This window comes from Mauremys mutica, chromosome 8 (assembly GCF_020497125.1).
Source record: "Mauremys mutica isolate MM-2020 ecotype Southern chromosome 8, ASM2049712v1, whole genome shotgun sequence".
Lineage (NCBI taxonomy): Eukaryota > Metazoa > Chordata > Testudines > Geoemydidae > Mauremys > Mauremys mutica.
The window spans coordinates 47,659,142-47,793,533 of record NC_059079.1 but is presented as its reverse complement, the minus strand read 5'-3'; the positions used below and the strand labels follow the sequence as shown (position 1 = coordinate 47,793,533).

General features: G+C 41.9%; 4 long non-coding RNA genes across 5 annotated transcripts in view; 3 read left to right on the top strand and 1 right to left on the bottom strand.

Annotated features, from left to right (window-relative positions):
• The first annotated feature begins 56,979 nt into the window (after nt 1-56,979).
• LOC123375341 lies at nt 56,980-84,098 on the top strand. Its single transcript, XR_006581407.1, has 4 exons — nt 56,980-57,053; nt 63,006-63,181; nt 83,597-83,683; nt 83,958-84,098. It is a non-coding gene; the product is annotated as an uncharacterized LOC123375341 (long non-coding RNA).
• On the bottom strand, nt 67,706-113,643 carry LOC123375342. Its single transcript, XR_006581408.1, has 3 exons — nt 113,606-113,643; nt 106,355-106,434; nt 67,706-67,816 (listed from the first exon to the last, which is right to left on the bottom strand). It is a non-coding gene; the product is annotated as an uncharacterized LOC123375342 (long non-coding RNA).
• A 2,252-nt stretch (nt 113,644-115,895) lies between these two features.
• LOC123376631 lies at nt 115,896-122,695 on the top strand. Of its 2 annotated transcripts, XR_006581862.1 has the most exons (4): nt 115,896-115,926; nt 116,313-116,378; nt 117,837-117,921; nt 122,591-122,695. It is a non-coding gene; the product is annotated as an uncharacterized LOC123376631 (long non-coding RNA). The 2 variants fall into 2 exon arrangements; XR_006581861.1 differs by lacking the exon at nt 122,591-122,695 and having other exon boundaries at nt 117,837-118,203.
• Nucleotides 122,693-134,392, top strand: part of LOC123376630 — an 18,928-nt gene continuing 7,228 nt past the window's right edge. Inside the window, exons 1-3 of the long non-coding RNA XR_006581860.1 lie at nt 122,693-122,886; nt 128,081-128,290; nt 130,613-130,694. This is a non-coding gene — a long non-coding RNA (uncharacterized LOC123376630). The remainder of the gene's footprint in view (nt 122,887-128,080; nt 128,291-130,612; nt 130,695-134,392) is intronic.

The window sequence follows — 134,392 nt, the reverse complement described above, 5'->3', positions numbered from 1 at the left end:
GCAGCTGAAAACGGCCAAGTCATCCATACAGTCTCTGGCAAAGGTCTGCAACCCACGCAAAATCTCATTAATGAGTCTCATAAAGGTGGTGCTGACATTTTTTAATCCAAATGGTAGAACTTTGAAATCATACAGACCAGAATCCACTATGAAAGCAAATATTTCCTAAGCATCAATATCTAAGGGGATTTGCCAATATCCTCAAGTGCTTATGGAAGTTGCACCCCCAACTGGTCCAATAACTCCTCTGTGCTGTGTCTGGGGTATGGATCAGGCTGTGTGACTGCATTTAGCTTTCTGTAATCCACACAAAACCTCATGATTTTATCCTTCTTGGGCACCATCACAATAGGGGAAGGCCAGGGATTATTTGATTTAGTAATTATTCCCATTTCCAACATGCTTTCAACCTCCTCCTGGATCTGCCTTTGCATTTCCCCCTTGGCCCGATATGCTCTTCTAGGCGCTGGGTGGGGCCCTGTGGTTTGAATGGAGTGCACAATCATATTAGTTAAACCTGGCTGGTGGAAGAATGTTTGCCTGTGGTGTTTTAACAAGGCTATCTCCTGCTTTTGGGTAGGACTTAAACCTTTCCCAAACTCAGTGCTTTCCAGCGGGGTTTCTTCCTTGCTTTCTGTAATTAGGTCAATCAAAGGGCCCGATAATGTTCCCTCATCAGCACAACAAATCATATTGACACCTGCTTCCCTTTCATGATAAGCTTTCAGTCTATTAGCATATACAATCTGCATAGCTCCTGTTCCATGAGGCTTCTTGACATTAGAGGTAACCTCATGAACCCTTTCCACTACCTCATAGGGTCCATCCCAAATGTTCTGCATTTTATTTTTCCTCACAGGAATCAACAGAAGAACCATATTCCCAGTTTCAAAAGCTTTTTCCTCAACATGCCTATCGTCAGTTCAACACTAAAATCGCCCCCACTCCAGGTGGATCTTAGCTAAAGGAACAGTTACAGGAAACTTGGCTAGAGCCAGAATAGTTATGTTCTTGCCTGCCAATTTGTCCTCCTCTTGGACATAACACTCCTTAACCAAAGTGATGTCTGATGCTGTGTCGCACCAACCATGACAATCCACACCATTCACCTTTGTGTTTCTAATAAATTCATCCCTACTCCTCCAAGACTCAGTTCTGACATAAACAACAAGGAGTCCTTGTGGCACCTTAGAGACTAACAAATTTATTTGGGCATAAACTTTTGTGCATTAGAACCCACTTCATCAGATGCATGAAGTGAAAAATACAGGAGCAGGTATAAATACATGAAAAGATGAGGTTGCTTTACCAAGTGTGAGGTCAGTCTAACGAGATAAATCAATTAACAGCAGGATATCAAGGGAGGAAAAATAACTTAAGTAATAAATATAAGCTAATTAATAAATTAGTTAGTCTCTAAGGTGCCACAAGGATTCCTCATTGTTTTTGCTGGTTCAGACTAACATGGTTACCATGCTCAGTTCTGACATAATTCACAAAACCCTATCCTTCCCCTACATTCTCCTTTGGGGCTAGAGAGGCAACATTAACATTTACAGGGTTAGCTACTACACTCACAGTGGTGGCATTGACACTCACAGGGATATCAGGTCGTGGGGTGGTTTGGAATTTTGGATAATTTGACCTTATGTGCCCAGGCATTCCACATTGGTGACAGGTAACCGGCTTCCCTTTAGGGTAAGAGGTTTTGAACTCTGGGCTCCCATGAGCTCTTTTAACCATGTTGCAACAATTCCGGAAAATTAAAGTTTGAGGAAAGATACAAAATTAAAGTGTTGTGCAGTGGTAGTATAATGTAGCATACTTTGTAAGTGATAAACACAATAGCAGATAACTGTTTACAGAAACTGAAAGTGAAGGTCTTGATCAATAACACACACAGACCTGACATTATACAGGCATAGTTCCATTGTTTTTGATTTTGCAGTGACAGAATAATATTTTAAAGACATGCTCTCTTTACAATTGAATTAAAATTATATATACTGAAATGGTACAATGCAATGCTATGTGATGAGAGATAATAGGTGTAATATCAGATGGCAAAGTAGCTCTCTGGGAAAAAATGTAGATTTGTGATTTTTGTTGTTGTTTGTTTTTAATTAAAATAAGTGGTATGTCTAATTTATAATGTGACTAGTGTTTTTATAAAGCCATAGTTAAACTTATTTGCATATTAAATGTCTACATTTTAGAGTTATAATTCTTAAGTGGAAAACTGATAACCATTTTAGAAATGTAGTGGAGCATTAAGAGAAATACAAACTATGAAGTAAACATAAAAAAATCATGACTAATTTGATCCTGAATTCCTGACATAGGCAAAATCTCTGTAGACTTCAGTGGAAACACTTTATGCATAGGCATTGCAAAGACAAGTGAATACATGAGCAAGAAGTAGATTTCATGGCCATGGAATTTACATTTCTCTAAGAAAGAGCTGAATGTGTTCCAGGTCCTTATTTTGACTAGGGGTCCATTTTTCTAAATAAAGATCTGACTAGAATTCTGTCTTTAAGAAGTACAAAGTGGCATTTGTTCTGGACGACTACACTGAAAAATGTGGGAAAATATTCAATTTTTGTGTGTGTGGGGAGAAAGGGATAGGTGTACTTCATTCCACAGTGAAATGAATGTGGAGGAAATGAGTTTTGGGCCTCCCCAAATCTCATTTCCTCCACATTCAGTCCACTTTGGAATATAAATGCCACATAGTGCTAGCTATATATAATGGTAGGAGAAGAGGAATGTTACCTGTCAGCTATCCTTTATTGAGAGGTTTTGTTAATAACTTCAGTTATCAAGCGGATATAAAGATCATGTTGGTCCTGTCAGTGTTTCTCATTGAGAAGCTGAATTCTGTTACACATAGTTTATTTCTAATAGATTTTTTTTGGTGTGGATGCTGTTGAAAGACTGACTTTTATTGTTACATCAATTGCACCTGGGTAATAATAATACTGGAAGATGGTTACTTCATTTGGGAAAGCAATAGGTGGGAAGAAAGAGTGATAGATTCCGGTGTTTGTACTATATATACTTTTGTCCTATGAATGAATTGCTGTGCCTTCCAATGAAAGAATTGTTTGCATGAAAATTCCCTGTTCTGGTAGGTTTAGAGATACTGCGGTGTTCCTCTTGTTACTTCCAAGTACAAAAATCTGCAGCATGTAGACTGTGTGTTCTATAAAGTAATAAGTCTTGGGTCATAGACATAAATAGGAAATCAAACCTTCTGAATGTCTTGGACAAGTCATTGGAAAACAAAACCAATTCCTCATGTAGTTATGAGATTATAATGCAGAAATAGCTTCCTATAAGAAACTTGGGAGAACACTGTATGGGATTACTAGACAGCCTAAACTACTGTAAGATTGGTACATATTTTCAGCATTTATAAGTAATGTTAGCAGAGTATGAGTTCTTAATAAGAAACTTATTTAGTATTAGCATCAGACATGTTAAGATCCGGTAGGTCAATGGGCTATAATTAGGGCTGTTGATTAATCGCAATTAACTCACGTGATTAACTCAAAAAATTAATCATGATTTAAAAAAATTTATTGTGATTAATCTCAGTTTTAATCGCACTGTTAAACAATAGAATACCAATTTAAATGTATTAAATATTTTTGGATGTTTTCCTACATTTTCAAATATATTTATTTCAATTACAACACAGAATACAAAGTGTACAGTGCTTACTTTATATTTTATTACAAATATTTGCACTGTAAAAATGATAAAAGAAATATTTTTCAATTCACCTCATAAAAATACTGTAGTGCAACCTCCTTACCGTGAAAGTGCTAGTTACAAATTGGTTTTGGTACATAACTGCACTCAAAAACAAACAATGTAAAACTTTAGAGCCTACAAGCCCACTCAGTCCTACTTCATGTTCAGCCAGTTGCTAAGACAAACAAGTTAGTTTACATTTATGGGAAATAATGTTTCCTACTTCTTATTTACAGTGTCACCAGAAAGTGAGAACAAGTGTTCACATGGGACTTTTGTAGCTGGCATTGCAAGGTATTTAGGTGCCAGATATGCTAAGCATTCGTATATCCCTTCATGCTTTGGCCACCATTCCAGAGGACATGCTTCCATGCTGATGACACTTGTTAAAAAAACAATGTGCTAATTAAATTTGTGACTGAACTCCTTGGGTGGAATTGTATGTCTCCAGCTCTGTTTTACCCATATTCTTCCATGTTATACTAATCTCCGAAAATGACTCAGCACATGTTGTTTGTTTTAAGAACACTTTTGCTGCAGATTTGCTGAAATGCAAAGAAGGAACCAATATGAGATTTCTAAAGATAGCTACAGCACTCAAGCCAAGGTTTAAGAATCTGAAGTGTCTTCCAAAATCTGAGATGGACAAGGTGTGGAGCATGCTTTCAAAGTCTTAAAAGAGCAACACTCCGATGCAGAAACTACAGAACCCAAACCACCAAAGAGGAAAATCAACTTTCTGCTGGTGGCATCTGATTCAGATAATGAAAACAAACATGCATTGGTCCGCACTGCTTTGGATTGTTATCGAGCAGAACTGTCAACAGCATGAACACATGTCCCCTGGTATGGTGGCTGAAGCATGACGGGACATATGAATCTTTAGCACATCTGGCACGTAAATATCTTGCAACACCAACTACAACAGTGCCATGAGAATGCATGTTATCACTTTCAGGTAACATTGTAAACAAGAAGCAGGCATCATTATCTTCTGCAAATGTAAACAAACTTGTTTGTCTGAGCAATTGGCTGAATTGATTGAAGAAATAGGACTGAGTAGGCTTGTAGGCTCTAAAGTTTTACATTGTTTTATTTTTGAATGCAGTTATTTTTTGTACATAATTCTACATTTGTAAGTTCAACATTCATGACAGAGATTGCACTACAGTACTTGTATGAGGTGAATTGAAAAATACTATTTCTTGTTTTTTATAGTAATCAATAGTTGTAATAAAAAATAAATATAAAGTGAGCACTGTACACATTGTATTTTGTGTTGTAATTAAAATTAATATATTTGAAAATGTAGAAAACATCCAAAAATATTTAAATAAATTGTATTCTATTATTAACAGTGTGATTAAGCACAATTAATTTTTTTTAATCACTTGACAGCCCTAGCTATAATTTTTGTGGTGTTTGGGATACAGTAGGATACCTTTCTTAATGTAGTATTGAGAATGGCTGGTACCAATGACTTCTTACATATATTTTTTTGAGGAAAATGGAGGCCAATAAGGAGCATGGGAAGTGGGAGTTAGATACAAATGCCGAAAAGCGTATGGGGCGGGCCGGGGAGAGAGGGCCGGGGGAGGGGGAGGGATAATGCAGGGAAGAGAAATTAAACAATTGTCTACTACAGAACAAAATCAGAACATGGTATTTAAAATCTGCTTCTGTTTCTCTTAGAAGGTCTCTAAATACTATTATTTATGATGATAAAATGTAACTTATGTTCAGTATATTTCATCTATAAATTAACAGATATTTGTAGAGTGAAAATGGACATTTAATCTTAATAGTAGCACTCAAATAAAATTATTTTACTTAGATACTATAGTTTTATAAATTTAGAATCTTGAGTCATCTAAGGAATAGAGGAAGTCCAGTGATTGTCACTTTTAGAATGCCAGGTGAGCTATTTAAACATCTAGTTGTCTCTACAAAAAGCAACCACTCCTGCACACATGTGGCCAAATAGCTCTCAGGTGCATACATGCAATTCCCATTGATACATGAAGGTAGAATATGGCTTGTAGTTTATAGTCTTCATCTTTCTCACTTTAGCTGAAGTTTTTCTATCCATTTTTAAATATAATTTACACTCATAATGGGGATATCAATATATTATGATTATTATTACTTGACTGGCAATGAGCTGGTACCACAAAATGCAGTCAGACCCTGCCCTGAGGAGCTTAAAATATTATGCACTTTCACTTCGCTATAGTTAGGCTAGCCAGGTTTCTAGCTTTCTAACTGCCTACAACAAATCCTCAGCTGATAGGAGCCAGACTGGCTCCCAAAGTTGATCTGAATGTTATATTTTCCATGGACTTTTTTTGACTTTTTGGCCAAAAAAGGGGGAAGTGCAAAATCATAATGAAGGATTAGGAAATGCCCTGTCTCATGGGAGCAGTAGTTCAGGAGTCCCATGTCTTTTGTGGATTAGTCTTCTTGGCTGGACTAAATATCCCATGATGTACCACTGTCTCACCTCTTGCTGAGCCACCAGGGGGCACGATGTAAGTCCCTGGCCCTAGTGTATTGTGAGATACATAATCTCTCTGGGGAACCCTCCCAGAGAGGAGAATAGAGGGTGGCATGAGGCAGTGTGGTGACTTTTAAATCAGTTTTCAATTTCTGTGCTTTTTCTACACTCCCTTTCCTCCCAAAAAAGTTATCCTTACTCAGAAAGCAGATACTTCCATGTCGGAAACCCAATTTTGTGTCAAAACAGTTGAATTGGAAAAATTTTGACTAGCTGTCTTAACTTAATTGAACTTAATGGTGCTATAACAATTTACACTGATTGAGGATCTGGTCCAGTATCTGAGTGCTTGACTTCAGTGATATGCAGTTTTTGCTCTCTCGTTACACTTTTGGTATCCAGCTGTCAGAATTTATTGCAATTAAATTTAGTTACATAACTGATACCCTGTGGGAATGTTCATCTGACGTTGCAAGAAAGAAAATAGTTACTTTTAGAAGACATAGCACTGAAACAGAGGGTGGAATTGTATGAAGATGTTATTCTAGTGTTTGGTGTTATTCTAAAGGGCAAAACACTTCATCTCACAAAGATTCTTCATTACAAAGTCTGTTTGTTTATGGCACCAGAATGGGGAAATGAGGGTGTAGTTGGATTAATTTATGATTGATGTAAAGAGAAGATATTCATTAATGAATAAATTGAATGCCTCTGTAAAACATCTCTCCTTTATGAGAAGAATGACAAGTAGAGAGCTCTCCTTGTCAGTCCTCTACCTAATCTTGGGGGATGCCAAATATTTCTAAAGCTGAAAGTTTAAAACATATTTAAGTAAGTAACTCAGGCACTAGGGATGAACAATACATGTAAGGGGCACTAAGAATGAAATAGTAATGGTAAATTACAGCGATATTCATTGTGGGAGCAGAGTGATCCAACTTCTGATGAAATAACATACTACTAGGTCAAATACTGAAACTACACAGATTTCTCCTTGGCATGTTTAAAAAAAAAAAGAGGCTTTGATAATTCTTCTTCCTGCAAAAATTTGCATCTTCCCAAATGTATCCAAAAGCAAAGGAGGAGTCATAAAACTGGAGAACCGTATAACTTCTGCATAAAAGACCCATGTGCAAAATACATCTACCTCAGTAACTTACATATTCTATGGGCTCAGAGCACACCTGATCCAAAGCCCACTGAAATCAGTGGAAAGATTTTCATTGCTTTCAATAGGCTTTGAATCAAGCCCAATAAGCACTATTAGTTCTCATTTGTAGCACACAATTAATCTTGCAACAAAACACCTCCAATACCTTTGGCTACATTTTTCATTATCTTTCCCCATAGATAGATCTCTTGTCAAGATTGTCTATACTCGAACATAGACGCCAGTAAAATACTTAATTTCCAATGTGAGCAGTATTAAGTACAGATAATAATATTACAGCGCTAAGCAACAATACTTAAGGACATCAAAGATGCCATTAAATCCTTGTTTAACTATTTTAGGTTGCCTTTTGAAAGAAAACAAGCAGATAAAAAACATCTAATTGAAGTTAGCCCAGGGAAAGATAAAAGGCCCCTAGCCAGGAGTCCATTTTCTTCCACTGTTTAGACTGATGATAAAGGTGTTAACTATGAATAGGGTGATGTGTGTGAGTGTACAGGACCTAAAACATTAATAGATTTTGCCTTTGGTCTTCATCTATCTGTTCTGATGGCACAAAAAAAAAGTTTAAGATAAAATGAGGCTCTCGGACTCATATTTTTAAAAGATATTTAGGCACCTAAAGAAGCAGATAGATGCCTAGTAGGATTTTTAAAAGTGACTATGGGAGTTAGGCACATAGGTATGTTTGAAAATCCCACAAGGCACCTAGCTGCATCTTTAGTTGCCTAATAACTTCCAAATATCTGGTTCTCAAAGATTAATTAAGGTTCCAAAATAACATCAACATACTTGAAATGTTTCATTCTGTATTTCACATATATCATGCAGGATCTTGTCTCTTTGGTCTTGTAAATAGGCCATGCTACTGTACAGGCCTAATGTCTGATGGAAAAAAATGCTGTTTCCATGCCTTCAAGAACTCTCATCAACCTGATGTTTCTTAATCAAGCTTATTTTTCTATGCAATCAATTTGATGTCTTAGTTCTTTCCCTGATTGCTAGTCTTTCTCAAAATAGCATTGTCCATTGATTGTTAGTTTTATATCTTTATTTTTATTACAGTTTCCTGCAATCTCAAAGCAGGGCTTTCAGATTAAAAGAATAGTATCTTGAATTGGATTCCATAATATCTGTACTGCAACCTTGGACCAGTCACTTTCTTCTTCTGTGACTTTATTTCCTCTCCTACCTTTTGCCTGTCTTGTGTATTTAGAGGGCAAGCTCTTTAAGGCAGGGACTTCCTCTTACTATTTGTGTATATGGATTTTAGCGCAACAGATCGGGGCCTCTAGAGGCTACTGTAATACAAATCATAAGAATAATGGAAAATCCAACAAGTCAAATATATACCTACTGAGATGGATCTGAAGGTAGCCATAACTGTTTCCTAGCTAATGGAAACAGTTTAGGAATTAAATTCACGCTCTTTAAAGGGACATCATTTTGAAATCTAGTCAAGTTAAAAAACAAACACTCCCTCCCCACAACCTGAAACTAGTTTTAGGTACAACACCTACCCCAGAATGCTCCAGTTTTTCTGAGTATAAAATGCTTCTTTCTTCTCACAAATAATAAGGGAAAACAACGAGTATGCAGGAAAAAAAACACAGAAATGCTCTATACTTTGTGACTAGTTAAAGTGCTATCAAATGCACAAAGTCCCTGTTTTTTATTTATTTATTTATTTATTTATTTAATAATGTTATGATAGTTGTAACTACAACAGACTACAAATTCAGACTGGTGAGTGGCTTTGTAAGTATGGTGTCCTCTATGTTTATTATATGGTATCTATTAGTCTGTTCAACCCCTATTAGCGTCAATGGGAATTAGATTGGGCTGTATCAAGCCAATAAACATTTTTTATTTAATTAAAACAAAAAAAAAACAAATCCAAAGAAATAAATGGTAACCAAAGGCAAAAACAACCAGTGTAATAGATCTAAAGGTGAATAGTTCTGGCAGCCATGACTCTCTCTACTGGTTTCAGAGGGGTAGCCGTGTTAGTCTGTATCAGCAAAAACAATGAGGAGTCCTTGTTGCACCTTAGAGACTAACAAATTTATTTGGGCATAAGCTTTTGTGGGCTAGAACCCACTTCATTCTCACAGACCTTGGGAGACAGGCTAGTCCTCGCCTACAGACAGCCCCTCAACCTGAAGCAAATACTCACCAGCAACTACACGCCACACAACAAAAAGACCAACCCAGGAACCAAACCCTGTTACAAACCCTCGGGCCAACTCTGTACATATATCTATTCAAGGGACACCATCACAGGACCTAACCACATCAGCCACACCGTCAGGGGCTCATTCACTTGCACATCTACCAACGTGATGTATGCCATCACGTGCCAGCAATGCCCTGTATATTGGCCAAACCGGACAGTCTCTACTCAAAAGAATAAATGGACACAAATCTGACATCAGGAATCATAACATTCAAAAATCAGTAGGAGAACACTTCAATCTCTCTTGTCACTCAATAACAGACCTGAAAGTGGCAATTCTTCAACAAAAAAACTTCAAAAACAGACTCAAAGGTGAAGCTGCAGAACTGGAATTAATTTGCAAACTGGATCCCATCAGATTAGTCCTGAATAAACATTGGGAGTGGTTGGGTCATTACAAAATTTAATTTCCCCAATACTAATTTCTCTCTACTGTTACTCACACCTTCTTGTTAACTATCTGTAATGGGCCACTCTCTGACCACTTCAAAAGTTATTTTTCCTCCCTTGGTATCCTGCTGTTAATTGATTTATCTTGTTAGACTGACCTCACACTTGGTAATGCAACCCCCCCATCCTTTCATATATTTATACCTGCTTCTGTATTTTTCACTTCATGCATCTGATGAAGAGGGTTCTAGCCCACGAAAGCTTATGACCAAATAAATGTGTTAGTCTCTAACATGCCACAAGGACTCCTCATTGTTTTTTCTCTCTACTGGCCCACTTCATCTTCTTGATGTGTAGGTTGAACCTTTGGGCTTAGATTTCAGGACACAACTTATATGCAGAAAAAGTCAAAAATGTATCAGTGAGGGGTGTCTTTCTTTACTCATCTCTGTGTGGTCATTCCTTTGAATTCTAAAAAGGTAAATAAAATGGTTAAATTTCTATAAAAAGACAAAAGTTACCAAAACAAAATAGAAAAATTATATGTTTTGATTTATTGGCCCATCAGCAGATGTTTTTCATATCCCTTTAAAAGGTTGAGACTTGTAGATACCATAAGAAAACATTGTTCCAAAGAATTCATTCAGGGTAGATCCCCAGTTGGTATAAATCATCAAAGCTCCATTGATTATGGTGTGTTGCTGCTGAAGATTTCCCTCAATGTACCCTACAGGAGAATCTCACTGAGAGGCTTATAGCATCAAATATAGAAATATGGATTAATACAACCACACTTCTATAAAGTTTTAATTCAAGATAATTGAAGGGAATATAAGAGTAAAATGAAAACTAGTTGGTGGGATCCAATCATCAGCTGGTTTAAATCAGAATAGTTCTACAGCAGCCAATGTTGATGTATGTCAGCTGAGAATCTGGCCCTTTGGCTGTCTGGCTATGCTAAATATGAACATATCCATCCAGTCATCACTCTTTTCTAAGCCAAGTCCTGTTGAGAACTCCTATCTTCTCTGACTTGCTTGGTTTGAGGGATAGCATATATCTCACCTGCACCCCTGGATGTCTGTGTTCAGAGCAGAGGGAAGTACTAAATATTCTCTGGTAATTAAGTGACAAACATTGTTACAATCTAAATTTAAAAACAGCACCATGCTGCCACCCAGAATCTGGCTTGCATCCACCATAAATAGTTATGTGAAGATCACTCCAGGGTAAGGAATTCTTCACGGGAATAGGACCAGCATAGTGGGGTCTACTCTGCCACTGTACAATTATAGAATCATAGAAGATTAGAGTTGGAAGAGACCTCAGGAGATCATTGAGTCCAACTCCCTGCTCAAAGTAGGACCAACCCCAACTAAATCATCCCAGCCAGGGCTTTGTCAAGTCAGGCCTTAAAAACCTCTAAGGATGGAGATTCCACCACCTCCCTAGGTAACCCATTCCAGTGCTTAGCAACCCACCTAGTGAAATAGTTTTTCCTAATATCCAACCTAGACCTCCCCCACTGCAACTTGAGACTATTGCTCCTTGTTCTGTCATCTACCACCACTGAGAACAGCCTAGCTTTATCTCCATCCTATTTGGAACCCCCCTTGCTCCAGGTAGTTGAAGGCTGCTATCAAATTCCCACACTCTTCTCTTCTGCCAACTAAATAAGACCAGCTCCCTCAGCTTCTCCTCATAGTCACGTGCCCTAGCCGCCTAATCATTTTAATTGCCCTCCGCTGGACTCTCCAATCTGTCCACATCCTTTCTGTAGTGGGGGGGTCCAAAACTGGATGCAGTACTCCAGATGAGGCCTCACCAGTGCTGAATAGAGGGGAATAATCACTTCCCTTGATCTGCTGGCAATGCTCCTACTAATGCAGCCCAATATGCCGTTAGCCTTCTTGGCAACAAGGGCACACTGCTGACTCATATCCAGCTTCTCATCCACTGTAATCCCCAGGTCCTTTTCTGCAGAACTGCTGCCTAGCCAGTCAGTCCCCAGCCTATAGCAGTGCATGGGATTTTTCCATCCTAAGTGCAGGACTTTGCACTTGTCCTTGTTGAACCTCATCAGCTTTCTTTTGGCCCAATCCTCCAAGTTGTCTAGGTCATTCTGGACCCTATCCCTATGGTCCAGCATATCTACCTCTCCCCCCAGCTTAGTGTCATCCGTGAACTTGCTGAGGGTGCAATCCATTCCATCATCCAGATCATTAATAAAGATGTTGAAAAAACTGGTCCCAGGACTGACCCCTGGGGCACTCCACTTGATACCTGATGCCAACTAGACATCGAGCCATTGATCACTACCCGTTGAGCCCAACTATCTAGCCAGCTTTCTATTCACTTTATAGTCCATCCATCAAATCCAAGCTGTGACTGGCGTTTCCCTAAACTCTGATACCCAGACCTGCTGTTTTTGAATGTTCTGGCCACTTGCAGGAAAAGTCTGCTCCACCTTACACTGTGGTGTTGGCCCAGCACACAGCTGCTCCTGGATCTGGGAAGTGCAAATGTTTCCTTTACCTTAACTTTTTCCTCCCCCTGACCTCCCCCCTGTGCTCTTTGTACATATCGGGGGATCGTGCCCAAATATTTTATTTCAAATAAATTGGAAGTTATGTCCTTCTGTAAACTGAACTCTTGTGTTTATCAATTCTTGCAATTAAGCCTGAATAGGTTATTTTACAAGCCTATAATTTGAAATACTCACCTGTGATGGGTAGAACATTCAGTGACAGCTTTACTATATTGAGGGTTAATAATGTCATCCTAAAATGACTGCTGTATACTAATACAAATACACAGAGAAAAGCTGATTGCTACAGGATAAACATCAGGAAGGGTGGGTGGATTTTCCACACTTTATATGTTCTTTATGGTTTCTTATATATTTTCATATTCTAAGTATAAATAATACAGGGAAATTATAAACTCAAAATGAAATTGTAAAGTGTATCAGTTCTCAAAGGTGGCGAGTCATTATTATAAAGGGAAGAATAAAAACTTACAAGCAAGTGGGTCATTTTTTTATATCTTTACTCCAGGTATTAATCCAGACTCCTCTTATCCTTCTGTCCCATAATCTGAAAATAGGTTATGTCCTGTAGCATGAATCATTTGCATTGAAAAGTCCCCTGTCTGTGACTAAATTCCATATCTCCCCATTCTGTTCAGATAATTGGATTTCTATAGTATATCACAGTTTAAATTTAAGGGAAAGTTGATGGATTTAAATTTTGTCCTCCCTCAACCCCAATTTCTCTCTTTATCCTCAATTGTCTGATATCTTATTTTAAAGATTGAAAATGCATTTAATTTTCTAAACAGAGATTTTTTTTTCATCTTGCCAAAATTGTCTTCCTAGAGTGTAATGCTGGTAAATACCAACATGCCTCCCTCACCGCCCCCCATTTTCTTTCCTGTTTGTGTATTGGCACCATCAACTATGTCAAGTGCAACTCTGGGACTAGTGCTTGATATTCGCTGGTGCTGAGCCAACAGAGGGAGAGCTAGAGAACATAATTGTTTTTCTGATGACCTTTTATAAGCATAGACATTTTAATTAAAAAGGAATCATTTACAGGCTCCCTCTTAAGACAAAACCATCAGAGAGCTTTGTCACCAAAGGAAACTGGTTTTGTTTTGTATCACTAATGATCCTCGTTTAGGGACAAGGATTTACCTACATGTTTGAGAATGAATGAAAGGGTGTCCAGTTGCAATAATAAATTAAAATAAATAAAGGCTCTGTGTCCTACACCCACATGCATGATTTCACACCTGCAAAACAGTCCTGTTAAATATAACCCATACTCTGAGTGTTTTAAAGTAGACAATACTGTTGGTTTATCGAACTGATGACACATAGATAAAGCCAAAGGCTTTTCTTCCAAGAAATGTTAATTTAGGCAATAATGAAGATGTTACAAGCATGTCAATACTGTTCTCTCACTTGTTTGAGGAAACCAAATTTACTAAATATTTGGGCTTAATCATAAACATGGCCTCATTTTTCTAGGCAGTATACAATCTGAGCAATGATGCCTGGGTTAGGTTGCAGATTTTCCAGTAGTCAGGGGTGTTTAGGTATGAAGCTTTGCTTCATCTTATTATAAATATAGGAGTCAATAGGATTAGCAGTATTCTGATCTGGTTTCCTATCCCTCCAAATATGCCTGCTTTTGCCTCACCAAAAAAATGTTCAAGGGTTCTTCTTATCTGCAATTTTGTCTTTCCTTCATCTTTATGTGGACTAAACAATAATTAACTAAGATATTGGGAGATGAGGATTTGCATTTCTGGGCATATTAATTTTATTCTTTATAGGTTTGGGCAATTTTTCAGAGTATATTAATTTTGAAAATATCAATTTGGCACTTAATATAAAAATACAATATATAAAACAAAGTACTGAGAACCAGAAAGGAATTCCAGTGAAATAACATACTATGTATTGGAGCCTATATGATCCATATTATTGTATGGACTTATTTTATTATAGGAACAATAGGACCTGTGATTGGGTATTCACCCCCAACCAGCCCTGAAAGGGTTAAAGAAGCTTTAAAAGGGCCAATTAGTGTGGCAGACTGCATGTGAGGGGACTAGGCTGCAGAAGCAATCCCTGATTGGATGAAGCTCAGCTGAGCAGTTATGAGCTGGGCTAGTACAAAGGCAGGATGTCAGCAATAGAAATGGCTCCATTGAGGAATTCCATAGCTTCCCTCTGTGCATTACAGAAGGGAAGAGAGAACCCAGGCACAGAGTTAAGACCCTGGGATCCTGGCTCTGAGGGTAGAGCATACTTAGAAGTGAGAAGGGTGGAGAAGAAAGCCTGTGGGAGGCAGGTAGGAAGTAGCCCAGAGGGAGAGCAGCAAGGTGGAGGATTGAGTAGACCTTTGCTGTGTAGCGGGTTGGAACCTGGAGTAGTGGATGGGCCTGGGTTCCCCTATCAGCCACTGACAGTGTCTGGACAGTGGGTCCAGTGAGCAGGGCTGGTGCAAGGATGTTTCGCACCCTAGGTGAAACTTCCACCTTGCGCCCTCCCCCCCGCCCCTGTCCTGAGGCATCCCCCACCCCCACAGCAGCTCCCCCCTCCACCCTGAGGCACCCCCTAAATGCCGGCGGCAACCGGGGCGGCTGAAGATCCGGCCGCTGTGGTCGCTGCCGAAGAAAATGGCACCCGCCAAATCTTAGCGCCCTAGGCGACTGCCTAGATCGCCTAAATGGTTTCACTGGCCCTGCCAGTGAGACACTACATACTGACAGGGGAAATCCCATAGTGACTTGGCTGGAAGGCTGAGTCATTAAGAGAAAGCTGGAATGACAGAGGGGCTCGAGAGTGAGGGAAAGAGCACAACAGGGAGGGGGGAGACTGCAAGGGGAGGTGTCAGACCTGGAAGAGAGCTATTCCCAGAACAGCCAGGAGGAGATGCTACCTGTGCTGACTAGAGTATCCTGTGACAAGACCTCAGTGCTGCTTTTGTTCTGTGGTTTTCTATATGGAACAAAGACTCCTTAAGGATTACTGAACTAAAATAAAAAAAAATTAAAGGGATATTTTAAAGCTTTTGTTAACTGAACATTTTTTGGTTCACCCCGGTCAGTTTCCCTAGTGCCTTTAAAAACAAACAAAAAATACACTCTGTCTACCTTCAGAGTGTTAATATGACAATGACAACTATGAAACTCTCTTAAAAGAGCAGATGAAAGATGTATGAAAAGGCCATCTTAATGACACCCTGGCAATGTGTTTATCTGGACGACACACTCCATGTATATGCATGTGTGTATGTATCTAAAGAAGATGGCACAGGTAGCAACACTTATAGTTAAGTCTTCCTGACACTTTCTATTTTAAGACCCAATTTTCACTTGCTTATAACTTTGCCAACTTTTAACTGTTCAGGCTGAAATTTCCTATGCCTGATGTATGCCTAAGGATTGTCTATATAATTTTGAAGGTGGCAGTAGTTGTTTCAATAAGAAAATTTAAGACACTTCTGAGAATCAGATTAGGGAAAAATATTAAATATTCAGATTAGGGAAAAATATTCTCACAACTGTTTTATTGAGAAGTTCTAGCAACTTTATGCTTTGGAGCAGGGACTTGGGTGGGAGGGAGGGGAGGGTGTCACCCTGATGCCAGTCTTGTGCTTTTTGCTATCCTCATAAAATTTATCCAAATTTGGCCAAATTATAAGCCTTTTAAAAATTTGAATTCTCTCTGACTTGGTGGAAACTTGTTAGAATTTGGCAGCTAAATCCTCTGAGTGTTTCATCTGTACTGAACATGCTCCAGCCCACAGTTGAGCAGGATATCTTCCCTGCAATTGCTATTATGGTCTGCTGCGGCATCTGCCTTTGGAACTGAGATCGGGGAGACTGTCTAGTGCTTTCAGCATACTCACTACTGGATCCAGACAGTGTGACTGAAATAGAGGTGGGAATAGAAAATGGAGTAGACTGGGACAAGGAGGCTAAGGCAGGTGACTGGAATTGGAAGATGCGGGGCTGGACTGGCTGATTGGGACTGAGATAAAAAGTCCAGGGGGTGGACATCTCCAACGAGCTAGCTGAGGAGTTGGGAAAGGACAGTGCTGAGGAACTAGATGGGGGACAAGAACAGACTGGAGGGGTCAAGTGAAGATGGGAGTCAAGCTTTCTTTGGAGTAGGGGAAGAAGGGTCTGTGACCACTAGAGCATATATTCTCCAGAACAACAATGAAACCCAAGATTCTGGAGTCTCAATATTCCTCTGCTGTCAATAAATATCTGTGAAACCTACTGCAGAAAATGTCTCATCTCCCATCTAGTGCTTGCCCATGTAGGGGATGACAACCTACTGCAATCAATTACTCCTTTAGCTCAAGTAGCAGAGGTCTGTATGGTAGATCCAAAGGTTCTTTTTTAAACACCTAGGAAATTATACAGAAAAAACTACATCAAAAGAACATTAAGATTTGTAAGTCAAGCACTCAGCAATTAGGAAATGCTAGAATTAAGGTTTCCTGTGTAACCTTAATTTGCCCCCCTTTTGGATATGCATTATGATACGGTCTCTAATTACATGATCAAATACTATTTTTTTCCCACAGGACTCCTGCCTGATCCAATCCTTAGTCGGAACATTGTTGACTGAGTAAGTAACTATTCAATATTTTGTTTTATTCTCATTGTTCAATGGATTACCTTACTTATTGCACGCTATTCAAACCCTTCTCTGAATATAGAATTAATAATTTCCTCAGGGACTTATCTATAGTGCTCATCACTCTTCCACTTGTGTATTTCACAGACATTTATTAACTTATTTTCTCAATACCCCAGCGAAAGATGTTGGTGTTATCCCCATTTAACACTGAGGCACAGAGATTAAGATCACAGGTATCTGCTAATATTGGGTGTCCAATTTTTGATGCCTAGGGCCTGATTTTTGTGTGTGGAGTACTTAGCATTTTATCTCACTTTACATGTTCAAAACACAGCTCCTATTGAGTTCACTGCAGCTGTAAGTGTTCAGTATTTCTTCAAATCTAGGTCTCAAGTTGGGCACTTAAGAAATGAGGAGCATAAAATTAGTGGCCACCAGTGAAAATTTTTATTTAAGCCACTTACCTAGCATCAGATAGGAACTCTGTCAGACGCAGGGATAGAATCCAGTTCTCCAGAGCAGTATTTAACTGCTTTGACCATGACACCATGCTTTCTCATCCTGTAGCACCCTTCTTCATTTACTATATGCTTTCCAACTTCTGCAACAAATGGAGCAGGGTTCTTATAGACAACACCCTCATTCACTTCAGATTCATGTCCATTAAGAATCCATTATGCCTTTTATGTAACTGATACATGGAAGGAATTATGGTGGGGACAGTATAGGAGATGACATCCAAGTGGAATTTATTATCACTACATTAATAGTAGCAGCTGATAACAGGATCCTTTTCTTTTGGTGAGCAGAAAGACCTTTAGCAACAAGACTAGATCAAAAATATTCTGGAATAAGCTACAGTACAAAACATTATTTGATTAGTAATATAAGAGGCCAGTTTTTTGAGGTGTTGCATCTCTTGAATATGACAGGCTAAATTGGATTTTAAAAATTTCTGAAAGTATATTTTCTTAAATTTATGGTTACAAATCACTTTAAGTTGTCACTGAAGATCTGTATGGGAATTCTGTAGCTTATAACTTTTCCTGTATATTTAATTTTTTGAAACGGGTGCACTTATTGGAGTCAGCCTCCTCCATCTTTTGCTACTGATTGTTAAATTGTGTTTTGTTCTCTTTAGTCACATTTCTGTTAAAATACCAAAGTTTACTGAAATGTGATTGTCAGAAACTTTAATATGGATTTTTTTTGCATCTGCAGATTCCTGTCTAAACCTTAATACCATTCCTTATCTGCCTGACTGCTGCAGTGTATACAACTCCTTTACAGAGTTCTACAATACTAAGAAATGCTTTTTAAAATGCATGGATTTTTTTTAAAGATGGCAGTACTTTAGTACAATGCGTGGATGTGTGTGTAGAAAGTCAGCAGGAGGAAGGCTGAGGCAACAAAGGGGAATAGCTATAAATATCCAAAGAACATGATCCAATGCCCATTGAAATCAATGGAAAGATTCGTAGTGACTTCTATAGGTGTTGGATTGACCTCAGAGGGCTAGATTAGCAAGGGGAATTTAGTTGCTGCAACGTTCAGTGTTGCAGCGCCTAACTTTTAGGTACCCTACTGCCTAATTAAATTAATGACCCTAATTTAAACCCTGAGGCTTTCTGTACAACACATGGGAAATAGGGCACCAAAAAAAAGGGTTAACGAAAGCTAGCACTCTGAGCCGGGAGCCACCTAAGCAAATTGTCAGGAAGTTCTCAGGCCATATGCCCTTCTCCTCAAAGGTTGTTGTGTGCCAGCTTCTACTTGAGATTCAGAAGTATCAACTCTCTCCTGAAGCTGGGTGCTTACAACCAAGTTGTTTGTTTTTGATGACTAACCTGCCCCAATAGTCGGTGGTCAGATACACACCTAGGCTGCAGGAGATCTGAGTTCAAATAACAGGCATTTGGACCCATGTGTTGTCAGGAGTCTACCCTCACTTGAAACTGGGCGGTTTCAAAGTGAGGACCCGCATGTCTTCCCCCACCCCAAAATCCTAGGGTAGGTCTCCCCTTCGGCTGCCACCACCCGGTCAATTCCGTGGGCCGGGACACCCCTGTTTCCCCCCTTGGGAACACAGATCAATTCACAGAGGAGGAACCTCCCCCCCTCTTCCCTCTCTCCAGCCTGCTCTGGAGACAGAGGTGCCTGGATTCAAACGCCTTGAATCTCACACACACAGGGAAGCAGCCCACTTCCCCCTCCCCTTCCCCTGAATTTCCCCAAGGGAAGGAATTAACCAAGTCCAAAGAAAAGAAAAGAATTTATTAAGAGAACAAAAGAAAATATAGAATCTCTATGAATCCAAGCTGGGCACTCATAGGGTATAACCTTGCTAAGTTCTGGAGAGAATCCTCTCTCTTTCTCAGTACAACCAGTACAAGCAGAATTAAGAATAATCAATAACAAACACACAGAATTGCAAACATAGGATTATTAGATAAGGACACAAAGTATCTTTCTAATACTCACTATCTTGACTAGAAGAAATTAGTTCAGAAAGGTGGAACTTGTAGGGACTTGATTAACTCGTCTGGTCTCTTGAACTCCAAACGGCCAAAGACAAAGACCCCCCCAAACAGAGGGAAAAGTTCCCTCCTAGGAGTTTCAAATTCTCTTCCCTGATTGGTCCTCAGGTCAGATGCCCACCAGGTACTATGCTTTAACCCTTTACTAACTATTCATGACACGCCCCCCAAATCGTCACAGTGGGATCCACTGGCGGCGATTTCCTCCTAGAACTGTAAAACAACCAGAGTAATAAAACACATGCACTATTACATCGACTACTAAGCATGAAAACATATTAAGAACAGTTTTTAGCCACTTGATTCTGGGAAACTTTCACGAGAGAGTGCATCAGCAACTTTGTTGGAAGCTCCTGAAATGTGTTGAATGTCAAAGTCAAAGTCTTGGAGAGCTAAGCTCCAGCGGAGAAGTTTCTTGTTGTTTCCCTTGTTGGTGTGAAGCCACTTTAGCGCAGCATGGTCAGTTTGTAGCTGGAAGTGCCGGCCCCAAACGTATGGGCGTAGCTTTTCCAAGGCATACACAATGGCGTAACATTCTTTTTCACTGATGGACCAGTGGCTTTCCCTCTCAGACAGTTTCTTGCTGAGAAACACGACAGGATGGAAGTTGTGATCCGGTCCTTCCTGCATTAGTACCGCTCCTACCCCACGTTCAGATGCATCGGTGGTAACTAGGAAGGGTTTGTCAAAGTCTGGGGCCCTTAATACAGGGTCCGACATGAGCATCGCCTTAAGCTGGGTAAAGGCTTTCTGACACTCATCAGTCCACTTAACTGCATTTGGCTGGGTTTTCCTGGTCAGATCAGTTAGTGGGGCAGCGATTTGGCTGTAGTGTGGTACAAATCGCCTGTAATATCCGGCCAAACCTAAGAAGGATTGGACCTGTTTCTTTGACCTTGGGACAGGCCACTGTTGGATAGCCTCCACCTTGGCCTGTAGGGGGTTGATGGTTCCTTGACCCACCTGGTGTCCTAGGTAAGTCACTCTGTTGTGGCCTATTTGACACTTTTTGGCCTTAACAGTTAGTCCTGCCTGCCTGATGCGCTCTAAAACCATTTTCAAATGTTCTAGGTGTTCGGGCCATGAATCAGAAAAAATGGCCACATCATCGAGGTATGCAACTGCACAGTCTTCCAATCCTGCTAGTAGACCATCCACCAGCCTTTGGAAGGTGGCAGGTGCATTCCGCAGTCCGAACGGAAGCACAGTAAACTCATACACCCCTGCATGGGTGATGAAGGCAGATTTTTCCCTGGCGGGTTCATCTAGTGGTACCTGCCAGTATCCCTTGGTTAAATCAATGGTAGAGATGAACTGGGCACGTCCCAACTTTTCCAATAGCTCATCAGTGCGTGGCATTGGATAGTTGTCTGGACGAGTTACAGCATTTAGCTTACGGTAGTCCACACAAAAGCGTATTTCCCCATCTGGTTTGGGAACCAGAACCACTGGAGATGCCCATGCACTGGTAGAAGGGCGGATGATACCCATCTCCAACATGTTGTCAATCTCCTGTTTAATAGCAACTTTGGCATGAGGTGACACCCGGTAGGGTGGTGTTCTAATCGGGTGAGCATTACCTGTGTCAATGGAGTGGTAGGTTTGCTCAGTCCGTCCTGGGGTGGCTGAGAACAAGGGGTCGAAGTCAGTGCACAGTCCCTTGATCTGTTGCCGCTGTAGACGTTGTAGGGTTGTGGAGAGGGTCACCTCTTCCACACCACCATTTATTTTACCTTCGTAGTAGACACCTTCAGGCCACTCGGTGTCATCTCCTTCCTGAACTGTAAAGTGACAGACCTGTAATTCTCTGGGATAAAAGGGCTTTAGAGAGTTAACATGAAACACTTTAGGCTTTAAAGAGGAATCAGGGAATGTTATGAGGTAGTTAACAGCTCCCAGGCGCTCCTGGACCATGTATGGTCCTTCCCAGGACGCTTCCATCTTATGGGCCTGTTGCGCCTTCAAGACCATGACCTGGTCTCCTACCTTGAAGGACCGCTCCTTGGCATGTCGATCATACCAGACCTTTTGCTCCGCTTGAGCATCTCTTAAGTTCTCTCGAGCAAGGGCCCAAGAGTCTCGGAGGGTGTTTTGAAGGTTGCTTACAAAGTCCAGAATGTTAGTCCCTGGAGGAGGTGTAAACCCCTCCCATTGCTGCTTTACCAGCTGTAATGGCCCCTTAACCTCATGGCCATACACCAGCTCGAATGGTGAGAATCCTAAACTCGGATGTGGAACAGCCCTGTAGGCAAACAGCAACTGTTGTAACACTAGATCCCAATTATTGGAGTGTTCATTGACGAATTTGCGGATCATGGCCCCCAAAGTTCCATTGAACCTTTCCACTAGGCCATTAGTTTGGTGATGGTACGGGGTGGCAACCAAGTGATGCACCCCATGAGTTTCCCACAGGTCTTTCATGGTCCCTGATAGGAAATTTGTTCCCGAATCTGTAAGAATTTCAGAGGGCCAACCCACCCTGGTAAAAATGTCAGTTAAGGCCTGGCACACAGTGTTAGCCCTGGTGTTGCCTAGAGCTACTGCTTCCGGCCATCTGGTTGCAAAGTCCACAAAAGTCAGTATGTACTGCTTTCCTCTGGGGGTCTTCTTTGGGAAAGGACCCATAATATCCACAGCTACTCGCTGAAATGGGACCTCCATTATGGGAAGTGGTTGGAGAGGGGCCTTGACCTGGTCTTGAGGTTTTCCTACCTTTTGGCATACCTCACAAGACCGGACATACTTGACAACGTCCTTGCCCATCCCCTCCCAGTCAAAGGACCTTCCCAACCTGTCTTTGCTTCGTTTCACCCCAGAATGGCCACTAGGGTGATCATGGGCTAAGCTTAAGAGCTTTTCCCGGTACTTGGTCGGAACGAGCAACCGTTTTTGAGGATGCCAGCCCTCCTGGTGTCCACCAGAAAGACATTCCTTGTATAAAAGTCCTTTCTCCACAACGAACCGGGATCGGGTAGTAGAGCTGAGAGGCGGTGGGTTGCTGCGTGCCGCCGCCCATGCTTTCTTGAGGCTGTCATCGGCTTCCTGCTCTGCTTGGAACTGTTCCCTTGAGGCGGGAGACACCAGTTCCTCTGGAAGCGATGTAGGTGATGAGGTTGTTTCCGTTGACTGTGGACCGCTCCCCGCTGGTGCACAAAGTGTCATTTCAGGCTCCGGCTGAGCCTCTTGGGTAGGCTTGTTTGCTGCTTCTGCCAGTTCAGGCCCGTTGGCGCCCTCTGGCGGTGGAGTTGCAAGCGCTGGCGCCGGTGCTGGCGCTGGTTGCTCTTCCAGTTCCGGTTCTGGGACTGGATGTACTATGGCTGCTGTAGGTGTTGGCCTGGGATCCGGTTCCACCACCTCTGTCTGGGTCTCTGGTAACACAGACGGGGTCCCGGTGGATGGCTCAGGAACAGGGATGGGTCCGGCAGCTCGTCTGGCTTGGCTGCGTGTAACCACTCCCTCTGTTTTTTGCTGTTCAATGTGTCGGGCCAAGTCGTTCCCCAGTAGCATGGGAATCGGATGGTTGTCATAGACAGCAAAAGTCCACTTCCCTGACCAGCCCTTGTACTGGACAGGTAAACGCACTGTAGGTAATGTTACAGGTTTTGACATGAAGGGTCGAATTGTCACTTTGGTTTTCTGGTTGATGAATTTGGGGTCCACGAAGGTTCGGTGGATAGCTGACACATGTGCTGCAGTGTCTCTCCATGCGATGATCTCCTTTTCGTCCACTCTCAAAGTTTCCCTATGTTCTAAGGGTATTTGAGATACATCTATGTCCGGCTTTCCTTGGTGTGAAGGTGCAAGGAGTTGCACTCGGTTTAGGTTCTTTGGGCATTTGGCTTTGATATGCCCCAATTCATTGCATTGAAAACATCGCCCAGTTGATGGGTCACCGGTTTGTGTTGGTCTACTGGAGACTGGTGAGGTAGAAGAAGAGGTAGAGTGTGACTGTCCGTGGGTTGTAGGTGTGGGTTTGATTGGTCCGCGACGGTAGGGTTTAGTGTCGGTGTGTACCCTGTTGGATTCGCTCCCCTTGGCAGTAGCTGTCGTGTTGTCTACCGATGCCATCCATCTGGCTCCAATCTCTCCTGCCTCAGTGAGAGTTTTTGGTTTACCATCTTGGATGTAGCGTCTAATGTTCTCAGGAACACCATCTAGGAACTGTTCCATCAATATCAGGAGGTGTAGGTCGTCTAGCTCCTTAACCTTGGATCCTGATATCCAGGAGAAATAGTGTTTTTCCAGGTAAGCAGCGTGCTCTGGAAATGACATCTCTGGTTTCCATTTCTGGGCTCTGAAACGCTGACGGGCGTGATCAGGGGTGATGCCCATTCTGAGTCTGGCCTTGGTTAGGAACAGTGGAAAGTCGTCCATCAGGTCTCTAGGCATTTCAGCTGCCACCAGGGATAATTGTCCGCTGAGCTGTGACCTCAGCTCCAGCATGTATTGATCTTTAGGAAGATGGTATCCAATACAGGCCCTCTCAAAGTTTTCTAAAAAGGCCTCAACATCATCCCCGGCCCTGTAGGCGGGAAATTTTCTCTGAGAAGGTTGGTCATTAGGTTGAAGAGGGGTTGGATTGGGTGGAGTTTGCTGTTTAGTTTTTTCTAATTCCAGAGCCTGTCTCTGGATTTCCAGTTCTTTGTCTTTTAACTCTAATTGTCTTCTGTGCTCAGCCTCTTTGGCTTGTATTATCTCCATTTCTCTCTTGTGATCAGCCTGTTTGGCTTTTTCTTTCATTTCAATCTCCTTGAGTTTTAATTGTAATTCCATGTCTTGTAATTGCAGTTCTTTGTGTCTTGTTTCCAGTTTAGATGCGGCCTTGGCACTCATTGTGTCTGTGTCCTGGCGCTGGCCACACCCCTCTGCAGTCCGTGAACTGTTTGTGGTGTTTGACAGTCCCTAACCCTGGCTATGATAACTTGAGTACAGAAAGATAAAGCAATCCTCTGTATAGCAAACTGTGGTTTGTGTAATGTTACTGCTTTGTACTGAGAAAGAGGGAAAGAGTAAAAAAAAAAATTCCTCTGTCTCCCTCTGCTCTGAGTTGCTGTACCCAGCAGCCCAGCTGAAAGGCTGCTGCTAACAATACCCCTGAGGAAAATCTGGTCTATTCCTCAGGGATTTGTGTTCTCCTGTCTTCTGATCCTTTCAAAAGACACAGGGAGAAAAAAAAACCTGGCTGGAGGGTTTGTCTCTTCCCCCCCCCAAACCTGTTTTTCCTGTTGGATGGGAATGTACTTTGGCGAGCACTTCCCCCCACCTTAGGAATCCTGAGTGATACCTGATATCACAAAGGAAGGACACACCTCTAGGGAAGAGTTTTTCCTCAGCATAGCCAGCAGAGAAAAAAAAAAAACTCCTCCCTGAAAACTGCTTCAAGAAAGAAAATCTGTTTCCCAACAAAGCCTGCTGGAAACTTAATTCCCTCCAGCCAACCTGGCTGAAACTGTAAACTCCCTCTTCTGTCAGGTTGCTTTCCTGCTCTAGAAGAAGAGAATAGCTCCCTTCAGCGTAGCCCAGCTGAAAAAAACTGCTTGTAACAATGGGTTCGAAACTCCGCTGCCACCATGTCAGGAGTCTACCCTCACTTGAAACTGGGCGGTTTCAAAGTGAGGACCCGCATGTCTTCCCCCACCCCAAAATCCTAGGGTAGGTCTCCCCTTCGGCTGCCACCACCCGGTCAATTCCGTGGGCCGGGACACCCCTGTTTCCCCCCCTTGGGAACACAGATCAATTCACAGAGGAGGAACCTCCCCCCCTCTTCCCTCTCTCCAGCCTGCTCTGGAGACAGAGGTGCCTGGATTCAAACGCCTTGAATCTCACACACACAGGGAAGCAGCCCACTTCCCCCTCCCCTTCCCCTGAATTTCCCCAAGGGAAGGAATTAACCAAGTCCAAAGAAAAGAAAAGAATTTATTAAGAGAACAAAAGAAAATATAGAATCTCTATGAATCCAAGCTGGGCACTCATAGGGTATAACCTTGCTAAGTTCTGGAGAGAATCCTCTCTCTTTCTCAGTACAACCAGTACAAGCAGAATTAAGAATAATCAATAACAAACACACAGAATTGCAAACATAGGATTATTAGATAAGGACACAAAGTATCTTTCTAATACTCACTATCTTGACTAGAAGAAATTAGTTCAGAAAGGTGGAACTTGTAGGGACTTGATTAACTCGTCTGGTCTCTTGAACTCCAAACGGCCAAAGACAAAGACCCCCCCAAACAGAGGGAAAAGTTCCCTCCTAGGAGTTTCAAATTCTCTTCCCTGATTGGTCCTCAGGTCAGATGCCCACCAGGTACTATGCTTTAACCCTTTACTAACTATTCATGACAGTCTCACTTCCCAGGAGAATGCCCTAACCACTGGGATAGGTCTCTTCACTGTCCCCTGTTGCAGCTGTTCCACTTTGTATAAAATATTTATTGGAGCTGAGTCTTCCACCTCTCAGCAGACTATCCTAATCACTCCAGGGGTTCCCAAACTTGGTTCACGGCTTGTTCAGGGTAAGCTCCTGGCAGGCTTTGAGACGCTTTGTTTACCTGAGCATCCGCAGGTACGGGCACTTGCAGCTCCCAGTGGCTGTGGTTCACTGTTCTCAGCCAATGGGAGCTGCGGGAAGTGGTGTGGGCTGGGCCACTGCTTCCCACAGCTCCCATTGGCCGGGAACAGTGAACCGTGGCCACTGGGAGCTGCAAGTGGCCGTACCTGCGGACACTCAGGTAAACAAAGCTTCTTCTTCGAGTGATTGCTCATATCCATTCCATCTAGGTGTGCGTGCGCCGCGTGCACATTCGTCGGAAGACTTTTACCCTAGCAACTCAGTGGGTCAGCTGGGCGCCCCCTGGAGTGGCGCCACCATGGCCCCGCATATATACACCAGCCGACCCACCCACTCCTCAGTTCCTTCTTACCGCTCGTGTAGGTCGTTTGAACAGTGGAGTGCAGCTTAGCTGACCTCCGCCTCCCTAGCATTCTCATAGTTCTCCTTGTGTATATAGTTGTAAAATTAGTTGAAATTTAGATAAGTGTAGTTAAATTTAATTGTTAAGTTAGTGTTTAGTGAGTTTAGTCGGGGTCGGGGCTTAGGCCCTCCCTGCACCGGGACCGGAGCACATGCCCGGCTCCCCGGGATTCAAGCTGTGCTCGGCTTGCCATCGGCCGATGCCCACAGGAGATCCGCACGACTCCTGTTTGAAGTGCCTCGGCGAGTCACACTTATCTGCTAAGTGCTCAATTGGTAAGTCATTTAAGCCTCGCACCAAGAAGGAGCGGGACATTAGACTTAAGCAGCTCCTTATGGAGGCGGCTCTTACCCCTCCGTCCTCGGCACCGAGTGCACTGCCATCGGACTTGAGGAGTTCCTCTTCGGCACTGGGCTGCACCGGTGCGCCCACTCCTTTCCTGCACCGGATGTCCTCGGCTCCAAGTCAAGCCAGAGGCACTCGCTCTCTCCCCGAGTGAAGAAGGCTAAGACCCCTGCCGCTCCGGCACCACCCGAAGTGCGGCATGAGGGCACAGCTCCATCACACCGCCTGGTGCCTGCTGCCACCGCGGCACCTGCTAAGCCGTTGCCATCGACTCCGGTCCGCCAAGGGCTGTCGAGTCCAGCACCTGTCTCCCCGGCCGCCGCTGTGGTCGAGCTGATTGTTCCATCCACGCCGGAGGTCTGTGAGGTAGCAAAAGACCTGATCGCGCTGTCAGATGCGGCACCGCCTCCACCCCCGGCACCGCTGGTGCGGGTGATCCAGTCGATTGGGAAGCCAGCCCTGATTCGTCTGGCTTCCGTCAGCGCTCCTGACCGGCACCGCTCTCGATCGCGGTCACGCAGGTGTTCCAGGTCCTGGCACCGTTCCCGCTCTTCACGCCGCTCGCAGTCCCGGCACCGCTCCACGGCGCGGCGCCGGTCCGACTCGCGGCACCGTTCTCCATCCCGGTCGCTGTCATATCATTCACGGCACCGCTCACGGTCCCGGCACCGTTCATGGCACCGCTCCCCCAGGAGCCACTCCCGACGCCGCTATTCCAGGTCCTGGTCGACCTCCCGGTACCGGGCCAGTCGTAGGTCCCAGTCTCCTTCTTGGCACCAGAGTTCTTCGTGGCACCGCTCCCCGGTGAGGAAGAGCACCAGATCAGTGGGGACATTGGCCCAAGGCCTCTCTGCTCCGCCATGGCCTTCCAGACATCTGTCAGCTTCGTCCCAAGCGGGAAGTTACTACTCCCAGGACCAGGAAGCGGATGTGCCGGAGGGCCTGTTTCAGGAAGCCCATTCCGAAGCGCAAGGTGCTCAGCAGTGGCCCTTTTGGACACCAGGGGCATACCATCAGGCCCAAGGTTCTCCTCTGGTTCCATCGCGGGCCGCCTCTTCTGAGCATCGTGCCCCTGAGGCCAAGGTTAGTTGTCCTCCACCAGCTGGCAAGGACACCCAGTTAGCTTCGGCAGCCACCTCACCTCTGCAGCTTGAGCAGGAGCCTCAACATGACCAGGAACAGATACAGGATGCCCTCGCCCCCAGCGTCTCGTCCTCTTCTTCGCCGGATGAGGCAGTGGCGGGCTCATTGTCCTCGAGCCCGCCCCCAGTTGACCTTGCTGCACATCAGGACCTCCTCAGGCGGATCGCCCTCAACATCAACCTACAGGTGGAGGAGGTCCCAGAGGTCGAGGACCCTGTCGTCAGCATCCTGGCGGCTGACGCGCCCACCAGAGTGGCTCTGCCGTTCATTAAAACTATCCAGGCCAAGGCAGATACATTGTGGCAATCGCCGGCATCTATTCCGCCGACGGCAAAGGGAGTTGAGCGCAAATACATGGTGCCATCCCGAGGGTATGAGTATCTCTATATGCATCCTCCTCCCTCCTCCCTGGTGGTCCAGTCCGTCAATGACAAGGAGCGCCATGGACAGCCGGCCCCTGCTCCAAAATCCAAGGAGGCCAGACGGATGGACCTCCTGGGCCGCAAGGTGTATTCGGCCGGCGCCTTGCAGCTGCGCGTAGCGAATCAGCACGCTCTGCTGAGTCGCTACGATTACAACACCTGGGCAGAGATGGCTAAATTCCGGGAGTTGCTTCCCCCAGATTCCCGCCAGGAGTTTAAGGCCTTCCTGGAGGAAGGGAAGAAGGTGGCTAGGACCTCTTTGCAGGCTTCCCTAGACGCGGCGGACTCCGCAGCCAGGACCTTGACGGCCGGCGTTACCATGAGGCGCATCTCCTGGCTGCAGGCTTCCAACCTTCCGCCCGAGCTCCAGTATACAATTCAGGACTTGCCCTTTGAGGGCAAGAATTTATTCTCGGAGAAAACTGACACCAGGCTCCAGAATTTAAAAGACAATAGGGTTACTATGCGTAACCTGGGTATGCATACTCCCGTAACCCAGCGGCGCACTTACCGCCCCCAGCCCTTCCGTCCCTACTCTCTCCCTAGGCAGAGGCAAGATTTAAGCAGACGCCGAGGGCGCAGAGGCCGCAGACGCTATTCGGGCCCTCAGTCTAACCAGAATCGCGGCTCCTCCAAACCACAACCGGACCCGAAGTCGTCCTTTTGAAGGCACGCCCGGGGACAGCATACCACTTCCAGTTCGGGATCCTTTCCCTCCCTTCTCCAACCGCCTCTCTTATTTTTTCCCTGCGTGGTCCCACCTGACCTCGGACGTCTGGGTCCTGCACACCGTGAAGCAAGGATACCACCTCCAGTTTGCTTCAACCCCGCCTTACCGCCCTCCCTCCCAGTCCCTCTTCAGGGACCCCTCTCATGAGCAATTCCTCTTACAAGAGGTCCAGACGCTTCTCGACATCGGAGCAATAGAGGAGGTGCCAAGGAAGCAATGGGGCAAGGGATTTTACTCCCGTTACTTCCTGATTCCCAAATCAAAAGGGGGTCTCAGGCTGATCCTAGACCTACGCGGCCTCAACAAGTTCCTAATAAAGTTAAAGTTCCGGATGGTATCCCTATGGACCATTATCCCGTCCTTGGTTCCCGGGGACTGGTATGCTGCCCTCGACATGAAAGACGCTTACTTTCATATAGCCATTTTTCCTCCGCACAGGCAATACCTCCGCTTCGTGATGGGCCATCGGCATTTCCAGTTTGCGGTCCTTCCCTTCGGCTTCTCCACAGCACCTTGAGTGTTTACGAAGTGCATGGCAGTGGTGGCCGCCCACCTCCGTCGCCAAGGGCTCCATGTGTTCCCCTACCTGGATGACTGGCTCCTCAAGGGGGCCTCCCGGGAACAAGTGGCAAAGGACCTGTTCACGAGCCTCGGCCTGCTGCTCAACGTGGACAAATCCACCCTGGTTCCCACGCAGAGGCTGGACTTTATAGGAGCGACCTTGGACTCCACTCTGGCCAAGGCCTGTCTTCCTCAGATAAGATTCCTGGCATTGGCAACCATCATCCGCAGCCTTCAGGCCTTCCCCACGACCTCGGTCCGCACTTGCCTCGCTCTACTGGGCCACATGGCGGCGTGTACGTACGTCACCAAGTTCGCCAGGCTCCGACTTTGTCCTTTTCAGACGTGGCTCCACTCGGTGTCCGGCCACGGACTCGATGGACACCTTAGTCACCGTTCCGCCGAGTGCACTCCACTCCCTCGACTGGTGGCTGAACCCCTCCATGGTGTGTGCAGGGTTGCCATTTCATCCGCCGCAGCCCACACTGTCTCTGACGACAGACGCGTCTTCCCTTGGCTGGGGAGCCCATCTAGGCCACCTGCGCACCCAAGGCCTGTGGTCACCAGAGGAACTCTCCCTTCACATAAAGGTGCGGGAGCTCAGGGCGGTTCGCCTAGCATGCCATGTGTTCCTCGGGCTTCTGTCCGGCCGTTGTGTCTCCATTTTTACGGACAACACAACGGTCATGTATTACATAAACAAGCAGGGCGGGACTCGCTCCTCCCCTCTTTGCCGAGTAGCCATCGAGTTATGGGAATTCTGCATAGCGCATACGATCGACCTGGTAGCATCCTTTCTCCTGGGAGTTCGGAACACTCTAGCGGATCGACTGAGCAGATCCTTCCTGTGCCATGAGTGGTCCATAAGACCGGACATTATCCACACGATCTTCCACAAGTGGGGCTTTCCCCAGGTGGACCTATTCGCGACGTGCGCGAACAGGAAGTGCCAAGTGTTCTGCTCGTTCCAGGGCCACTCACCAGGATCGATCTCGGACGCATTTCTCATTCAGTGGACGCACCAATTGCTCTATGCGTTTCCCCCGTTCCCACTAGTCCACAGGGTTTTGTTGAAGCTACGACAGGACAGGGCTGATCTGATCCTGATTGCTCCAGCGTGGCCCAGGCAGCCCTGGTACACCACGCTGCTCAGCCTCTCTGTGTCCCCACCGATCACCCTCCCCCTCTGCCCGGATCTTATAACCCAGGTGCACGGCAGTCTCCGCCATCCAGACCTCCCGGCTCTCCACCTCACGGCGTGGCTCCTGCATGGCTAGACACCTCCGAGCTGCACTGCTCCGCCCCTGTGCAGCACATCCTACTCAGTAGCAGGAAACCTTCCACTCGGTCCACATACTTGGCCAAGTGGAAGCGTTTCTCGGTCTGGTGTGCGTCACGGTCTCTTGCGCCCACGGAGGTCCCCGTTCCAGTCATTCTGGACTACCGCTGGCACCTTAAACAGCAGGGCCTTGCCATATCTTCCCTCAAGGTCCACTTAGCAGCCATATCCGCTTTCCATCCTGGCAAGGGTGGACACTCTGTGTTCTCTAACCCGGTGGTCGCTAGGTTCCGCAAAGGGCTGGAACGCCTATACCCTCAGGTCCATCGCCCTGCCCCTACCTGGGACCTTAACCTAGTGCTGAACAGGCTCATGGGTCCACCCTTTGAGCCGCTGGCAACCTACTCTCTCCTATACCTTTCATGGAAGACAGTTTTTCTGGTGGCCATTACTTCGGCTAGGAGGGTCTCCGAGCTCCGAGCACTCACCGTACACCCTCCTTACACTGTCTTTCACAAGGACAAAGTTCAATTGCGGCCACATCCCGCTTTTCTCCCTAAGGTGGTTTTGGCCTTCCATACCAATCAGGACATTTTCCTCCCAGTTTTCTTCCCAAAACCTCATTCATCTCCATGGGAGCAACGGTTGCACTCCCTAGATGTCCGCAGGGCGCTTGCATTTTATATTGACCACACAAGGCCCTTCCGTAAGTCCCCCCAGCTTTTCGTGGCCGTAGCGGACTGTATGAAAGGCCTTCCCATCTCCACGCAAAGGATTTCCTCGTGGCTAACAGCATGCATCCGCACGTGCTATAACTTGGCCCATGTCCCAGCGGGCCACCTCACTGCCCATTCTACAAGGGCTCAGGCTTCTTCAGCCGCCTTCCTGGCACACGCACTGGTCCAGGAGATATGCCGTGCAGCGACCTGGTCATCAGTCCACACGTTTGCTTCACACTATGCTCTGGTACAGCAATCTAGCGATGATGCGGCCTTCGGCTCGGCGGTTTTACATTCCGCCACATCTCACTCCAACCCCACCGCCTAGGTAAGGCTTGGGAATCACCTACATGGAATGGATATGAGCAATCACTCGAAGAAGAAAAGACGGTTACTCACCGTTGTAACTGTTGTTCTTCGAGATATGTTGCTCATATCCATTCCAAACCCACCCTCCTTCCCCACTGTCGGAGTAGCCGGCAAGAAGGAACTGAGGAGTGGGTGGGTCGGCTGGTGTATATATGCGGGGCCATGGTGGCGCCACTCCAGGGGGCGCCCAGCTGACCCACTGAGTTGCTAGGGTAAAAGTCTTCTGATGAACGTGCACGCGGCGCGCACACACCTACATGGAATGGATATGAGCAACACATCTCGAAGAACAACAGTTACAACGGTGAGTAACTGTCTTATCTCGACGCCTGCCAGGAACTTACCCTGCACAAGCCATGAACCAAGTTTGGGTTCCTCTGCACTAGGCTATACTGATTCAGATACCTTTGAGAAACACCTGTCAACATACTGTAATCTTGATTATAATTTTCAGTAATAATCATTCTCAATTTTATCCCCAGACATGGCTATAGAAATGTTAATGCCTTTTCCACCTATAGAAGGAACAAAAATAAGTTTCTGCAAAATAGTGCTATTAAGTATCTCACTATTTTGTAGTCCTCTTCTCCCATTACACTTACAATTTACTTAATACTTTATTTTAAACTTTCATTTTATAGAATTTATAGTCCGGCCAAAAAGGTTGCTGATCTTGTACATCACATTTCAATGTTTTAAAAAAAACCACTTTTCTGTTCTCATGTAACTTAAAATACGTGGAAGGCCACAAGTTTTCACAATGTCATTGTAATTTTAAGTTCTATTTTCCTTTCACTGTTATTACACAGTCAAACTTTATGTAGAACCTAAGAAAAAATATACCAACTTTTACTGAAAATATAATTGAAAATGTGCAAGCCTCTCATCTTAGTATGTATTGCCAGGAAAACATAATTATCTTCTTGTGAAACACTCCTTTTCATGAACTGTTCCTACTAACAGTGCTATGTAGGAATTTGTCTACAAAGCACAGAATTAGTGTATTGGTGAAATAAAGGCTTAGCTGAGAATTCAAGAACAAAATAGACTTTAATGCGACCATGCTTTTCCCAATGTTAGTGCTATATATAATATTACAGTTGTTTTTATGCACATTTAATCTATGTAAACATTTTAGATCCTAGATTGTATTGGCTTTTTTGGAATTGCTATCATGTGAATGCAATGTGGATCAGAGATCCTGCAGTCCTTCCATCCACAATGTTCTTCTTTACTGTAGGGTGGGGTAACATTCATATGCATAATAAGGTCTATTGAGGCCCTCAAAGTCATTAGAGTGATGATTTGCAGATAATGGGAATATATTTATGCCATGGGGTGTTAAGGCCAATTTTTATTTTAAAACATGTGAATGTGATCTTAGTGAAGAAACAAAATCATTCCAATAATAGTACTTCCAGGCACTATCTGTTTTAAATTGCTCCAGTTTAAAACCAATTGAGTTAAATCAGTACAAAACATTGAGGAGACACTTAATCAACATATCCTGGTTTAAAATCAAATTATCTTAAACTGATGGTTTATCAAATTAAACTGAATCAGTATAAACTGGGTGTGTACCCCACACAGGCACTGAAGGGACTGATATGGGCCGGAGGACATTTAACATATTTAGCAGCACCTTCAAGAGAGAAAGCCAGGCTTAATTTATAATGAAGCCCAGCTGGGGAGGAGTAGGTGGTCATTAGAAAGCCAAAAATCTGTAGCAAAGCTGGGGCTACAGTAAGATAGTGTCTGCAGTCACTTTTTTGGGGACAGAAGAAGTAGGAAGCAGTCCAGGGAAGTAGCAAGGAGTTTGAAGGAACAGACCTTGGGTGCCAGCTACAGGATATATGGACTGAACCCCAAGTAGAGGGAGGGCCTGGGTTCCCCTACAAGCTACAGAGGAAAGTGGGGTGTAAGGCTCATGGAGCCTAGAGATAGTTAGAAAACCTGCTGCAAGGTCATTGGACTATAGCTCAGTTGGACTCTGTTACACTGGAGAAGCTGGACTAAAGTGTGACCTGGCCTGAGGCTCAACTTGCAGGAAGAGAGAGACTGGAGTGATGGATTAACCCTCAACAGGGTGTGCCATACAGGGAGAGAGCTGCTATGCCACATCTGGCACAAGCAGTTGTGTCTGTGCTGAGTGACCTTCTTTACATCAGCTTTAATTAAAATGTTATCTCTGTTTTGCACTGGCTTACTGACGCAATTTTGAACAGAGACAAAATTCTGGGGCCAAGATTTTTTTTTTTTAAATGGGGAAACTAAAGTTAGTCTTTCAATTCTATTCTTAGGCAGTTAAATAAGTGAGCAGAATTTCCAAAGTTCCTTCCCTTCTTAAGGAGAATTCTCCAGAGCTTTCAGTGAGGTATTCAGTTGGACAATGAATGGTACAGGATTGCCCACCCCAAATGTTCTAAAATTATGAGTTTGGTCCTTTTTTGGCGGGGGGGGGGGGCTGGGGATAGATGAGTCTTTCTTTGGTCTGTCTGATTTTTGAATCCCCCTGTCTATCTCCACTGGCAGGGGCGGCAGCTTATATGGGCTCGAGGTGCTCAAGCACCAGGAATATTCAAGGCTGGGGGCTGTGCTCCACCAATAGTTGGAGCTGGGTTTCTCCCCTGCCCCCACCTCGGAGCTTCCCTGCCTGAAAGAAAACAGCCAGTGCCACTCTCCTTTGTTTGTGCTGCTTTTGCCTAAGGCTATAGAGATCAGCGGCAGGCAGCCTCTTGGAGCACCGGGGGAGGGGAAAAGGAAGAGAGGAGGGGGAAGGAGGCACACATGTGCTTGGGAGCTCTCTCCCCCGGCACCCAGGAGCAGCAGCAGGGGTGGGGAGGCCACACATGATGGCAACCCCCCGCCCCGGGACCCACCATAGGGGAGGCAAGTGGGCTTTCTGGACCTGAGAGAGAGCCCCTAGGAGCATGTGCAGTGACTGGTGCAGAGTGAGTGTGCTGCCGGGGGGAGAGGAGCGGTCCCTCCCCTGGAGCTTGCTGCTGCCAGTAAGGAGGGGGGAGAGTCCTCTCTGGCCCTAGCCCTGGGGCAGCCTGTCTGCATCCCAAGTTCCTTATCCCCAGCCCTGCCCCACCCCAGAGCCTGCGCCCCCAGCAGCCCAACCCTGAGCACCCTCCTGCACTGTGAACCCCTCATCCTCAGCCCCATCCCAGAGCCCTCTCTTGAAGGGAAAAATGTGTAACTTAAATTTGGTGGTCAGTTTGGAGTATCATTGTGTTTAGCACAATACTTGATTATTTTACACCCTTTAAAGTATACAGGTGTTACAAAGTGGGAATGTTCTTAATGTTTTCTCTGAATACTGTGTGGGTGCCTCAGTTTCCCCTATGCATTTCTCAAGGATCTAGATGGTGGGATAAGGGTGTGTGATTGTTGTAGAGCCCTAGAGTGCCAGTGTGATGCAATCTGCACAGAGAATGGTCGAAACCCTGTCTCCAGGCAACTGATGGCCTGGGTCGCTCTCCTGCAAGGTGCCAACTGAAGGTGTCGGAGAACAAAGAGATCAGGTGGCCTCCTAATACCTGGAAAAGAGACAAAGGCCAGAGGAGAGAGTGTCAGTGCCTGTGTGGACTTCTGGGAAGCGCATGGTGTGGAAGGGGATGCTGGGATGCTTTGGAACTACTCCATACAAAGCCAGTCAGGACTCTGGGGGAGCCTCCTCTCTCTGAGCGTACTGTCTCCAGGGCAAGAAGCTTACACCTTCCTGGGTCTGACCTCGGAGCATTCAGCATGCCCTTCCACACCGTGTGCTTTCCGCAGCGAGTGTGCCCAGGCAGGTCCTGGGGCAACCAGAGGTCCCTGCACCCCAACTCTGCAGTCAGATGTGACTCTCAGCCAACTGGTAAAACAGAAGGGTTATTAGACGACAGGGTCACAGTCTAAAACAGAGCTTGTAGATACAGAAAACAGGACCCCCTCAGTCAGGTCCATCTTGGAGGGTGGGGAGCCTAGACCCAAGTTCTGGGCCTCTCCCCATTTCCCCAGCCAGCTCCAAACTGATACTCCCTCCTCTGGCCATTGTGTCTCTTCTGGATCTCTTCTGATCTCTTTGTCCCCAGCACCTTCAGTTGGCACCTTGCAAGGGAAACTGAGGCACTCACACAATATTCAGAGAAAACATTAAGAACATTCCCACTTTGTCACAACAGGTGCAACAAAATATAATACCGTATATTGAAGCAGGCAAATGCTGCTTCTGACTTTCCACTTTTAATTGACCCTTGTAATCTTGTGGTGCCGATGCGTTGTAGCTTCATTTTATATCAGCTTACAGGGCAAGAGTGGGGGGGGGAGGGCGGGGGCGGGCAGCACCATTTTGGACACCACCAAAAATTATACAAACCTGCTGCCTATGTCTGGTACATGACAACTAGTTTGCCAGTGCTCCCAAACGTATTAAGCTTGTGGCCCTCTCTATAGGAGCCCTCAGTTCTATATCTGCCTGTCCCCCACATCCAGCAATGAATTCTACCTTAAACTCCCATCAGTTCTGCTCTCGCATTTGCCCACTACCATTAGTTCTTGTCCTCCCCAGATCCTGGGGTTCTTTACCCTTCTTATCCCAGGTTTGAGGGTGGACTACACTAGAATCCTCCTCTTTCTCTTCCCAGGACTGGTGCCCCAGGAGTCGGGGAGGAGCAGAGGAGACATCTGTTGCTTATCTGAGGGGTGGGAGAGGAAGTAACAGTGCTGTCTTGGGCATTCTCATCCTGCTTCCATCCAGTGTAGATGGAGGTCTGCTTCTGGGAGTGATTGGAGATAGTACCTGCAGCAGCTCCAATTGGTTGCTCTTCCCCAGGAGATCAATGCCACATTGTGTGGTGCAATCCAGACCAATGAGGGGTTGTCACTGCCTGCCCTGTAATCCAGAGTGTCTTAAATGCTCTGCTGATGTGGCTCACAGCCTGGACACCAATAGCCTGTAGACAAGCAAACTCTGATGCAGCAACTCTGATTCCAGCAGCCTCCTTGTTATTCCAGAACAGCCCCGCTCTTCTCTCTCATCTAGTTACTTTATGCAGGGGTTACCCTGATACACTCACAAGTTTCCCCAAAACCATATGCCCAAGAGAGGTCTGGACACATGAGTCCAGCCCTCTCTTGGACCACTCAGAAAAATTTTTGTTTGCTCCTCTAAAGTGACAAAATGCACAGCTTATCATTTTAACTGGAGTTAACAATCACTTTGTCAAACACAGCAGTGGTTTCATTTAGACCAAAAATAAAACAAGTTAATTAAAAAAAAGAAGATAGGATTTTAAGTGAATTTGAGTATAAAGGATATTTAGAAATGATTCCAGGCGTACAAAAGTGAAAAACACTTTCTAGTGACTAAGACTTAACAAGCTACAGCTTTTGTTAAATTTACCTTCCACAAGAGGGCTGATCAACCCCTCTGCTCAGGATCTTCTACAAAGTGTCAAATGCTTGGTTCTTTTCTTGTCAGAGGTGAAAGATAACTTGGTTTTTTTACCGCTCTCTTTTCTAATCCAGTGAACTTTTGAAATGGATTCTTCTGAAGCTTAGCTCCCAAAGTAAATCTCATTCAAGCTGTAAGGAAGGTGATATGGAGTTTCCTGGTGAAGAAAGTTCCATGCTAGTTTCTCCCCCTGCTGCTGTTTGCTAAAACACAAATTGATCTGTTTCCTGCAATCTGAACCACTCAGCCTCACAGCAGGGGAAGATCTCCTCCCCCTTGTTGGCTTGATGGTCCATATTTATCTATGTAAATTGCATTCCCATTGCCTCATAATGAACCTTGTAAATACTGTCAGGATGGCAGAACCATATTCCTTTGCCTAGGGTAAGGTAACTTTAGCTCTATCTGGCAGAACACATTGATAATTACAGTCTCCAGGTGTTTTGGTAACTTTGAATTTGTCATCCATACGTACACCACACATTATGAATGATCGGCATGTCATTAGCTTTCTATTGATATCTTACATATCTTTTAGATACAGGGTATGCTCAATTTTCCAGGCCAGCTGAAACATGCTACCAGATACCAGTGAGCCTGTAGTATTGGGATTCTATTAGGGTAAGAGCGGAGAAGGCAGAAAATCAGAGATGGTTTTCCCCCAGACAGGGCTCAAATTCACAAGAGGGCTGGAGCTTCTCAGGTCATCATTAAACTGGCTCTAGCATCTGCTGGACTCATGCAGAAAATCGTGAGGGATGATAAAACTAATGGCTACATCCTGCCATTGTTCCATGAAGAGCTACTGAAGTCAATATTTGCTTTGGCCAAAAGTCAAAGGGAGGATAAAGCTGCTGGCTTGAAGTCTAAATTGACAATAAAATTCGTTTAACAGTTCAATTGTTTACTCATGTCTTGGTATAGCAGAATTCTCAGAATACAGTATAATATTGCGTAAACTATGTACCTCATTTAGATCAAGTGATGCAAGTTAAGAATGAAGTGAAAGCCTTCTCTCAATTTCCTTGGTCTGATGTTTTAAAATCAGTTAATATACTTTTTTGTGTTAGACACAGCTGATATTCTTGAGATTTTCCATGGTTTGTTTTTTTTTATTACAAATTTACTTGTCCAGATACCAGCATAATGACATAAATATTTGCCAAGTCTGTAACCTTATTTACTCTTCCAACAGATTCTAAATATGTACCTTGCTCTTAATGAGGATGATTTATCTGTTCAAGAATGTACTGTGTAAACAATACATTACAACAGAGGTTACTATAGTAACAATGTTGTGTAGCTTTTATGCTCATACTTCAGTGGATCTCATTTTATTTTTCAAGTGCTCTTCATGTGAATACTTTAAATGAACTTATCACTTGAAAACATTAGTGTATTCCCGTGCAGTATTTAATGTGGTTGTTATGGCAACAATATCTTTTCCTTAATATTTTGCCTCTGATAAGGCAGTAGCCACATCTCAAGCAGATGAGAAGGAAGGGAAGATGCTTATTTATTTATTTATTATTTTTACTAAAAGCATGATGTCACACAACAGTAAATTTAACATGAAATGTCAACCGCATCTCCTGATGAGTGTGGTCCATGCCTTACTCCTATTTTATATTGCCATGTACAAAGTCTTTATCAACAAGTGCTAGATTAACAAGTACTGAAAGGGTAGTTTCCTTTCTGTTCCAGGCTTTACAATGAGATAATTTAGTAAGGGTTATGTATCTTGAGATGAAGTTCCATAATGGATGCAAAAATAAATAGAAGAGCCTGCAATGGAGAGTGTGACTGAAACTGGAATGTTAGAGCATTGTGAAGATTAGGAAGCTATACATTGCTATTATCTATTTGTATTGCAGCAGTGCCTAAAAATGCCAACTGAAATGGGGGCTCTATTGTGCTAGCACAGTACATACTCCCTTCTTCAAAGTTTATGATCTGAATAGACAGGATTAACAAAAGGTGGAAGAAAGGAAGTATTTATTCCCATTTTACATATAGGGAACTGAGGTACAGAGAGATTCTGGGTGAAATCCTGGCCCCATTGAAATCAGTGGTAAAACTCTAACTGACTTCAGTTGGGTAAGGATTTCATCCAAATGACTTGAACAAGGTGTCACGTGAAGTCTGTCTGGTAGAACTGAGTATTAAACAAGATCTCCTGAATCCCAATCCAGTGCTTCAACTCTAATCCATCTTTCCTCTCTGCAAGTTGTAAAGTTGGATTGCTTTGTTATGATGCTGTGATGTTACAAAAAATAAAATAGATACAAATTGTGTCTATAGAAAGGGCAGGTGTATACCCAGGAAGAGGTATGTTCAGATTTGCTTAGTACAAAGGATGTGTTGAATTATGGCTAGTTTTAAAGGTTCCGTTAAGCATACTGGTTTTTAATGAGGAGAAATATTATGTCAGCTGAGTGTCTAAATAAGATATATGGGCATTGGGGAAGAGCATCCCATTGCAACAGGCCTTTGAGCCCAGACTACTCAAAATGGAAGGGGATTTGCAGGAGAAATCTCCTAATATTTAAATCCTATTTGGAATGGTCCTTCAGGTAGACTTTTGCATGCTGCATGATCCCTCTTATATTGTTCCCCTTTATCTGCTAGAAAATGACTTTTGAACCAAATAGTAATGGTATTATAACAGAACGCTGTTCCAGGCTGCAAACTAAAATCTTTGCTATCCCTGACAGCCAGTATTCTTGCTGTATTCTTTGTTAAATTCTAAGACAAAGGGCAGAATGGAGGGCAAGAACATGGGACCAGGTCATATTTCACCTGAATGTGTGTAGATCCTAACTATCCCTCACAGAAAAGGAATAAACAGCTTCTATGACACAGCAGCTCACCTGTAGGACTTCCATGGGGTTGGATTCTGCCTGTGGTGAGGGGACAAAGACTGGCTAGGTTGGACAGGAGTGGCGTCAGAGGGACAAGCATATTTTCCTTCACCTTCTCTCCATCTTCACACCACTATTTCAGAGCCATAGGAATTAGAACAGGAAATACATCCCAGGTTATATTAACTCTTCTACAGTGCCTAGATATTCAGGGTAAGTGTATCCTGGTGAAGTCATAACCAGGGGGAATTTTGACAATGCAGCTCTAATGGAGCTGGGTTGCTGGGGTGTGGGAAACCATGCTTTCATGATGTCACTTAAGCACAAGACTCCTGAGGGATTGGTGAGATTTATAGGCAGGCCTGTAGCTCATTCTATGGGGATAGAAAATCCCACTATCCCCTTCTCCATGGTGGAACATGGCAGAGTTTACTGCTTTGGATCCTCCTGTGACCTATACTTTCAGTCCCACAATAACTGAACTGCTATGGGTAAAAGCAAAACAGGCTTCTTTGCTGACTCTGCCAACTTCTGGTTAGCAATATCCACCCAATAAGTAGTTCCAGATGCCATCATGGTGACTTTGGTATAGCTAGAGAGATTATCCTCTTTGTACCTAGACCTGCTGTTTCTGCATAATGTACATAACTATAGCCAAAACTGAAACATGGGTTCTGTGTTGTCCACAGGATGTGAGGTCTGTAAGGTAGGATTGCCAGATGTCCGGTTTTCAACCGGAAAACCTGGTCAAAAAGGGACTCAGGTGGCTCCGGTCAGCACCACTGACCAGGCCATTAAGACCAGTTGGTGGTGCAGCGGGGCTAAGGCAGACTCCCTACAAGGCTCCGCGCGGCTCTCTGGAAGCGGTGACTTGTCCTTTGGCTCCTAGGCAGAGGCACAGATGGGGTGGGGCTCCATGCACTGCCCCCGCTCCAAGCATTGGCTCTTCAGCTCTCATGGGCCAGGAACCATGGCTAATGGGAGTTTCAGGGGTGCTGCCTGAGGATAAGCTGCCTGGCCGTGCCTCCGCCTCTGAGCCAAGGGACATGTCCCCACTTTTGGGGAGCTGCTCGAGGTAAGCATTGCCCAGAGCCCACACCCCTCACCCCTCCCATGCCCCAACTCTCTGTCTCATCCCTGAGCCCCCTCCTGCACCCAGACTCCCTTCTGTGCCTCAACCCCCTGCCCCAGCTTAGAACCCCTTCCCGCACTCCAAACCCCTTGCCCCCAGCCCGGAGCCCCCTCCTGCACCCTGAACCCTTCATTTCTGGCCCCATCCAGGAGCCCTGCCCCCGCCCCAGTGACTTCAATAGGACTAGAATTCGATGCTTAGTTTTCAGCTGAATACATCACTCTGGAAGCTAATTTTGTTTCTTCTGAAAAACTGCAGATGATTTATGATTTCACTGGTGGGTGTGTATGAGAATTCTGCCCTACAATAGGCAGTCTACTGTGTATAATTTCTATCACTTCTAGATCAGAACTAACCATAACACTTCCTTTCAAAGTAATGAATGGGATTTATCATGTGGGTCCTACTGAAATGAATAGTTGTCATGCTGCTGAGGTCCCAGGTGCCACTTTGAAAGCACTGCCCCTTGAGACTGACTTATATGAAATGCAAGATCTACAAATTAAAACATCCATATTATGCTACTGAGAATCAGTTTGCTTTCAAACAAATCATTCAATGCTACTATCAAATCTTGTGGAAGTCCAACAGGAATTAAATTCCAGTGGGCCCTATTGCATATCCTAAGCTTCTCTTCCTGTTGAAGACAATGAGAATTTGGAATGTACAAAGAATACTCTGTTGGGTCCTTTTCCCACTCCCCACAGAAGTGAGGAGATGGATCTAAATTCTGTTGCATGCCCATTTAGCAGGCTTGAAATTCAATGCTTCAAATTCAATTCAAATCTTAGAAGATTGAGGGGTTTCAATTAATCAAATATGAAACGGAATAACAAATTCATAGTCACCCATGTTATTTATTTATTTTCTGTTCTGCCCACTTTTTCATTTTTCAGTAAGCTGCAGATTTTGGTTTAGGCACATTTTGTATTATAGAAGTTGTCAGGTGGGAGGTTGGACATCTTGGAAGATAGGTAAGAGACTCTGTTTGTGGCACCTTAGAGAGGCAGTCTGAGATAGTGGGATAAGCACATTAGTTGTATTTTTTTTAACAACATTGATTTATCAGCTTTTCCCTTCACAGTTAGCTATTATTTGTGTATGCAGCTGTCCATGCCTCTCAGAGCTATTGTTTCAAGTTGTTCAGATTTTGGAAGACTAGAATGCATCACACTTTCAAAGATAATCTTCATAACCATGAGGTCTAGAAATATCAGCTTAGATTATGGAATGTCAGTCTTTGGTGTGGAGGGGTTCCACGTCAAATCTAAACCCACTGAATAGTGGAATACATTTCTGCCTCATCACTTAGTGAAGGTGGCTACAATATGGTGCGGTACAAGGGCATTTGTAAAGAATTCTTGTGACTACATGGATCTTTTTTAATAGGTAAAGGGAAATGTGCCCATCAACTAACCTTTGTTGCTCATATCAAATTTAGTGTACATTTTGCTGATCTCTGAGAAACTAAATCCCATTTAAAAGTAACCCCAAGGGTTTGGGGCCTTTCACCTCTGGTCTATTTTCTCCTTTTGCCTATCATTTTGTCACTTTGATATCAACACGTGTCCCAGCATTATTGATTTGCTCTGGTGCCTGATTGAAATAACAATCGCTTGGGAGGTTTGGGGCAAAGAGAAGTTGGTCTTATTAGATCAGAGGGGTTTTCAATAGCTGTTGAAACTAAAAAAAAGGCATTTAGTAAACTACAGCAAGGATAATGACATTTATTTTCCATTTATTTCAAGCATTCCCATTGTGCTTTGATTCATTATATTCAGAAAGGAAAGATGTTTAAATTGAACTCCTTCAGCATTTCACTCTTTGTGGCTACCATTACTGTTACTGGTGTTGGCCAATATCATATATGAATCAGAATAACTATTAAATGTGTTCCCAAGATGATGTGTATCTCATGGTAACTTTAATTGTGGAAATCTACTAATAATAATTAAGCTGATTAAAGTTTCCAATGTTTTGTTCCTTATACATGTGGGAACTGTCAGAAACAGGCTGTATGGGGGGAGGGATAGCTTAGTGATTTGAGCACTAGCCTGTTCAACCCAGGATTGTGAGTTCAATCCTTGAGGGTTGGGCACTGGGGTGAAAATTTGTCTGGGGATTAGTCCTGCTTTGAGCAGGGGGTTGGACTACATGACCTCCTGAGGTCCTTTCCAACCCTGATATCTATGATTAAGGAACACTCTATGAATTGTTGCTAGGTACCATTAGTGACATGAACAGTTTTGTCCTATGGTTAGAGCCCTGGCAAATTCACAGCCATGAAAAATGCATCATGGACCATGAAATCTGGTGAAATCTGTGAAATCTGGTCATATGTGGTGTGCTTTTACCCTATACTATACAGATTTTGGAGGGGCAGTGTTTCTCAAATTGGGGGGTCCTGACCCAAAAGGGAGTTGCTGGGGGTCACAAGGTTATTTTGTGAGGGGTCCCACTATTTCTGCCCTTACTTCTGCACTGTCTTCAGAGCTGGGTGGCTGAAGAGCAGTGGCTCTTGGCCAGGTGCCCAGCTCTGCAGGCAGGGCCCTGCCAGCAGCAGCACAGAAGTAAAGGTAGCAATACCATACCAGGCCACCCTTACTTCTGTGCTGCTGCTGGCAGTGGCTCTGCTTTCAGAGCTGGGCTCCTGGCCAGCAGTCACCATTATCCAGCCACCCAGCTCTGAAGCAGAAGTACCACAACTCCCCCTACAATAACCTTGTGATTCCCCCCCCCACACACACACACACCTCCTTTTGGGGTGGGGACCCTTACAATTACAACACCATGACATTTCAGATTTAAATAGCTGAAACAATGAAATTTACGATTTTTAAAATCCCATAACTGTGAAATTGAGCAAAATGGAGCCTGAATTTGGTAGGGCCCTACCTATGGTATGATATTGTACTCCTCAGTTGAATAACACATGTTTCATATTTCCTAATTTGAAAAATAGATATGAAATTACATTAGTCTTCTGCTTGATGTGAACAATCTACACCATATAAAATAAATTGAATTAAACTCTGTTTGGAGCAGATTGAATGCTGCAAGACTCACTTCCAGATTGGATTAGTAAAGTAATAACCCTTTCCTTCCTACTCTGTGCTGTTTGGTCCTTAACTAGTAAAAACGGATTGAGCCTTGGTTATTTGATGTCTCATCAATAACTTAAATTGAACCCTAACACTGGGCTTGGTGTACAATTGTAAACCCTTGCTCTCCTTACACCATTTAGAGTATCTTTGTGGGAGGGGAAGATTAAAGGTCTTTAGACAAGACGCAACCTTCTTCCCTGTGCTGACCCTCAATATATTTCTTTGAGGTTCTTGAACTCATGGATCTTCATAACTTTATCTGTTTCTGCTCTACTTATCCCGCTGCTGTGCTCTATGTGCATGGGCCAGATTCTGCCCTTAGGGAGAGACCATTCTGACTGAAGACTCTGTGTCTGTGTCTGTGTGTGTGTGTGTGTGTGTGTGTGTGTGTGTGTGTGTGTGTGTGTGTGTGTGTGTACGGCGGGGGGGGGAGGGTATAAAAAGGGCTAGATATGGCCCTAAAACTATTCTCAGTCTGCATATTTTGAGTAGAGCTGCCAAACAGGGCAGGTGTAGTGATGTCAAACAACCGTGAACAGTGGTCTAAATACTTAAGCCTACTGGTCAGAAGATCTGGAAGCCATTTTACAGTCACCCTATGTACCTCCTCCTCAGAGTTGCATTGGTCACCAAACAGTCAGTCCTGAAAATCTGGCCCTTTAACCAATTTAGGATCAGATTTAGAGTGGCCCCAGTGCAGAGGTGCCAGTGACCATAGCAGTCAGAGTTCCTGGAATACAAAGTCTCCTCGCTCCAGTTCACCTCCTGGCAGAAGCAAGACTCCAAAAAGGGAGCAAGGAGGAGCCAGGATCATAGACACACAAAACAGAGCTAGTCTACTCCATTCCAATTTTAGTCTCATTGGTGCTCCTCAGGGTAGTTCAATCCCACCCTCAGTTCAGGGTTGTATCTTAAAGCCAGTCCAGGCTCTAGTGTTCAAATAACATTTCTCTCATGTTACTGAATTGGAAATGAAAAATGTGGGGCTGAATTATGACCTCTGCACTTGTGCTGCTCCATTGGAAACAACATGCATGTATCAGCAGGCAAAATTCAGCTCAGGGTTAAACAATATCTAAAATTATTTTATATATGATAGTCTTTGGCCTGTTTCATAATCTTTCATAGTTCCATAACATTCAAAGCACCACCCAGTGCTACAGTCTAGACTCCTATTAGACAATGTTGGTACAGTCTGTTTCTAATAATGAATATACTGTTTCTCATATGTCAGCAGTTGCACTTTTTAATTAAAATGAATAGAACAATAATATTAAGGACAATGCAATATTTCTCAGAGTGAGCAGTATAATAAATATTGCTTTAATTATTTCTCATATATAGCAAAGTATTAAACTAAGCTTTTTGAATTCCTTATCCTCAGAACTAATCGTTACCAGTTAATTGAATTTTTGATCTGACAAACTCTTGTCTTCACTTTCATCCGATCTTTGAGTGAATATTGAAAGTTGTCTGCTAAAAATGTAGGATTTTACACCAGGGAGAAACACAGCACTCAGTCCACGCTAGTACATTCCTGTTGAGCACCCTGATTAGTGGAACTCACAGTCATTCAAATTTGTTAAAACTGTACAAAGGAACTTCTTCACCATCCCTAACTGAAGAAACAAAATAGAATATATACAGCATATTAAATACAAAACTAAAATATAATTTATGAATTGGAGTTAGCGGATAGCAATGCATAAAATACTTTACTCATCTTAATTTTTTAGCAGTCAGGCTATAACTTATGGTCAGAGAAGTCAGTTTAAAATTGGAAGATACAGCAGCCACACTATCTAAATATGTTTAGACAAGAGTGAATAATTGGTATTTTTGGATTGCTGGTCAAAATGGGATGTGGGGGGGGGGGGAGAGTTCTAGGTCTATTCAAAATGGAACATTTTTTTCTCACTAAAACAAAAAATCACTTTGGGTCAAATGTTTTGTTCAGCCTGAAATGACCTCTGCCAACACTTTTTTATTTTGGTTTGGGGTGTCTTTATCCTCTTTTTTGTTTCTGAACAAATCTAGTTAAATTTCAAAATCATGTTTTGAAATGAAGTCAAAACATTCCATTCAAAAATATTTAAACAAAATATTTCACTTTCAAAAAGTTTGTCCAAAACTAGTCATCAAATTTGACCTGAGCTAATAAATATCTTAGCTCTACCCAAAATTGTTGCTTTCTTTGTTGTTCACTATTTGTCTGAAAATATTTGCTCCATTTTACTACTGACACAGAGGGGCAGATCCTCAGCTGCTCTAAATTGCCAAACCCCTACTGAAGTCAATGGAGTTATTAAAACTTACACCGTTAGAAAACCAGTCCCATAAATCTTTTTGTATGTGTCCCTGTATCTGGCAGCAGGTCTTCAAGTTATATAGGTACCTTCAAAAGTCAGTAGCTTTGTAAAACTTATTTTAATGTCCAGACCATAGCTGAAAAACAGAGAGGAATGAAATGGGGTAATACCCTTATGAGGAAGCTATATACTAAAATTAAATGTAAATATATTTAACTTTCATTTATACCGGTCTGGTTATGAGAAACTAGTAAAGATATTCAAATCTACCTATGTGAATCTGATATGTCTGCAAAATAACTAATAGTTACAAGATGGCCCTAAACAAAGTTCAGTTCAATGAGATATATAAGCACTTAGCACTCAATTCTGATGGTACTGAGCACTCTGGTGCCAATATAGTGGAGTAATTAAACACATGCTTAAGAGTTTCACTGGATCAGTGCCAGAGTGCTCAGTGACTTTCCATGATCAAACCCTGAGACCTTGGAGAAATTGCTCATTATTAGTTTTCATGCAACTGCTTTTTGAAGCTGGGTAGTTACATCTGTTCTGATTTAACTAAGTCTATTTTTGGCTGGAATCAGCTGAAACTCACAAGTAAACTCATCATATGGTGCCAAATGTTGGTGTCTCTGTCAGGCTTACAAGTTTCTATTTTAAAGGCATTATAAACACTGAAGAAATATTAAGCAAGCACAGGCTTGCTTTATAGAGGCATTTGACTTTTCCAGATCCTATGTTCGTTGCACCTGTCCCAGGCTCCAGGAGTAAACTGAAATAAAATACATTAACTCAGAACCCCAAACCCAACCCATAGGTCATTCCAAAGAAACCAGTGCAATTCCACCCCAATCTCAACCACCCCGTCTCTTCAGTCAGCCCCTTTACAGGAGAAGAGGTGAAAATGTGAATGCTGCAGGGAATATTTAGGCATCTTCAATTTGGGATCTAGTGTGTTATGAGGGAAGAGTACCTCAAATACATTCCACTGAAAATATTCTTCCACCAGGTCACTCCCATTGCACTTCAGCCAAAGTAGTTTTTTCTGTAAAACAAGCCATTACAAGTCCTTATTCCCTGATAAGGTGTGATTGGAGTTTTGATATTCTGGAGGGAAAAGGGGTATTTGGTACACATACACAGTAGTGACTGTACATTTTAAATACTTATATTTTGCCATTGCAAAAAAAGCAAATTTCTTTAATGGCATTTTATCATATCAGATGTTTAGCTTCACTGATACAAAATAATGTGCAATCAAACTGATTTCATTAAAAAGAAATATCAATAACTACTTTAAAGAGGCTGTTCTTTCTCCTTTCCATACCAAGTGCTAATTATAATATGAACTACAATTAAAAGGTTCTGGAATTATTTATGGAATAATTAAATATAAATTATTCCATAATATTGAGTCTCCTTGCAAAGGTTTCTGTGATTATTTTTTGAAGAGGGATATGTCATGATTTGGGAAGCTCAATCTAAGGTGCGAAGCAGGAATAGGTGAACTAGTCTGGATAGAGTAGGGACCTTTTGCCCCCCCCCCCAAACTGTCACTCGTTTTCAAGTCTGGAGTCAAACTGAAACTCTTGAAGATCTGAACCATATGGATACAAATTCTTTCACTTCTGTTAGCATTCAGAAACCAAAACTATCAAAACACTATAGCTGGCAGTAGGGTACTCTTCAGCCTAAGGGCTTCAGACCTATTTGTCTTGCTTAGTGAATCATTATTTTCTACAAAGTTATTTACTAATTGTAAGGTATCAAATAGTTTGGATGAAACTTTTCAGGCAATGGATGGTTGACAAACTTCTTGCTACAATTTATCATTCTTAAGAGTTTAAGAGATGGGATTATTAACATTGTATTGTTTGTGCTGTCTAGCTGGATGACTGGGAGGTGGGGAAGATGAACAGTAAATAACAAACTTCTGGTGTCAATTTGTAAAACTTCTGAGATTTAAGGATATTTTAATGAAAGCTGTCAGGTCTCTGAATATTCACAAATAATGAATTGTATGACCTCAAGAATAGCAGCACATCACACTTATTTGTGACTTCATTTGCATTCCCCGTCTTCCCCTCCTCCCAAATGCACATGTACTATTTAGCTGGCGCCACACAGTATCATGAGTGTTTTTAATGCATTTCTGCCTGGGAACTGAAGTTGAAAGCCACATTTCACAAAAAAGCTTTGTGTCCCAAGATTTCCAGACCAAGGACTTGATCCTACAGGTTTCTGAGTGCTGCTGAAAAACGAGTGAATCTAAAGTATTATCCTGGAGCACTCAATTTGCTTAGTAGTGGTACACATTGGCTTCCACATCATGTGAAGAAATGTGCAGTCACCATCTACATAAGCTGGCTTGTACACCAATGATGAAGGAATGTCTGCATAGAGGTACTGATCCAGCACCCATTGAAATCACTGAGAGTCTCTTCCCTTGACTTTCTTGGGAGCTGAATCAGATACTAAATCCGTAGAAGTGTGACATGTGTTGCTGCTGCCTGATATCATCTGATAGTTTACTACAACATTACTGACCTCAAGGGTTCAAAATTGTTATTTTCCCCAAAAATCATGATTGGTTTAGAAACCAAAATGTGCTGAGTTCTATTTGTTTGCTTTCTGGCTTCTGAGTCTTTAAGGTAACTCAGTTCATGCTTTTGAGTTTTTCTCTGCAGCCACAATGACTAGAAACTTTTTTCTTCTGTAATGAAAGCTGAGAGTCTCCTCTAATCCATTGCCTCCAGGAGCTAGGGCTTTAAGAAAAGTATTAAATATTGCAAGACTCATGATAAAACCTGAAGCGCTCTCAACATAGTTACTGTGTAAGGTCAGGGGATGGTAAACTGTGAATAGAGCTGCTATAATTTTAGATATCTTTGTTTAGGTATAGGGGATCTGGGGATTTATATTCTTGGCTGAAACATTCTGGAGTCAGTCCAGACTAAGGTAGTTCATTGTTAAAAGAACACTGAGCCTCAGTGAAAATGAGAAAGTGCTTAGTTTCATTGGCATCAGTCAGCCAGCTCCAGGGTCTTTCTGATAAACTTGTTTACTACTGAAATGTGGGCCCAATTCACACCCCTTTTTGCTCACTCTCCATCCACCAGTATGGTAGGGGCAGTGGTGGGCCTCTGTTGGGTTCTTCCCCACCATGTCACTACCCACAATAAGCGTAGTCAGTGCAGGGGAATAAGAGGGTGCCCTATGCTGCCTCCTCCCTTGTGCTGATGCAGAGTACAACTTTGCCTTGAATAATTACTTAATTATGAATGAATTCAGACAAATGGAATCTGTAGACAGTTATCCACAAGAAGGGAATGAAGAATCACAAACAGTTAGCCAGGCTCCGTAAGAGGCATACCTTGCTTCTGCTCAATCAAGTGAAACCCTTCACTTTGATATAAAGTTTGTTTAATTTTACATTCACCTTAAGTAAGAATAAATCTCCAACTTTCCAGAAGGTTTTGTTCTGTAATGCAGTTATGATGACAACCAGCTGGCTGGGGGAGTACTGCACTAGCTATTTGTATAATGATGGGCTTTCCTACTGGATGATAATAAGGAGTTTGCTCAGCAGAGCGGCAAATGTGACCTAGAAAACTTAGTTATGGTTGCCACACTTTAATAAGTTTTTGATCATTTCAGTAAAATTAGACTTGCAGGTTCCAGATCTTCTGCTCTCAAATAAAAATGTGATTCTACTTTCCATATTGTACTTACATTAGAAATTATACTCATATTAGTTATTAATTACTGGTGTTCCATTGACGTATAGTGCCCAATTATGATATCTGGAAATCTGATTTCCATACTCGGTTCACAACATACTTGCTTGAGGTGAGCTATTGGGCACTGTGGATCTGATTCTCAGTTCCATTAAAGTCCCTTTTATGTCACTCTATTAGCATAAAAGGGCCTTTAAAAGGGCAGAAACTGCACCTGATACTATTCCCCTGTGCAGGAGACTTCCTCACTGGATAGAACTAGCTTAAGGACTATAGGCCTTCTCCCAGTCCCACATGTAGAGTGTACGCTGGAAGCAGGGTGGGGAACTTGGCCTGAGCACATGGAGCTACACCTGTGGGCTTGAGAAGCAGGGTGTAAGGCACAGCAGGTTCCCTAGCTGCCCCAGAACAAGAGGAGTCCAAAATAGGCCTAAAGCCATTGTGACAAACTGAAAATATCCTGCAACATTGTGGAGAAATCTCATGGAATTTAAAATAAACTTCACTGAATTAAGTTAAACCTTATTGAATTAATAATATAATACCCAAAGGTATCAAACATATTATTATATTGTATTAAAAATGGAGTTGTGTAAGTGTTACTGTGGAATTGTGCATAACTCCTCTACAAGGAGGGGGATGCCAATGTAGTTCCTCCGATATCATACTCTTTGAAGCCACCCCCTGGTGAGGTTTGCATAGATTAGTTCAAACTGGATTCTCCAGGGACCAACAGACAAAGGAAGGCTTTTTTGATCAATAGCCTATTTTTAAACAAACTCAGAATCTTCTTCCTGTTTCAGCAAATGGACAGGACAATTGGTCCATGGAAGGCCCCAATCCTTGGGATAGAGTTGGAAGGACTAGACCTATTGAGACCCCATATGACTCTGTGTGTTCTGAGCTGAAACGGTGATTGTTGTATCCTTGGGGCAGTAGTTTTAGGAAGAAATCACTTGAGACACAGAGAGCTGTGAACCTTAAAAGCAGCCATTTATTTCCACACACTGAACTAACCAAAACCAGCCAAAACTGGCTAGGCTATCCCCTAATAATCTAACTCAGTTGCCATAGAAACAACAAGGTGCTATTACCACGACAATCAAATACACAACATATTCCTCCCCTCTTAATAAGAACATCCCCTAAATAAAACAAACACTAAACTAGAGAAGGAGGGTAAACTGCCTCCATTCCCGGCTAAACCCCGGGGATTATTTTGCCCCATAACCATGGGTTCGCCCTAGCTAAAGATCCAGCCATTGAGGAGATCTTCTTCTCTAGGTGGATTACGGTGAACTTCTGGTGTTGTTGCACCCAAAAGTATCTTGGGCGCAGGCCTGACAACAGGCTCAGGGTTTGTAGCATGAATGGGTGAGGAGGTGGTATCAGCTCATTTCGGGAAAGGGGGTATCTCAGCCACTGGCAGTAATGGAGGATAACTGTCAGGAACAGGTGATTCTTGATTCAGTGTCTTGCCAGAAGAGGTGAAGTCAGACAACTCAACTGAAGATGTGTAGTGAGGACTGGTATGACCTGGCAACAGCTGGTCTACATGTCATCGCTGGGTCAGATACTCTGCAGTCCAGATTGTGTAGAAAACAGGTCCTGTTTGAGCAATGACCATGGCAGGGACCCATTTAGCTCCAGAAGTATAATTCCGAGCCAAAACGGGCTGTCCCGGGCTAAAGGTTTGGTCTTTTGCTCTGGGTGCACGCCTGATGACTTGATATTGCTGCTGATGTTGCACAATTTGTCTGGGTTCAGAAGGTTTCAGCAGATCAAACCAAGTGTGCAGCTGTCATCCCATCATTAGAAAGTCCGGGGATGCCTTGGTCATAGCATGAGGTGTGTTTCTGTAGGATAGTAAGAAGGTGTCCAGATGCTTTTGAATGGATAATTGTCCCCTTGCTGATTTCAAAGCTTGTTTCATTGTCTGCACAGATCTTTCAGCTAATCCATTGATGGATGGATGATATGGTGCTGAAGTGATGTGGTGTATCCCATTTGCCTTTATGAAATTTTGAAACTCCTGAGAAATGAACTGCGGTCCGTTGTCGCTCATAAGTTGTTTTGGCAGATGGAGATTTTAAAGAGTCCCCATAGTTTTTGGATAGTACTCTCTGCAGTAGTGGACTGCATTATAGAGACTTCTGGCCATTTAGAATGGGCATCTACCACCACCAAAAACATGCTTCCTTCAAGGGGGCCAGCGAAGTCAACAAGAATACGTTGCCATGGGTTTTCAGGCCAGTGCCATGGGTGTAGGGGCTCCCACTGAGGTGCATTCCTGACACCCTGACATGACATACAAGATCTTGCCTTCTCTTCAATAGCACTGTCCAATCCAGGCCACCAAAAATAGCTTTGTGCAATTTCCTTCATGCACACTATTCCACAGTGACCGGAATGTAGCTGTTCTAACATCTGTGATCTCAATGGTGGTGAGATAATGACACGTTTCCCCCACAACAAACAACCAGATTGGATTGATAACTCCGTCCTCCTGGACATGTAGGTAACAAGGTCAGGTGAGACCAGAGAGGTTCATTGAGTTTTTCCATGCATCACCAGGTCCATAACTTGGGACAATACTGAGTTAACACAAGTTGCCTTCTTTATCTGAGTAGTGGTGATGGGTGTATTCTCTACCTGTTCAAAGTAAAAGATTTCCTTTTGAGCACTATCTTGATGTTTGACTGGCAAAGACAACCTTGAGAGACCATCTGCATTGCCGTGCAGAGTGGATTTCCAATATTTGATTTCATACGTGTGCGCTGAAAGCAACAATGCCCAGCATTGCATACGACTAGCAGCTAATGGGGGAATGCCTGTGTGGGGTCCAAAAATTGAAGTCAGAGGTCGATGGTCTGTGAGAAAAGTAAACTTTCGCCCAAACAGGTACTGATGCAACTTCCGAATTTCAAAAATGATTCCCAATGCCTCACATTCGATTTGAGCATAGTTAGTTTCTGCTTTGCTTAGAGTGCGTGAAGCAAAAGCAATAGGTCTCTCTTCTCCCGAAGGCATAATGTGTGACACGACTGCTCCTATTCCATAAGGGGAGGCATCACAGGCCAATTGTAGAGGTAAGGATGGATCAAAGTGCGTGAGAACTTCAGAATTTAGCAATGCATCCTTAGCTTTGTTAAATGCAACATCACAGGCTTCAGTCCACTTCCAGGTCTTGTTCTGCCCAAGGAGTTCATGAAGTGGTTTTAGCAGTGTGGCTAACTGTGAGATGAACTTTCTATAATCATTCAATAGATCTAGAAACGAGCGAAGCTGGCTCACATTTCGAGGTGGGTGAGCCTCCACAATAGCCTTAACTTTTGCAGGGGCCTTATGAAGACCCATAGCATCAATGATATGTCCCAAATATTCAGCAGAGAGCTGGAAGAATTCACCCTTGTCTTTGCAGATTCGTAGGCCATACTCTTCCAGTCTTTGTAGAGTAGCCTCTAAATTCTTTAAGTGATCCTTCTCATTCCTTCCAGTGACCAGGATGTTGTCCAAATAGCACTGAACTCCTGGCAAGCCACACAAGAGTTGGTCCATAGCCCTCTGGAACAAGGCGGGAGCAGACGTTATTCCATTATAGGCGACAGCATCGATAAAGCCCCTTATGTGTCACAATAGTCAACAACTCTTGGAACTTTTCATCAATGTGCATCTGTAAATACCTTGACTCAGATCAATCTTACTGAACTTTTGTCCTCCAGCCAGGCTTGTGAAGAGGTCATCGATGCGAGGAAGCAGATATTGCTCTGCACACAACACTGGGTTGACAGTGACTTTAAAATCACTGCAAATCTGGAGGGAGCCATCTTTCTTCACTATTGGAACGATAGGAGTTGCCCATGGGCTATGGGTAACTGGTATTAGGACTCCATTGGTGACCAGGCACTCCAGGTCCACTTCAACTTTTGGCCTGATGGCATATGGCACAGTTCAAGCTTTCAGATATTTTGGTTGACTGTCAGGTTTAAAGTTTGATGTCATTGTTTCCCTTCATATTTCCCAGATCCTCTCCAAAAACAGCAACATGTTTCCTTAGTATAGCGGTCAGACCAATTTCTTCTTTAGTCATTCGGTGCACTTCTGCCCTGTTCAGTTGAATCTTTCTAAGCCAAGACCTACACATTAAGGCTGGATAATTACCTCTCACCACAAACAGTGGCAATTTAGCAGCCTGTCCATTGAGCTCCACCTTAACATCAATAGTGCCCAACATGGGCACAGCTTCTCCCGTATACGTCTTCAGAACAGTTTTTGTTGCCTTAAGTGAAAGATGCTGTAGCTTTTCTTTATACACAGTCTCGGAGACCAGCGAGACGGCTGCACCGGTGTCCAGTTCTATGCGTATAGGTTTGCCATCCAACAATGGGGTTACCCAGTATTCATGTGCACCCACTGCCAAAGACAAAATGTGGAATGGCACTTCTTCTTGTGATGAGGTGTCACCTTGATCATCCTGGGTCTGCTCTAGAGTATGCAGGTTTCCCTTTTTGGTCGGCCAGACCACAGGCCTCTCTTTCTTTTGTTTCCAGGCATACTCAATGTGTCCATTTTTGCCACAGTGTTGACACACCAGTTCCTTACACCAGCATTCTGATGCATGGTGACCTGGCTTACCACAGCGGTAACACTTCTGACTCCTCACAGTTTTGGGGATAGGTTCTTGTGACACCTTATGCACCCCAGGGGATGCACCGATGGATTGCGCCTCCTTTGTAGCCAGTTCCATGGAGACTGCAATATCAATGGCCTTCTGTAAGGTAAGCTGAGCCTCTGTCAATAGACGCTTCTGTATAGCTTCACTGTGCAGGCCACACACTAACCTGTCACATAGGGCATCATTTAACATCTCCTTAAATTCACAGTGTTCTGCTAGCCTTTTTAAAGTTGGTACAAATTGTACAACTGTTTCATCTTCTCTTTGGTCTCTTTTGTGGAACCTATATCATTCAGCAATTACCGGTGGTTTTGGAGAAAAATGGGACCCCAGGATTTCCACGATGTCACTGTAAGATTTGGTATCAGGCTTAACAGGGTGTAGTAAGCTGCATAGCAGGGAGTAGGTCTTAGCCCCTACAATATTTAAGAATATTGACACCTTCTTCTCTTCTGTAATGTCATCTGCAATAACAAAAAGCTCAAAATGCTCAGTATACACATGCCATTGCACTATAGTCTCCTCAAAAGGTTCCAGTGGCCATGTAAGTGTAGCAGTTGTTGGTGTCTCTAGGCCTAGGTGAACCAAAGTTCTTCCATGCTGTGAACTTTAACCAGCCTAAAATGCTAATAAACAGCAAGCAAAATTTGTAATTGTCAGCTTTCTTAGCTTGCAGCTGCAGTACAGCTCGAAACAGCAAAAAACGGCAGTAAGACGGGGGAGAAGGGGGAGGGAAGTCTGCATTCGTCTGTGCTGTGAAGGCCATAGGTAAACATGCGAATGAGAACAGTTCTAACAAGCTACAATATAGTGTTTAGTGTAATTGTTGCAAGGGGGAGGGAGGAAGGGGGAAAAACAGGGAGAAACAAAGGCTTGTACAGACAGCTTAAAATATAAAAGGGGAACTTGCTTGTAATTAGTGTACTTGATTTGAGATGTGTCCGTCTCCTGGCATCGCTTTGAGATCTCAAATAAACTTGGTTTGCTTCTCCACCCTGGTGTGTTAATTAGTGCAACGCACACCGGGCAATGAACCCCACTGTTGCCCCCCTCGGGCCCTCTGGGCCGGCAACACCATGATTTTAGTTTCAGGTTTCATAGTCAGTGCAAACAAGCCAGTTCTCACCCCCTTCCAACAGCAAAAAGGTGGGGGTTGGGTTTTTTTTTTTTGTACCTTGACAGCACAGAAATCTCATCCTCATCGCCACTTTGTTGTATCCTTGGGGACAGTAGTTTTAGGAAAAAATCACTTGACACACAGAGAGCTGTGAACTTTAAAAGCAGCCATTTACTTCCACACACTGAACTAACCAAAACCAGCCAAAACAGTCGGGCTATCCCCTAATAATCTAACTCGGTTGCCATAGCAGCAACAAGGTGCTATTACCATGACAACCAAATACACAACAATGATGAATTTAAAGCCACAAGGAAACCCCTTGGATGCGGTTTGGAAGGACTGCTCCTGCCAGAGCCCATGTTAGGGTTGGGGTGAACTCTGGTCAGCTTAATACCATGTGATGTAGATTCTTTTATTGTATTTAAAGTCTTAATAATAAAACAGGCTTACATAAAAAGAGCTGTGGTAACTATAACTCTGGGCAGTCACAATATTAACAGTCTCTGAAGAGAAAGCAAGCAGGCCTGGTTGGGCAGCCTGTCTCTGTTGGGAATAACACAGTGAAGGCAGGGAAATGTTCAGCCTGGAGATACTCATGTCTCACTCCCTTCTGACCAATGTGTCCACCCAAAAGAGGTGATGGCCAGGGAAGCTCAGAGCCTGACAGTGGATGTCCTTGTTGGACCACTAAGGAAAAATATAGGTGCAGTTGCCCTGAGCTGTCACAGCCACATTCACCTATTTCCTCCATTCCTTTTATAAGCACAGGAATGGAGGAACTGAGAATTAAAGCCATGTTCGACACAAGAAGAACCAAAATAGTATCAGAGTCTAGATGGTGCTGTTTTGTTTTAATTTTACAGTATACAATTAATCTCCCACATCTAAAATGGGGCAAAACATTTTAACTTGAAATGATTTCCTCCAAATGACCCAAATCCTCTTTAAACCAGTTCACTTGCAAAGATAAAAGTAAAAAGATGCTGCTTTCAGCTACCAGCCCTACAAACTTAGCCTGGGTTATGAGAGCCAAGGGTGGATTCTCTCAATCTTGCACATCACTGTGGCAAGGAGGGGAATCTGTCTGTACAATTTATGAATTCTGGTTTTCATAGATTCTAGGACTGGAAGGGACCTCGAGAGGTCATCGAGTCTAGTCCTCTGCCCTCATGGCAGGACCAAATACTGTCTAGACGATCCCAGATAGACATTTATCTAACCTACTCTTGACTATCTCCAGAGATGGAGATTCCACAACCTCCCTAGGCAATTTATTCCAGTGTTTAACCAACCTGACAGTTAGGAACTTTTTCCTAATGTCCAACCTAAACCTCCCTTGCTGCAGTTTAAGCCCATTGCTTCTTGTTCTATCCTTAGAGGCTAAGGTGAACAAGTTTTCTCCCTCCTCCTTATGACACCCTTTTAGACACCTGAAAACTGCTATCGTGTCCCCCCTTTTCCAAACTAAACAAACTCAATTATTTCAGCTTTCCTTCATAGGTCATGTTCTCAAGACCTTTAATCATTCTTGTTGCTCTTCTCTGGACCCTCTCCAATTTCTCCACATCTTTCTTGAAATGCAGTGCCCAGAACTGGACACAATACTCCAGTTGAGGCCTAACCAGTGCAGAGTAGAGCAAAAGAATGACTTCTCGGGTCTTGCTCACAATACACTTGTTAACGCATCCCAGAATCATGTTTGCTTTTTTTGCAACAGCATCACACTATTGACTCATATTTAGCTTGTGGTCCACTATAACCCCTAGATCCCTTTCTGCCGTACTCCTTCCTAGACAGTCTTTTCCCATTCTGTATGTGTGAAACTGATTGTTCCTTCCTAAGTGAAGCATTTTGCATTTGTCTTTGTTAAACTTCATCCTGTTTACCTCAGACCATTTCTCCAATTTTTCCAGATCATTTTGAATTATGACCCTATCCTCCAAAGCAGTTGCAATCCCTCCCAGTTTGGTATCATCTGCAAACTTAATAAGCGTACTTTCTAGGCCAATATCTAAATCGTTGATGAAGATATAGAACAGGGCCGGTACCAAAACAGACCCCTGCAGAACCCCACTTGTTATACCTTATTATAGTAGCCCCATCTAAGTTGTGTTTGCCTACTTTATTGATAAGAATATCATGCAAGACTGTATCAAATGCCTAACTAAAGTCTAGGTATACCACATCCACCACTTCTCCCTTATCCATCAAGACTTATCCTATCAAAGAAAGCTATCAAATTTGTTTGACATGATTTGTTCTTTACAAATCTATGCTGGCTATTCCCTATCACCTTACCACCTTCCAAGTGTTTGCAGATGATTTCCTTAATTACTTGCTCCATTATCTTACCCAGGCACAGAAGTTAAACTAACTGGTCTGTAGTTTCCTGGGTTGTTTGTATTTCCCTTTTTATAGATCGGCACTATATTTGCCCTTTTCCAGTCTTCTGGAATCTCTCCTGTCTCCCATGATTTTCCAAAGATAATAGCTAGAGGCTCAGATGCCTCCTCTATTAGCTCCTTGAGTATTCTAGGATGCATTTAATCAGGCCCTGGTGACTTGCAGGCATCTAACTTTTCTAAGTGATTTTTAACTTGCTCTTTTTTTATTTTATCTTCTAAACCTACCCCCTTCCCATTAGCATTCACTATGTTAGGCATTCCTTCAGACTTCTCGGTGAAGACCGAAACAAAGAAGTCATTAAGCATCTCTGCCATTTCCAAGTTTCCTGTTACTGTTTCACCCTCTTGCTTCTAATATACTGATAAAAAGTCTTCTTGTTTCCCTTTATTCCTGTATCTAGTTTGAGCTCATTTTGTGCCTTTGCCCTTCTAATCTTGCCCCTGCATTCCTGTGTTGTTTGCCTATATTAATCCTTTGTAATCTGTCCTAGTTTCCATTTTTTATATGACTCCTTTTTATTTTTTAGATCATGCAAGATCTCGTGGTTAAGCCAAGGTGGTCTTTTGCCACATTTTCTATCTTTCCTACCCAGCGGAATAGCATGCTTTTGGCCCCTTAATAGTGTCCCTTTGAAAAACTGCCAACTCTCCTCAGTTGTTTTTTCCCTCAGTTTTGATTCCCATGGAACCTTACCTATCAGCTCTCTGAGCCTACCAAAATCTGCCTTCCTGAAATCCATTGTCTCTATTTTGCTGTACTCCCTTCTACCCTTCCTTAGAATTGTGAACTCTATGATTTCATGATCACTTTCACCCAAGCTGCCTTCCTCTTTCAAATTCTCAATGAGTTCCTCCCTATTTGTTAAAATCAAGTCTAGAACAGCTTCCCCCCAGTAGCTTTTTCAACCTTCTGAAATAAAAAGTTGTCTGCAATGCAGTCCAAGAACTTATTGGATAGTCTGTGCCCCGCTGTGTTATTTTCCCAACGTATATCTGAATAGTTGAAGTCCCCCATCAACACCAAATCTTGGGCTTTGGATGATGTTAGTTGTTTAAAAAAAGCCTCATCCACCTCTTCCACCTGGTTACGTGGCCTGTAGCATGACATCGTCCTTGTTTTTTACCCCTTTTAGCCTAACCCAGAGACTGTCAACACTTCCGTCTCCTATGTTCATCTCCACCTCAGTCCAAGTGTGTACATTTTTAATATATAAGGCAACACTTCCTCCCTTTTCCCCTGTCTATCCTTCCCATCCATACCCATCCATACCAATCATGTATCACGTGTATTATCCCACCAAGTTTTGGTGATGCCAACAATGTCATAGTTGTATTTATTTATTAGCACTTCCAATTTTTCCTGCTTATTATCCCTACTTCTCGCATTTGTATATAGGCATCTAAGATACTGATTTGATCTTGCCTCCCAGGTTTGCCCTGACCCTCCTTTCTCTCTGACATTATGGCCCACACTCCTTCCTATTTCCGACCCATCTCCCAGGTCTCCATGTTCCCCACTTACCTGTGGGCTTTGCTCACCTGTCCCCATCGAACCTAGTTTAAAGCCCTCCTCACTAGGTTAGCCAGTCTCTGTCTCCTCCTCGAAAGGTGAATGCCATCTCTGCCTAGCAGTCCTTCCTGGAATAGCATCCTGTGATCGAGGAAGCCAAAGCCCTCCTGGTGACATCATCTTCACAGCCAGGCATTCACCTCCATGATGCACCTGTCTCTGCCTGGGCCCCTACCTTTGACAGGAAGGATCGAAGAGAATACCACGTGTGCTCCAAACTCCTTCACTCATACTCCCAGAACCCTGTAGTCACTCTTGATCTGCTCAGTGTCACACCTTGCAGTATCATTTGTGCCCACATGGATGAGTAGCATGGGGTAGTAGTCAGAGGGCTGGATAATCCTTGACAATGCCTCCGTAACATCTCGGATATGGGCCCCTGGCAGGCAGCATACCTCCCAAGATGAAATGTCAGGGAGACAGATGGGCACCACCGTCCCCCTCAGAAGAGAGTCTCCAACCACCACTACCCTACGTTTCCTATTCGCAGTGGTGGCAGCAGACCTCCCAGCCTTAGGGGTATGAGGCTTCTCCTCCTCTACTGTAGGGAGTGATTCCTTCTCTCCTGATTCAAGAAAAGCATAACGGTTACCTATTACCATGGTGGGAGGGTTTGGGGCCGGGGTGTTGCACTGCCTGCTGCCCAGGGGCGGCTCTACGTTTTTGGCCGCCCCAAGCAGTCATGCCCGGGAGGCGCCCCAGAGCCGCAGGAGCAGCGGACCTCCCGCGGGCATGACTGCGGAGGGTCCGCTGGTCGCGCGGCTCGGCTGGACCTCCCGCAGCTGCGGACGGTTCGCAGGTCTGGCGGCTCCGCTGGAGCTGCCGCAGTCATGCCTGCGGGAGGTCCCGCCGAGCCGTGGGACCAGCGAACCGTCCGCAGTCATGCCTGCGGGAGGTCCATTGGAGCCGCGGGACGAGCGCCCCCTCCGCAGTCATGCCTGCGGCAGGTCCTGTCGTCCCGGGGCTCTGGTGGACCTCCCGCAGGCATGACTGCGGCAGGTCCGCCGGCCTAGCCTGCCGCCCCCCCGGGAAAGGGCCGCCCCACGTGCGTGCTTGCTGCGCTGGGGTCTAGAGCCGGCCCTGCTGCTGCCAGAAGTAACCAGCTGCCAGTGTCCAGCCTGAGCCATCTCCTCCTCCGCCAGTGGTGTGTCAGCAGTCCTGTGTGCTGGGACAGCTACCTCAGCTGTAAAGGAATACACAAGTCTTTCAACTTAACTTCTTATTTCTATGCTTTTAAGGTTTGGGGTAGATGGAGTGTGCCTTGCTGTAGAAATCATTGCCACTAACTGAAGTTTTTGTCACCTAATTATAATATAGATTGATAGACTTGAGTTACTCCATAGAAACTTACAATATTGTGTTGAACTTTAGTAGTGAGTCATTGTTATTAGTACGTGCATTAGAACATAGAAGGGGGAGCTTTTTCATATACAGAAAACCCAGTTTACCTGTTGTTTTTTTAATATTCCCCCCAAATTGGTAAATGTCATGAACTAATGGGCTCAAATATGTGATTTCTTTAATACATTTTCAAGCAATAGTTGTGGACAAGGCATCTGAAATGGATATTAATTTTAACATTCCTTTAATTTTCAGAAGGGCCACTTTCTACTGTCTACTGTTGCTTTGACTACTGGAGATGGTGGACTTTGAATAATTTGTGTGCACATCTGTGTCCCCTCATCTTAATGATGATAATGAATAAAACTCCGTTTCCTAAGGAAACAGATAATTCAGTCAGTTATGAGAAAACTAATAATATGTAAATTTCCTGATGATTTCATCTATAAGACAATACTATGAGTGTACAGGAACTGGAACTTGAAAATATGTTAATTATATTGTAAACTAGCATTCTGGATTAGCAGTCATGACCTTTAAAAGTTTTAGGTTCAAAACAGGTAGTCATCCAAAAGTATGCATGCCTGACTGACAAATGTTCATGCCTGACTATTCAAATATTGTCTCTTGAATCTGCAACTTTGGCCTAGAAATCTTTAGCAAACAAACTTTTGCTCCTGGTCATAGTAGAAAATAGTATGAGAACAGCTTTTGGAACTGTGATTGAGAAGTTGGGGGAGGGTGAACAGATTGAACATTTCAGGATCTTAAATTCATGCTAGAGATGGGTTAAGGTTCATGTGGAGTGGGGTTTCTTTCTTTTTTTTTTCCCCGACAAAGTTTGCTTGTCCTATTTAAAATGCATTAGTACTGTGGGAAAGAGAACGGTAAAGGAAGTCATTGCTGCTACGTGAGCTATAGCCCACAGGCAGAACCAGCTGTTGTCTGTAGAAACTGATACCTAATACTAGAAGATGTTCAGCCCCCTATCTACCATGCTGCCTCTGTGTTTGTCAGGAGGACACAATTGATTAGATCATAAGCTGAGGCAGAGTTGCACCCAACCCAGCTGGAAAAAAGGTGTGATTGTGGACTGATTCCCTTTAGCCCCAGCTCTCATTGAAGTCGATGGTGTGCCACTGTTGTTTGGATGTCTGGGATGTGCCTTGTGGAAGAGCTGTCAATAATCTCATGTAAGTTCTGTTTTTTTCCTGATGCTGGTTGGGAAAATAGGGAAGGAAGATGGTGGCATCAGGTACTTAGAAGGGCCACAGGTAATTGATTGTTGCTACTTCTGCTTCCATTCAAGCAGTATATAATCTACCAAAGGAAATGTTTTATTTCTCAGAAAGCAGATCTCTATTTAAGGATCTAGACTGCACAGGAAATGTTAGAAATGAGGGGATTAGACCTATCCTACCCCACATTTTGTTTACTTCATGGGTCTGTTTGAAGTAATGACTTTTCTCAAGAGACAGTGAGAAAATAAATGCAGCTTAAGTTTAACTCACTATATTATCTTTAGAAATCCATTGAAAGGAGACTCAAAATACATGCAGGTGTCATCGGCACAGCGAGACAAAAAGGAGATATAAGAGATGAAAAACTGGTGTCTTTTGTGCAGTGCTGAATGCCATGGAAATAATCAGTGTGCCTGATAAAGTTTATAAGCAAAAAAGGAAATGAAACATGAAATCATTCAACATGATGGACTTTTCTCAGAATCCCATGTTAACAGAGTACATTGACAGGAATATTTAGCAAAATAAAATGAGAAAACAACTGGTGCATAGAAGCCTGCAGGATCTACAGGAAGGTCCAGATGTAACCCTTTTAATTTGTGTGCCACACCAGATTTAACTACAGTATTTTTCGTCAGTAAATTTTACCTTGAATTATTTTATTTTACTCTACTGCTACAACATTAACTTGAGTTCACACTGTTATTAGTGTATGCCAATTATTGCATTAACCATCTAACGCTGTTAAGTGCTTTGAGACATATTGTATCACTTGGTAAAGTCAAACAGGGCAAATCTGTCATAGCTGCATAAAACAAGTATATTTAAGAAAAACATTTGCATAATTGAGAATATTGAAACAAAGCATACTGTACAGCTACATGCATTAGATACTGGTGCATACATTTGAATTGCAATTCTGAGGCTCCACTGTCTGAGGAGAAAGAGAAAAAAAATGAAATGATTAATTTTACAGTCTTCTGCATATGACATTCAGCTTTATTTAATGTTAATATTTCCAGCTGCTCTGTGTGGATTTAGCTATGTGACTTCCATGAATGTTAGTGAGTCACACACCTAAATCTACTTATGCTATCTTATTTTTATTGCTTTTCATTTACCTTTCAGCTACTTAGACTCCCTGAACCTCAGGGTCAAATTCTGACAGGCTCAGTTCAGTCTTTCATCCTTCTAAAATAGATTAAGTGGAGTTTCATGCAGTTGACTGTGTGTGGAGCTAGTAGGAATACTCACATGTTTAAAATTAGGCACATGTTAGAGTACATTACTGATCTGGGGTCTGAGAGAGCATGTATGAATAGGATACTTCAGCATGCACACTTCGGATGACCTCCAAGCAGGATTCTGCCTCTTTTGTCTGTTCAGTGACAATTTCTCCCCATGCATGATTTTTTCTGTTGCAGATGAAGCAGTGGACTCTGTTGTGTAAATGAATGCTGAACAAGAAGCAGCCCCAAGAGTATACAGATGTTTTTTAAAGCTCATACACTAGTTAAATTTAGTTACAAACCTCAGTCTCTATCTCTTGTATGGGTACAAAATTGTCACACCTAAAAACTGCTATGGTCTCAAGTAGATGGTACTTAGACATGAGACACTGCATGACTAGGCAACTAAAGTAGCTAGAAAGATAGTTGTATTGTACAAGTAGAACTCTGAAGCACTACTAACTTAACACTGTAATTGTGACAAGGCTCTTGGTAACACCTTACCTTCGGGCCCCACAACCCCTTTTGAATGAACACAAGAGGGATGTCAGGGAAAGTACAGCAAATAGAGATAGGTGTAGCAGATGTCACTGTAGATAGCTCCTCTTCTGCTATGATGCTACATTGACAGTAATGATTGAAAAGAAATGTGTTTTAGATAATAAGCATAAAAATGAAGAGAATTTGAACTTTAAGAACTGTTGGTGTTTTAGGTATGTCTACACTTACCGGTAGATCGGCACTGCTGCAATTGATGCAGCGAGTGTCGATTTAGCGGGTCTGGCAAAGACACGCTAAATTGATGAGGAGCACTCTCCCATTGATTTGTGTACTCCACCTCCCCGAGAAGCATAAGGGAACTCACCGGGAGATGCTCTCCTTTTGACACAGTGCAGTGTAGCCACTGCGGTAAGTGGATCTAACTACGTTGACTTCAGGTATGTTATTCACATAACTGAAGTTGTGTAACTTAGATTGATTTACTGCGGTAATGTAGACAAGCCCTGAGTCTATGATAGACTTGTCTAGGCTACGTTAGAAAATTAGGTTGACATAATTATGTCATTCGGGGTTATGAAAAATCCATACCCTAAGTGGCATAGCTAAGCCAAGCTAAGTCCCCATATAGACAGCGGTAGGTGAAAAGAAGATTCTTCTGTTGACCTAGCTACTGCACCTCGAGGAGGAGGATTACCTATGCCAACAGGAGAATTCCTCCCATTGACATAGGTAACATCTACACTTAAAATGCTATAGCTGAGCTGCCTCTACAAACATTTTGTTTGTAGTAAGCTGGGGTGTGAAACTGCACTACCTAGTGTGCCCTGGGCTAACTGTCTGTTTGAACCCTGCTGATGCACACTAAGTCTTAGTGTGCTTTGATCTAGTCTTCTTTGAAATGGGACTCATCAAAACACATTAATGAACAGTTAATGTGTGTCAGCAGGGTCCATATGGACAGCTTTAGTCCGCAGCAGGCTAGGGCAGGGTAGAATCACAACCCAGCTTACCTCAGAAACTGGACTTTTTTATATTAAATGACAGAAATCTGCTGCATCTTATTTTAATTGATTCCAAGCTGATTTTTTTTTTACCTCTGGAAGCTGACTTCTAAACAGCAGGAATCGTTCTCCTTCTTCCCCAAAGTGTTCTCTGCTAGTTTAGTATGGTTAAATTTTACCCCTAATACAGAAGGCCAATGCAAAGTCTGTATCACTGAGGTCCTATTTCAAAGTGGAATGTAAGTAGTACGTATGTCTCATGCTGGCCTTCTGGAAAGGGTGAACAACTGGATCTCAAAATGGGGAGGACTGGAATCAAAGTGGAATACACTGCTCTGTTTCTAAAGAAAAGGAAATGTTTTAATGTAGGTTTTTTAAAAAAATCACTCAAATAGAAAGCTGCAAAACTAAGCAATACAAGCCAGGCAATACTACATAGATGTGTTAGGGTGGGGGTAAAAGTAATAAAATAGAAGACATACATGACTAGGGGAGAAAGGGAACTGCTGTTGGGGGAGAGGAAGGATAGAGGATAGGTGGGGGGCATTCTTTGAGCCACCTCAATTTTTTAAATCTAATATCTCTAGTAATTGGGCTGAAATTTCTCTGAATTCATATAATTGTTCTCTACAGTGAAAGCTATTCTTTCTTTGGCTGCCTAAATCAGATAGGTCTAAATGCCACTGCTGTATTCTGGGCATAAGCAAACTCTTCTATTGTTATAAAATCATGAACTTGGTGATCGTTACAGCCCTCAAGAGCCAAAGTCTTTGTGACATAATTAATCCCAGCTTAACAGGTAAATACCTTAAGATATAAATTTTTGCTGCAGTGCCAAGCACTATTTTAATTCTTCCAGACTAACAGATGTTTTGCAGCATGAGCTTTCGTGGGTGAATACCCACTTCTTCAGATGCAAGACAGTCTTGCATCTGAAGAAGTGGGTATTCACCCACGAAAGCTCATGCTGCAAAACATCTGTTAGTCTATAAGGTGCCACAGGATTCTTTGCTGCTTCTACAGAACCAGACTAACACGGCTACCCCTCTGATATTTTAATTCTTGTGTCCACCTCTTTTCACAGCTGCCTGGCTGTTGGACAGTGCCATAACATATGCATTATGGTTCCTTTTTCTGTGTTACTGGGACAACAAGCATCAGGTCTTTACCTTGTGGAACTTCTGCAGTGTCCGGTAGACTTTGAATAAAAAATTTTGTTGTATCAATTGTAGCCTGAGATTTGCAGAAGCATTTGTAATGTAACATAATATGCTCTTCAACTAGGTTTCTTTTAAGAACTGTGATAAATCCCCTTCCCATACTTTCACAAAGAACTCCAGTCTCATGGAATTCCTCTTCATTAATGTACTACAAATAGTGGACATGAGTCAGGGTCATTGATGAAACTTCCACTACTTCTAGGGCCTCTGGCAGTCCTAGGGTGTGCAGGCCAAATTGATATGTTTGCAAGTGTCCCATCTGTAAGAAATTCCACTCTGCTGGGTATGGCAGATTATCACGTTGATTTAGCATTAGAAAAAAGACAGAGCCCTCATCATTGGTGAATTGGGAAAACCACACGATGCCCCCGCTCAACCAGTTTTTTTGAAATTACAAGTTTGTTCCCAGTTTGAAAGTCTGAGTTGCACCAGATAGACAGTAGTGATGAAATTGTTATCTCTTAGCTAACATAGCCCAGAGTATTCATGCAGCCACTACTGTAGGCACCTTATTTTTTTCTTTTTCCAGAAAGACGAACTGAGGAGATCCACAAGGGGTATTATGTGCATTAATGCACATTCAGTTTCCACCCATGTAGTCATAAGGGTGTTAGCATGCTGGAACAGGTTTGACATCTGTAACATAAAAGCATAACCGTAATCTTGTAGGTCTGCCATCCCAACCCTCTTCCTTGCCTATAGAAAGTTGGAGTTTTTTAAATTATAGTTGTGGGCACTGGCCAGAGCCCCACAGGAAGGCTCTAACAGTGCTATTAAATATTCTATAATAAAACAGAGGGACTTATACAGGTAGGCTGCTTAGAATATACAGGAACCCAGGCAGAATATTCTTTTTTTATTATGTTAACCCTTCCCCACAGTCTTGGGGAGAGAGGATGCCTCATTGTTAACTATTTGAGAGAGTACAGGATCTAAATGTATCTTGTGGTTGTGACTCACTGACTAAGGTGAATTTGTTTCATCCACTTATTGATTCCCTCATTAACTTGTACATTTCCTTGTACGTAATCTGCACAGCTGCTTTGCTCTTCTTTCCATGTCTGATTTATTGACCATTTGTCAAGATAACTTCTCAACCTGCTCACCCCTCCCTTGGCTCCCATTCTTCCACCTACCCATTGATCAAGTCTTACCATTACTTTCCCACTATGTTCATATGTTTTCTGCCTCATTTTTCCTTCACTACTCACTGCTTCTCCACTTCATTTCTCTCACTCTCTCTCTGGCCCACTGATTGAGGCCATCTCTACAGTACAAAATTATGTCAATCCAATTTACATTGGCATACAGCCTCCAGTTATAAAATTGCTTATGTGTGCACACCTGGCTCCTTCTGTCAGTGGTGCACGTCATTATATCAATTGTATTGTCTGTTGGGGTACTGTGGGATGGCTCCTGAAACAGTTGATGTAAGCAACACAGTGTCTACATTGACAATGTGTTGACCTAATTACATTGACCATGACTCAAAGCTACCTGGGGAGGCAGTATTACTAAATTAGCATAGAGAGGCACTTACATTGAGAGGAGCCAAATTTAAGTGAAAACACTTCCACAGCTAGGTTGATGCAAGGCAGCTTATGCCAATCTAACCATGTAGTGTAGACCATGCTTAAGCATTACCCATAATGGAAAAGCCTCAGCAGGAGAGACTTAGGCATCCCAATATCTGAATATCTCATAGCTCAGTAGTTGTGTGGAGCAAGGCAGCTGCCTAACTCATTCCCTCAAAAAGCAGCTTAGGCACCTAAGCCACCCAACTCCAGGCAGCGAGTTCATGGATTGCTAAAGAGAGAGAGCATCCTGGACTTAGGCACCATTCTCTGGATGATGAGTAGGGCTTAGCACACACTCCTTTCATCAGCCTCGCTCATTGACTACCTTAGGCAGCTCCCTGCCTAGTATATTGGCTTTTGTGGATTGCATTTAAGGCACCTGTCTCTCCCCATTCATTGTACAGGGAACCTAGGCACCTAACTCAGCTTTGTGGATTGCAGTGTTTTTCCTGTGATTTCCTACCCTGCCCTTGGCACCTAAAAATCAGGTGACACAATGCTCAGCATTGTAACACCTATGTACCTTTGTGGATCCCATCCAGAGAGATTACATTTTAGGTAATCTTATTTTTGTTAGAGAAGGGGAAACTTTTTTTCTTATTTTCTCCTTACTGCTAACCTTCTATCTACTTATAAAAAACACGATGATACATGTGTATGGGTTATTTAACATTAATTGTACCTTCCCTTCACATTATTTAGTCATAGACTCATTTAGTATAGCTGATCAAAGTCCCCAGGTTACCATTGTTGAAAAGCCTCCTGAAATTGTAAGGGTTAGTATGTTTTGTTACAATCAGTAAACTTCCTTTTGTAAGAGGAGAGACTGAAGTATCTTTATGGACTAAACTTTTTCTATATACATACATGCAGTCTTCCCATTAAGTTCAGTGAGAGTTGTGTGCATGTGTCCAAAAACACAATTTAGCATATATAAAACTTAAATCTACTTACAAACATGGCAGGATGTTCAGAGAGAGAGAATGGTAGTTAGTCTTTTGGAGCTAATGCCTTAGATAAAATAGAATTTTAATTGGCCAAGTTCAAGCTGGCAGTCACTAGGTATACTCCAGAAAAGGAATATGTATCCAAATGATACTTTAATGTCCTTAGTGACCATAAGTCTATAACTATTTCAGAACAGTTTGTCTACAGTCTCAGAGCTCTCTCATATCTCTGCTAGAATCACCTCCAGCCAAATAATGCCACATGCATCTCTTGTTATTCAGCCATAACCAGAGCTGTCAAATCAAGGAGGTTTTTTTTTCCAGACACTTCAACAGATGAGTTCTGATAAAAACCATTATGACACTTGTTGTGTCTTACTATTAGGTAATATACTATATGTGAAATTGTACTCTTCAACTGTACTTAGTTTGCAGCTCTTTAGAACATAAGCTCATAAATTAATGACTTCTTCACAACACACTCACCTGACTCCTTCCCATATCCAGAACTTAGAAATATATCTTTGTGAACCAGTGTTGGCTGTTATTTCTAGGTCAGTTTGTTGAGACAGGGCCACTGGACTCAATAGATTGACAAAAACAGAGCTTGTAAATTTACAGTATAATTAGAAAATGCTCAGCATTATGCATGGACAGGTTTTCTTTATAGGCCTTTGTAAGAAGCAGAGGTGCAGACACTGTCAAGAAGACAGTAATTGGTTTTGTGATTACAAAGATTCTGGACAATTTCTGGTCTAATATTGGCTAAATCACAAAGTCTGAGAGGTGAACATAAAAGAAATGAAAAAGCTCCCATTCTACTTTCTCTGTGGAAAGCAGAGAGCTTTCTGTGGTGGCCCTTCGTCAGGCATGTTGCTCAAGTGTCATGAGAAAAGATTGCATCCACCAAATTGTTCTCATTAATACAAGGTGATCAATTTTGTTGTAATGCCCCTTCCTTCTAGGACAATTTACTTAAGTGAATTAGATGAGGTGTTGGAAGAGCCATACTACTGTGATCAGCTTTTACAATCACAAACCCTGGAGCTTCTTGCAGCACAAGGTATAGTTAACAAGGTCTGATTTGTCTCACTGTAGTTTATTTTATTTTATAAAACAATGGCAAGGCTGAATTTTTTATTTCCTTGATTGAGAACTTAAGGTTTCTTACTCGTTGTATGGTTCTCTGAACTCACAAATTATCTACCACTGGTTGGCTCAAATCTGAGTAAACTGCTAGCTTGGTAGTTATTAGTGTCTATTAGATGGTGGGCCTCCTGCCCAAACAATAAGTACTTTAGCTAGTAAATAATGTTGATGAGACAGAAAGTATGGGATTCTACCCATTGACTGTGAAGGCAAATCACACAGTTCACATTAGATATTTGTAGTCGAAGACATTATTTTGACAGTTAAGAATTACTGATTAAAATGCTGTAGAAAGACCCTATAAGTTATAATGGCATATGGCACAATGTTACTAGCTGACAGCTGGGATTTAGGATTGTGCTTTGAAAAGTATGTTGGATTCTCAGATCTATTGACTTTAGTGGAACTATGTGGCTTTACATCTGTTGGAAATCTGGCCTATAAATTTTTACTATACCAAATGTAATGTCAGACAGTGCTGTTTAGATGAATTATGTCATAAGTTTTAAAAAGTAAATGACTTGGTTCTCAAATAGGTTATTCATAAACATCTGTAAAAAGCTGAAAACTTAGCTCACATTAATTCAGTAATAGTACAGAATAAGTATGCACTTTTATGACAAAAGGTATTTCTGATGAGCTACAAATATAGAAAAAAAAATCCATGCTAAGCTTGACTGAGCAATGAAAAGGTATATCCCTGGATCAACTGTTACTGTACTACCACTTATCAAAAGAACATCTTAACCAAAATTACTTTAAATGTAAATCCATTCTTTAAATAGGAAGCTTATTAAGCACTTTGTTATTTATATAGCATCATAGCCTTAGGCTATAGCTTGCAATAGAATAAATCAGATAAATACAAACTTTAAAATTGACACAGTTCAGTAAAACAAATAGAGTTTTAAGATACAACCCTCCACCACACACTTGACCCTTCTCCCATGATCAATTACACATTTAAAATCATAACTCATAAAATATTAATGGTTAGAAATACATTTGTTTCCTTTGTCATAAAGTACCTTTCTTTCACATACATTTTTCTTGTTTGTGTCTAACCAGGCAAATAGGGTGACAGCCTGTACAACCAAAATATTTGCTACATGGCAAATGTTCTAGTTCTTGAGTCAGTGTGATTAAAAGGCATTTAAGAAAAATGGCATTAGCCATTTTTTCATCAGGTGACAGTGTGGTAAATCTTCAATCTGGATGGGCAAAGGCTATTCTGTCTCTCAGTGTAAGTATACCTCTTTTCCAAATGGGCCAGCTGCACAGTTTGAAAATGGAGAGCTGTAAGGGCCCTCCTCAATACACTATTGTTCAAATTTTCCAGCTATTTTTCATAACTGGGGATAGTGTTTAAATGAGGAAGCCAAGGGGACATATTAGTTGCACAAACAGCTTTCATATCTAGTTTGCAAATATCTTCCCCATCCCTACCCCCAAGCTAATGACACACCCTTGCCAGCAGTCCTAGCCAGGTCAAGTTCCGAGAAGCCCACGGAACTGAGTAAATGACAGACTTACAAAAGCCAGGGGAACTTTAAAGTTTGTGATTTGTTAAGATGTCCCTCCGGACATAACATTGGAAGGCAATGTAAATTCATATGCTGAATATGCAGTCAGTAATGGATATAAAGGCATTGAGCTTTAGTCACAACAATGCATTCCCCTTCCTCTGCCCTGTCATAAACAGATAGTTAAGGGTTAATGCCTCTTTTACCTGTAAAGGGTTAAGAAGTTCACCTCGCCTAGCTGACACCTGGCCAGAGGAACCAATGGGGGAACAAGATGTTTCAAAAGGAAGGAGGGAAGTTTTCCTTTGTTGAGAGTTTAGAGTTTTCAGTTTCAGCCGGAGTGGAAAAGATCAAGGAACCAGCCTCTTATCAGAGTAGTAAGTTTTAGAAAGGGATAAATAGGTTTATGTTTATTTTCTTTGTAACTTGTCTTGGTATCATTAAGGGAATTATCAAAATTGGGTATTTGGGGTATTTTTTTGTGTAACTAAATTTGTGCCCAGGGGAACATCCTCTGTGTTTTGAATCTGTTGTCTGTGAGAGTAGCTGGTATGCTAATCTCTCCCAGAGGGTTTTCTTTTACCTTTCTTTTCTTTAATTAAAAGCCTTTTTCTTAATACCTGATTGATTTTTCCTTGTTTTTAGATCCAAGGGGGTTGGATCTGGATCCACCAGGAGTTGGTGGGAGAAAGGAGGGGGAATGGTTAATTTCTCCTTGTTTTAAGATCCAAGGGGTTTGGATCTGTGTTCACCAGGAAATTGGTGAAGTCTCTCAAGACTACCCAAGAAAAAAAGATAGTACTTGGGGAATGGTGGCAGCGATACCAGATCTAAGCTGGTAATTAAGCTTAGAAGTGTCCATGCAGGTCCTCACATCTGTACCCTAAAGTTCAGAGTGGGGAAGGAACCTTGACATGCCCTAAGTAAAACAGTTGGGGTATAGTTTGAGAGGCAGAGTATTCTTCTGAAAAATTTGTTTAGCACAAACTCTACCACCCTAAGATCTTTCTAGCTCCACATTTCCACATGATATAAAATTTGGGCACAGACTGTAGCCCTGCAGGCTCTAAGAACCAGTGCAATTAATAGATTATAAAGCTAGCAGGTACCATTGTGAGCATGGATCTGACTCTTCTATAACACAGGCCATAGGACTCTGGATTAATTCCTGTTTTAACTAGAGCATGTCTTTTAGAAAAAAAATCCAATCTTGATTTTAAAATTTCCTTTGATTGTCTCCTTGAACACAAGTGAAACAAAGCACTGCTTGCATAGAACTTAAGCACACATCTACATTTGATCTCAGAGGTATGATTCCCAGCTCATTTAGGCATGCCTCACATGATCTGTGCTTGACAGAACACACAAAGGGTATGTCTTCACTTACCGGGGATCGACGCTGTGGTGATTGATGCACCGGGGTTGATTTAGCGGGTCTAGTGAAGACCTGCTAAATTGACCACAGATCACTCTCCCATGTACTCAAGTACTCCACCGGAACGAGAAGCATAAGGTAAGTCAATGGGAGAGTTTCTCCTGTTAACCCAATGTGGTGTAGACACCGCAGTAAATCGACCTAAACTACGCCGACTACAGCTACGTTATTCATGTAGCTGAAGTTTTGTAACTTAGGCCAACTTACCCCCGTAGTGTAGACCAGGCCAAAAAGACCAGCGTTTTAACCTGCGTAGCATGGGCGGTGGCTTGGGCTAGCCACCTGGGTACAGATTGCTGCTGCCTGAGTATGTACCTGCCTGCACCCCAAAGTACATACCCAGGTGGCTAGCCCAAGCCAAGCTACTTCAGTTACACTCTATTTTTAGTGTGCTAGTTCAAGCAGAGATAGCACAAGTATACCTAAACTAGCTGGGAATCGCACCTCCCAGCTCAAAGGCGCACAATTCCATAGGCTCTCCCCTTTATTTCTTCTATATGTCTATTCCATTAGCCATTATATGCAGTTTTGCTGGCATGAGTATCTATCTAAAATTCTTTAGCATATGCTTGAAGCCCAGAGTTGTGGTGGTTGAGACAGCAGAGCTATGTCACCTGAGTAGAGGAGGACTGATACAGCTTGATCCCAATATTTATTTTGGGAAAATACTTCTCCCTTTCTAAAACCATCACAATCTCAATAATATAAAAAATAAAAAGGAAGGTGGGTAATAGACATCCCTGACGGACACCCTTTGTAATCTAGCTAGGAACACTTAGCTCAGACTTTTGCTTATCCTAACCTGGGCTATTTTTTGCTATTCATAGTCTCAGTAGTCAATGAATAGTCATTGTGTCACAGAAAGAGAGTAAAAATTACTCTAAGCCTGTTTGTTGGTCACAGGATAGTAGAGAGACAAGGTGGAGAGGTATATCTTTTATTGGACAAGCTTCTGTTGGTGAGAGACAAGATTTCGAGAGAAAGTTTACCCAGTGCTCTTCCTCAGCTTGTCTCTATCACCAAAAGAAGTTGGTCCAATACAAGATATTACCTCACCCACCTCATCTTTATGTAGACTGGTGGCTGGAACAGTCACTTAGACCCGAATTCAAGTCCCTGTTCTAATGATTATTTCTACAAAATTGAACAACTTTAGCAGGATAGACTGAGATATCTGCCCCAGCATATTCCAGAATCCAGTGATTTTCTGCAATGTGGTAGATCCAAGTTCAAATCCCTTCTTCACATCAGGCAGAAAGAGGGATTTGAGCCTGGGTGTCTCACATCTCAGGTAGTATTCTAACCACTGGGCTAAAGGTTGTGCCCAGTGGGTATGGAAAGAAGGGTATGGAAAGAAGGAGAGGAGAGAGATGGAGCGGGAGGTTCAGGGGACTAGACAAGCATTCAGGGAGTCTAGCTAGGGCTGTCATTAGTGCTGGGGAACCAAGGAGTGAAGCCAGCAAGTAAAAACTGTATCCCTAGCAGCTTGTGAGAACCTTTTGGCTTTTATGCTCCCCCACTCACTGCCATTATGTTTTAGGAATAAGGCACCTGGAGAAGATGTGAGGAGGAAGAGGCTGAAATCCAGAGTTGTCTAAAGGTGTATGGACATACTGCCTCTGCTGGTGGATTTGGCCTAGTCCCTCAGAGGGCAGCCCCAGTCTGATGAATCTTAGCTCATCCATGGGGGGAGGGTGCGGAGACAACAGAGGGGAGAGCGAGATAAAGAGTTGGCTAGAAGCCACTGGATTGGGGCTTGCACAGCAGATGGAGGTACCAGCACAGGCAATGAAGCTCTTATCCTTCAGCGTTCACTCTTTGTACTGCAAACTGGGGTTGTATCAGAAAGGCAGCATTGTATGACTTTGATGTAAATGAAAAAGCGATGATGAAATATACTAACAACTTTAATGATTAGCCTATATCTGAGATTTAAGTTAAGGGGAAGGTATAAACCACCCCCACCCAGCATGCCAGTTACACTGCTCAGGTTCTCAATGTGCAACTGTTTGTAATAATCAGATTATGACTAAAATGAATGATCATTAAATTTATACCTTTTCCAGCTGATATTTGGTTTATAGTAGTTTGAGTATAATTAGTTTGTGGACTAATCTTCCATAATGTGGTCTATTAATAAGTAGCAGTAAACCATCAATACTCCATTTATTAAATGGCACTTAATCTGGTATCAGTAATGCAGCTATGATATCTGTAGCGATGAAATACACCCTTGGGCAGAGGTACAGCATAGGGCCCTTTCAAATCCCACATCAGCCCTATTTTGAGGGCTTAAGTGCTGCATAGGCCTTGTATATTCTTCTGCAGTGAAAGTATTTCATCTTGTTGGCCCAATTATGAAAGGGGGCACTGCTGTTGGGTGCCAAGTGCCCTCAACTTTCATTGTAAATTTAGAGTGCTCAGCACTTTCAGGATTGGGTCATTACCTGACATTTCTCACTTTGATGATTCACTGTTGATGTTTCAAAGGAAAATTGAAATCAGACTATGTTAGTGTTAAGGTTTTATGCAGATTTATTTTTTATGATCTTATCAAGAGTATTGTGCATCTATATATATTCTGAATGCACCTCTATAGCTCTGTAGACTTAGGGTAATAAATCAAATATATCATAAAAAAGAATAATTGATCAAATCTAGATACTACTGCAGTTAAGAAGTAGTGCAGGTTTGTGTCATGGTTCTTCAGGGAAGAAAGCAGAATAGCAGAATTTTAAACAAGAAGCTATCTTCCACTTTAATCTCATCTTTATGTGACAGTTTTCTAACACACCCTTGAAATTGTTTTAAAGGACTTGTTATTTTGAAACTGTGCTTAAATTCCCTTTTATATGTAATGACCAGTAAAAACATATAACCTTGCCTGCCAATTATCTGTCTTTTTCCATAATGTCCTAGTTCCCTCATTATGAGGATTGCTTCATTTTTAATTGTAGCTTATTTTCCTGGCATTTCCGGAGGAAAAGCATTTTAGCAGTCATATTTTTTCATTCCTTTTACAGCTCCCTTCAATTTAACTGGAGTAATAAAACACCTGTTAGAAGCCCCATAATTATCAGTATTTGGCCTGATTACAGGTGGTTACCTTCAAATAGCACTGGCTTTTATTGTTTAACTCTTTTCTTTATGATTTAGAATGTCATGATAAAGATGAGTAGAGCACTTCTGCAAAGCCAATAGTGTTAAGATGTATCCCAAGACCATAGCAACTCAAATGATGTTCAGAAATATCTTAGTTACTGACTCCTTGCAAAAGACAATCTTATATGGGGGAAAACCCAATTAAATTTTCCAATTGATCCCTGTCTTTAAGTGTTTAAAACATACTGTTTTCCCATCAAAAAATAATATCATGCCCCATGACCGCTGTTGTTCAAGATATTTGTTTACACGTAAACAAGTACTGAAAATTACCTCTTTGGCTTGCTGATGCTATGCTCTGCAGCTAATGGCATGTTTCTTTTTCAGCTAATTTTCTGAGTTTGAGATAACTTTCTGTCACTTAAATGACCAGATGCCCATTCATTGCTATAAAGCTACACCATTTATACATGTAACTGCACAGTCAGAAATGCTGTATAACCTTTTTTCTTATTCTATGTTTAGAATAGAGATAAGACAGAGGATTGCCTCAGGTTGATCCCTTTGTGTAAGAGGGGAAGGAAAAAAAAGCCTGGTGCAAATGAAAATAACACTTATGGTTTTGAGATAAAGAAAATAGATAAAGCTATGGGCCAAGTCCTGACCAGTGACTTCAGATGAGAGATGGATGCATGTAACTAGAAAATAATTGGCTCCATATTCTTTACTTGACAAAGACGCTAATGAAAAATTACAAGATTTAATATTTTGAAAATTACTGTGTACCCACTGTTGTGCATGTTGTGCATGTTGTGAAAAGCATTATGGGCAGAGAAGTTATGCTAAAAGATTCATTGAGTCTAACTCACTCCACAGGTATTGTGCACTCATATACACATTATTCATTTCTCATATTAGTGTGTCTCTGTTTGGAGACCTTTCTTTGTGAAGTTGGATGTGTTAATTGTAACAATGGCAGCTATGGCCCTTTCTGGCTGCGTGTTTCTAAGCTTTAGCAAGCACTGTTTCTATGCCCTGATAAGAAATTCCACCATGTCATATGCTACCAATTTTTTGTTGTTGTTGCAGTTCATCTCACATTTAGGTGGGCATGCTTGTGGTATACAAGAAGAGTTGGGCAACATTTCTCAGGTGAATAGCTTGCCAGAAAATACAGTTATGTTCAACCCCAAACTAACTGTGAATTTGACATGAAATTGCCAAATAGTTTTGGCCCCATATTTTTTTTCCAGGGCTCAGATGCTGGGCAATGATGGAGGACACATCTTCCTTCTAATCATTGGGCTAAAAATTATAGCACTCAGCTGGGATGTGGTAGACTGAGTTTCATTTACCCTTTTTGCCTCATGTGGAAAAGGAATTTGAACTTGGGTCTCCCACATTGTAGTAGAATGCTCTAGCTACTCGACTATGGGCTATGGCATAGGTTTCTCTTAAGCTGTCCTGCTGAAGCTGTTCCACTAAATACAAAGTCACTAAAGCTGAAGGAATGGAACTGTGTAAGTGCCCTAACCACCAGGCCACAGAGTCACTCTTGCATTCTCTCCGACCCAATGACTATTCATTGTCATTATGAATTGCCACTTTGAATGATTAAAAGTTATAAGGGATGGCCAATATCACCATCCAGAAAAAGTCAGTTTGGGATCCATCTGAGCAACATGAAATGATGGTGTTTGTTTAATTTGCTGATTTTTTTAGTTTTTGGATTTGGTTTGGGTCAATGACTTCCAAAAATGTATTTTTTGGAACTTCCAGTGAACCAAAAAAAAATTGCCTAGTTCTAGGATACAGTACTACAATGAAGTTGCATTGTTCAGTCCACTGCTACAGCATACTAGTGCAGAGTAAAGACTTACCTTAACTATATGATAAAGGGAAATACAGATGACCATATTAATGTCCACTGACACTACAGTTGTCAAAAGTTTTCCAGATTGTCTAACATTAATTCAAGCTTAAAAAGGTCAGCTGCTTCTGCTGCAAAAACACTTTTTTGCTATGACAATGTTATGTAAGTATCAGAGGGGTAGCCGTGTTAGTCTGGTTCTGTAGAAGCAGCAAAGAATCCTGTGGCACCTTATAGACTAACAGATGTTTTGCAGCATGAGCTTTCGTGGGTGAATACCCACTTCTTCGGATGCAAGCAGCGGCAATTTCCACTGCTTGCATCCGAAGAAGTGGGTATTCATCCACGAAAGCTCATGCTGCAAAACGTCTGTTAGTCTATAAGGTGCCACAGGATTCTTTGCTGCTTCTAATGTTATGTAACTAAACAACAGCGCTGCTTGAGAGTACGAAGGCGTATATGCTTGTCCGATAACCTATGATTAAAAAGTGGTACTACTGAACATCAAAACTGGGCACTATGCTAGAGCTGATATTAAGTTCTGAAACTATGAAACTTTTAGTGTATAGAACTTCATCTGAAAATTGTTGTGATTTTATTTTGTGGAATGTGTGACGGGTTACCCCTGGCATGCCACTTGGAACTGGGGTACCACTGAGCCCTCATGACCCACCTTTATACTGGACTCCCTTTACACTGTACAGCTGTGACAGGCTCTCAAGCCCGCTCCAGCACACACAGCAGTAGGGACACACCCAGCTGCAGCTTCACACACATGCTGAGATCAGCTCTGCATGGGAAGGTCAGCTAAGGAACTGTCCAGTTACTCAAGAGCACCCCCCCTTTGAAGGGTAAACCCAAAATTATACCATCTTGCACTGCACAGGGAAATGTACAGCATAAGCTCATGAAATTCACCCCCTCCCTCAATGTGGAGGAAGATATGCAACAGCTTTCTGCCCCCAGTTAGGATTTGTTTAGACAAAACAAAAAATAAGTTTATTAACTACAAAAGATAGATTTTAAGGGATGATAAGGGATAGCAAACAGATCAAAGCAGATTACCTAGCAAATAAACAAAACCGCAACTGAGCATAACAGGTAGGATATGAATTAGCAAATTATCACCCCATGTCATAAAACAGGCTGGACGATTCTTAAGGTACAAACTGCCTTGGCTCTGCAGCTTGGGTTTCCCAGGTTTTCATACACAGGCTAGCAATCCCTTAGCCTGGGACCATCACTTCCCCACTGTTCAGTCTTTATTCCTCAGGTGTTTCCAGGTGTGGTATTGTAGGGAGAATGAGTTATTTCCCCCCTTTTATAGCATCTTCCCACTTGATGGAATGCTCTTTTGCTATGACCTGGGTCAAACAGTTCCCTTTGTGCAGTGCTATCTCTGAGAGGTTTCTGTTGTACACAGTTCCTAGGGTAATTCTTGTGCTTGTGTCCATTTCCTCAATAAGCCATTAACATTGTTTGGCCTTTTTACTGTTGTACCTGAAAGGCTGCTGCTTGTGGGTGTTTTCAACCTCATAACATGTTTCAGTAACACATACATAGCCAAACTTCATAACTTCACATCCAACGATAGCACATACATTCCAACGAGATATTAATGTCTAGCAGATCAAGACTTTTAGAATGACACTGCACAAGGCATACGTTGTACAAAACACATCCTAATTACATGACAGTGGTGAATATTGGGGTGCCACAGGGTCACGGAATGTTGTGATCCAGAAACTTCCATGGAAGGCAAAAAAAGATAAAAACCATAAATCAACCCAAAGGCTCTTGCTAACTATTGCCCTGCATCTAACCTTCCCTTCCAAGCAGAGAACAAATTTAAAAAACATTTGACTTGTGCCAGTAGCCTGTATCCACCCAATTAGACTTCAGATGAGGGTATGGAAGGTGATTGCTCTAGGTTTATTATTTATTTGCATTCAGAACATAAGAACATAACATAAGAATGGACATACTGGGTCAGATCAAAGGTACATCTAGCCCAATATCCTGTCTTCCAACAGTGGCCAATGCCAGGCACCCAGAGGGAATTAACAGAACGGGTAATCATCAAATGATCCATCCCCTGTTGCCCATTTCCAGCTTCTGGCAAACAGAGGCTAGGGACACCATCCCTGCCCCCCTGGCTAATAGCTATAGATGGACCTATCCTCCATGAACTTATCTAGTAGTTTTTAACCCTATTACAGTAGCATGCCAAGGCCTCCAGTCAGGATTGGGACCCCATTTTGCTTGATTCTGTGTGAACACGTTGGAAGATGGTTTCCCTGCAATAATCTAATTGAGAGATAACAGTTACTAGAAGACTATCTGCTAACAGCTCTTGACGGAGGACAAATGTCTAGCTTATATAATTAGATATACTGACAGCATTCAACTTTGTGATATGCTATGGGCTGCAATGCCTAGTATAAGCTGATTGACACCTTGCTGTTCATTTAATTTTCATCAAGCACAGACAGTTCCATTACACAGATGTCCCAGTGCTTGAGTGAGGCAAGTGTAGGGACTTCAAAGCATCTGGCTTACTATCAATCTAGAGAATGCTAGTAAGAACTGCTTCAAGGAACCAAAAGAATCTGTGATCCTGGGATTTCGCTGTCTGGAGAGTGTCTGCCCTTCTGTGCTCAAGATGATGGGTAAAATCTCCTTGTTAATCCTTAATAGGGCCCAGCTATTAAATGGGGCACTTCAATATCTTGCCTCATATCTTTATTATTTATTTGTATTGCAATAGTCCTAGGAACCCCAGTCATGGACCAGTGCTAGGAACTTAAAGAGGGCTGTGTCTAAGGTACAATAGAGACTACCTTTCTCTCTCTGAACTGCCATGATGTCTTTGATCAGTGGGGATGCTAACCATTGAAGGAACACAGGATGGAATTCTTGGAGCTAAAGGGTAATAAGAGGTGAACATCCAGCTTTGAAATCCCCTGGATAAGCCCCAAACTGAGCTACCTTCAGAAAGCTGTGTGAGATTCTACTTTCTGGGCAAGCTCTAACCTAAAAATTAGAGCTGCAGACTGAGCAGCAGATGTCCCGAGGACAAAGTGAGACCACCCTACTGAAGAAACAAATATTAATGGAAGGATGGCATCTAGGATCCTTTCTGATGAATTTGGTCCTTTTAATTTGTACGCATAATACATGAATACTACAGTTAAGAGAGAGTAAAAATGACTATGACTGATAGACAATGAGGAGAATGAGAGCAACGAGACACAATAGTGTGTCTTACTCCCAAAACTCTTGAATGTAATTTTTGGTTTATCAAAACTACAACAGTAGCCTCGAAAATGCTAGTGGCCTCTCAGTATGATGCTCTGCCTTTTTTGATCTTCTACTAGTTCCATATGGTAATTTTTCTCTAGCTACCATCTATGTGCAATTAAAGACTTCAGGGCGGTAGAGATGCTGAGAGTTAGATATAAACAAATACTTGCAATAGCTTCCTGTTCCCCTTTGAAAAATTGTATATAATAATTAATGTCCTAAACTAATTGCCCAATATTAGATATACCTGAACTTTGACCAGGTCAATCTTAAATTTAAATCTAATTGAGAATTTAGTGGCTTGATTACAGGTATAATAACAGATTTAGAGCTCTAAGTAAAGGGAGTTAAGGGAAGTCTAAGGTGACTGAGCCTGGTAAATGAGTATAGAAGTCTGTGAGTACTTGTACGCTGCTGTGAGATACTATAAGGAAATAGATTTGATCTAGTGTGATGTTCAATTTTTACCTTCATGCTTGTTTTCTAAGCTGCTCTTCAACCCATCTCCTGACCCATATTTATACCAGACTTAAATAATTTAGTCATATAGTTTCTTTTTAAGTGGAAAATAAAATAAAAACATGTTTTATTAATCAGAATCAATATCTGTTTAACAGCTCAATTTTGGTATGAACACAATATCTATTAAAATCCAGGAGAGTTTGCCTACATAAACTCTGAGTTGCTGTTTTGTGTTTGTATTTCATTACATGCAGTGTTGTAGTTGTGTTGGTCCCAGTATATTAGAGAGACTGGGTGGGTGAGGCAGTATCTTTTATTGGACCAACTTCTGTTGGTGAGAGAGAGACAAACTTTCAAGTTCTTCAGGTCTGGCAAATGTACTCAGTGTCTCAGCTAAATACAAGTTGAAACAGATGGTTAAGCATAAATAATTAACACACATTTCAAGGGACCGTTCAAAGTGAACAGGCCCCTTACCACCCCTCCAATGATGGGGGGGAAAAGAGGTGTGTGAAAGGCAGCTGGCCAGAGGAGTGGTTGTAATAAACTATAAAACCAGTGTTTCTGGTCAGTCCATGATTTTTTTGTGTGTCTAGCAAAATTTTTAATTTAAGCTCCCAGTTTCATCTTTTGAATGTGTTGCGCAGGTTTCCTTTGGGAACGAGGACTGATAGGTCAGATATAGAGTGATAGCTTTGTGAAAAGTGTTCATATGTGGGTGATATGGCGTTGTTGTCTTTTATCATTTTCCTGCATGAGTTCATCTGAGACCGTAGTGGTTGTCTGCTTTCACCCACACAGTTGTTATTGGGGCATATAGTACACTGGATGAGATACACCACATGTTGTGATAGGGATGTGTAGGACCCATGGATTTTGAAAAGTGTGTTAGTGGGGATGTTGATCATTGTAGCAGTGGAACTATGTCTGCCATGACACTCTGAGTACATTTCCCAGATTTGAAGAAGAGCTCTGTGTAAGCTTGTCTTGATGTTGGTCCAATAAAGGATACTACCTCACGTACCTTGTTTTGTTTTGTATTTTACAGGCGAATCTCATCTTACGCTGGGGTTATGTTCCGCTGTCAGCGCGTAAAGAGAAAATCACATATAGTCAAAAATCGTCCGCACTACAGGTACAGTATTTAAATTGTTATTTTTCTCTTTTTTTAATTTTGTTTTTGCCAACCGCGCAAAGCTGAATTCGCGCATGTTAAATGCACGTAAGATGAGACTCGCCTGTATTGTAATTGTCATACTAGAAAAATTCTTCAGAAATATTATTCTACAGCCTTATGGAACTGTGTGCACAAGCATAATATTTGGGCTAAAGAACTCGGTGGGGGGCCTTGCTAGCTACATCACACATATATAGCCTAGAGACAACAGTTAATTACATGTCTCTCATAGAAATCACCAGTCTTCCAATCTGACGTCATCATCTCTACCCTGTCCAAAGTGAATGAGAACCATCCAGAAACTAAGAGCTGTTCCTGAGAAATCTTAAAAAAGGCCACAGTAAAGTTATATCACTGCCAGAGAAACAGCAACAATTTCCAGGATGCTCAAGTCTCCAAGGCTGGGATTTATTGAGTTAGTGAATGTTATCTAGAGAGTAAGTTTAGTAAGAGAATAGTGATCATTCACACACAAACTGCTTTGTACTATGTTTAACCTTGATGAGTAATTGTTTTTTCTTTTGTGTGTGTGTGTGTGTGTGTGTGTGGGCAATAGATGATATATTCACCTTCATCCACTGCAGTCTTATTGCCAGTTTTATAAAAATCCCCAGCCTTTTAAAAATGATGATAAGCAACAGTGATGCAGGTATAAGCCAGGGACTGAGTAATGGTGAGTGGTGCCTATTCCAAACTGATAGTAATCAAATATAAATGCTTTGAGAATTTTGGACAACAAGATGAATACTCAGCACACTTTCATGTTGAAAAGAGCAAATGAGCATTGTCTATACAAGGTGTGCATGTGTGAGAGAGAGACTCCATTGTGGGGAGGGAGGAGTAATTCTTTCCGAACAGGATATTTTAGTGTGTGCTGCATGTATATTTTGTATGTGAATTGCATATGTGAAATTTATATACTCTGTATATCATCAAAAAATAAGATTTACTAACAGGCATACTGGTCACACAGATTTTTTTTTTTTATAAACCTGTCTGCATATTCCCTTTTCTGGGAGGGAGAATACAAATAGACTTTGAAAGCAAAGGTGACACTGCTGTGCTAATGCTAGTAGAGGATTTAGCACTTAAGCTGTTGACAGAATCCAGAAGCAGCAAAATATCTGAAAGAGAATAACGTGCACTGGCAATGTTGATTGAGCCATGTTGCACAGGGAGAACTGGAACTTTGTTTTTCCTCTATTCAGAAATTGTAGCCCCACAAAAATAGTGCAGCCATTGCCTTTTCCCATCATTAGATCCTGCTCCTGCCCATGAGCTAGTCAGTTTACTTCCAGGGAAAAGAAGGGGCTGAATTCTGCCCTATTTGCACCTGTGTATCCCAATTGACTTCAGAAGTGTTATGTAGGTGTTAGTATGGATAATTTTAAAACTTCAGCCTGTCCCTTCCTTCCCCCCACCTCCCAAAAAAATCAAACTGGAAGATTTGTTGAAACAAACCTTTTTTACAAACAGTTTAATTTTCAACAAATTGATATTTTATGATTAAAAAAAGTTTTCAAACATCTCTCATTTATAATACCACTTTGTGGCAACAGTGGTCACCATTCAAAAGTCAGCATTTGCCCACTATATCTGCTTTTGTGAGCTCTTCTGAAATGATAGGTGGGCTGGCTCTAATACAACTGACTATTTTATGATTTAGTCATTCCTCATTCAGTGTTTATCCAGAAGTCATTGTTAGAAAGTGAGATCCCCAGGCTGTAGAATGTTTTGTGAAAGAACATACATACCAAGCAAATAGCCATGCCTATCTGTGAAACCATTTTTTATCATCTTTTTTATTTGTCAGAATCCTTGTGTAAGGTGAGAGGGGCACTTTTTAAAAAAAGTGAATGTGGGCTAGAGGTTACTGCATGGAACTGAGAGTAGGCATTTCTGGGTTTTCTTCTAAGGTCTCCGTTAACTTGCTGTGTGACCTTGGACAGTCATTAGTGTCTAAATTTTTAAGAACATTCACAACATATAGGTGCCTCTAATTTTGGGTGCCAGACTTGACACACTTGGGGCCTGATTCTTTTTTTGAGAGAGAGAGAGATGAGCCAACCCCAGTTGGCTTGAATTAAAAATGTAGGTGCTGATCACCTCTCAGAATCAGGATCTATAGTTATTGAGTGGGACAACCAAAATGGAGACATCCCAAGTTAGTGGATGCTTGCAAAAATTTGGCCTTGATCTGTTTGTGCCTCAGTTACCTCATCTGTAAAGTGACTAAAGCAATACTTCTTTTCCTCAGAGGAAAGCTGCTACACTTAATTATTATGTGTAAGTGGTTTGAGATCCTCTGCTGAAGGGTGCTATATAATGATAATGTAAAGTAGAATGTCATTAATTTACCCTGACCGATTCATTGCAAATCTCTGAATTTTGTAAAATAGTACAGGACATCACAAGTGAGTAAGGAGCTGTCATAGGTCTCACCCCCACTTGGAACTGTTGGGTTCCAATGTGGGGACCTGACTTGGTTTCCCTCTAAACTAAAATCCTAGTTTAGATCTAGTAAGCTGCCACCACTCAATCAGATATGTGGATTGAGACACAGTCCTTCCCCAAAATCCTAGGGGATTCCAAGAGCCCCAAATAAATGGAGTTCTTACACCCAGGAGAAATAAACCATTCCCCCTGCTTCCTCCCCCCTCCCTTTTCCTAGGAGAGATACCGGGATCTAACTACAGAGGGATACCTCCCCCTTCTCTTTCCCTGAGAATCCACCCAAGGAAAGACCAAACAAGTCCTTAATAGAAAAGAAAAGAATTTATTAAAGAATAAAAAGAAAGTAACTTGTCTCTGTAATCCAAGATAGAACCATATAGGGTCTAAATTTATCAATCTCTGGAGAGAATTCCCCCTCCCCCCTTTCTCAGTAAAAGCAATATCAGCAAACAGGAATAAAGAATTTCCTTTAGCAAAACACACAATTGCAAATGTAGAAATCAAATTATAAGCCTAATTCGTCTTTCTAATTAATACTCACTATTGAATAGTAGAAACTACTCCAGGAGAACTTGGAGACATGACTGTCCTCTCTTAGATCCAAAGAGAGCTCTCTGAGCAAAACAGGGAACACAGACAAAGGCTTCCCTCCACAGAGATTTGAAAATAATCTGTTCCTTGATTGGTCCTCTGGTCAGGTGGTCACCAGGTACTGCATGTTAACCCTTTACAGGTAAAACAGACCTTAACCCTTAACTATCTGTTTATGACAGGAGCAAATTGTGCTCGTACCTTTTAAGATTTCTGAGGGCTCCTGAGTAGCAGGACTGACCCAGCTCTACTGCAGAAAAGGGGTGGGGGGAGGCAGAATATTTGTGTATTTGAGGGGTAAGGGCAGGATCAGTTGGATAGGGAAAGATTGGGCTAGGATAGAGTATCTGCCGTTACACAGACTTATTGGTTCTTTACCATTGAAACTACTTTAACTCTTGGGCTTCGATAGCCTACATGGAGCCTCTCTTCAGTTGCTCCATAGTTTGTGGAGTGGGGGATCCCTCCACTTGTTTTGTCTGTTTCTGCCCAAGAACTGTTTTTGTTTTTTCTCCAAGAATGAATAAACCACAGTAAAACACCATGGATAATATATGCCAAATTGCTCTTTGATGATTTACTTTGATTGTTATAGTTCAATATTAATTGATATCTCAAATGTCCTAGAAAATGTTCCACAGTATGTATTGTAAAAATAATGAAGCTTTAATATTGCAGGTCACTATAGTTTTGCTATTAAATCTTTTCTGGGAGGTGAAAAGAGACAGCTACCAGCTGGCTGTCTCATTTATTTCTGAAAGTATTATGTTGAACATTAGTGCAGTGCAAAAGATTAGTGGGTCTGTCTGTTTGCCTATCTGTTGTTCAGCCATAGATCTTGCCCCTCTCATCTTACACAAGGATTCTGACAAGTATAAAAATGTGGGGAAGGGAAGACTGTTTCACAGATAGGCATGGCTATTTGCTTGCTATGTATGTCCTTATGCATACTGAGATACTCAGTGGTGTATGAATAGAGTCCCTTCCGCCCCACACACCCTCTTTAGTTGGTAGACAGTGTAAAGGTAGCCAGAGTATCTGAAGGAATGAGCCAAGACCACAATGTTTAAAAATCCAACAAATGCTAATGAAGCCAGATACCTCACACAGCAGCACCTGTCTCTTCTAGAACTGGGAATGGGCGGCCCCACCCTCCAAATGAACACTCTTATACTTTCTGTTCGCCCCACCTCTCTCTCAAACCCCACCCATCAGCAACAGAGCTACCGGGGGAGGGGACGTCCCTTGCACTATTATATTAACCAAGCTTTTCATGAATATGGAACAGATCTTGCCAACACTTTGGCACAATTTTAAGCTTGTGCTTGTGAGCTGTCCTGTTGTAGTCAATGAGAATACTCATGCATAATATTAAATGTGAATAAATGTTTTGTGGGCTTAGGGTATAAGTATTTGGTGGTACAAAGATTTACAAATCCTATCTGGGAAAGCTGGTTCAATCTCTGCAGTTCTATTTGGAAGTTCTCCCTATTATAGGGAGAATAACCTGAACCAATGATCATAATGAGGCAGACACATAAGCATGTTGTTAGATTTCATAATGAAAAACATCATGGCAATACAGGAAAAAAAGTAGAATACTTTGTGTAGCTAAATTACAGTACACTGTTTACAGGAGCTGATTGGTATCATAGACTTGAATTAATTCGTTACCTAAGGTTCTTAGCAGAGCATACACATAATGACATTTCTAATATGGTTTGTTAAAAAAACAACAACAACAAAAGCCCAAATGTTAGTTTACTAAATTTGTTGTTGTTCAACAGTATATCACCATTAAGGTTCATAATGGGTTTCATTAACTCAATAGTTTCTCCTCTAGATTAGATTTTATTGAGTTTAGATGTCTTTCATACTAACCCTTAAAGATTTGTAAACACTGAAATCAAATTTAAGTGTCAGGCTAAAATGTGCTCAAAGTGTTACAACACTATTATTAGCTTCTTGCAAACATCTCAAATCAGATACTCAGGACAATACATTTCTCATGTTTCATTACATATAGAATAGCTGGAAAGTAACGAAAGACCTTCTTTTCTGCCGTTGTACTTTTCTCTTCCCCTAGTACATGTAACAGACCAATTTTTAATAATTAAGGGTAACCTGAGAAAAACAGAAATAAAATCATTAATCACCATATATAAAATGAGCAGGAAAATGCACTTTAAACAGGAATTATTTAATATATTTGTCACTCATCTATATGTGTGTGTGTATATAGATAGATAGATAGGAATTAACTACTATCTATCTATCTTAAATAATGCTTAAGTATATGTGTTTAATTAAATGAAGATGTAATTATATCTGAATAATTTAAAAACATTTATCAAAATGTTTATTTTCTGAACTGATTTTTAGGGGTTGATTCTCATTTGCACTAATTCTACCAGAGCTCTGTAAAGGAGCCTTTACATAACTGAAAATTCAGTCCTCCAACTCCATTGGCTGAGATCCTCTGCTTAGGGAGAGCACAGCACAGTCTAGAGAGGAGGAAGCAAATGTGGCCCTTTGTCTTCTCTGAATCTGAGAGTTGCATGTGTGCTGGGTTGGTTACTATGTGAGGCTGCTCTAAGGGTATGTCTACAGTGCAATTAAAAACCCACAGCTGGCCCCTGCCAGCTGACTCGGGCTCAGGGTAAGGGGCTGTTTAGCTGTAGTGTAGATGTTCAGGCTTGAGCTGCAGCCTGAATTCTGGGAACCTCACACTGTCCAAAATCTTGGGTTCCAGCCCAAACCCAAACATCTACACTGCAACTGAACAGTCCCTTAGCCAGAGTGCCACAAGCCTGCGTCAGCTGGCATGAGCGTAGATATACCTGATTGCAGTGTAGGTATACCTGAAGTTACACCAGTTGCCTATGGCCCAAGAGGCTGATGTGGCAGCCTGAAATCAGTCATTATGTAGGCAAGCTCTAGCCATACTTCTTTCCTTTGGCAATATCTTCAGAGGGTGATGGTGGCATTGGAGGTGCTATGCTGGATCTGACACCAGGTAATCTGCCAACATGTGTGATCTTCCATAGTTGGCTACAGTGGCTTTAGGGCTAGCATAGATGACGTGAGCCTGGTGTGTGTTAAAGTGTTGTGCTATAACCACAATTGAAATGCATTTGATGAAACATTAATTCAGCAAATACTGTTGTTTAAAAATACAGATTATGCTTCTCTTTGTTCAAAATGTGACATTATTGTGCTCTAATATAACTGCCATGAGCTGCAGAAAACTTTCCTAATGTATTAGTGTGGGGGAGGTGGGCGGGAGAGGGGCTGGTGATCAATATGCAGTGCTTAAGAGACAATGTGATCCTGGGTAGCATAAACAGGGGAATCCTAAATATGAATAGTGAGATTACTTTGCATCTGTCCTTCGCACAAGTGTGACCGCTGTTTTAGTTCCCAAAATTCAAAAAGGATGTTGATAAATTGGAGAGGGTTCAGAGAATAGCCACGAAAATGATTAAAGCATTAGAAAACATACCTTATAGATCAAAGAACTCAGTTTATTTACCTTATCAAAGAGAAGGTTAAGGGATGGCTTGATTACAGTCTATAAGTTTCTACATGAGGAACAAATATTTAATAATGAGCTCTTCAGTCTAGCAGAGAAAAGTATAACACAATCCAATGGAAAGAAATTACTAATTCAGACTAACAATGCTTTCCTGAATAGGAGTACTGTGACTTCAGACAATAAGAGGGCTAACATAGTATATCCCTAGAAGGAAGTATAGTTTATTATGAGAACATTGACTTTTGGATTTCCTGATTTTCAAACTTTTAAAATGTAACCATAACATTACAATAATGAGTTCCCATAATATTTTATAAGTTGCAAAATACTATTATAGAAAAAAATACTTATCTCAACTGCTGAAGAGCAATAGTTTCTTCTATTCATACATGAGTAAACAGAAAAGGGTTTTCCCAAAAAAGCATCATTTTTACATTAATTTAAATGACAGATAAGGAAGCCATGCATCGCAGTGAGAAAAGACAAGAAGTTCTCTTTTTGTTGCACCAGATTTGCCAACTTTATCCACAGTCCCTTCTAATTTTCCCTCAGTCTCACAGAACATGATTTTTTTACTTAGTTATAAAAAAGAAAACGCACCACAATAGCAATTGACACTACATGAGAGCTCTACCATCCAACACGCATGATTTCACATCACATTATTGTATTTTCAATAATCAGTTAGCCCCTAGTTTTCTAATATTATTAGACTTAGTTGAAAATACCAATTTTTTTTCCACAGGAAATTTTTTTAAAAATGTGTTTTTGTAATTCCACATGAAGATTTTTCTTTCTTTTTTCAAAATGACCAGCCTCCCAAAAGTATTCAGTTTAAAAATGTTTATTTCTAGTTTTTCATTGGAAGTTTACTAATTTGTTTGTTAAAAACATGTTTTGACAACCCCTCTAAATATTGTGTTGAATGAGAATTCAAAGACGCTCTACAGTTCTTTATCACTTATGCCGTTCCTTGCACTGTAATTGATTGTGGGGGTATGATTAGGATAACACTGCATTGTTATTTCTCAACAAACACAGAGCATGTGAATCCCTGTCCTCTAATTGAGTGACAGCCATTATTAGCCAGAGTGAAGAAATTTGCATTCTCATTAATATACAAAATTTGTATACTCTAATTTGCTACTGTAATCTCTTTGCTCTGATTGGCTCATCTAGTCAATTTTCAAGATGTGTCCAGCAACAAAGACATTTTGTCTCAGCTTCTCACTCCTTGTTAGCTCAGAAATAAACTCCAAGGTCAGGCCTAGGATACAATAATTACCTCATTAAGAGGAAACCACCTTCAAGTTATCATTTTAATTATATTAACAAGAGCAAAAGATATGACCCACAGCAGTGCAAAGCTCTAGTTAGCATCTCTGAGCTATCTAATATCCACCAGGGCTTCCAAACTCTCCATTCATTTTCATGGGAAATTTTGCACAGAACTTCACCATTTAACTCTCATTGAAGTCAATGAGGAGTTGTGAGGTTACAGCATACAATTATCTGAAAGTTCCTAACATTTAACAAAGCAGCCTTTACTATTTTACAGCTGGATTCCTTTTTCAGCATAGATCATCAACATCACTAGCATATAATGAATCCTTATCATCCTCTCTATATTCTGAACTCTAGTAACAAGACTTCTTTTTTTTTGTGTGGCCTGATTCTAACTCCATTAGTCAATCTCAAAATGTTGACTTCAATGGGGAGGATTATTTCCTTGATGAATAGTCACCACACAGGCTTAGATTTTCCCAATATGATGATTAATTCCAATTTAAAAGCAGCACTGCTTACCACTGCTCAGACAAATATATTTATTTTAAATCTCTTTCATAGATTCCAAAGCAAGGAGGGACCATTGTGATCACCTAGCCTTACCTCCTGCATATAACACAGGACATAGAACGTTCCCAAAATAATTCCTAGAGGAGAGCTTTTAGAAATATATCCAATTTTGATTTTAAAATTGTCATTGATTGAGAATCCACCACAACCCTTGGCAAAATTTGTTCCACTGGTTAATTACCCATATGCTTGTCCTAGCCACTGGGCTAAAGGTTAGGAGCATGGAAGCTACCACTATGTCCTTTTTCTACTCTCTCCCACCCTCTAGCCCTTCATAAGTGGCTTTAATAATTACTGATGGCAGCAAAAGGAATTCAGAGACTTACCAGCCATGTGGATTTCTTTGGTTGGTTTTGTTTTTCAAGTTCTTTGCAAATGTTCTCTTTTTAAATCTGGCTTTGTTTTGTCCCTCACCCCCCTTATTTGGAGACAATGCAGAAGTGGAGGTGTCACAACCCAATGGCCCCCTCTCTCGGGGGTCCCTTGGGGAGGCAGACCAGCATTGTATGTTGCTAACACTGTTGCAGGCATTGCAAGGTATTTCAGGAAGGGTTAAAGGTGTGAGTGTGGAGTGAAAGTTTCCTTTGCAGGTTGGAAGAGGCCAAAGAGGGTGGGAGAGAGAAGGGGATGGGTTAACTCGACGCTCCAACTAGGTCCGAAAATAAGAGTCTGACTTCAGCCCAAGGCCATTGCACACAACTGACTCTCGGCTACCTGCCAAGAAAGACGGGAGCCTAGATTCCAACCCTGATCAGCCGTGAGAAAGGAAAACTAAGCTAAGCAGGACTGTAGAGGCTGCGCAAACTAGTGAGACAGTGAAGGTTAGCGAGGGGGAAAACAAAGTCTCGTGTCCCTGAAGCTGGTGTGTTTTGGGAAAGCTGAGGAAGCCGCAGAAAGATGGTTTGGACTGGGACAAAGAGCATGGGGGACAGAGGTCCCTGAACGAAATGCCCTCAAAAGAACCCAGGACTTAAAAACCCTTCTGAGAGCTGAGTCAAGTTGGAGATCAACAACAGACCCTCGTCCACCCTACCCCCTTCTCTTCTTATATTACACCCAGGCTTGGCCAGCCTTGGGTTGTGCATGTGTGAGTATGAAAGTGGGTTAGTGCAGGGGTACTAATGCTTTCTTCATTCCTTTGAGTGACGTGGGGAGCCCCCGCGCTCACCACTGTTATTTTATTAATAAAGCTTTAAAACTTAGACACTTGGTGTGCTCCTTCATCCCCTCCCCTAACGATCCTGCAGCCTCAGCCTGATCACCTGACGCCTCAGGCAGATCGCTAACAGAAATCTGTCTCAGAGATGTCAATTGTAATTACTTATGATGTTTGGAAATGTGCAGCATGGATACAATCATGTCAAACCTCTCTCTCTGGAATATTTAATCTTTTTCTTCATCTTTTGTTTGTAGTCCTCAGCTAGGTGAAAGGTTAAAACAACAGTACTAACCAATCCATGTACATGAGCAACATCACTGATTAGCTATAAAAGGCACATTTTGAATAAGGGTGTAACAGTACTTTCTATATATAAAGAGGAAATGAATCCCTTTATTTATCCATTAATAGACTTTGTAAGATTAATTTAGTCACCTTTTAATATTGGCTACCAGTCTCATTGTCATTCATTTATATACCATTAAACAGTGGCACAACCTCACATTGTAGGTCAAGATGAGTGATCAGATTTCCTGGCTCCTGTTGAAAAGAGTGCCATAGTAGATAAGACCATGATTTCCTGTTGCTTTCATTGGTAACTAGGGACCAGAGTAAGGTGGAGAATGGGATAGTGAAGCTTCCACTCTTCTGTTAACAATGGCAAGAGTTCACCCCCTCAGTAATACCAAGCTTGTACACGTTCAGAACTTCTACAGGATCCACAAGTGCATGGAAGGGAGAAGGAGATGCTGCTATCTTGTACCTCTCCAGTGGAAAAGAGATTTTGCTACAGTCTTCCCCCACCTCTAGTTAGAAGGCAGGTGATACAGAATGACTCTGTGAGCACTCTCGCCTCTTCTGACTTTCCATGGTAGTGCATATAGATGGGGGGGGTATCTGAAACTAAAAGGAATCTTCCTCCACAAAAGCTGCACTAGTGAATGTGTGCATGCACACACACAGTTTTGCTTGGATGGCTATTGATTTCCTTGAGAACACAGACTCCTTTCAGATACACTTATTCCCTCATCCTCTTTCTCTTCTCTTCCCGTCTCTGTCTCTCTCAAGATGATTCAATGTCAATTCACCACATGATGGCAATCGCAACTGCTAGAACTGGTTAGCTCCCCTCCTCTTCTAATCTACAGGCAAGTCTCATCTTACGCTGGGGTTATGTTCCGCTGTCAGCACGTAAAGCAAAAATCGCGTATAGTCAAAATTACATTGAGTTCAATGGCAGGTGGAATCGCCCGCACTACAGGTACAGTATTTAAATTGTTATTTTTCTCTTTTTTTTGTTTTGTTTTTTGTTTTTGCCGACAGCGCAAAGCTGAATTCGCGCATGTTAAATGCGCTAAGATGAGACTCGCCTGTACGCTGACCATTGCTGTGGGGGTAGGGGAGACAGTTCAGGTGTAGCCCCACCCTGGGCCATGATCATTCTGATCTCTCGCAGCTGTCGTCATCCTTCCTGTCATACACATTGTGATCCAAAACTACTTATATGGCAATAACTGCTTATGTAGACTGTGTGAACTCTGTATTTGAGAGATAGCAAGAGTCTTCATATGGCATGCAAACACAAAGGGCAGAGAAGTTTAGGGTAGTCCAAGGTGGTAGAACTATAGGAATCTCTCTGAGGTGTCTGCTCCTGGAGCTGCCATAGGGGGATGGGAGTGTTCCACAGATTGCAGGGGCTTTATGCAAAAGCTAACACAGCTTAGTCTTATGTAAATTTCCCACAGGGATTGGAATGGAGTCATGATGGGGCATGCCCTCTGTGACTCATCTCCTCTCCATGTGCAATGACCTGGAGAACCCAGCACAAGTCTGGGGAAAGAAGAAATTGGCACCATGAAGGAATCTGACTCCTTTCTGTTTGGAAAGGGGGAAAGGCACATGCAAGACAAGGCCCCTTCATACTCAGAACTTCCATTACTATCTCTGCTCTACAGGTTGAAAGTGCTGAGTTCTATTCTTGATGAAGCATGAGGTAGAATAGAAAGTAGAGCACCCCCACCACACACACACACCTTCCTTAGTTCTCCAGTGCTAACAGCAGCAAAAGCTTGTCTTATTTAACTAAAATGAGCAGATATAATTCAGAAGGCAGGTAAGTGGGTGGTCATGTGAGGGAAAAAATAAGATATTTATATTATCACTTTTCTTTAACGCTGTCCTTTTAAAGCATATTTAGTGTCTTGTGTTCTGTAGCTCACACAGTGTTGAGGAGTAATAACAATACAAGAAGACTAATATTTTTAAATGTGATCTCTAATTTTGGGTGACTCAATTATTGAGTATCCAAATGTAGAGACTTAAGGTCTGATTTCCAGAGGTGCGGAGAACTGCAGCTCCCAGTGAAGTCCAGAGAGCAGACTCTGTTCAACATTTTCAAAAATGAGAGACAAAAGTTAGTCACCTAAATCTATATTTAGATATCCTAAAGAAGTGGTCTGATTTCCTGAGGTGCTGACCACCAACAATGCCTTTAACTTCTAGGGAAGCTGAAGGTGCACAGTCTCTGAAAATCAGGCCACTTATTTATGCCTTTAAGGATATTTAAATGTTTTGACTGAGGTTCAAAACTTCAGACACCCATGTATGAAACCAAAAACCAGGGCACGTAAATTAGAGGCCACTTTCAAAAATCTGTCTTTATCTGTCCGCAATCAGAAATAATTTACAGAGCTCACTAAATAACCAATCTTCAGAACTCCATATGTCAATATGTTTTGTGAGATTCAGTCTCCCTTTTAAAAATACAATAAACAATGTCTAGGTATGGTATGCTTCCAATATTATACTACACTAATATATTTACTCCAAATCACACATCACTTGTAAAAGGAAAAAAAATAATCTCTGATCAAATTTTTAATACTTGGAATAATTCAACAAAATGGAACACATGTTTAGGTGTTCGTGTACAGAAAAAGTTACCTTGTCTTTATCAAGGGGTCAGCACATAAGAAATTTTCTGTGACTGAATACACGCAATAATCTTCTGATCGTATATTGCCAGCCTTTCCCCAGGAATCCTCACAACTTTTCAGAATGATGCTTCCATCCATGTTTTATCCAATATTTTATCTAATTCAGGCTAGACAGTTTTACTGGGTCATACGGCAGAGGATGGAGTGTGCTAGTTCATACAATGCATATGAACAAACAACCTCTGTTCCTCTTCTTGACAGCATCTCCAAAGCCTAGAATAAATTTCTTGGATCATTGTCCTGCTGTGTGGTGAATCATGGATCAATCACTCAGGTGGAAGTGAATGTCTCAATCTGGAGAATGCTGTGATAATCCTCTTTGTGCTTAATACCTGTGATTTTTGTGAGGAAATACTAACTTGGCTGTCACTAAAACATCCCAAACCCATGATGTTATTCCTCCTAAGCTTGACTGTCTGACTGTTTCTCATCTCAGAGTTTACCCTTGAGACTCAATATTCTTCTGACTCCAGATGTCTGAACATTTTTCTCTTCAGTAAAAATAAAGCTTTCTTATCACATTGAAGTTCAAATCTGCTGTGCAAAACCAGAATAAATGGGGTTCACGTGGGGGGAGACTAAAGTAGGAATTGGGGAGGTAAAATTCTCCACAGAATATTTGGAGAGGGGGTTCCTGGATAGTAATGTAGCACATAGACCTGTCATGTGGCCTCATACCCTTGCAGGACTTAATAGGCAGTAGATTCTCTCAGTTCTTGGGTGTAATTCTGATGCTCCCCTGGCCTGTCCACTGCCCCACCCTTTTGTGATCCCACAGACAGAACCTCTGTAGAGCTTGTCACTGCAGGGTCCATTACTGCCAAGTCAACTTGTGTGACCTTTGCACTTATCACTCTTCCTTTAGTGAAGCAGAAAAACACAAATCCCTTTATTTTGGCCTATGTACAATTGTAAAGGAGGCTAGATTTTTTTGCCCCGTGCAAACTTGAGCTCAGTCATGCTGCTTTATATCTTGGAATCTCAAGATTGCTTAAGAACGACAAATATACATGGACAATCTATAGAAGAAATTATTTTTCATGTTACTAAAATATAAAAAATGCCATAGATTTTATATTTAAAGCCAAATTAATGCATGTAGCTGAAGCTGATGGAAACTATGTATGCTCATCAGAAGACAGAATTTAGTCTATATAAGTGTCTTATTATTTCCCCTATTTTCCAGATGTCCAGTACTTACCAAAAATTATATTAATGAAAGACTGGCTGTATCTCTGAAAGTTAAATTAGATAAAGTAAGATCCCTGTATTTTTATATATATTCAGCTCCACAGAAACCATAGTAGTGTATATTCATATAGGACAAAGATCAAAATTCATCCATGAATATTTGAACTCTTTCTTCCTGTTATAAAACTGAAAACCTGCTACAAATATTCCATAGGAAAAAATAACATTGGCATAAAGCTTCTCTGTGGGATTGGTAGAATAAATGCTTTAAACTATGAGACCTGCTATTTGGCTTGAAGTAGTACAAATTATACAAATCCCTACACATTCTAGAGTTTATACAAGGATTTCTACAAACTCCTTCCAATAAAACTGATGGATTCTGTACAACTAAATGGTGTTCAGCACTTCACCTCCTTGTCTCTAAGTAATTGAATAGTAAAATATGTAGAACAAGTTATTTTTGTTATGCTTTTATTAGGAATAGATAAAGTGCGTTTCTCAAAGCTCACATGGAGTTTCTAATTAAAAGAAAGCCCTGTGGTGCTAGCCTATAGTACATAAACTTTTTTGTAATCTACACATTTGAGATAAAAAATATGATGCAGACATTTTGATAAACTTCTTATCTTAAACATGATTTTAAGTCAGTGGACCACCTTGTAGGCATCTCTTATGTTACATACCAATAATTCCAAAAATCTTAACCCCTCCCCCCCAAAAGAAATTCCTCTGATTGTGCTTTAATTTGTGAATTTTATTAAGCTGTCAAAATTAGGTCCTTATGTCCCCTTTAAGAGTGTCTTTTTAAATATATTGTAAAGATAAATTTCTTTTATAAGAAAGGCTACCACCAAAAATTAAAGGACAACGAAAAATAACATTTTAAAGTTATCCGTGTCCGAAACCGATTGCGGTTCGATAAGATTTGTATTGGGAGAGGAAAAACCAGGCTGGACCAGAATCAAGTTTAAAGCCAAGTGGCTGCGTTTATTGGGGGGATAGTTACAACGTTGGCCGAGGAGGGGGGCAATTCTTAGCTGGGATGTTATTAAACAATACAAACACACCCAAAAATCATTAACAATACAAATCTATACTGCTCACTGCTTCACACTGAGTAGGCAGACACACCAATTACACAAGATGGAAATTGGGTTCGTCAGAGCGGTGCCCGGTGCAACACAGAAAAAAGACCCACAGGCCACTGCCTCAACCGCCCTTGCTTTCACACTAAGGGATTTACCCAGAGTGTGGTGCGGCTGCGATTGTGCAGGTTCCACTCACACAGACCGCGGGGACAGAAACCCCTTGGTCAGCTAATCCTCAGGTGGAGACAGCACCTAGCACCAAGCACTCCAGACAAAGACAGAGCAGTAACTCACACGACTTAAAACAGTCTACAATTAACTATCTACTAAAACCCAGAACAACTATACAAACTAGACAGCTGTGCAATTATGAGCTCAATAATTCAACTCTCATATACTGTATACACACTTGGTACCGAGTTGAAGGGTGGGGGGGGGAAAGAGGGGAAGCTAGGTAAGCAAACTGTCAGAAATTAGAAAGCAAATACCGCACTCCAGGCGCAGCTGATCAGCAGAGCAGACACCAGAAGCATGACGAGCTGATGGAAATAGATCCAAAACGATAAATCCAAAGCGATAACGAATCCAAAACGACACGACACGAGCTAGCTATAACGGGAGGAGACCCTGGCTGAAAGGTTGATCAGGCCCTTCAGCTGACACGCGGATACTCCACAACACGAGCTAGCTATACCGGGAGGAGACCCTGGCTGAAAGGTTGATCAGGCCCTTCAGCTGACACGCGGACACTCCACAAAGATTTTGGGGGGAAACCTAGTTTTATTCGAAGGGTCTCACTCACTCGTGTCAGCATCTGATTGGTCCCTGGCTCCTACACCCTTCAGGCTCTGAACTGTTGCCCCCCACGCCAACAGGATCTGCACACGACAAACTGGCATCTTTGCACAAGGCACTAGCCTGACCCCTAGATGACCAGGCCAAAAAGAGTGGGAAAATGCACACAGCACTAAAATGTTGCACACCGCACCTCAGGGTTGCACACGACACCACGGTGTTGCTGGGCAGAATTAGGTCTCTGCCCTCTCCTGTGGAACAAGAACCTGGTCCAAGATGGAGGCTGCCTTGTCCTTTTAGTAGAACAAGATGGCCATGGACCGACAATTGGCTATACAGAGCCATAACTATGTATAGGGTTGCGACAATCCGTATGCTGATAATTTTATAGAACTGCAAAAGACACTGAAGGAGGCTTGAAATGTTTATCCAAGGCCAATTTACCATACTTGCTTTTCGACAATGTGAAGTCAAAAGGTCAAATTTTTCTATTTTCAGATCATTGAGTAAATGAAAAAGGTAAAACAATAAATAGCATCCAAGAAGAATTGAGAGGCCAGCATTAAATGCTGCACCAGCAGCTTTGAATATTTCCCTTTATCCTTGCTACACCACAGCTATACTGTACGGAATTTATTTTTGTATACTTTACTTTCATTGTTACGGAAACATTCCCTGATGTTGATAATTAACAGCAATCTTCAATTTTATTAATATTGTGAACCTTTCTACATAAGAACATAATGTGACAAAGCTCTGTCCTTGTCTCAGTGGGTCCCGCGCTTCCTGGCGGATTTCGTTAGCCTCAGCGGCTCACTGTGACCCTCCACATAGCCCTTCTCTCTCTAGAGGCAAGGGTCACAGCCTACTGAGCCATTTTCATCATAAGACAGCAAGGGTCGTGAGGATAAGCAACTCTCCCTTGCACAGTCTCTGTTGTCGCCCAGTCTCAGTGATTAATCAGGGAGGGGAGGGGAGAGCCTGAGCCTGCCCTCTACTCCGAACTCCAGCCCAGGGACACTAATAGTAGCAGCTATGGTAGCTGACTTTTTGGAAATAGGACGTGTACAATTCCCTGGGCCACTTCCCCACAGCATCCCCCACTCAATATCTCCTTCACCATTACCTCAGGGCCTCCTTCATAGACTCATAGACTTTAAGGTCAGAAGGGACCATTATGATCTTCTAGTCTGACCTCCTTCACAATGCAGGCCACAGAATCTCACCCAACCACTCCTGTAACAAACCCCTGACCTATGTCAGAGCTATTGAAGTCCTCAACTTGTGGTTTAAAGACTTCAAGGTGCAGAGAATCCTCCAGCAAGTGACCCGTGCCCCACGCTGCAGAGGAAGGCAAAACCACCACAGGGCCTCTGCCAATCTGCCCTGGAGGAAAATTCCTTCCTGACCCCAAATATAGCGATCAGCTAAACCCTGAGCACATGAGCAAGACTCACCAGCTAGACACTCAGGAAAGAATTCTCTGTAGTAACTCAGATCCCACCCTATCTAGTGTCCCATCACAGGCCATTGAGCATATTTACCGCTAATAGTCAAAGATCAATTAATTGCCAAAATTAGGCTATCCCATCATACCATCTCTTCCATAAACTTATCAAGCTGTCTTGAAGCCAGATATGTCTTTTGCCTTCACTGCTCCCCTTGGAAGGTTATTCCAGAACTTCACTCCTCTGATGGTTAGAAACCTTCGTCTAATTTCAAGTCTAAACTTCCTGATGGCAGTTTATATCCATTTGTTCTTGTGTCCACATTGGTACTGAGCTTAATTAATTCCTTTCCCTCCCTGGTATTTATCCCGCTGTTATATTTATAGAGAGCAATCATATCTCTCCTCAGCCTTCTTTTGGTTAGGCTAAACAAGCCAAGCTCTTTCAGTCTCCTTTCATAAGACAGGTTTTCCATTCCTCAGATCATCTCAGGAGCTCTTCTCTATACCTGTTCCAGTTTGAATTCATCCTTCTTAAACATGGGAGACCAGAACTGCACACAATATTCCAGATGCGGTCTCTCCAGTGCCTTGTATAATGGTACTAACACCTCCTTATCTCTACTGGAAATACCTCGCCTGATGTATCCTAAGACCGCATTAGCTTTTTTCACAGCCATATCACATTGGTGGCTCATAGTCATCTTGTGATCAACCAATACTCCAAGGTCCTTCTCTTCTTCAGTTACTTCCAAGTGATGTGTCCCCAGTTTATAAAAAAAAATATTGTTATTACTCCCTAAATGCATGACCTTGTACTTTTCACTATTAAATTTCATCCTATTACTATTACTCCAGTTTACAAGGTCAGCTAGATCTTCCGGTAGGATATCCTGGCTCCTCTCTGTATTAGCAATACCTCCTAGCTTTGTGTCATCCGCAAACTTTATTAGCACATTGCCACTTTTTGTGCCAAGGTCAGTAACAAAAAGATTAAATAAGATTGGTCCCAAAACCGAGCCCTGAGGAACTCCACTAGTAACCTCCTTCCACCCTGACAGTTCACCTTTCACAATGACCCATTGTAGTCTCCCCTTTAACCAGTTCCTTATCCACCTTTCAATTTTCATACTGATCCCCGTCTTTTCCAATTTAGCTAATAATTCCTTCCTTGTGCCTTATATGGATTTGTACTGCTTAGTTTCTCCAACAGCATGGCTTCCTCCTACAGCTCCTGACATGCACACCTAACTGACTGACTGGGAGGCTTTTAGCTAGTTTCAGCAGCCCCTAATTGGCTTCAGGTGTCCCAATCAACCTAGCTATCTTCCCTGCCTTCTGGAAAGACCTTAATTGGCCCCAGGTGTCTTAATTGACCTCGAGCAGCTGCCATTTACTTATCCTGGTAAAAGGGATTTGTTTAGCCTGGGGCTAATATATCTGTCTCCCACTACTTTTCTATAACCATCTGGCCTTGCCCCATCACAATAACATAAGAACATAAGAATGGCCCTACTGGGTCAGAGTAAGGGTCCCTCCAGCCCAGCATCCTGTCTGCTGACAGTGGCCAATGCCAGATGTCCCAGAGGGAGTGAACCTAACAGGCAATGATCAAGTGGTCTCTCTCTCCTGCCATCCATCTCCACCCTCTGACAGACAGAGGCTAGGGACCCGATTCCTTACCCGCCCTGGATAATAGCCATTAATGGACTTAACCTCCATGAATTTATCCAGTTCTCTTTTAAACCCTGTTATAGTCCTAGCCTTCACAACCTCCTCAGGCAAGGAGTTCCACAGGTTGACTGTGCACCATGTGAAGAAGAACTTCCTTTTATTTGTTTTAAACCTGCTGCCAATTAATTTCATTTGGTGGCCCCTAGTTCTTATATTATGGGAACAAGCAAATAACTTTTCCTTATTCACTTTCTCCACACCACTCATGATTTTTTATATCTCTATCATATCCCCCACCCTAGTCTCCTCTTTTTCAAGCTGAAAAGTCCTATCCTCTTTAATCTCTCCTCATATGGGACCCCTTCCAAACCCCTAATCATTTTAGTTGCCCTTTCCTGAACCTTTTCTGCTGCCAGTATATCTTTTTTTGAGATGTGGAGACCACATCTGTACGCAGTATTCAAGATGTGGGCATACCATGGATTTATATAAGGGCAACCTGAGAGGGCCAGGCCCCCTCTGGGAGCAAACACTGCTGCTCTCTCCCAGGCCTGCCCCGGCTCCGTGGGGCAGGGTACCCTCTGTGTGCCCCCCCAGCACAGGGCTCCCAGGGACCCCTCAGTTCTCAGCGCTGCCCCAGGCCAGGCCCTCAGAGACCAGCTGGGCTGGCGGCGAGGGAGGAGACCACCAGCCACAGCTATCCCAGATCCCAGGGCGGGCTGACCGCTCTCCCGAGCCGGGCCTACCCTGCTCCTGCATCCTGCTTCCCCAGCCCCACACTCCAACCCTTGGTGGGGGCTGCACTGGCCACACACGGGGCTGTGCCCGAGCCCTCAGGCTGCAGGGACTGGGCTCCTGGCTGAGGCATGGGGCAGCCCTGTTCTGTGTCCGGCAGGGGGAGGAGTGTTGCCAAGCTCCAACGGACACCCCCGAGATGGGGAGAGCGGAGGTGGCAGCAGCGGCGGCCCGATGGACACTATGTCCAATGCCATCTTCCCACAATTCCCATATTTATTTAAACAAACACATAAACCCTAGTACGTTGGTTGGAATAAATATATCTGATATAGAATTGATTTGCTTGTTAAAGTTGGGTAAACTTAAAATAGTTACAAAGGAACATCCCTACTCAGTATATGCAAGTGCCATCAATCAAAAAATATATAGTGGCCAAATTCTGCCTTTCCCCATTGGCCAAAAATGTGTCTCCGTGAATAAAGCATCTGGTAGCAATTATAAAGAAGAGATTTGTGTGTGTGTGTATGTGTATGTCTTTCAAGTGCCATTGAGGAAAATACAATTCGGCCTCTGAGTTTTAAGAATATTCTGGACACTGACAGTGGCTAAAATTTTCAGAGGTTCCTCAAAGAGTTCTGCACTCAAATTCTATTGAAAGCCATTGAGGGTTGCACACCTAATTCTCTTTCCTTTGAAAATTCCAGACATTGACTTCAATGGGACACAAACACCTGCTTAAATACTTTACTGATTTGAGGCCTTAGTCGCCATTCCACTAAATCCTTGATTTCCCTGATAAAATGGCTGATAAAAGTGCCAGTCATTCTCAACTGTGATAGGTCTTTGTGTTTGCATGGACAAATAATATATACATGAGTACAAGTTTTTCCAGCTCAGAGTTTGTTCTTATATTAATCTACATTCATGTACCTTCTGAACCTTTGTTAGACACAAATAAGCACTTAACCTCATTAATGAAACAAAAATAAAGCTATGGCAATGTTATCTTTTCCAGTAAGGCAGGTGGCAGCAGGGGTGTGCATATGTACCTACGTAAAATATATTAAATTAAATGTTGACTAGAATAAACTTGTTAGTAATAAACTTGAGCTGTATTATACCAGTATATATGTGTTTAAGGATCATACAAAGAATATTTAGTCATTCATGAAGGATTTTTAGGCATTCATGATTAAATACTTTGACACAGACATAATTAAACTTCGGTGAGTTGCTTAAGTACTGTCTTTTTTTCAAGCATTCGGTGAAAGTTTTTTTATGTTATGATTGTGTTCTAGAATTTGACAGTAAATATTTTAGAGTTTGAAACATAATTGCGTATTCTTGAGACAGTCAAAAGTTTCAATATTCTATGACTTTTTGATTTTCATTAATATTAGAACTGTTCCAGGTGAAAGAAAGTATGAAAATAAAATATTACAGAGGTAAATTTCATAGTTCTCTTTTACTATTAGGGTAAATATTCCATGTGCATTGTGATTAAGAAACTCTTTTTAATTCTTGTCATATGACATTTACTAGAGTCAGGCCTATTTCTGAGCTACTGAACAAAATAATTTGTGGATAATGTGATTTGGGCTGTTTGCTATTAATGCAGGTAGAAAAAGAAAACATTCTTCCTAATTATCTGAAAATTAGAAAGGCTTTTGTCACCACATACTGTAATTATACTACAGACAATGCAGATATTTATTCAAATATTCCATTTTTAATTGCATAAAACATTTAATATGATAAAACTTTGCCTTTGTTCTCCTCTAGTTCATGACTATTTAAAACAACAAAACGTAACGAAGAAAGAAAATATGCTGAAACAATGATATCTATGTTTAAGATGGAATCCTATGAAATAGATTTTGTGTGGTTGTATCATGATATCTGGTTTACAAAGAACAGAGACTAGCTCATTAGAAGATATGTAATATGACTTGGCACCTACTAGAAACCTCCCAATTACTCTGCTTATTGTGACTTCATGAGTGCTATGCTTAGCAAGCATACACAAAGCCAATATTTTTTGCCATTCTCAGAAGTATTGCAATATGTTCATGATTTTGATCAATGAATGTTATGGAAAGTATCAAATACTAAAAATATGGCTTGTTTGCAATACCTCACATGGGAGATTTTGGGGTGAGGTGTATTATTTCTGGTATGCTGATGGCACACATCTCTGTCTGGAATAGGTACGTGGATGAGAACAAACTGTCGGCAGATTAATCAAAATAAGACATAGATAACACAAATCATTTGAGAGAAGAATCTTGACAGTATAGTGGAGGATTTGATGTGTGATACAATAGGAGTTTGTGTATCCTATATCCAGGAGCTTTGCACTTTGGGGGTGCTTCTTGAACCCTGTCTGCTCCGGGAATCTCAGATGGCATTGATAGACAAAACCAACTTTTTTCCTCTGATTAGGCATTTGTAACCTCTTTCCTGGACCACAGTAACCATGTTTTTGTAACTTCTACATTGAATTACTGCAATACTACTTGGGACTATATGTAAAGACAATCCAAAAATTACAGATGCTACAGAACACATCTACCAGCCTGTTGGGAGATATAAGACATTGAGAATATATAATATTCATATCTTAATGTTTTTGTTTTTAGGTGCATTTTGAGCTATTGAAAACTCACATCTACAACCCAGATGGTTTTGGTCATGTCCTTCTGGCAGATTTTCTCCCCTCTACCCAATTGGCTTATTTTATGAATCAAGATTAAATAATTTAATCTCCAGGAAACCATAATAAAAATAAATTTAGTAATATATTTAATATGTAAGGCATGCTCTTAAACACAGGGTACTATCTTTATAATTGTCATTCGTTTGTAACTAAAAACCTTAAAACATGAATACCTTAAATTCTAATCTTGTTAATTGAACTCTTTGTTTTCTTACTGTCTCACTGAAGAGGCACTAAGATTTTAATATAGTCTTTTCCTATATGTGTATTCTCAAAGTGATGTTTATACATTCAAGATTAATTTTTTTGTTCTGTATATGCATTTTAAATTCAGGTTTGGATGCATAAAACATAGTTCATAAAATTATCTAACTGGCAACTGTACCTTGTCCAAGATGGGCGAATGGTGGGTTTTCTCTTGAATTGATTGGAAAAGTTTCTAGTTCTGGAGTTCCATGAAGAGAGCTAGCAAAAGAATTTTAAAAATGTTGTTTTTAAAGCTCTGTGATTTCAGTTCACAGGGTTCCATGTGAACATTTTCTTTAGTTTTTAGGTACCATCCTGCCTTCAAGCCTCACTCTGAGTTTCTTATTTAAATATACAAAAAAATTAATAGGTAAATTCCTTCAAACCATTGTATTTCACCTCTTTTTAAGGGGGGTGGAGTCTTGCAAAACCACAAATTAAACATGATATGACACCCGTTCATTTTCAGTCTAGGTTCACTGCAAATGTGACTGTTTTCACTGAAAGTTCATGAAACTTTTTAAATATTTGATTGTTGGACTGAACTTCAAGTTGACAGTGAAACCCCCAAACCAGATGAGGTTTGCATGGCTTTGAGTTTTAGCTGTATGAATGTTTGCCTGTTTTAGAGAAATAATTAAAAGTGCAGGTGAATAGAAAAGTAGAGATTATCAGGGAAGTAGGTGAAGCCTGAAAGTTACCAGCAATAAAAGGTGTTCACTGGTCTTATTCAATATTTTTGTGGTGTTCTAGTTATATTAACACTGGCTTGCTGCCATTCTCTTCTACCAAGCCATCCACTGGTAGTCAAAAGGATGCAAGTACATACTGTGACAGAGTCAGGCCAGATGGCTACAGGAGAGTGGTGAAGGTAGATACATTAGCCCCAGATTAAGCAGGTCCCTTTTCCCTGGGTAAGAAAACAGGGACTATTCCAGAACAATCAGGAACCTGCTAGAACCAATTAAGGCAAGCAGACTAATTAGGAAACCTGGAGCCAATTAGGAAGCTACTAGAACCAATTAAGGCAGGTAGGGTAATCAGGGCACCTGGTTAAAAGAAAGACCTCTGTTCAGTTAGGGAGAGGCACGTAAGGAGCTGGGAGTGAGAGGACATGCTGCTGGAGGACTGAGGAATACAAATGCCATCAGGCAGAAGGTCCTGCGGTGAGGATAAAGAAGATGCTGTGGGGAGGTCATAGGGAAGTGGCCCAGGGAATTGTAGTTGTCACACAGCTGTTACAGGAGTTGTAGACAGCTGCGATCCACGGGGCCCTGGGCTGGAACCCGGAGTAGAGGGCAGGCCCGGGTTCTCCCCATTCCCCCAACTTCCTATTTGACACAAGAGGAGTTGACCTGGACTGTGAGTCATATCAGAGGGCAAGGTCTCTTGCCTGTCTCCAGCCCACTAGGTGGGACAACAGAGACTACAGGGATTGTTCTCCTCCCTTTCCCCCATGCTGACCAGGGATGAGGTTAGCTGAGTGAACAGCAGGTCTGAGCCAGTGTCAAAAGTGGCCAGACTGAGGGCTCCCGTGAACCTCTGAGGTAAGCAAATCCACCTGAAAGCACAGGACCCACCAAGGCAGAGGAGGAACTTTCTCACAATACACATCTAATGGGGGGGGAGAATTTGATTTGTTTTCTAGTTACCTTGGATGTTTGTTAAAAAAAACCTCTTGTACCTCTATTTTTCTATCAATCTATATCAACAATGTACAAGGTGCTGTGTATATAACCAGAAGTTAGCCTGTCCACTTCACTGATCTCTAATTGAGAATAACATCCTGCTCTGTTGGGTAGAGTCTAACATCTATTATGCATGTTGAAAATGTCTCCTTCTAAAACACGAATAGTATCCTTCCTTGATTCTTTCATCAGTGCACAAGGATGTGGGCCTTATGAGCCTTTATCAGAACATATGAGCTGCCATATTGGATCAGACCCTGGTCCATCTTGCCCAGTATTCTGTCTCCAAACTATACCCCAGACCAGAGCTTTAAGGGAATATACAGACCAGAGCCATTATGGAGTGATCCAACCCATCTTCCACTTGTGGCTTCTGGTAGTCAGGGGTTTAGGGGTCTCTGTGAGCATCAAAATGTGTCCCTGATCATCTTGTCTAATTGCCATTGATGGACCTATCCTACATTAATGTAGCCAGTGATTTTTTGAACCTGGTTATTCTTTTGGACATCACAACATCCCATTGCAATGAGTTCCACAAGTTATTTGTGTTGTATGGAAAAAGGATTTCCAAACAAATTTGTCCCTGAAAAGCCCACAGCAACACAGTTGAGGATAATACCATGACTGACACCTTGTTCCTGGAGTTGTATCCAGCAGCCACATCATGATTAATATCCCCTAAGAAAGATTTTATACAGCAGGCAGAAACTTTTTATTAACAAGGGCTGATTCTTAAAGCATTCTTTGTTTAAATAAGCACTACTTACTAAGACATACTTGATCCATGAAATCATAGAATCATAGAAGATTAGGGTTGGAAGAGACCTCAGGAGATCATTGAGTCCAACTCCCTGCTCAAAGTAGGACCAACCCCAACTAAATCATCCCAGCCAGGGCTTTGTCAAGTCAGGCCTTAAAAACCTCTAAGGATGGAGATTCCACCACCTCCCTAGGTAACCCATTCCAGTGCTTCACCACCCTCCTGGTGAAATAGTGTTTCCTAATATCCAACCTAGACTTCCCCCACTGCAACTTGAGACCATTGCTCCTTGTTCTGTCATCTGCCACCACTGAGAAGAGCCTAACTCCATCCTCTTTGGAACCCCTCTTGTTTCAGGTAGTTGAAGGCTGCTATCAAATCCCCGCTCACTCTCCTCTTCTGCAGACTAAATAAGCCCAGTTCCCTCAGCCTCTCCTCATAAGTCATGTGACCCAGCCCCCTGATCATTTTTGTTGCACTCTGCTGGACTTTCTCAAATTTGTCCACATCCTTTCTGTAATGTGTGTGGGGGGGCGGGGGAGCGGGGGAGGAAACTGGATGCAGTATTCCAGGTGTGGCCTCACCAGTGCTGAATAGAGGAGAATAATCACTTCCCTCAATCTGCTGGCAATGCTCCTACTAATGCAGCCCAATATGCCATTAGCCTTCTTGGTAATAAGGGCACACTGTTCCCCAGCCTGTAGCAGTGCATGGGATTCTTCCATCCTAAGGGCAGGACTCTGCACGTGTCCTTGTTGAACTTCATCAGATTTCTTTTGGCCCAATCCTCCAATTTGTCTAGGTCACTCTGGACCCTATCCCTATCCTCCAGCATATCTACCTCTCCCCCCAGCTTAGTGTCATCCGCGAATTTGCTGATGGTGCAATCCATCCCATCATTCAGATCATTAATGAAGATGTTGAAGAAAACCGACCCCTGGGGCACTCCACTTGATACCAGCTGCCAACTAGACATTGAGCCGTTGATCACTACCTGTTGAGCCTGACGATCTAGTTAGCTTTCTATCCATTTTATAGTCCATTCATCCAATCCATACTTTTTTAACTTGCTGGCAAGAATACTGTGGGATACTGTATCAGAAGTTTTGCTAAAGTCCAGATATATCATGTCCACCGCTTTCCCCATATACACAGAGCCAGTTATCTCATCATAGAAGGCAATCAGGTTGGTCAGGCATGACCTACCCTTGGCGAATCCATGTTGACTGTTCCCAATCACCTTCCTCTCCTCCAAGAGCTTCAAAATGGATTGCTTGAGGACCTGCTCCATGATTTTTCCAGGGACTGAGCTGAGGCCGACCAGTCTGTAGTTCCCTGGATTTTCCTTCTTCCCTTTTTTAAAGATGGACTCTATATTTGGTCCCTTTCATTCTGACATTAATTTAAACATTAACTCTTCCATTAACACAATGCCGAAATCCAGCATTGCTAGAGTTTCAGTGGTGAAATTAGAGTAGACACATAATGGCTACAAAGACATTGATATTACATTGTTTCCTGCAGGAATGTCCAGTACCAGATATATATAATTTCCCCCATTGAGTTCAATGGAAACTGCTGAATGTCCATTGCTCTTGAAAATCTGGATGCTTATAGGTGCCAAAATATTAATTTAGGAGCATAACCGTCGGCACCCATTTTGAAAATAATTTAATTTAGCTCCTTGGTGCAAAAATTGTTTGCAAACCAATCCTGATTTTCTTCTCATGTGTTCATTATTCATTCACATACACTGAATAGATTGGACAAATACTCTTCAGGCTATGTGAACTGTTCATTTCAGCTATACCCTATTTGTTATTGGTGTTACCTCAGGTTTCAAACATTAACAGTCAATTTTCTATAGGGTCACTGAATTTGGGAGGCTCCATTTTTGGGATCTCAAACTGAGATGTGGATCTGGTTCTGATAGGTTGTCGGGATCCAGAGTTCCCGTCCACTGCATTTGGAGTTGTGTGCTCAGAACCTCTCAAAATCAGACTCTCTGGTTGGCTCTTCAAAATTAGTGACTACTTTTGCCATGGAAATCAAAACACATTTTTGGCAGTAAGATTGCTTTTGTCTTTTAAAGCATCATAGTGTTGCAAGTTCATTTAGACTGAGTCCCTCCAAATGACATACTTGCATTTTTTTTATGCTAAAAACTCATTTAGTTTCTAATTAAAAAGAAAGGGAATAAGCTACTAATCTTTGCACGAGACATGTTTTTAGCTCAACACATTGTGCTTCAGTTTTGCAGAGATCTCCATAGAATGTTATAGAATCATAGAATCATAGAATCTCAGGGTTGGAAGGGACCTCAGGAGGTCATCTAGTCCAACCCCCTGCTCAAAGCAGGACCAAACCCAACTAAATCATCCCAGCCAGGGCTTTGTCAAGCCTGACCTTAAAAACCTCTAAGGAAGGAGATTCCACTACCTCCCTAGGTAACCCATCCCAGTTCTTCACCACCCTACTAGTGAAAAAGTTTTTCCTAATGTCCAACCTAAACCTCCCCCTCTGCAACTTGAGACCATTACTCCTTGTTCTGTCATCTTCTACCACTGAGAACAGTCTAGATCCATCCTCTTTGGAACCCCCTTTCAGGTAGTTGAAAGCAGCTATCAAATCCCCCCTCATTCTTCTCTTCTGCAGACTAAACAATCCCAGTTCCCTCAGCCTCTCCTCATAAGTCATGTGCTCCAGCCCCCTAATCATTTTTGTTGCCCTCCGCTGGACTCTCTCCAATTTATCCACATCCTTCTTGTAGTGTGGGGCCCAAAACTGGACACAGTACTCCAAATGAGGCCTCACCAGTGCTGAGTAGAGGGGAATGATCACATCCCTCGATCTGCTGGAAATGCCCCTACTTATACAACCCAGAATGCCATTAGCCTTCTTGGCAACAAGGGCACACTGTTGACTCATTCAGCTTTTCGTCCACCGTAACCCCTAGGTCCTTTTCTGCAGAACTGCTGCCCAGCCATTCGGTCCCTAGTCTGTAGCAGTGCATGGGATTCTTCCGTCCTAAGTGCAGGACTCTGCACTTGTCCTTGTTGAATCTCATCATATTTCTTTTGGCCCAATCCTCTAATTTGTCTAGGTCCCTCTGTATCCTAGCCCTACCCTCCAGCGTATCAACCACTCCTCCCAGTTTAGTGTCATCTGCAAACTTGCTAAGGGTGCAGTCCACACCATCCTCCAGATCGTTAATGAAGATATTGAATAAAACCGGCCCCAGCACCGACCCTTGGGGCACTCCACTTGATACCGGCTGCCAACTAGACATGGAACCATTGATCACTACCTGTTGAGCCCGACCATCTAGCCAGTTTTCTATCCACCTTACCGTCCATTCATCCAGCCCATACTTCTTTAACTTGCTGGCAAGAATACTGTGGGAAACTGTATCAAAAGCTTTGCTAAAGTCCAGAAATAGCACATCCACTGCTTTCCTCTCATCCACAGAGCCGGTTATCTCATCATAGAAGGCAATTAGGTTAGTCAGGCATGACTTGCCCTTGGTGAATCCATGCTGACTGTTCCTGATCACTTTCCCCTCCTTTAAGTGGTTCAGGATTGATTCCTTGGGGACCTGTTCCATGGTTTTTTGAGGGACTGAGGTGAGACTGACTGGCCTGTAGTTCCCTGGATCTTCCTTCTTCCCTTTTTTAAAGATGGGCACTACATTAGCTTTTTTCCAGTCGTCCGGGACCTCCCCCGATCGCCATGATTTTTCAAAGATAATGGCCAATGGCTCTGCAATCTCATCGGCCAACTCCTTTAGCACCCTCGGATGCAGCGCATCCGGCCCCATGGACTTGTGCTCGTCCAGCTTTCCTAAATAGTCCCGAACTACTTCTTTCTCCACAGAGAGCTGGTCACCTCCTCCCCATACCGTGCTGCAGAGTGCAGCTGTCTGGGAGCTGACCTTGTCTGTGAAGACAGAGGCAAAAAAAGCATTTAGTACACTAGCTTTCTCCACATCCTCTGTCACTAGGTTCCCTCCCTCATTCAGCAAGGGGCCCACACTTTCCTTGACTTTCTTCCTGTTGCTAACATACCTAAAGAAACCCTTCTTGTTACTCCTAACATCTCCGGCTAGCTGCAACTCCAAGTGTGATTTGGCCTTCCTAATTTCACACCTGCATGCCTGAGCAATACTTTTATACTCCTCCCTGGTTATTTGTCCAATCTTCCACTTCTTGTAAGCTGTTTTTTTGTGTTTAAGACGAGCAAGGATTTCACTGTTAAGCCAAGCTGGTCGCCTGCCATATTTACTTTTCTTCCTACACATCGGGATGGTTTGTTCCTGCAACCTCAATAAGGTTTCTTTAAAATACAGCCAGCTTTCCTCGACTCCTTTCCCCGTCATGTTATTCTCCCAGGGGACCTTGCCCAGCAGTTCCCTGCGGGAGTCAAAGTCTGCTTTTCTGAAGTCCAGGGTCTCTGTTCTAATGCTTTCCTTTTTTCCTTGTGTCAGGATCCTGAACTTGGCCATCTCATGGTCACTGCCTCCCAGGTTCCCATCCACTATTGCTTCCTCTACTATTTCTTCCCTGTTTGTGAGCAGCAGGTCAAGAAGAGCTTTTCCCCTAGTTGGTTCCTCCAGCACTTGCACCAGGAAATTGTCCCCTACACTTTCCAGAAACTTCCTGGATTGTCTGTGCACTGCTGTATTGCTCTCCCAGCAGATATCGGGGTGATTAAAGTCACCCATGAGAACCAGGGCCTGTGATCTAGCAACTTCTGTTAGTTGCTGGAAGAAAGCCTCATCCACCTCATCCCCCTGGTCTGGTGGTCTGTAGCAGACTCCCACCACGACATTACCCTTGTTGTTCATACTTCTAAATTTAATCCAGAGACACTCAGGTTTTTCTGCAGTTTCATACTGGAGCTCTGAGCAGTCATACTGCTCTTACATACAACGCAACTTCCCCACCTTTTCTGCCCTGCCTGTCCTTCCTGAACAGTTTATATCCATCCATGACAGTACTCCAATCATGTGAGTTATCCCACCAAGTCTCTGTTATTCCAATTACATCATAATTCCCTGACTGTGCCAGGACTTCTAATTCTCCCTGCTTGTTCCCCAGGCTTCTTGCATTTGTGTATAGGCACTTAAGATAACTCGCTGATTGTCCTGCTTTCTCGGTCTGAGACAGGAGTCCTCCCCTCTTGCAGTTTCCTGCTTGTGCTTCCTCCCAGTATCCCACTTCCCCACTTACCTCGGGGCTTTGGTCTCCTTCCCCCGGTGAACCTAGTTTAAAGCCCTCCTCACTAGGTTAGCCAGCCTGCTTGCAAAGATGCTCTTCCCTCTCTTCGTGAGGTGGAGCCCGTCTCTACCAAGCAATCCTTCTTCTTGGAAGACCATCCCATTGTCAAAGAATTCAAACCCTTCTCTCCGACACCATCTGCATAGCCATTCGTTGATTTCCACGATTTGATGGTCTCTACCCTGGCCTTTTCCTGCCACAGGGAGGATAGACGAGAACACCACTTGCACCTCAAACTCCTTTATCCTTCTTCCCAGAGCCACATAGTCTGCAGTGATACGCTCAAGGTCATTCTTGGCAGTATCATTGGTGCCCACGTGGAGAAGCAGGAAGGGGTAGCGATCCGAGGGCTTGATGAGTCTCGGCAGTCTCTCCGTCACATCGTGAATCCTAGCCCCTGGCAAGCAGCACACCTCTCGGTTTTCCCGGTCAGGGCGGCAGATAGATGACTTAGTCCCCCTGAGGAGAAAGTCCCCGACCACCACCACCCTCCTCCTCCTGGGAGTGGTGGTCGTGGAACCCCCATCCCTAGGACGGCGCATCTCATGCCTTCCAATCAGTGGAGTCTCCTTCTGCTCTGTTCCCTCAGATGTATCATCCACTCCACTCTCTGCACTAGTACCTGCGGAGAGAACACGAAAACGGTTGCTCACCTGTATCTGTGTTTCTGGTACATGGACGTTTCTGGTACTCTTTCCTCTTCTGGAAGTCACATGCCGCCAATTATCCTCGCTGGCCTTCTGTCCCCGCTGCGTAGCCTGCTCTGAATCTTCAGAACATTGTGCCCGCTGAAGCTGATCTTGACATCTATCCAGGAAATCCTCATTTTCTTTTATGGAATGCAGGGTTGATATCCGTTTCTCCAGACCTTGAATCTTCTCTTCCAATATGGAGATCAGCTTGCACTTTGTACAGACATAGTCACTTCTATCCTATGGAAGGAAGACAAACATGGCGCATCCTGTGCAGGTCACAACAGCAGATCGCTCAGCATCCATGGTCTCTTCCTTCTAAGAGCTTCCTTACTTGTGGCAGAAGCTACTCAGAGAACCTGCAAGGGGGGGCCTCAGTAGGCTCTCTCCAGGCAAACTCCCAGGCAAACTCCCAGGCAAACTCCTTCTGTTTGCCTCTCTGCTATTCGCTGGTTCGCAGCTGACTGCCTTTTTATAACAGTCAGGCCCAGCTGGAACAAAGCACTCCCAAATCAAACTGGTCAAACAAGCAATCAAAGAATCAAGCACACAGTCAAACTGCCAAACTGCCCCCCAACAGACACTCAGATACTCACCAGCGCAGTCCCCCTACTGAAGCACTTAGCATACCTCTGCTCAGAGGGATCCCAGGCAAACTCCTTCTGTTTGCCTCTCTGCTGTTCGCTGTTATCATATTTGGTGTGCTGTTGAAATGCATTGACACAATGGGGTCAAGTAAGGACAGCATTTTAGATTTAACCGTTTGCTAGCAGATGACAAGTTAACACATCTTCAATCCAAGACATTCTTAGTTAACAGCAGGTGCTGCATTAATTTGTTTCTCAGAGTAATTACTGAAAGCCAGATCTGGGAGGGCAGCCAGCAGTGGAAGTGGGAGGTTTAGGCACCAAAACATGCCGGAGCTTCAGAAAAGGAAGGAAACATCTGAAAGGGAAGATCTGGAAATGGAGCGTATTGGAATAAGAACACACATGGGATATTGGGAAGAAAGGGGAAATGAGTTGGGAGGGAAAATTAACGTGGAGGGAATGGGAAGAAAACATAGATGAGTAGAGCACTGTTATATCCTTGGGGGCAACAGTTTTAGGAAGAAATCACTGGAGACACAGAGAGCTGTAAACCTTGAAGCAGCCATTTATTGCCACACCAGAACTAACCAATAGCCAGCCAAAACTGGCTGGGCTATCCCCTAATAATCTAACTCAGTTGCCATAGCAACACAAGATTCTATTACCACGACAACCAAATACACAACAAGCACAAAGGTTACAAAGGTAAAGCAATGTGGTTATTTGGTATATTGTGTCTTTAAAATTACCAAATCTAAACTCAATTGTCTTTAGTCTTATTAAATTAAGGTTGAAAATGATTTGATTTTTTTTTTAAAAAGGAGGAGATTAGTGGAAGGCAGGGAGATGGAGAGGAATGGGCTAGAGAAGAGACAGGCTGAAAGGAGAATTCAAGTATGAGAACAGTGAGGTTAGGAGATGGGGTGAAGATGGGCAGATAAAGAGGGTGAGGGTCGAGAACACAGAGAGGCTGGGCAGACTGGTGGGATCAAAGTTCTTGGTTACTACTAACAGGCTGGAGACCTGGGAGATCTGCTATTGTATTGGAGTTAGTAATCAGTATGAATCAATAAAGTTAAATTTATTAACAGATGGAGTTGACACTAGGAAGAAAACAAATATTTCAAGTGCAGTCCTAACCCTGTGCTCAGGAGCAGGTTGGCAGTGACAATCTTTCTATAATTTTACCTTTTTCTGCTTTATTTTGCCATAAATAACTATGCAAAAAATACCAGGGAATTTTTGTACATGTGCTAGTGTTTATTAAACTAGAGAATCCCAAGTGGTCAAATAAGAATCCAAATTGGATAGACTATACACCCATCAAGATGTTCTGGCAAGCAGCCACCTGGGAGGTGTCATAGTTGCTGGAGTTCCTGTATTCCTGATACTAAATTAGTGCTCTCTGGTTACGTACCATCTCTGGGAGGCTGTATTCACATGAGAATGCATGTAATTTTGACACAAGTGCTTTTTGCTCTCCATGTCAATGGAAAGTATGCAGACTTCTCTCCCCCCTCCGCAAGGCCGATGAAACTATAAAGATATTTTTGTCTGAACACTGTTCCTGGAAATGTAGGGGGAAAACAAGTCTCTTCTTACAAATTAAAGAAACAAGTTGTTAGGAAGAATCCCTTGGAAATACTGAAGTGTATACAAAATCTTTACTTCTATATATGCAAATTACTTTTTTGACTAAATCAGGAGGACCAAATGTAAAAATACTGAAGCATTGCTCAAAAGTGCACATTTAGACAGCCTTGAATGTACATCAAGAAATCTATATACATTTATGCTAGCTAGATCAGCTATAAGTATTCATGCCTTAGTGACTGTTTCTTTTAATTTTATTTATTTTTGGCTAGAGATTTATTGAGCACAGATTATGCTTCACTTGATGCTATGCATTAAAGTGCTGACTTGGCTGTTGTAAACTGTGAAGAGATTAAGCTTACATCTTCATAATTATTCTTCTCCACAGTACCCTGTATCACTTAATACTGGTCAATAAAATGTTTGATACAAAACTTTCCAGCCCAGTATAATTTGTATTGAAAACACATTTTGTACATTATTAATTCTATATATTATAGACCTCTATATGAGAAAAATACCTTCTGCGGTAGTGTCATTTATTGATTAAAGTAGATGAGTGAGTCACAAAGGGAAATATACAGCTTACAAGATGTGATTCAGACTTTGACAATATTGTGCACATTTATCTGAATAACTTTTTATTAACAAAGTTATAAAACAATATATGTATAAGGAACCCTCAAATCATGCTTTTCCCACTCACTTTACCTACATAAAATAAACTGTATGCCAAACCAAAGTATGTAGATGGAATCTAAGGGTCTGTATGCCAACAGCTATAAAGGCCAAACAAAACTTTTTTGTTTTTTATTACATGAAATAACTAAGCAAATAAATCAGGCTAAGCTAGACACTAAAATTAGCTCCAGGCTAACAGCATGCCCATTTCCCAAGGTACCATATATCTGATGGATGATTTAAACATGACAGGTAAATTCTGATCCTCATTACCATTATAAATTGTCTGCTAAATAAATTAGCAGTGTCATCAATAACATCACTATATTTTCCTTCAACAGCACCTGCAGAACAACTTACTGATTTTTTTTGCTCATTCACTTTGTGGCAGTGATGCTGTTCAGGACAAGGACTGATTTAAAAGATGTAAGACATGATTTTCCTCTGATTTTGCTTCCTAAAGAGCTTTTTGGGTGAATGTATTGATGTTTAGATTGTACCGCTGCCGTTGTTTCTATATTTGCTCTTCCCTTCTGCTGCTGCTATTGTTGCACCTCATTCTTGCTCCTTTTTTTCACACAGGCTACATGGTGATTTTTGTAGGTGGAATAGCAGTTTATGGTTCAGTCTTCTTTTGCTCTACATTTGCCTTATTCCAATTTTGAGATTGTTGGGTTTTGTTTTGTTACTTCTGTTGCTTCTCTCACTTCCCCCACCCCCATTGTTCAAATTTTCTTTTCATTTTTCCTATGCAAAGTTCTATTCAATATTCCTTATGCAAGCAAAATTTCTATTGAAATCGGTTATTCAGTTTGAGTACCTTCACAGTTTTAAATAAAATAAACTTTTTAAACTAATTCTGCCTATTTCTGACAATGTTTTATATAAGTTGTTACTTCTGACATCTGCATGACCTCCCTTGTTTTCCAGACTATGAACTTGCACATAATATTGCCATCAACTGTACATAGTGGAGCAAACAATTTACCCTTTAATTTAACCCCTTCCATATGACCACAGAATTTCTGGCACCATTTCCTGCAACAACACAGGTCTAATCTTGCACAAGCGCAGAGTGCGCATAAAATGCTACCAAATTAGAACTGGAGTAGATGATTACATAAGTGCATTGCAGTGGAAAATCATGTCCATTGAGTTCTTTGGTGGTTTCCCATTCAAATATTAGATACTTTTTTCATCATGCAAAAAAGTCTTTTCCCCTCAAATTACTTGTTCCAGAAATCAAGTGTCCAAGTTCACTTGCATCGTTGGCTGGGAGTACAACTGATCACTTCCTGCATGCAGCTACCTGCACACAGCACCATTAACAATTTTAGACCCATATCATATACAAGTTGTCCCAACTACTCCTAATTCTCCCACAAATATATTCTTTTTTCAATGGACTATATCAGGAAATTGGAAGTTAAAATCTGCTAGATACTGGGTAAAATTTTCAAACGCACCTATGTGAGTTAGGAGCCTAAATTCCATTTTCTAAAGTGACTTGGGCGTAGATCAGTGGTGGGCAACCTGCGGCTCGTCGGGGTAATCTGATTGCAGGCTGTGAGACATTTTGCTGACATTGACTGTCCGGAGCGATGGCTCCCCGCAGCTCACAGTGACTGGGAACAGTGAACTGCGGCCACTGGGAGTTGCAGGGGGCTGTGCCTGTGGACAGTCAACTTCAGCAAAATGTCTCATGTCCCACAGTCTAATTACCCTGATGGGATGCAGATTGCCCACCACTGGCCTAGATCTTCAAGTATTTAGGCACCAAACTTTCATTGAAATCAATGGGAATTAATACTTTTGAGCCTACGTTTCATTGAAAGTCAGTGGGTGCTCTTGAAAATTTTACCCATTATTTGTAAAAGCATTTAAAGAGCTTGTCTCCACAGAGATACTCAGGAAAATTAATCCAAATTAACTAAATGTGTGAATTCAAAGTGGATTAGTTAAACTTCATTAAACCCTTGTGTGGACACTCATTCAGAATTAAAGTGGCCTTAATTCAGTTTAGTTTAATTCACTTCCAAAGCTAAATTTAATTAAGCTAAACTGATTTAAGACTACTTTTAATTCTGAATGAATATCCACACAAGGGTTTAATGCTATTTAACTAATACATTTTGAATTCACACATTTAGCTAATTTGGATTAATTTTCCTGAATGTTTCTGTGTAGACAAGCCCTAAGTAATAGTTATTAAATCGCTGATAGAATCCTATCAAAAACAAGACAGCATGAAATGAATAGAAGCTGTAAACTACCCTGGGATGCAGTTTGCAAAATAATATCTCACATAATAGGGTCTGCTTCAAAGACAAGCATTCAAGCCTATTGATATTTATGAGAAACTTGTTTACAATTGATGGAACTTTTTGTACATTACTCAAGATTTACCAGCTAGTTTCTTGTTTTGGGCTTAATTTTCCAGAAGTCAGCAAAATTAGAGACACATCTGCACCTTGGTGGAATCATCATCAACAAGACTATTCATTTTCATCATATCTTTCTGGTATATCTCTGTACCTGGCACTGAAATTACAACATTTCATATATCCCCTCAGTTAACCAGTCTTAGCATAAGTGAAAATCATTCCAGGAAGAGTTTACCGCAAATACAATTAACAGTTCTATAAAAACATACTTGATATTATATATAATATTGATATTGGCTAACACCATATTAGCACACTTTACATATTTCTGTTATCTAGCAGGATATATGTTTTGCCAGACACAGAAGCATCTTGTTAGGCTTCAGCACAGATAACATTGTACCTGGTGCATATTTCACAAGCCTCTACAAAGACCCTGAACATACAGAGAATAGAGGTACAAACAGGACAGAGATTGCAACCATTTAGCTATCTGTATAAAGAATTCTGAGAGTACAATTCATGGATACAAAGCATTTTAAAAATATGATATATCCTATTTACTTCTAGCTACCTGCTGTAATTGTACAACACAGCTTGTTCAATCACATGTGTAGTTTAGTTACTACATCTGTTTGGAGACCTGATTTCGCATTCTATTCTCTACATTGGAAACTGCTCCTGTAGCATCAGAACAGTGATCCACCCCCACCCCCACTTCAGCTTTATTCTAATCATAGAGTGCTATAGCATATGTGGTTAACATCACTCTCTAAAAGCAGAAAAGACAAGGGGGCTGAGAAGGCATAAAACCAAAGAAGTGATCTGTCCAAGTCAAAGTTGAGAACTCTACCCATAGATAAGTAGAGGTAAACAGAGGACCTAGTGCCATTGAGCCTCTTTTATTAACATTAGCTACATTTAAAAGAACAACGATGAGGGGAAAGCCCACGGGTAGACAAGATTATTATATTGCAAAAAAGTATTTTTTCCTTTAAATTATTGTAACAAATGCAAAATCCTATTATGTGTGTTTTCCGTAAAAAAAACATGTAGCTTTTTTAATGGTCCAATAGTCACATAAAATATGGTTTTAATTTGAAATGAAATAAACTGTGCTTGGCAGAACAGATCCATGGTATTTTTCATGATGTGAATGAAAAATCTAGAAAAATATTTAAAAATCCTAGAAAATTTTAAAGCAGGAGGGGAAGGCCCTAGTTAACTTATTATAGGAGTTAGTGGTAGAAGGGATGTAATATCTTAAACTTAAGGAATGTCTCCACAAGTAACTTATGGTAAGTCATTATAATGTCACAACAGCCAGCATTAAAGATTATAATTCACTGTATTACAAAAGAAGACTTTTATTTGCCAGGGTAAAAGTTAGTCAATAATAATAATTATTAATAAACAACTTAAAGGAATGTCATGGTTGGAATTACCATTTTGAGAAACTCTGTAGTATAACAGCATCTGATTCAGGAATGGTTTATTACCTGCACTAAAAAAGCAACTAGCAGGGACAGATGAACAGGTTTGGATAAAAGAGCAATGAACCTGAACTTTCACCCAAAACGCAAACCAACCCCAAAATATCTTAATTTTTCAACCCCCAAAAGGGGTTGGTTTGCATTTTGGGTGAAAGTTCAGGTTCATTGCTTATATATATATATATATATATATATATACTTTTACTGTTTTCATCATGAGTCTGGTCAGAACTGTGAGAGAAGTTGTAAAATATCTTGAAAATTTTTTATCTTTCTACCATGAACATATGTAGGAAGTGCATGATAATAGTTCTGAAATGAAATGTAGCATAAAAAATACATAAAAATATAACTCCAGACTATAGCTTAACACAAATATTTCTAATGTTTTGGTGTAGTAATGAATGAGTTTTACTAAGAAACATTTCACATTTCAAGGTTTTGTATGTTTCACTGATGTGAAATGTCAGATATAGGGGGTGGGGTTGGAAATCCTCAAGCCCATTTTGAGTTTAAATCGCCTCTGAAATTTCTCAGGGTTTTATTATTTTCTGTAAAATTGGTCCAATATTGCAACATTGAAACAAAATATGAAGGCCTCAGACTTCAAGAATTTTTAATTTCATTGTACATTCACAAACTTAAAGGGGCTCTCTTCTTATGATCTTTCTGTCCTGTTTTGCTACATCAACTGCTTCAGATATTATGGATAAGTGCCTGAACTTTGGGTACCTGTAAACCAAACTTCACAACCACATTTCTTCAATTTTGCACATTAGTGATAACCAGCAGGTGTCTTTTCTGCAGAAGGAATGGCACTGGCATGTGAAACCTATTGGTTAAAATCAATGGAAGTATCTCTACAAAATCAGATTAATTCTTTTGCTGGGCACTGTACCTTGTTCTTGGAGGGATATAGTTAAACTGTGTTCTAATAGGCTTCTTTCATATCTGTAATCCTACACAGAGTTTTGAAAATTGAGTTGACATATTATTGCAGGCATGGGGCCTGATCATGTGTGAAGAGATGCCACTGCCAAAGCTCTCAATGACTTCAGTGGGAACAGGATCAGAACCATGATTAAATACCCAGATTTTAGAGGGTTCACCTACTGAATGAGTACAACTTTTAAAGGGTTATAAAAAGGAGAGAGAGAGAGAGACGGAGATAACTGGTCCATATCCACAGGAACTAATATTATTTATTCTCCTTGCCAGGTTTAGAGGCAGTTCTGACTTCTCCCTTGCCCTCAGAATCTGAGCCACTACTGATCTTTCTCTACTGGGGAAGCTTGGCTGCTTTGGCTGGAAATTAACAGGCACAGATGGACTCACCAGCTGCACGTTGTTGGCTTGATAGTAGCTCATGATCTTTAGCAGTGGAAGAAGAGAAAGGGATAGTGAATGTTCGGTGCTGGCATTCAGTATGAGTACCAGAGCTTTTTTTTTTAGTGTTAGATGTTAATTCCCTAGTAATGCTGCTTAGAGCAGTTATTCAAGCAACAACAAAGCAGGTAATTTCAGTTGATGGAATAGTGTGATGCAATGGCTCTGAACAACTTTCTTTGTTTTGGAGTCTTCTTGTGTGTGCATATGTATGTGTGACTCTCTCTCAGAACTTCAGTTTTAAAGTTGGAATTTTCTTTCTTTTCTGTTTCTGATGGTTTAAGCAAACAAGTCCTGGGGACAAAAATCACCAGACAGAGAATTACTTCAGTGTCTTGCGCTACATCAAACTTAAACCCTTAATCTCATCTGGGCAGTGTTCCACACTGGACAGAGCACTGACCTGGGACTCAGGAAACTTGGGTTCTATTTCTGACTCTACCACTGACCTGTTCTGTGACCTTGCGTGTGTCAATTCCTCTTTTTGTGCTTCAATTTCCCCACTTGCAAAAATGAGAATAATGATCTTGACTTCCTTTGTAAAACTTTTTGAGATCTATTGATGGAAAGAACTATATAAAAGTTAAGTGTTATATGATTAAAGCATGATAGTTGGGGTCCTTTTGTTGTCATCTCTGCATTTGAATCTTGGAGGTACTTTGTAGAAATACTTCAGGATTGGTTTGGTTTTTGTTTAATGAGAGGTTTTCCTTTCTTCTCTTTTCTTATTACTTTATTTTGAACTGAGATACTGTAAATGAAGAGGTCTCTGCTCTGTTCTTGGTCTTCCAAATGCATATTTGGACTTCTCAGTATGTCTAGTATTCTTATATACACAAATATTCTGGAAAAGGCGAATTTTTTTTTTTTTCCCATTTGGGGCAATTCCCGCCAAACTCCATGGGAATCTTGCCATTGACCTCTGGTTTGTTCAGAGCAAAAAGAAAAAGTCATTTATTGTAATAAACAATGCTGTGTGAGCCTCCTCAGAGGCTTTCTTACTTTCTAATACTGATCATATTAATGAAGATAGTTACCCAATTACAATTCAGTCCAAGGAAGTAATGTAAGTTAAAAATGCTTTTAGCTTTACTTAGGGTTGCATTGTAATTTTACAGTCTGCTCTGTGTAAGGGGCCATCTCAGCCACATGGGCCAGTATTTTTGGGTTAGGGACAGAGTCAAGGATCCACCCATTTCCTGTGCCTGCTCACCCATTTTCCACCCAACTGCATGGGTACGGGAATGACTTTCCCATGAAGGCTGCCCTCCCATCCTGTGCTGTGATCCATGAGGTTGGTAGTTTATGCAAATGAGTAAAATGTGTCTCACCTCCTCAATACCCTGGCAGTGTCATAAAACAGGACCCAATCCTCTCAATTATTTTGTTATGTATAGGAGAACACACTGAATGTAAGATTATGAAAATATGGGAACTATCACATTTTGTGACATGTGCCATGTGTCTTAGCAAAGGTATGCCATACTCTGGTTTGTTCAGTGAGAAATTCCACAACCTAGATGTTAAGTCTCAGCTGAAAAAGTTTGTCACAGTATAGTGTTATTTTCATTGATAGGCATAGCATGAAATACCGATAAGCATGCATCCTACCTGCAAGGTTACTGTATTGATAAGTACTACAATTTGTCATTTTCAGAATAGGATATGGGGAATAGAGGCAAGCATGTGTGTGTATATACACTTACACAGTAAATTATACTTTCTGTTCATATTTCTTGGTTAAACTCTGGCTTGCAATTTTAACCAACAATTTTGCATCTCTCACCTATTAATCTCAGTAATTATGATGGCATACGTTGTGTCTAAAAAAGAAAAGGACATGAGACCATAGTGATATGGACAAGCAAGGTGGAAGCAGGTGGTAGATAAAAAAGCACATAATTAGAGACCCATGTAGGGCCATGGGTTAGACACTGATTATATCTGACAGATATGAGACCCTAACTGTGTTTGGCAAACAGAAAATACCATATGTGAATGTGAAATATGAAAATGTAACACAGAAACAGAACTTCTGAAGACCTCTACTCCCAATTGCATGTAGAGATGCACATTTTTTAGCTATTCCTTTTTGTAGAAGAAAGTTCATAATTTTGTCTGTTTCTGGATTCAGTAAGAAAAAAAGAAAAAGACCTTGTTTTCCCATGAAATTGGATGAACAATTAGATATTACTGCAGGAAGGGAATTTTTTCATAAATAGTTATCTTAGTTGTGATATTCTTCACCATTTTACTCAAATCTGGTAGTTGCTGTTACTTTTTATCAAGCACCAAAGAATTGCATGTTAGTAGTAGTAACTACATCTTTGAATCAGCATACGAGAGCATTAGCTTATAATATCACTTTTCTGTGATTAAGAAGCTTTATATCAAGGCTTTTCACTGACTCTTACAAAATCTGTGGCTTGCTCTAAGTTATTAGATATTGAAGTAGTTCATATTTTTATGCATTATAGGAAGCATGAAAAGTATTAGCTACAGAAGGCTTACTTTAAATTTATTTTAGCATTTTGAAAATGGCTTTCACTTCTTCATCAATGTACTTGTCAAGGGATCCCATTACATTAAGTCTGATAAATAAACAAGATAGCATATTGCACTGGCTATGTAACAGGCCTGTTTGACAGTGAAACATTTTGAAATGCATACTTGACAAAAAGGGGAAAAAAATGAATACAAGCCCATATTATGTGCCAAATGACCAACTGTAATGATTGATAGACCTATTTAAATGAATAATTGTGCTTTGTACTGAACAAGTATACTTTATACAATAGCTATGTATAGCGCAGCTGGGAAACCTTATTTGGAGATGTAAAAGACAACTGAAAAAAAAAAAAGAAAGAAGAATGGATAACCCAGGCCACACTACAAGATAAAGCATGCACTCTACCTGGAATTTCTGGTGAAGTTATAAATTATCACAAAACTCAAATGTTTTATGGGGTCAGGAGAAACTGCTGGATTTTCTTCTTGCTTCAATATTCTTTCATTTAAAAATATAATTATATTATATGGTTCAGAGGGAATAAATAACTAGGCTGCACTGACATTTATGAAGTCACTTTTTTTTCCTTTTATAAAAGCTTAGGTTTTGTTTTAAATATTATTTGTTCTGCAGGCCCTTTTAGATTCTCAAATTAGATTAGAGAGTGCATGAAGTTTCCAAGAACAGCTTACCTTATTGAATTCTTCCCAATATGACAATTGGTAAAGAAGGCTGGAAGCATCAGCTCCATACTAGACCTGGGCAACATTCTCTAGGCATATTTTTTCACAGAAAAAATGCAGATGCGGGTCGACTGAAACGTTTCACAAATTTGTGTCAAATTCACTAAATTATTTCAGCTAGAAACCAAAAATCAGAAGAAATTTAAATGTCTATTTTGACAGTTGGAAATGAAACATTTAAGCTTTTGAATCAAAACACATTCTCACTGATTTTTTTAAAATATTAATATTTTTAAAAGGTTAAAAAGCTCAAACAAAATTAAACATTTAGTTTTTGATCAGATAAAACATTCAGTATAAAGGGATTTATTTTTTTTTACTCTTGCTGAATTTAAAAAAATACTGTTTGGGGTGAAAATATTTAAAAAAAAATAAAAATTGACCACTGTACCAAAAATGGTTACTATAGTTCTATTCCATGGTCCTTACCCAGACCCTCACTTTGCATGCTAGCCTTCTTTTTTATGCTATTTCTCCCATTATTCCTCTCCCCCACATGCACACCTATTTCTCCTGAGCTCCCGTCACACCTGTCTATTCATCCTGGTTCTATGTCCCCTTCCATAAGACTTGCCTACTGGGTTCAGCAGAAAACCCGAGGAAAAAATGATATTAAATATGCATATGAATTACATACATTCCACCCATCAGTCTTCTTCTCATCCTAAACTTCTAGCCCTGACTCCTGTTATTCATACACTTCTGTTCTCTCTTATTATATTCATGCTGCCATCTTCTCCACACAAATACTAACACATACACTCCCAGCCTAAGTTCCCTCTAAGCTGCGTGGCCACCCAGCAGTCTGTCAAGGGCCCGTGCCTCCAGTGCTGCACTGCTCCTTCCCTCTGCCTTGGAGCCCCTAGCCAGCTGCTAGCCTCCTGCTTGCTGTGCAGGACGGGGGGAGGGAGTGGGTCACTCATGTCAGGGTACCCCATCTCCACAGGGGGCGGGGATGAGTACGACAAGGCTCAGGAGTGGGACAGAGGGAGCTTGCTGGAGGCTGCTGCTGTGTCTGAACAAGCAAGTTTCAGACTGGTGAGTGCAGATTTACTTGAAAGGGAAGCATACTTAAAGGGGCAATGAGTCTCTCTCTCTCTCACCATACATACACACACACACACACACACACTGTCTGTCTCTCTCTGTCTCTCTCTCTTTCATACTCACCTCCCAACACATACTTGTATTATTCTTTCAAAGTGTGTTTATTTTAGTTTTTTGACTGGTCTATGAATTTCATAATTTTTATTTCTCTCTTACGCTTAGATCTTTGAATAATGAGTTCTAAAATGCCTAACTTGTCTTGGATGGAGTAATGATGGTATTATTTTTATATAATTATGGTAACTTTTAGAAAAATATATATTATATCTAGGTTTTTTGTTTCCACTGGTAGTGCACATCTGCACATTCCCTCGATATGGTGCACATAACACAATTCATTCTGTACATGGATGGAAAACATTACAGGGAACACTGCTTCCAGCTGCACCTTTCTCTCAATCATACACACAGCTACCATTGCCCAATTATCCCACAGAAGAGCATGTAAATTACTGAGAATGCTCAGTGACTGGCTGACAGGTTACTATTGGGAGCTGCTATTAAGACCAAGGCAATATTACTTATCTGACATATTGTCAGCTCAAAGAGCCTAGGAAACATATTCCCATGCTTAGTGATCCATAAATGGAAGCAGACTTTATCCTTGTGATGGGGCAGCTGCCCCTCACTGGCAAAAAAAGGGGTTAAAAGCAGCCCTAGGGAGGCTACCCCAGAGGCAGCCAATCAGGGCCAAGTACGCCCATATAAAAAGGGATCTGCAAGGTGAAGGAAGGCAGTTTTCTGCTGGGAGCCCAGGGAGCAAGAACTGTGTCCCTTAAAAGCCAAGAGAACTGTCAGCACCCCTAGACAGAGCAGTGCTGCAAGCAGGGGCTGAGAAAGCCGGAGACACCTCCAGGCTGGCTGCCGGGGGGTTGCAGACTGATACCCTGATAAAAGGGTAAAGAGGGTGCTGGAGCCATGCAGGAAGTGGCTAGACCATGGACTGCGGTTTGTCACTGGCAGGAAGTGGCTGAAAAGTGGACTGCAAGTCCCCCGGAAGTGGGGAGCACAGTGTGTGGCATGGCTGGAGGGCTGTGTTGCTGAAGAGGACGCCGCGTTCCTTGGAGAGATGTGGGTTCAAGCATGAGAGTCACAGCAGCAATACACCATCCGAAGGGGGTGCACTCAACCACAGAGCTAATTCTCAAGACAGGCTGAGGAAGCGCCAGAGTGGTAAGTGAACCCTGTTACAATCGCATGCTAGTTGCCTCATTATTCTGGTTAGATTGTTGCCAGCAGATTATCATGCCTGGTGTGAGGGGGGGAAAATGTACACTAATGAAGGACACAATCCAATGAGGTGCTGAATTTCTGTTACTAGGTCCTGAGAGGTCTCAGCTCCCAGTGCCTTGAGGGCACTAATCTCCATGTAAAACCTAGTCTGTAAATGCAGTCACCTTAAAGATTCTCAAAAAAACTCCTAGAAGGCTGGGTACTCTGGTAATAGCAGTGCAAAACTCTCAGCAGGGGCTAAGGGTGGCTCTAAGACTGTTTTTGTGCCTTCAATCCCAGGGCCATTCCCAAGCTGCTTTATGTTCAGTTGACTCAGTACACTAGGAGTCATTCTGGCCAGTGTGAGGCTTGGTAAAACACAGAAACTGTAGAAAGAGGTTGGAAGGGAAACAGCTCCTACTACATAAGAAGTCCTCAAGCAGCCAGTTAAGTGTGCTTTCAGGATTCTTTGCCTCACGTTAGTCACACCACAGCTTGCTCACCTTTAAAGAAATAAGACTTAAGCTCACAGAAAGGTTTCAAATTTGGAAGTTCTTGGAAAAAGAGAACCTAAAACTTCTTTGGGTTTGATTTGTTTTGAGGCTTTATTTCCAAGTTTCCTTGATGGATTTATTTTCTTGTACAGAGATGTAATCATCTTGACAACATACCAGATCTCAAAATGTCTAATATCTTAGTGTAACAAATATAGACATAAAACTTGTTTTACTCAACTTATTTTAGTCTGGGGGACCTGATTCTCCTCTCTCTTAAACTACTTGAAATGAGGAAACAATGGGGTAACATTGGTGTGAGAGAAGATTCTGACCTTGATTCATAAAAGCTTTTAGTTCTGTCTTTATTTTCCATAACTGGAATGGGGATTACTAGTCTAGTGAACAGAGAGCCCAGCAGAGGGCAAGTAGACCAGTATTAGAGCCAAATGAGTCCTTTTCTGGGAACTCTCAAATAAAGATACATGTGAACTTGCGAAGTTATTGTTTAAGTGCCATTGAAAAGCCAGAAGTGGAGCAGAAGACAAGCAAGATTTTACCTTTGGAAAAAAAAAGAATCCATGTTTATTATTAAAGCAAACATAATTATTTCACAAAAAAACTGCTAATTGCTAATTTGACATCAAAGCAAAACTTGGCGGAGACTCCCCTCTCCCAACAGGCAACTTCTCTGAAGTAAATAGACAATTATGTTGTCAATTAGCAATGGCATGGCAGATAAATCTGTTTTTCAAATCCTCATATACATCATGGGTTCAAAAATCTTATTCAAAAAGAAGAAAAGAGAAGGCACAGAGAGAAATAATCCAGTGGAGAAAATAGGACAAAGAGAAAAAATAGACAGGAGTTGGGGAAAGAATTTCATTCTAATGAAAACACTAATACAGATAATTGGATTCTGATATCTTTACTGATGTTGACTAGTATCTTACTCAGTTGACTTTAATTCATGTACTTTGTTAAGCCCTTACTAAATTGTGTCCATCTAGAACACCACAGACCTTTGCACTGGCATGATTTTCTATCCGTGGTAGTTAAGCACACTACCCTTTAGTTAGAGAGCTCTTTTTAAAAACAGGTGTAAATCTGAGACAGAAGTTGACAAACACTAACTATTTATGGAGCTCTCAAAACTAACTAAAGAGGGTCTCAAAGAAATGGTACTTCATAGATTTCCCTAGTCATACTTCTGTCTGCTTTAGGTATTGGACAAGTCAAAGATTGGCAGTATCCTAATACATTATTAAATACTTAATTATGACTGAAAAAACAAGAACACTTTTTTGGTGACTTTCCCAATTCACTGGTAAAATTTTATGGAGTAACTATGAACAAAATCCTATAGGAATCCTATACATAGAACACTTTCATTTTTATTATTTTTAAACGTATTTATGCATGTAAACTCCCCAGTGCCAAGCAATTTTCTTTTTGTACAGCATTTTAAGATATTAAATTCAACACCAGATAAATACAGTTCAAATATTTTGAAAATAATAACAAAAACACAAGGAAAAAAGTTTAGATTTGAAAACCTGCAAGTCTGCACAGGTCAAATTCTGCCCTGTGGTACACAGATGTTAAGTTGGCAGAAGAACACTTTTTTCCTTTGAGTTGGCTGTTCCAAGTGATTAATTATAGGGAACAATCTAGACTGGTTCTCTCCCTCTTGTTGGAAAAAAAATTCAAAACAGTCCAACATCTATGAAACACCAGAGTATAAACTGTTGAGAATAACTCCATGAATTTCACTTAATTTTTTTATTAGGTGCTGTTACGGCCCCAAAAGGCCCGAGGACTCTGCAAGAACGAGACCGACTCCACACTGAGAGTAATTGGTTTTAATGAAGGTAACGTGACACATCTGCAACGGGGACCCCAAGCGTTGCTGTCACTGAGACGGGGACCCAGCGCCCTGTAGCTCGGCCTGGGGTGAAGTCCTAAAACAAACACAAAGCATGCTCATTTTATACAAACAGCAGCATATCAGCTCATACATAATGCAATAGAAACTCTCCACCCTCTGGGGCTGCCCCCCTGGCCAACAGCCAGGGGCTTGCCACGCAGCAGTCCCAGCCGGTTACGGCAGGTTAAAACTAGCATGCCGTGTCCTACAATAACCGGAGGCTGAGAAAGCGGAACTGCCTGAGCTAAGCCGTAACAGAATCTTCCGTGGTTCCCTAGCCTCCTACAGGTGCTGTATATTCTCAGTTCAGTCAGTTGGGCGTTAGCCATACAACTGCATTAATGCTTATGAAAGCTGGATTTTAAAGTCAAGCGAATTGAATCAAATTCTGTGCTGACTATGTATTATATAAACAAATGTGATTTATAGATGGGGGGAGGGCTGTGCTTATTTAGTCATCAGTGTTAATGTCAAAATGTGTTAAATTATCACAATGTGGCCTCTAAAATGCCACAACATTGGCCTAGTCTTGCCTCTGCTGAGGAAAATTTAAATTTTAGAACTGAATTCAAAAGGAATAAGGTGGAGCCCTATTTTCATGAACTTACAGTAAGAAAAATTGTAGAATCTCAAGACTGGCGCGGTAACTGTTGGTAAATGTTGACTTTTAAATATCACTGTGTGCTTTGAATGGATCCCTAAAGGAATTTGCATAAGTCTATTTTGCTTGTATAAAACTTCCTTTAGTTTAGGTTCATGACTTCTGCTTAATATGTATAAGGGTTGGTCAACACTGAAAAGTAATGCACGTTGGAAAACATAATCCCAGCTGTACATACAAAATGTCTGGGTTCTAAATAAGCTGTTACCACTCAAGAAAGAGATTGTGGAGTCATCATGGATAGTTCTCTGGAAACTGGGCTAGAAGACCTCTCAAGGTCCCTTCTAATCCTATGAGTCTATGATCTGCTCGATGTACAGCAGCAGTCAAAAGAGCTAACAAGGTTAGGAACCATCAGGAAAGGGACAGATAAGACAGGAAAAAAAATCATAATGCCACTATATAAATCCATGGTATGCCCACACTTTGAATACTGTGTAAAATTCTGTTCACCCCATCTCAAAATAGATTAGAATTGGAAAAAATACAGAGAAGAGCAACAAAAATTATTAGGGGGTAGGAAACAGCCTCCATATGAGGAGAGATTAAAAACATTGGGACTGTTCAATTTAAAAAAGATGACAAATAGGTAATGTGGAAGGAGGTGGGAATAGGACAGAGGTCTATAATCATGAATAGTGTGAAGAAGTGAAAAAGGAAGTAATTACCCCTTCATGTAATGCAAGAACCAGGTGTCACCCAATGAAATTAACATAAGAAAATACTTCACATAATGCACCGTCAACCTGCAGAACTTGTTGCCAAGGGATCAGGGGTAGCTCTAGGAATTGCGCCGCCCCAAGCAGGGCGGCACGCTGCGGGGGGCACTATGGCGGTCGCTGGTCCCGCGGCTCCGGTGGACCTCCAGCAGGCATGTCTGCGGGAGGTCCACCGGAGCCGCGGGACCAGCGGACCCTCCGCAGGCATGTCTACGGGAGGTCCACCGGAGCTGCGGGACCAGCGGACTGGCTGCAGGCATGCCTGCGGGAGGTCCACCGGAGCCGCCTGCCGCCCTCTCGCGGCATGCTGCCCCAAGCGCACGCTTGACGCGCTGGGGTCTGGAGCTGGCCCTGCAAGGGATGTTGTGAAGGCCAAAAGTATAACTGGATTCAGAAAAGAATCAAATAACACTGTTTAAGTCTAGGCCAGGTCTACACTACAGAGCTGAATCAGTATAACTATGTCACTTAGGGGTGTGAAAAATCCACACTCTGAGCGATGTAGGTAACACCTGTAGAGGCAGCATTGTCGATGGGAGGTGGATTAACTATGCTGAGGGGAGAAGCTCTTCCATCTGCATAAGATGCAGCATTTTAAGTGTAGACCTGTCCAGAGTCCATTGTTTCCCTTCCTCTTTCCTTCCTACTGTTTGTTTTTATGAGTGGGTAAAATCTTGTTATAGGTTGCATTAGAACCCTCCGCTGAGGTTGATAGGTTTGAATTTACCTTTTAATATAACTGTAAACATAAGCCACACCCAAACCAAAAGGTCTATGCGAACCTGCCCAAGAGCTTTTTGGGCTGAGTATTGTTTTGTGTAGGTGTGTGTGGGCTCAAAAACACTGATATTGAGGTCACAAAAAGATCAAAGAGAGGCAAAGAAAAGGAAGCAAGAAAGCTAAGCAGGAGCCTGTGAGCACAGTGTGACTGGAAAAAGCTGGAGATAGCTTCTGGATCTGGTGTTGGCTACAAGGACTTGGGGAAACTGCTCCACTTCTTGATTGGTTCCTTGTGCATTCAGAGATTCAGGACTTTGTATGCTCCTTGTCAATAAACAGAATTGTATCAAAGAAATACACCAATTTCTACTCCCAGCTGGTTCACCTATGGAGTCCTAAACTTTGACTAGCTGTTTGGGTCAAAAAAAGGGGGCAACAGTTTGTTGTATTCAATTTATCTTGTCTTTCATTAGACTGTAAGCACTTCAGGGAGGTACTGTGTCTGACTCTGTGTTTGTACAGTGCCCTTGGTCACCATTGTAGCACAACTAATTATTATTATCAGAGCAGTTTAAAATATTGATGTAAAGTTTTGAAAATTAAACATCCTAAAAGGAGCAGATCAAATTTTATGTGATGATAGAGAATCTGTGCTAGTAGTATATTGTGTGTACAGAGACTAAATTAGTACTGTCGATGCTTTGCAAATGTAGTATGGTAACAGAGCACACTAAGAGCTTGATCCTGAGAATGTTTACTACTGAGAGTGTGGCTTGCTATTGTCACTAAGCCCATTCAAATCTGTGTATCAGGCCTCAGATGGCTAGATGACTAGTGTAAACCTGCTAGCTGAGGTGACCTTAGGCTGCATTAGGATTTATTTTTACCCATCTCTCCCCTATCCCATATAAGGGATGGGGTGAAGCTCTGTGGGTCCCTAGGAGCAGCCCATAGAAGAAATTGTGACTAAGGAGGCCACAGTTTCTTCCCTGGCCCTCTTTGGTTCTGAGGGAAAGTAAGTTGCTGCAGCTCTTTGTAGGATGCAGTTTACTTTTTTTTTTATGCCAGAGTATCTCTCCTTCCCAACATGTTAAAGGGTATGAGGCACAATTTCAACTGTTCCCAACTTTGTTACTTTCCCCCAGCTCCAGCCCACTTCATCATAGCACCCCCCTGGCAATTTCTAGGCTCTGTCACCTTGTACATCTAAATCCTTAGTTACAAGAGTGTGACCTACATGATAAATTTGACAGTATTACCATGAAGCTTCTAAAGGATCCTTCATCATTACTATTGGACGTTTCATTGTTTATATTTCTGAAGGACAGATAATTTGGCATTTGTCAAAAGGAGACAAAATCCCCTGCCATTGCTAATTTACTCATTTGGCAATAACGACAGCATTTTAATTTATAATTAATATTTGTGGGTAATAGATCCAGTAATGTATTAACTACAGAGATAAAAGGCATAATGTTAAGAAATAATTTGATAGCAGAGTAAATTTCATTGATTTTATTTTTTCCTCTTTTTTTATAGAAC